This window comes from Cygnus atratus, chromosome 6 (assembly GCF_013377495.2).
Source record: "Cygnus atratus isolate AKBS03 ecotype Queensland, Australia chromosome 6, CAtr_DNAZoo_HiC_assembly, whole genome shotgun sequence".
Classification (NCBI taxonomy): Eukaryota; Metazoa; Chordata; class Aves; order Anseriformes; family Anatidae; genus Cygnus; species Cygnus atratus.
Genome location: NC_066367.1, coordinates 9,335,372 through 9,477,473, shown reverse-complemented (window position 1 = coordinate 9,477,473; position 142,102 = coordinate 9,335,372). Strand labels below are relative to the sequence as shown.

At 45.5% G+C, this 142,102-nt stretch overlaps 2 protein-coding genes and 1 long non-coding RNA gene across 26 annotated transcripts in view; 2 read left to right on the top strand and 1 right to left on the bottom strand.

Annotated features, from left to right (window-relative positions):
- The window catches only part of COPS8 (COP9 signalosome subunit 8), a 9,923-nt gene extending 1,015 nt beyond the window's left edge, over positions 1–8,908 (top strand). The window contains exons 2-8 of the mRNA XM_035566293.2: positions 937–1,007; positions 2,511–2,559; positions 3,486–3,618; positions 4,553–4,660; positions 5,102–5,164; positions 6,177–6,218; positions 7,440–8,908. Of these exons, the coding sequence (XP_035422186.1) occupies positions 937–1,007; positions 2,511–2,559; positions 3,486–3,618; positions 4,553–4,660; positions 5,102–5,164; positions 6,177–6,218; positions 7,440–7,519 (546 nt within the window). The 3' untranslated portion in view covers positions 7,520–8,908. The remainder of the gene's footprint in view (positions 1–936; positions 1,008–2,510; positions 2,560–3,485; positions 3,619–4,552; positions 4,661–5,101; positions 5,165–6,176; positions 6,219–7,439) is intronic.
- A 17,624-nt stretch (positions 8,909–26,532) lies between these two features.
- Positions 26,533–76,904, top strand: LOC118257852 (uncharacterized). 9 transcript variants are annotated; one of them, XR_007708485.1, is made up of 12 exons: positions 26,533–30,167; positions 46,680–46,852; positions 47,046–47,230; positions 47,448–50,721; positions 51,536–51,768; positions 53,168–53,282; positions 57,066–57,171; positions 61,567–61,718; positions 67,224–67,351; positions 68,876–69,115; positions 69,591–69,787; positions 73,593–76,904. It is a non-coding gene; the product is annotated as an uncharacterized LOC118257852 (long non-coding RNA). The 9 variants fall into 9 exon arrangements; XR_004781721.2 differs by lacking the exons at positions 26,533–30,167; positions 57,066–57,171 and adding an exon at positions 46,325–46,446 and having other exon boundaries at positions 47,448–47,558; positions 50,623–50,721; XR_004781715.2 differs by lacking the exons at positions 26,533–30,167; positions 57,066–57,171 and adding an exon at positions 46,325–46,446 and having other exon boundaries at positions 47,448–47,558; positions 50,425–50,721; positions 68,920–69,115.
- Positions 76,905–79,469: 2,565 nt separating this feature from the next.
- On the bottom strand, positions 79,470–137,129 carry COL6A3 (collagen type VI alpha 3 chain). 16 transcript variants are annotated; one of them, XM_035566147.2, is made up of 46 exons: positions 136,693–137,040; positions 130,465–130,614; positions 129,027–129,644; positions 124,403–125,005; positions 119,562–120,164; positions 116,151–116,750; positions 114,293–114,859; positions 110,327–110,947; positions 108,582–109,181; positions 107,411–108,013; positions 106,398–107,000; positions 104,923–105,269; positions 104,413–104,491; positions 103,906–104,051; positions 102,409–102,501; positions 102,172–102,225; positions 101,293–101,364; positions 100,663–100,689; positions 100,495–100,539; positions 100,342–100,395; positions 100,163–100,225; positions 99,568–99,633; positions 98,859–98,912; positions 98,389–98,424; positions 98,004–98,066; positions 97,672–97,734; positions 96,953–97,015; positions 96,593–96,655; positions 96,254–96,304; positions 95,930–95,965; positions 95,762–95,824; positions 95,576–95,638; positions 94,610–94,642; positions 94,479–94,515; positions 94,348–94,359; positions 93,700–94,193; positions 92,982–93,081; positions 91,777–92,475; positions 90,664–90,766; positions 89,738–90,018; positions 88,445–88,705; positions 86,656–86,730; positions 84,543–84,722; positions 84,380–84,427; positions 80,502–80,672; positions 79,470–80,372 (listed from the first exon to the last, which is right to left on the bottom strand). In XM_035566147.2, the coding sequence occupies exons 2-46, from the start codon at positions 130,550–130,552 to the stop codon at positions 80,332–80,334; spliced, it is 9,642 nt and encodes a 3,213-aa protein (XP_035422040.1). In that variant the 5' UTR covers positions 130,553–130,614; positions 136,693–137,040; the 3' UTR covers positions 79,470–80,331. The 16 variants fall into 16 exon arrangements, with proteins under 16 accessions (XP_035422040.1, XP_035422033.1, XP_035422026.1 ...); XM_035566140.2 differs by having other exon boundaries at positions 84,380–84,430; positions 110,327–110,944; XM_035566133.2 differs by having other exon boundaries at positions 84,380–84,430; positions 136,693–137,039.
- Between the last annotated feature and the right edge of the window lie 4,973 nt (positions 137,130–142,102).

Here is a 142,102-nt window from a genome sequence, read left to right as displayed (position 1 = left end):
TCTTCTGACAGAAACTAATGAATTTTGCTTAATTTGGCATGGGGAAACACCAGAGGTGAAGTTGCACAGTACTTACAGGTGGTATTGCTTGAGCTGGCTTTGTTTTAGCAGTTGTAATCCAAAGAGCATTTGCAGAAATTATTCAATTCCTAGCTAGGTGATGATCCCTGGAAAACAGTAAGAATAGCTGGGGGTGATATCCACTCTGATACAGCTAATCACCTCCTCTTGGCTTAGGTGAGCTCATAAATCACACATGTAATTAAATCAAGTAGCTGCATAATTGGCTTTCTGTGAGTGCTTGCTGCACTGCCCTTTTCAATAAGCTTTTAGGAATTTATCAATCGTTTCAGTTTTTAAATGATTATGGACTATCAAAATTTTATAACTTTGTTATAATTCATTTTTCCTACTTGTATGATTTGTGAGGCCTGCTGAAGTGTGGTAGTGCTTAGGCTGGCTTTTTCTTTGGAAGAGAAGTTCAAGTGAGCAAAGAAATTGTACTCCGGTTGGAACTTCCAGAATGGAAAATTCCAGAATGGATGGAGTTTTTCTTCCTGCATGGAACTGAAGTTCAGATCAAGGTGATGAAATTGTGAGTGCCTAGAACAGTTTGTGAGGAAGTTAAAGATGGTTACCTCTTCCCTGAGCAAGAGCTAGAACACTAGTGTGGTGAAGTGTCACGTTCTTATCCATATGGCAAAACAAAGCCGTTTTCTAACTAAAACTTCTGGCATGTGCAAGTTACTCTGCGTAGAAAGATACAACTATTAATGAAATACTGCAACTCTGACAATTTGTCCACAGCCATTACCTGATGTGAAAAACAGCAGCTGCCTTGGAATATTTGGTTTTAATGAACTTAGCTGCTTGCTTAGTTTGTAAGATGTCTTGCTTTTTAAATATCTAACCAAATTCCTTGTGCTTGTTTTTTAGGCCCCTGGAGGAATTGCAACGCCTCTTGTTTACGGCCAGCTTCTAGCTTTATACCTGTTGCATAATGACATGTAAGTGGTTTGTATTAATCTTTAACTTCAGGTAGTGGATTTGTCACTGTTAGGCTGATCAGGATTGACCTGTAGCTGCCAGAATGCTAATGGTTTGTTGTGGGACTAACAAAATGCATGTGGGTAATGCTGTGTTCTTGAAATAAATTAAAGTCCAAACTTAAGTTTCTCAGCCCCTTGTTCTGTCAGATTATTTTTCTCCGTCGGCTTTTGCCCACCTTCCCTAACCAAAGGGAAAGGGGCAGATTTCAGAAAGTTGTTTAAGTAGTGAAATGGACTCTGCTGGAAAACATTGAACACTTTGGTATTTGATTTGTGGCTTTTCCAAGCTTTACTCGCTTTGAATAAGATTGCAGGCTGCTGCTTGCGTCTGCAGCGTAGTAGGGCAGCTTTAAACTTAAAAATGAGGGATACTGATGGTTTAAAGAAGTTTAATCTAGATCCATCTGAATGAAGCTGTGATCCTTTAAATTTAGTCTGGTGAGCTGTTACTGCATCCCTGTATGAACTTGATTCTTTCCATTTAGTTTTATTGATCTGCTGCTGGTTACTTATTCTGGCAGAGTAAATGACACTGCCACATTTGATGACAAAGCCGAAGCGAATGTCGGTGTGGTGATTCCATGATTTAAGTGTTTTCTTGCATTGGAGCTGTATATTCTCCTGGGGCAAATTCTACTGTGTGCTGATGTTGAATATTAGGTTTAGTTATTTAATTCTGACTTGGTGTTGTAGAACTGTGCTTTAATAAAATGCAGTGAATCGTATTTTGTTTTGTTTTAAATCTTTCTGAGCATTTGTAATCAGTTCCATTCTAGATTTCCTCAGCTGTGCTCTAAAGATCAATGACTAAATATTTCAATATGTTTCAGCCTTTAAATGCATGTGAGAAAGCTGGGTTGAGAAGAGCAAGCAGTCTAAATCTTTAATCTCCAAAGCAGGGTGCAGGCACACCAAGAACATTTTCTTGTACTACTAACAAATAACATCAAGCTGGAATTGCATTTTTGGCTCATCGTTTTAGGTTTCTATTTCTGTATTTGATATCAGTACAATAGTGCATGTGTATAATTTCTAAATATACATGTATTGGTGGTGGTGTGGGTGCTCAGAAAAGTTTTACTGATAAGGGCATGATTCAAGTTTGGAGACCACCAGTCTAAACGACAACTGACAGTGTAAGAAGTTGTGCGTGTGTTTGTTCAATTTGCAGCTGTTCCAACAGTAGTGCAAAGCTGACTTTTGTGAAGTTCTGCTTGTGGTAGAAATGTGGAAAACCTCTTCTCAGCTTGTATTAATGAGTCAGTTAATGAACTATTTTGTTGTGACTGTCATGTCTTCTTGAAAATAACTTTTTCTACTTCATTAGACATAAAAGGAATATTTGAAAGCACTAAGATTGTGCCATGCTTGAGTTAATTTTAACATCTGAACCAACCTTTTGGTGTCCCCTTGTAGCAAACATTTAGTCACTGAGAAGCATTTTTAACTTCCTTTTTCTAGGAATAATGCACGATATCTTTGGAAGAGAATTCCTCCTGCTATTAAATCTGTAAGTACTTCATAAAATGCCAGCTGATACTAAAACAGCTTTTGTGTAAGCTTGCACATGATGATTTTTCCCCCTCCAAGGATTCTATTTGATGGGTAGCTTTGGACTCAGTTCTTTGTTGTGAGCTGCATGTCCAGCAGATGGCATATTGGTCTTCCTAAGGTCTTCTAGTTGCAGATTTGACTGTTCTCTCTGCCTTCCAAAGTAATCTGTGATGTAGGATTCTGTAAATCTGGAATTCTTCTTTGAAAGCCTCGTGGTAAGGGGTAGTCAGCTGGAGGAAGGCAATGGCTCTGTTCTGAATACCTGATTCTGAGATGGGGCCACATTCCACCTAAAGGTGTAAAATACCTTGTGCAGTGAAATGCAACTTCAGATAAGTTACGCCATCAGATTTAACTTTCTGAAGGCACTTTGGTTTGCATTGCATGTGGATCAAAGATGCGTTTTGAGCGTTTAGCTAAATATACTAGGAATGCCTCCAAACTTTACTTGTTGTTTCAGTTCGAGATTTTTTTCCAAAGAAACAGTTGGGGTTGTATATTTTACAAGAAACAAGTGCTCTGTAGTCCTGAATTAAGAAGTCTCAGGGTCAAGATGGGACCTGTGATATGGTTCTGAAAGATTCTTTTTCTTGAAAAATTAAAAATAATTACATCAGTTCAGTCAGCAGTTGGCTGAACCAAATTTTATTTGGGCCTTCTCAGGAACTTGCTGTGTTTGAACAGCAGTATTCTGTGAGTAGCTGGTCTATTTTTCAGGTGTAACTTGCATTTGGTGTGAAGCAACATTCTTACTGGGGATGGGAGTTTGTTGCATGAGTTATTTTGGGAAGGTTACACCTCTGAGAGTATAGTATTTTACATTGGTAAAATGGTCATTGCAGAGAACAGACAACTATGGATTAACTGTTTTTGTCTCAACAGGCAAATGCTGAACTTGGTGCAGTTTGGTCGGTAGGCCAACGAATCTGGCAAAGAGACTTCCCAGGAATCTATACAACGATCAGTGCGCACCAGTGGTCTGAGACTATTCAACCAATCATGGAAGCACTTAGAGGTACCTTAATTTTTTTCTTGTTCTTGACAAGCAACAGCTTAATATCGTTAAAACCCAGAGGTGGTCAGGAATATTGTTGCCAAGTATTTGTCTGTTTTAATTAAAGGATCTTAGGTATCAGGTGTAAATGAAAAGCTCATCAGAAAAACTTTTAGGTATGACTTCAAATGCTTTTATTTATCGTGTCTGGTTGTGTATTCTTACTGGATTTTCTTTCTTACTGGATTTTCACACAGTGTTTGACTCTGTAATAGCACAATGCACTACTAGACACTCAACTTTATCAAACTCGTTTAACCAGGAGTGTAAGAAGCTTGGTTTGACACTTCAGATGTGTTGCTTGTGATGTTTATGAAAATTTCTTTTAAATGTGGCTTTAAACAAATGCTTTAGTAGTTATAGGCTGTATAATAGTGACATGCAAATAAACAGTCTTGCTACTAGAGGGCGCTACAGACTGCTAAAAATCTTCCAAGGTATTTTGCAATAATTGCTGTGAGTTTTAGAAACTGATTTGTAAATGCTTTGGTATTAAAGCAGATGTGGGGGTAAAAGGGATAAATGATTGTAACTCATTGCTATTTTTCATGACTTTCTGATTTGGAACTATTTGAGACAAATCCATTTCAAATGGCAAATACAGTCAAAAGTGGAGTTCCTCAAACTGCAGTTTACATCCTGGTGGTAGTACCTGAGCTGCTGCAAGCAACATTTTGAAGTTAAAAGCCATCTCTGAGAGGTTTTGCCCTGGCCATAAGCAAGCTATTGTCGGTATCTGCTGACTGAGACTTGAACAAATTGTGGGAAGGAAGGGGGAACTTTGAGGTTTTAGTGGTTTTCCCAAATGGATTGTGTGCTGTTTGGATTGGAAGCATTTTCAGAGGTTTCGTTGCTATGGAGACTAGTATGTCTGCTTACATTTATCTCTTTTTAGATGCAACTAGGAGGCGAGCTTTTGGACTGGTTTCTCAAGCATATACATCAATAGTTGCAGATGATTTCGCGGCCTTTGTTGGGCTTCCTGTAGAAGAAGCTGTGAAAGGTACTTTCTGCTTGTTCACTGAGTAGTTTTTCTGCAAAAGATTGAGATCAGAGAGCTATAAGTGGTAAATAAATGTATATACAGCCTGAGTTTATTTTAGAGTTGATGAGGCAGTGCAGAGAGGTAAATGGCTTAGTTTTAGATAAATGTTTGAGTTTTACTTGCTACCAGTTACCTTTAGAATCCCCTTCTACATGTAGAAGTGTCAAAGCAATTCACTGATGAACAAAGTGAAGGTAGTGGGCTAAACTGGTTTAATGTGCTTTTACTTTCAAGAGCTTGTTTGTTGAACTAAATGTCTAAATACTTATGAGAAATGTCTCAGTTATAGCATATAGGCAGCATACAGAGATGCTTTTCTACTGGTCTTAGTGCGTATCTGGTTTGTTTCTAACAATTGTATAAGATTTGTTCCTAAAAATTATTTAAATGCTTTTTCAGGTGTGTTAGAACAGGGCTGGCAAGCAGACTTTTCCACTCGTATGGTAATGCCTAAAAAGCCAGGTGGGTGGAGCTGTTGTTTCATTGGACATTGAATTTACCATTCTAATAACTATGCAATAGTTTCTAATTAAAATTTTGCATAATGTTATTTCAGATATTTTATGTGGATTTATGCAGCTGTAAAACATGGGATGTTTATGAATTGTAGGAAGTACAGAGTAGTGGGTTTTGTTTGGTCTTACAAGCAGTCTAGATTAAACTAAATCCTCAAATTAACATTTTTAAACAAAAGCAGACAGGATATGCTATGACTTCTCCAGCTCCTCCTCTGCTGCTGGCTCTGACTCAGTGGAACATAAGTTGGATGACCTCAAATGACATGTCTTAATCTAATAAAGATGAGTAAAAATATACCATTTTTGAACCTGAGAACTTTTTCAGAAGTTGAACTTCTTTAGGCAGGGATTTAGTAGATCTTTGTTCTGAGGACCTCAAGTTGTTGGTATAATTTCCTTTGCTTTTAAAACTTTCTACTGAATCTTTTAACTGTTGTGGTGTTGATAACGATCTGTGTTCCTGCAAAGCTCAGCCTCCAAAAACACTTTTTCATAGTGGTATCTACGGCTGTTTTCTGTTTGAGGCAAAGATAAATGTTAAGCTGTGAAGGCGGAGATAAAATGACTGCTCTTAAGCTGTACAGTACTACTCTAGAATCAGGAGCCAAATTGTCATGCATCTTAAGAGAACATAACCAAACAGTCCTGAGCTCTTTGACCATTTTTTTCATGAACTAGTTGCAAAATAAGCTGTTTTGAGAGCTAGTTATGTGGTTCTTTTCCAAAATTGAGTGCAAGAGCTACTATTGGGACAAAAGAGAGGCAGGAGGTATTCACTGTTCTGAAGCTGCATGTCTAATTCACTGAGCATTGGGTATTGTATGTATTAAATATGAACTAAAACCTGGGCAATGAACAGGCTTAATTTTAAATACCTGTTTATCCAGGTTTGGCTTGGTGCATATAATCATTTAAAACTGGTCCACGGGGCTAACTTCTGTCGTTTTTTTCTGTAGGTGTACTGGAAGCTTCCTTTAACAGATTTATTCCTTCATCAGGTACTTCCTGTTTGTGTACGATTTGCTTGCATATGTTGAAGACTTGCATGATTAATATGATCAGTTTCGTAACTTAGCACCACAGAATAGGAACTGGTTCCTAGAGAACTGTTGTTTTTCCCCCTCCCCCAAAATAAAAATAAATACAATTGGGCTGCTTAAATGTTTCTCCCTAGTCTTCTCTTCCCCTTACGTATAAATCTGCGATTTAAATGGTGCCCAAGATTCACACTTACATAGCTGATTCCAGAGCAGGAGTAGGCAGTCTCTGTAAAACAAAAAGGGGTTTGGCTAAAACTTCTGATGAAAAGGTAACTTCTTCACAAAGCAGCTCTGAGTATGCTTCATTGCTTTTGTGAGGAGGGATTTCTGAAGTCTTCTGTGTATAAGAAAACAATTGTTTTTCTCAAAGCTTGGCTATAGGTTGTATTTTGTCATGCTGATTCCCAAAATAGTTCCCTTTTTTACAAGAAGTAACAGTAGATCTGAATTGGTGGCTTGTTGTGTCCAATACAGTTGCCAGAAGTGTCTTCAGTTTACAGGTTTAATTTGAAGCCCATTTGAAGAGCTAGGGTCTTGCTTTTTGAAACTATTCTAAGCAGTATGTCTTGTTCAACTGCATGGATCCCTGTTAACTTTTCAGGAAGAATAAACAATGCAATTTTCCTGCTTTATTTTCTGATTTTAATTCCTGATTTATCTACCTAGTTCTAGTCACTTGTCTTCCAGGCTGTCCTTAAACTGTAGTCCCACATTGGCTGGTGTTTATTTAAGCATCTGCATGTGCACTGCGTTCTCCTGCAACCTGTGCAGTGCTTTGTTTTGTTAGTCAGATAACCCAGCAGATTTGTGGTGTCTACAGTATGTCAGCTTGTAAGGAAAGGAGCACCTGAAGAGCTCCAGCAGTGCTTCTCCTCAAGTGAAGCTGTCACTCTTCAATATTCGCAGATTCCAGCGTGTACAAAAAGTTTTTGAAGCCTGCTGACAACTGGAACTTGGTAGAAGTATTTTTGCTGTTAGTAACTCTTAGGCAACTTAATTGTGCAGATGATAAAAATAGTCTGTCAGCTAAAGCTGCATAGGCAGAAGTTATAGTTCAGATGTGCCCCCCTAAGATTCTCGTGTTTAATTTTTTCTCTACTGTTATCATGAATGGTATTGGGGATTGATTTACTTAATAAAAACACAGCATTAATGGAATTATTTTCATTATTTTTCTAGAACCTGCTCCTGTTCCACCAATTCCAAATGAACAGCAGTTGGCCAGATTGACTGACTATGTGGCTTTCCTTGAAAATTGATTATCCTGCTTCTCTATCCAGAGCAACTTGGGAATCCTGTGTACTGACAGTTCTAGAAATCTAAGACTTATTTTGTATCTGTTAAATGTTGCAGCATCCCTTACTCAAATGTGTAAAGTATACCATATATGTTATCCCAGTTTGTGTTTTGCCAAAGCCAAGATAGCTACTGAAACAGTCCTTTAACTCTTGTAATTTTTGTTCAGTAGGTACACAGCAGTATTACTTAGAAAGGTTTTTTTAACTGACCTGTAGCCAAGAGATGCAGAACTTTTTTCAGGTATATCAGAAATGGAGAAGAAAAGCTTTGAGGAATGAAGCAGATTAAGTGTACTGGGGGATTAAGGTTACTGAGTTACCTGCTTCTGTGGTGAGCACTGTAGCGCTTATCGCAGGTCAGTTGTGTGTTGATCTAAAGTACAGACTGTGGAAGACTGCTACCCATATCTGTAGAGAGCGAATGTTTTGATGAAACAGTAACTTAAATAAGAAAACTATTTACAGTAACCCTTTTGCAAGTCTATTTGTGACATTTTTTATAGTTGATCTTTTTTTTCTTGTTGGCCTTTCTGGTTTGTCGAATCTTCCTTGTTGTTTTGATTGTGAGAAATTTCACATCAGGCATGTTTTTATGGCAGAATAATTGAAAGGCAAATGTTCACCTTGAGGAAGAATTTTACTTTTTGGAAGGTTTTATTTTTGAGTGAGTGCACATAGGACACTAGATAGTTTGCTTGGAAACTGTACACAGAGCCTGTCATGTCATGGTTCTTTTCAGTACACTGAGCAAGGATCTGCTACCAATGACTCTTACCTGTCCAAGCTTTCTGGATTGGTCCTGCAGTTACTGGAAAGGAATTTGAAAATCAAGAGTAGGTGTTCTGGAGTAGAGGCCAGTCAGGATAGGGATGATATTTTATGCTGCAATATCAGTTTGAGGAATAGATTTCCTATACCAGAGCACTGCTTTGTTAATTTTTAAGTTGAGAGTGGATTTTAGAAGCAAAAAAAGACTTGTATTTCCTGCTTCTTATCGTTCTTATTATGCTGGTAAAAAGACTGTGGGAGAATAGTGGTGCTCTAAAGGGCAGTACATGCTTTCACTTCTCACCCCCATTCTTCAACATCATAGTCAGTGGTTTTGTCATTGAAGATGGCAGGTGTGCTCTATGTTGTGATTGTTTTTCCAGTGTGCACTACCTACTGTACATTCTCTTGGGGGAATGTGTTAGGGAGGAGTTGTAAACTGTGCACTGCTGCTTTGAGAGCTCCCTTTGTACGTAAACATTTAGTCAAAGTGATTATTTATTTGAAACCCACCTAAGATGTGGATTTCTTAATATGATGCAGATTTATTTTCAGTGATATTAAAGAACGCGTTTACACTGATCTTGTGTACTTGATTTTTAATTTTCCTCAGAGTACAGTTCTGGTTTGGCTAGTTTTTTAATGGATTCTTATTGGCATAATTTGTATAGGGCTAGTTAAAGATTAGTGCAATGCTTTGTGCCTAAACAGGTATTTAGAACAGCTTTATGTACAGCAATTGTATGAGTTTATATTAAAAACAGAACACTGCCACACAGGAGTCTTGTAAAAATGTTTGAAGGTGTAAAGTACTTGAACTAGGTGAAAATTTCCCCTTCTGTGCATGTATTGGGCAACCCTGTTGCAGTTTTTTTTGCAGGACATGGAAACAATCCTACTTGCAGTAACAGAAGTTAGACATGATTGCTAACCTGGCTAAATACTTGGTTAATTACTAACATGGCTAATTATTTGCACTTAAGTGTTAATAGGAGAAGCGTATTGTGTACGCTGATAATCTGACTAAAGTATAGTAGCTTGGCTCTTGTCTGCCAGCTCTAGCAAGCTCATCACTTTGGGATAGTATCTGGTCTGCTGTAAAATTAAAGCTGACTTTTAACTTTGGGTGTGGGATTAACTTGTTTCTTGTCTCGAGTTCTGTGCTCTCAGCCTTGCTGTTCTGTTTCATCTTTGTAACCGAAGCTGTGCCAGATCTTTTACCCTTGTTACCTTTTTTGGGGGTTTCTGGTTCAGTTTTGAAGTTGATCTGCTTGTCACTGTTCCAATAGTGGATATAGCATGGTTTGCCACAGTGGCAGTGTATTTTCGTTTCTTTCTTGATCCTTTCTAAGATTGCCTTTGTTCTACCATCTCTTGAACACTGCTCTGTTCTCAAGATAGCAGTGACAGTTATTTCAGTATCTTTCATCAGTAGTGATAACTAGTTTGTGCATCATTGCATATCCATATTCATTTTTTTCTCCTCTGGTTAATGTGATACATGCATGGATAACAAACAAATGCATAGTGAAAGTCAGTAAAATTAAGGTATTTCTGGTCTCTGCAATCAGAATTTATTTTCACTTGAGTAACTTCTATGTTTACATTCTTGCCTTGCTAGCATAAATAAGTTTTGAATATAACAGGTCTTGTGGTGACTGGTAGTGGTCTCCTTTGTTATGAGAACTGACTCCTTGCTACTCAACCAGTTGCTGATATATGGAGAGATCTTTCCTATTAGCTTGCATAGTTTTTTGGGGGCGAAAAGTCACTGTGAGGTAGGCCACTTAATCCACATCTGTTGATTCTTCCTGGAAAGAGCTAGCAGATTTGAAGCTGCATGCAAAATGCAACTCCACACTTCCTCAAAAATACTTTTCTCCTTTTTTCACTGGCACAAATGCTATTTGATTCTCCTGTATAGATACTAAAAACACTGCCTTGGTTTTCAGATTTAAGTAGGCAGGTGAGTAGGCTGAGTCTTAATACCTCTAGCTTCTTTAAGAAGTCATAAATGGTGGTGTTGGAGCGAAATGAAATGCTCTGCTTAGTGTCTGAGCAAGGCAAATGGGACAAGTTGCTGTATTCATGTTAATGTGGAGAGTAAAACTAATGTACTGCCAATGATACAGCTTAAAACGAATGCCTTTGTGGGCAATATTGTTGATAATTGTTATGAGACCTTTAATGAATTTATGTGGCTTGTGTTGAGCTAATATAAGGTAAACCTACAAATTTTGCAACCTGCTGCTCAAATCAGTGAGCCTTTTCTCATTTGATAGCTGACTATCAGCTGATTCACAGTACCCCAAATAGGGAATTTACATCCAGTGGCAGGTGTATCTTAGTCCTCTGTGGAGATTGCGATGTGCTGTCCTGAATGATTTGGTTTCTAAGGTTAGTTATCCGATAGATCCTCAGAGTGGGAAGGAGGGCTATCTCAGAGTACTGTGAAATGACAGGGTTGAGTTTTAAAGTACTGGATCAGAGTTTGGAGTTACAGTAGATAACTAAATTTCACTACGGATTTAGTGGCTGAAGGCAAATGCAGCTTTTTCATGTTAGCAGAGGGTCACTAGGTAGGGTAGAAGGGACGTTGTTGTATAGCATAGTTTGCATGATGAGATTAAGATTTATCTCTGAATGCCTTGAGAAAGCTGTGTGTAGAGCTATTGTTAACCTAGCAAGCTAAAGGTAGGAGTTCTTTTCTTGTAAAGGCAGTGAGTAATTTCAGTGCAGGAACTGCTGTTAGGCTTGCTCTAATGCACATCATGGCTTTCAGTTGGTGAGTGTACTTCTATGCTATGGAAAAGTATAAACAACTTTGTGATGCATAGCAAAAGTTGAAGTTACACATCTTTGCTTTTTTTTAAAAAAATGTTCCTTTCTCTTTTGGCTTGGGCCTATTTTGTTCTAAAATATTGCAGTCTCGAAAGGGTCAATAGCAAATTCTGCTGAATGGAAACATCAGTCCATCTGTTAGATGTGATCCATGTTAAAAGTTATTTCAGTTTACACTTTCACTGCTTTGGCAAGCCTAGCATAGCTTTGTGCTTCTTTGTCCAGACCCCTGTCTTAGGAACGTATTTACACAAGCAGTTTACTAAAGTAAGATTTGGCATTTGAATGCTTACCTGGGCTGCTTTAACCCTGTGCTTTCAACTCAGCAATGAAGAGGAAATACTTTTGTGGTTTCATTTGTTTTTTAATTGAAGCAAGTAATGTGGGTTTTGGAGTTCTTCCAAACACTTTTGTCAGCAGTGCTGGAACTCTGGAGTGGGAGGACCTTTGGATTAAACCATTAAGAATTCAGCTGGGAGCAGGGATTCTTGAAAGATTTTGAAAAGAGTTCCATTTCAACTCAGTGTTTTCCATTTTCATCTGCATCCCACATGTAACTGAAAATCGTCTTTCTTGCATTGTGTTAGTCTCTCCTACACAGGTCAGTGATCACTTACCTGTGGTTTCAGTCACTGTAGAGAAAGTTGTCTTCAGCTCAAATATGGTTAAAGGAGAAACTGGATATGGAGGCAGAATAGTAGGGTATGGCTCCCTGCTGAAGATCCTCATGGAAACCTTCCCTGGGTTTGAAGAACAAAGCTTAGTAAGTTTTCCAGGATCTGATCGGAGATGTTAGTGACTCAGTTAAATGCATTCTGCTTCATTTTCCTGTAGAAAACTGTCTTGCTGAAAACTACATGGGAATGGCACTGATATTGCCACGGTACACTTGGATTCTGCTGCAGATATGTTACTTAGGCTAATACTTTTCCATGGTTTTGTAACCTGGATAAATGGTGAAAACCAGTGCAGGTTTTCCTTCATTGCTCAAATGCTCAGCATTTGAGAAGGTCCTGTTAAGAAGGAAAGGGCATCAGCTCAGCCTGGTGCTGCTCATTCCTCAGGAGAAGTGGAGGAGCACTTCTCATGCTCATTCCGCATGAGAAGTGCTGATTGTGACCAGAGTTTGTTCTGGTGATTGAACCCAAGATACACACCACTGTGCTTTGGGGGTCTCATTGGGTTCTTTTCTCTCACCATAACTTACTTCAAGGGTTTCTAAAATGAACGCTGAAGATGATTCAAGGTAGTCATAAGACTTCTGTCTAGGCAAAGGGGAGAGCTAATAGTGTTGTCATTACATCTGTATTCCAGCAGCATACTGTGTATGTGGCAGTAAAGCCCTGCGAGAGAAAGGGCAGAACTGGAAGAAGGTCTTGGGTGGGTGGCTTGTTGTGCCTGTGTCCTTCCGTGTTGGAGTTGGCTGGGCTGTCACCCAGCCAACATGTTGGTGTTTCCTCCCATACTCTGCAAGGACTGATTTGGCCCTTCTACTTCCATAGCCACAAGCAATTCAAAGCATCTGCTGCCCAGGGCCTGGCTTCCTGGATTAACGGAAGCAGTTCTGAAGCCTTTGTAAGGTGTCCAGAAGTATTTATTAATGTTTGATAATGTCCAAGAGCAACTAAAATATAACAGTAAAAAGATACTGCTTAGGATTTTAGTGAGTAGGCTTAATCTTGTGAAAACTAGAGCTTGTAAGATACTGTGCAAGTCCATGGGGAAGCTTTTCTCTTCAGGTCCCAGCTGATGGTCACATCTATTCCCATTTACATGTTTATCTTTTAATATGTAGTCTCTTGAAACTTTTCTTGTAGTTTAGTAAATGGTTGGTAAGCTTCGTGCAGACCATTTATGAATGTTAAAATCAAAGCCTAGGCTTATTTGTTACAATTCAGTGTTTTTGTCAGAAGCAGTGGGAAACAAAAGTAAATGGCCATTGTCTGAAGATGCCTTGAAGTGCCTAAATGTTGAGATAATGGTTTACGTACTCTGACACCAGCTATCTTAAGTCTGAGAAATGCTGCTGGATACTGCTGATGGACCTTGTGGCTCTGTATGCACTGTATCTGGTGCACTGTAAAATGATGCAAGTTATGAGCCACCTTGCTGTTTTGGCAGTCCACTGCACTGAGGTTTTGTAGTTTCAGCCTGGTTTGCTGTTTGATATGACTTTAAAACAAAACAAACCCCTGCTTTTGTCAAGTGTCAGATTTCAAACAAAAGAGGGTTTTGCAGTCAGCTGCCAATGGACCATGACAAAAGGAAGGCAAATGACTTTCTGGTTGGTGATGGGAAGCAAACTTTAAAAAATATTTGATTCTTGTATTATACCAACTAGCCTGGGAAGTTTGCTACTTTTTCTAATATTTTCTAATATATTTGTGCTGAGCAGCAGAAAGTAGCTTGGGTTCCTGGTGTCCTGTCCTTGGTGTGGGTTGTTAGTGCTTTCATAGCAAAGAACTCCAGGTGGGATGGTAGGGCTGTGTGCCATAACTCAATGTAAATGGTGAGAGGACTTGTTAAGCATTAGAAATCGGGATGCTTACAATCGATTCTGAAGCACTGCAGTAAATGTGGATGTCTCTCGAGCATGTCCTCAGGCTAAGTAACAGTACAAGGCTGGGAAGGAATGAAGACTTTTGGAGCAGGAGCCCAGTTTGTTTATTCTATGTGAGCCTTTTGTTATGTTGGGATAACAGATAGAACAGACAGTGCTGAATCATGACTAGTATCTCACTGTGTATTATAACAGCACAGCCAAGCTGAGATTGATGTAAAAGTATGTGATGAGAATCCGTCTGAGGTGAGAGGACTTATAGATCACTGACTGCACTGAGAACAGGACTTGACCTCTGATTCGCAAGGTAGGGCACACTCCCTTGTAGGTGCTTTAATCTGACAGATGCTTGAGGTATATGAAGCCTGTTTTATTTCTTTGTCTTTTTACATAGACTTGAGCGTGCTTGAGTGCACAAGCTCTGATGGCAGCCCTTTGCTTCTGACCCTTATGACCTCAGGAAAGAAAGATGACACTGTGCTTTCCTGTCCTATTTGGGCTCTGGCTTTAGACTTCAAGTGTATGAATAAACTTGTGTGACTTAATGAAGTACGATACATAGTGAAAGTCTCACTGTGTAACTCAAGTCAACAGCAAACAAAGGGAACTGTGCTTCAAGCATTTTACTCTAGTTCCAACTCACGTACTGCATTTTTAGTCTGTCAGTACAGTGTGGCTGGTTAAAGGTAAATGGAGTATTCATTTTATTCTGACCTTAAAAGAACTAATAATGGTACTGGAAATGATCAACATCTGGTTTAATGCTGAAAGCAAGGTTATATAGTTGCACTTTTCATATACTCCTATATTTTTACAAATAGGTTAGCTGCATATATACTACCTGCTCCCACGTATTTAATGTTTAATACTGTTTGTGTGATAAATCACAATGGCAAATGGGTTCAGCCTTAGTCTGATGCATCACCAATGTTTGATCTTCTAGAGTTGGGCTCTTGGGATCTAGCTGACATAAAATCTGTGGAACTCCATATGTATTCAGTCTTCCAGGCGAGCCTGTGCTAAACTTTGAGTGGAAAACACTGGAGATTGCCTTTTCTTATTTTGTGGAACAGCACCTACATGAGACTAACATTGTCCACACAAAGGACATTGTTCATGCTACCTCTGCAAAGGCTGAAGCAAACATCATTACTACAATGAAATCCAAAGGTAAATCAGACCGCCTGCATTATCAGTTGACTCACCTACATTGTCAGTTGATTGGCACATGAATTTTGGGTGATGGAACAGGAGCGAAGCTTGCAAGTGCTTCTACACCAGGTGGAGAACCTGAAAAAATACGTGGTAACTAAACTGCTAGACATCAAGCAATCACCCTACTGTAACATGCTGGAAAGGTTAAGGTAATGTCAGCAGGCCACAAGCATTACAGGAAAAAGTGGGATGTGCAGTGGGATAACAGTGTAAAAATACTGGGTGTTTTAGGGTGGGACTTACTGTGAAATCATCATGGCTGGAAGCCCTCTATTGCTTTTTTTATTAACAGGACATTAGAAATACATCCTTAAGAGCAGAAGGCGGAGAAAATGGTTGGGAGAGATGGTAGTGGTGGGGTATTCCCACCTCGTGGACAGGCCCCAAAGTTTCCATGGGGTGAGATGTAGAGAACTTGAATGCGATAATGCAATCACAGTTGTGACCTAGAGCAGCTAGTGGTAGATGAGAAGACTTGTTTTTTGTTTGTGCCAGTTTGGCAGATGTTAGCCAGAGATAATAGCTGTACGATAGCTATTGTAACATGATTAGGCTTCAAGTGTGGTTGGAGAGAGCAGACAAATGTTCTTTTTGTAGTTTTGTTTTTAAACTATCAGAAGCAACATGCCTACAATGCATCTTGCAGTGTACAACCTGGATATTTAAAACGACTGTCTTAGGAACCGAGGTAGAACATTCCTTGCTGCAAGTAGAAGTCTAACACCCCTTTAATGGCTTGGTGGGAAAGCTGAGGAGGTGTTTTGGGAAAAAGATTGGCATGTTAAATAGAAAGCTTGTGCAAACAAGGAGCACAGAAAAGCCTGTAAAATGTGGAAGATCAAATGTAAACAGGAAACAAAAAGGGCAAAACCAGAAAGTAGTTTGCAAAGGGTGCTTGAACTTATGGAACCATAGGTCCTTAAATGTATTGCAGGTGGGAAGTCAGCAAGGGAATTTCCAGGAATGTGCCATGACAGAGGAAGAAGTGGTAGAAGCTTAATGACTTTGCATCTGTCTCTGCTGCTGCAGGGATTGGGTGGATTTCTACCTCCAACATGTTTTCTGCATTGGAGTAGCTCTGGGTACCTGTATAAAAGTAGAGTAAATATACAGGAAACATCAGGCTGTGTATGCAAGGGAGATATCAGGAAGCTGCCAAGACCATGATATTTATCTGAGAGTCCTGAAAGAACTTGAATATTTGACTGGAAAGTTGCAGGCAGATGTCCAACCTTCTGTTGCAAAGAGTTACTGTGTCAGAGGCCTTAAGGGTCTGTTGGGGTTATTCCTGTTCACGGAAAGGTCTCTGGGAGCTAGAAGTTGTCAGCTATCTTGCTGTGAATAAAAAACAGTGGTAAAGATAATGAACACTGAACATAAAGATAAGTACAGTTTATTTGGGAAGAACCACTGTGGCTTCTGTAAAGAAAATCTGTAAAAAAAAAAAAAATCCAGCCTTATCTGCTAGAATGCTAGCAGTGTGTCTCTAGGCACGTGGATAAAGGGGATCTAGTCAATGTAAGAGATGTGTGGGACATTGTCAGAGGCCCAATATTCACCAAACATTAAGGAAATAATATTGCTATAGGATCAGAGGAAAGTTTCTTTAAGTTCTGAAAGCTGCTTAAAGGGTAGAAAGCAAAAGGTAGGGCTTACTAGTCACTTTGCAATAAAGAAGAGTCAGACTTGGGGCCCCAGAAGTAAATACTGGGACAAATGCATTTGGTGTTTTTATTCCTATTCTGGGAGAGGGCATCTCAACAATTTGTTTGTCAATGGTAGTTCAGGTAGTCAGTGCAACACTGTTGGCAAGAAGTGAAAATCTCCCCAAACTGACTGGATGACCGAAGTGGTAGCAGGTGGGCTTCAGTGCACTGGTAGGACAGCACATCTAGGGGGAAAATAGTCTACAGGTGTGTTTGTGATGCTGAACTTGAAACTGGCACTTGTAAATCTGGAAGGAGACTGGAGAGCCTTTATTGATAGATATCTAAAGTCATAATGTGCAGCAGTGGAAAAAAGCCAAGAGGGTGCTAAGTTTCAAGGGAGGGTATTGAGAGTAAGAGGGTGTCATCTTCTTGTTAGGTAAAACTTTGGCCCACTTGCACAAAAGTTTGCTTTAGTGTTATGGTTCAGACTTCCACTTCAAGAATGAGAGTGGGGTTGGAGAAGTTGTAGAAAAGGACCTGTAAAATGATGAAAGGGGATGGAGCAGTTGCCTTCTCGGTAGCCACTGAAAATGCTGGAACACTCCAGTTAGGGAGAATGTATAGAAGAGTGTGAGGCTTATGAAAGCATGAAGGCAGTGGATAAGCTGAATGCAGAGCTACTTTGGTGAATCCCCTGATCCCAGAAGTAGGGAACGCTTGAACATTAGTTTAAAGCAGATGAAGCATACTTACGTACAGTGCATAGTGAGCTTTGGGAACTTGTTACTGCTGGAGGAGCTTCAGGCAGAGAGTGTAGTCACTAAAGGATTACAAACTCAGAGGCATCAGACCTTTATATAGAAAATGAAGAGGTAAAGATGTGCCTTCTAGCATCTCTATTCTAGTGCATGCTGGAGGAGTCTGAGCAGAAAAATCCACTGAGAATAGCCAGGGCTAAACAGCATCAGATTGGCACCATACTGAGCAGGCTAATGGGCTAGGCTGACCTTTGGTCTGACCCAGTGTGATATTTCCTATGCTCCTATCTTGTTGAGCCCCTTTCTCACAGGTAGTGTGTTCCTTTCTCTGTCTTGTCAAACAACGCTTGGAGAACAGTACATTTTTCTTGGCTGATTTGGGCAGGAGCCTGAGAGTTTTGGAGGACAGTTGTGAAAGAGCTGGTATGGAAATACGAACTGTGAATTTCATTACAACCAGCATCCAAGGATGTCAGAAGTGTGCAGTTACATTCTGACAGGTCAAAGAACCTTGCTTGTTTTCTAAGCAGTTATTTACTAGATTAAGGATTGTTTAACTAGATTTTAGACAAAAGGCATCTTACTGTATGTTCAAGCAGTCAATGGATGAAAAGCTGCTTTTGGAACATACAAGACCCAAAGGACATGAATCCCTGCTGATTTGTGGGGCATGTCTTAATGTTTTGTTTGCCTCCTGTGGCCCTTGCGTGTTTGTGGTCCTTTAACATCTGGTGAGTTAAGTTCAGGATTAGTAAATGCTCCCATGGGCTTCTGAACAGCAAATTCCACTTTCATGTTAAAATACTAGCTGGTTACAAGATAAATGTCTAATTATTGGAGAAGATTCTGCTTTGATTAGCACTGTAGATCTGTGCTGAAGTAATTGGTTTAGATTTCCAACCTGGTCTCATTAATACAGACTACGGTATGTAACTTAAAGTAAAATCAGTGTGAGAACCCTTTGTATGCTACTTCAGATAGCTGGGGAGGAAAGCTTAGGTCAATGGGAATTCCTTGAATGACATCCAAAGGTTTAGAGTGTCTCTAAGCCCTAATGTTGGGAAAACTTTGTGACCACAGGAAAGTCAGTTAGACTTTTAACATACTATCTCTTGGGCTCTTTGTTAGGGCAGAGAGTTCCTTTCTCTTGCTTCCACCACTCCTCCTTTTACCATATGTCTCCTTGGAATGTCATTTTATATGTATATACGATGTCTGTCGTGATGTAGTTGATCCTGGGGTGCTCATGTTCCAGTTAACACTTTAAAAAGTAAGGAAGCATGTGGGAGTAGAATTAGGAGTGGGAAGAACTTGGATATTCCAAAAAGTTCTGATTTTCCCCCCTTGCTGTTCAAAGTGACTCATCCAAACCATGTGTTGTGTCCAGTTGTTACTTAGTTTTGTAATAGTTGATTTCCATGGGACTTCTTAAATGCTAATCACCTGAGGGGTTTATCTAGACTCATTCTTTCTTGCTTTTTGGCTGCCTGCCCAGGTCTCAGCTGGTTTAAGGATTTAATGGAGCACAGCTGAGCTGTTAATTGATTGTGATGAGTTTTCTTTGGATGCTGGAGGTGAGCACACCTTTGGGAATAGAAGAGAGAAATTTCCCCTTTTTTAAAATGCAAAATGGCTAGTTTGAAGACTGTAGTAAGAATGGCCTGAGGGTGGACAGATGAGGCTTAGCTTTGAAACCTGTGTCAACTAGTTGATGGTCTGAGATTGCTTGAAGTGGGGACGTGGTTTTGTGTGCTTTCAGAACTTAAGGGAAATTTTGTTTCTCATTCAAGAATGGGATTTGCCTTACTGCCTTTAGGCATGTACCAGAAAAGCTGTTAAGACCACCAGCAGCACTGGAAGCGAGCAAAAGTTATTCTCCAAGCCACATGGTCCTAAAAGTCTTGGAGGGTTATTAAGATGGATAAACCTGTCAGCAGGTGTCTTTGATCTATTTTTCAGTTCAGATAGAACCTTGCTGCTACAGAGGGAGAGATGCATTAGATTTGTGTAGTTGTTGGTTAATTTTTCCCCACATTAATTACAGGGATGTATAACTGCCTTAAGACATGCATCTTCACTGGTATCTCCCAACTAGCACCTTCTTCCAAGCTTGGAGTTTAGAAGAAACTGAAATCTTCAAACCAGCAGAGAAGAAGAGACTCGCTGCTGTGAGCACCCTAGTGATTCGTAGGAAGCCCCTGACCTAGGGAGGGAGATGAGTTTTGCTGATGTCTGGGAGGTGAGAGGCCTAGGCTGAAAGTCCGTTATGTTGCTGCCAGAAGCTGTGGCTTTGCATACCTTTGGTTGTTTGGTGCAGAAAGAATATCTGTGACTTTTTCCCCTTTAGTAGTGTCAGTTCTCAGCCGAGGAAGAAGGGAGAGCTGTTTTTTACTGGCCAGTCAATTAACATTTTTGTGAAATGCACTTTGGGATGCTTCTGTAGCATGAAATAAACTTTCATTCCTTGAGGTTTTTTTCCTTAAAAGAATGTATTTGACAAAACAGACTATAAGCCAGGCACTGCAAAGTTTTTACCTGATCTGGGGGGTTAAAATAACGTGTAACAAGTAGCTCTTCCCATCTTCATGGCTTGTCCAAGTACCATAATTAAGCCAAGGCTTTCAAAACTCAGCAAACTTCACATTCTGATTTTATGGATCTGAAAGGTGGATGGTCTTCAGTGTTTGCAAAAGAGTGAAAAAGCTCAAGTTCTTGGCTGAGAAATAAAACCTGGTAGGGTTGCACTTAATGGCATTCTTTTAAATTTCTCTGTGGATGGGTCAGTGCCTGTGACTGCAAAGCCTGGTGAGAGGAGAAAGTGAGCATGCTTCTGGTAGCCTGTATGGTTTGTAAATAAATCCCCAGTCCCCAGAGAAGTGACAGGTGGTGTTACTGACAGCTTTGAGGACCCTCTTGAGGCTTTGCTGATGCCCTTATTGTTAGGTGGTGAGAGTGTGCTATTTCCTCCTCACAGAAGGGGTAGCTGTGGAGTGCTTAACCACCTGCCTTGATGGATCACTCCCAGATGGCCTTAGAGCATGGCTATGTCCATGCAGCAAATGGACATTGAGTTATGTGCATTGACTGCTCCCATGTCGTCTTGCAGTGTGCTACACCTTGCACAGATGGCTTCTACTCCCTTGATTTGTGGGAGGTTGCAGATGTGCCAGCAAGTGCTGTAAATGTCAGCAAGTCTGCTGCTCTTCCAAGGGAGCTTCAGGCTTTCTTGAATCAATGTCACCCATAAGCAGCACTTCCCTGAATCCATAGAATACTTCTGTAGAAATCCCAGGATGGGGATGGATTGTTTTAAGTTATGATGAGGGAAGGTGTGTACAGTGTGAGGCAAACCAAGGCTTGTGAAGCTTATTTATTACCGTCAGTTTCCTTTTCTTAGGAGTAATAGCCAGAGGGTGGGGAAAGAGGAGAGAGAGGAATAAAGTTTGAATGTGCTGCGGATGCTCATGGTGGGACAGGAGGTCCTGCACTAAGCATTACAAAGATGCAGTTGTGTTCTCTCACTGGGAGGTGACAGAGTAAAGGAGGAGCAACTTGGGCAACAGCATTTCTTCTGTTCAAGAGCATCTGGTAACCTGAAGATGTGAGATCTGCAGCTTCACTGTTTGGTCTAGTATAGTTGATTCATGAGTGAGTTGGCTTTTAAAAACGAACCAAAACCCAAACTGTGGGTTTTGAGTATTTACCTGAGGATGAGATCAGCGAATGTTTGTTTTGCTTAGTCTAGTAGCCAAGGGAATGACCAGGTCTAATAGCTGGAAGCAGCCTGTAGAGATCACATGTGGTTTCTGGGGCTTTCTTCCCCTTAGGCAAGGAAATTGAAGGCTTCTGGAGTACTTATTTTAGTGGCAGTCCAATTAATGCATGTCATTCTGCTGATATGCAGAGGCACAGCCGTGCAGCTGGCCTTGGTGTGGAAAATGCCAAAACCTTGTTCTTTCTTCTGTCACAGACCAATGTGGGTTTTAGATCTCAAGCAGTTTATACCTTTACACCTCAGAATACGGCATAACTCTTCTGACCTTGGAGATCTGAGCGTATGTAGGTGTTCACATAGTCGCCTATGGTTTCTGAGTGGCGGGTGCCATGGTATCACCTCTGTGCAAATTATCACTAATATAAAGAAAAGATCTTTTATTGGGTGATACTGTGATCAGACTACTATCACTAAAACTCTTGTTCAAAAGGTCATACTCTAAACTTGTTTTCCCATGTGTCATCTTAGCAGATGATTCTCCATGTGCTTGTGGATATGAGAACATATGTTCACTGTTCAGTTTTGCCTTCCTAGTAATGATCAAAGCTTGAGTGTTCAATTATTGCAATTGTTTTAGTTAACACTATGGTGTTTTTGTTGTGTTTTGTAGTTAAAATCTAATTACTCCTTCATGTTAACACAGGTCATAGAGGAAGGTTCTATGGTTGCTCTGTCACATAAGCAGTGATTTTTGTGTGGGAGGATCACTACCAGAAGCAACCACTTCTGTTGCTGAGTATTTGGGAAGACAAGCTGTCAGGGAGCCTTGTTCTCCATTCTCGGACTCCTCTCCTGACAGACCGTGGTGGGTGATCATAATGAGAGTATAACCACTGCAGCAGACCCTTTTTCTAAACTTAGTAGCTCTTGGACCTGCGGACATAGATATAGAAGATATACAGAGAAAGTTCAGGTAGGAATTGCAAGCAGACAAAACTTTCTGTAGAGTAGCTGCGATGTAAAAGAGCCAAGATAGCAAGATAAAAATCAAAGAAGGAATTTCATGGTGGTAGCGAGTTCATTGTTTCCATTTGGATGCTGCTAAAGGAGAAAGTCATGGTACAGTTAAACCTGAAAGGGAAAAAACAAAAGTCTGTTTACTAATGGACAGGAAAGGAGTGAACCTATTGTTCAAAATTCTGCCTGTTCATTCAGCCACCCTTTTCTGGAGTAGTTCAGCTTGGTGGAAAGCAGGTACCCAGGTATTATTCTGTCTAGGCAAGAAATCAGTTCTGAACTCTCAGTTGAGTGATGGAGTGTTTACTGCAAGGACCTAACTTGCTGTCTGTTATGAGAAAGTTTTGGAGCAATTCTCAGTCCTCATTCTGCACCATGTGCATTCACAGTGCAAGAAGAGATGCTGATGTGAAAGAAAGCCAAGCCCAGCCAGAGGAAATGGGGAGATCTGGCCTTGAATGTGAAGTGAAAATATCTAGATGAGTAGAAGAAAACCGAACATCAAATTAGTGGATTATAGCGTGGTTCTGAGTCTGCTGGTAACTTAAGGAAGCAAGACCTAGCTTGGCCACACTCAGCAATTTAGTGCTGTGCAGTTCTCCTCCTGTGTCAGCAAAGGAAAATGTTTCCTTAGACACTCCCTGTTCCTCTGCAGATAGGAAGGCTGGGTCTTGTGAGAATTTATTCTAAGTTTTGGGAGGTCCAGATTAGCGGAGTTGATACAAAATCTTTACAGATTTTGGGGAGCAGTTTCAAGTGTTTTAATTTGTTTGGACTTGGAACACTGGAGGTCCATTTATTTTGAAATAGGAAAGGTTCAAATCTGGATCTGCATGCTCACCTGGCTTTTACCTCTATTTTGAGAGGTCCTTGATATTTACTTGGAGGTTTTGTTGTTACAGATGGAAAACCTCCAGTTCTGTCCTCTTAAGTTTAGAGGTCTTTCAGCTTCGGAAAGGTGAAAAGGATTCCTCTCCAGCAATTTAGTGCAAGTACTGATTGGATATTTGAGAGGTTTGAAAATCTCTTTATTAATTAGCTCACAGAGAACATTAGGGGTTTCATTTCCAGTCATGCTACAAAATAAAAGCTTTCATTTCTTCTGTATTAGCTGAAGCTGGAAATACTCTGCAGTGATAGCAAAAAGCCAGTAGGATATTTCAACTGAGCTAATGTCTGGGGGAGGAAGGGAAGTATCTTCTTTTACTGTCTTAGATACATGTTTGTTTTAAATCTTTTGGCCTCAGCAGAAGGCTGAAAAAGAACAGTGTGTTTCTGTAGTTTCCTAGGACTGTCTAGCCTTGGGGGCAAGAGGTCTCTCTTTAAAAATCATTTCCTGTTCAGTTTATCTCCTAAGGGGTTTGTCCAGTTCCCACTGTAGCCAGTTAAAGTCTTCTGCTGACTTAGTGCAAGTTGATTTGGATCAAAATACACAACTGTAAGTGTGGAAGAATTTAATAGATCTGACTAATTAATGCTTCAAAACAAGGCTGCGTACTCTGATATGGCAAGTAAAATGGCTTTTTCTCTTCCAGCTGCTGTGAACACGAGTAGTAATACTGGCTGTGGAGCTTTAAATGTCACCGATATTAGCTCATCACTAGAAGTAACGGACGATCGGTTTCTATACTTGCATTAGTCCACTGGGAAGTTAAATTGAAAGAACAAACAGGGCATAGAAGGGTTATTGATACCAGTTACCAAAGGTTATTGATACCACAGTGCTCTTTTTCTTATAAGCAACTTCACTGCTTTACTCTTTATAGAAATAAAACTTTTATGTTGGTTGAGTGGTCCCACTGTGACATTCCTAGCTCATATGCTAAGCATATGGGAATCTGGTCAAGCTGAGAATATTTTCACCCTTTAAAAAATTCTTACTCTAACTTGCACCTGTCCAGTTTTCAGGAGTTTGGTATCTGAAGGGCTTTTGATGAAGCCATAATTATTTTTGTTGTTTTGAGAGCAAGACTCTTCAGAGGAACACTTTTGCAAATACTACTGTCCAAACAAGAAGCCATTAAAGAGAATTTCCAATTTACTTGAAATTTACTTACCTTCTGTATTACTACTCAGAATACCTGGCTGTAGGAAGGGCGCTGCAGGAGGCACAGTTGTGGTACCACCATGGTAAAGAAATGGAGGCAGCACCAGTCCCAGTTACTCAGCCTGTCTAAACAAGAAACACAATTGTGTGCTGAGATCTTCAGAAAGTGAGGCAGAACATATGGGAATCCATGAAAAAAGGGGAAAGTGCATTAAAGTGATTAGTCTTTAATAACCAACTTCTTCCAACATCTTTGCAAATATCGACTGTGAGTCATTCTGAAGGCTTGTCATTTTTCCTGTGGTTAGAGTTCCCAGACTTTTGTAAGATGTGTCCCATTAGAAGCATGGATCTTCTCCAGCCTCTTAGTGTTCTAGGCTATTATAAACAAAAGTCAAGAAACCGTAGCTCAGAGCTTTTACAAAATATCTATAAACGTAGCATTGACACAGCCAAGGTGAATGTAAGGGGCAGCATCATGATTCATGCATGGCTCTAACAAAAGTTTACTTATGCTATGATATTTGTAAAAGGTGCACTGTTTGTGCCTTGGTACAGCAAATGCCAAAGACTATAAACAATAGTGCTTTGCCTGGGCTCAGTGTGGAACCAGATGTTTGAATTAACTTGCTCTCAAGCACCCATATTTCATCCTTTTTGTCATTCAGAATGCCAGGTTTCATTTTTCCCCAGATTCCACTATTCTTTGGGGGAGCAAGCACAATAAAACTTAGCATGGTAAAAAAAAAAAAAATAAACGTTATCAGAAAATAGCATTTTTAATAGAAATTTGGGCTTGGGAGGGAATGTTTTATAATTCCTGCTTGGAAGGTCTCATGTGGTGTTTTTGGGAAGAGGATAGGAACAGTTGGCTACGCAGTCTACATCTTGAGACCCAACCAGACAGTAGGAACAATACATCTTCCAGAGCATGCAAGACAAAAGGTGGAGTCGTGTTCCTACTGAAGCCCAGGGGAAATCTCCCACTGACTTCAGAGAGAACAAGAAGCCACCTCAAATCTAGCACGACATCTAGACAACGCATCTGGCCAGATGGCAAGAGAGCTGTGGGAAGGAACTGTGCAGGCTCTGATTGCTTGGAGGATGGTAAGAAAGACTGCCTAAAGCATACAAAACAGCAGAGGAAAAGGAGGAGGGAAGAAGTTATGGATATCTTTAACCTTTGTTTCAGGTCTTCTCTTTTTCTCAGTTTTGTAAGAGTGAGAAGGTGAAGCTGCTCTCCCTCCCTTTTACCTATGAATCTCGTGCTACTTTAGGCACCTAGTACAGAATGTAAACTTCACTAAATGAGTAAAGTTCCCAGCTATAGACACCAAAAATTATTAACAGGGGGAGTGGAGTTGGAGAAATACTGGTATATCCAGAGTCTTGTCACCTTAATGGCACACAACACCACTGCTTTCTTTCCGGTGACATCATAGCCAACACAGTGGCAATTGATGTTTTTCCCATTGAGCCTTCTTGGACAGCAGGTGTGCAGTTGAAGTGGTGAGTTAAAAGAAAATGCTCTTGACTCAAAGAAAGGCCTTCCTGCCCAGCTACTGGAGGGCTCTCCTTGTATGTCACGTGTAGTTGGCAAACCCTAAACAACTTAGCTTCTTGTCCCTGCAGCGTGTTTAATAGAACTTGTGACATGTTGCTCAGAGATCCTTCAATGTGCATGTTTGAAAGCTAGTGGTGTTTGGCTTTTTGTATGTTCCTGTTACTGTTATGTTTGGAAGAACTGATCTCAGTGCTTGCCATTGCAGTGATTGTTGTCCTGCATATGGTAGTGGTCAGCTCTGGAGCAGCAAAATCAGTCAGTAGGAGGAATAACGGGAAATTCAAGTCCTCATCACATCTGAAGTATTATAGTTACAATATTTTGGCCTGGTAAATTGCTTATTTAGGTAGACCCACTTAACTAAGAACTCATACACGTTTCTTGCAGATGAAGGCAGGGAATGTGAGCTGTGATACTTGGTGGTACCTTCCCAACCTAAGTGTGTGATTGAGAGAAAGGAGAGGTAGAAGGCATGTTCAGAAATGCTATGTTCTGGAGTATTTCTCCCCCCCCACAGTTCTTAATGTGATTTGATTCAGTTTTCTGTAATTCTTCTGGCCCGTGTGGAAAGGCATGCCTGAGATAGAGGAGGTGGATTTAGCCAAAGGAGCTCAGAATTGGAAAGAAGACGAGACAATATGCACCCAGAAATTTCTTGGCAAGGTTATTAACTCAACAAAGGCTTGCACTAGGTTTGATATCCAGGATAGAGCTTGTTCCTTTGACTTATTTTTTTTAAATTAGGCCATGAGCACCTTTGCAGTTTTGTAACCCTCCCAAGGTACATGTTATGGACAAAATAGAAACCCTTGCAGTTCAGAGATAACATTACCATGTTTGCAACGCAAGCACAAAAGGCAGCCTTATGTTTAATTATGTTTAAGGCTCTAGATCATGTCTGTGTTCAGGCAGAGGCTGGCTGTAGCCTGCGTGCTGACTTCTTTCATTCCCTATGGCATCCTTGTCTGCAGCCCGGTAGCTTGCTGGGGAATGAATCAGTGGGGAGAAGAGCTGTAATTGATTACAGCAGACAACTTTTACCCAGTGCAAGACAGAAGAGCTCCTCTGACTCCTTTGGAGCTATGCTGACTCATAGCAGAAAGAGACCTCCCTCTCTAGTTTCTTCGGACTGTCTCCTGGACTCACTTGTTTTTCATATAGTGGTGGGTTTTGCTACATGGACTGCAAGTCGAGAGCTGCTTTCATCTGACATCTCTACTTTGCACTCCTCCTGGAGGAGGCCACTGGCACAGGCCCCTCTCCTTGAAGAGGTTAAGAAAATGGCTGTATTGGCTTCGTTGCAGGATGGAGCTGGTAGGAAATTGAGTGGTGTGCAGTGCCAAACCCATGATGTGTGTGCTCTTTCCATTGGGAACACTGAGTCATAAAAGGAAATAAAAGCTGTTACATTTCTGCGTGATGAAGAAAACGGGCTCTAGTCTAGCCTCATATGAATTCATACGATTTCTGTCCAGTGAACACTTTCCCTATTATAGGTTATGAAACCTGGCTCCCCTTGGTAGAAATTCAATTTATTTCAGCCAAAAAGAATCGGGCGTCACCTCGGATGGGCCTTCTCCTTCCTCACCCCACAGTCAGGGCCAAATGCTAGTCTTGTGACTTTCTAAATACAACTTGTGCTCCTTATTTGCTGTTATTTTAATTTAGCTGAGAAGAGCTTGGCAACATCTCTGGCTGTGTTGCCAGCTGGTTGTGTTGTTGGCCAGTTTTCCAAGGTATGTTTGGTAGAAAGTAGAGAAGGAAGTGCTTCTAGTAGCCATGGTTCTCGATTCTAATTCCAGTTTCAGGTGCAGAGCAAGAGTGTAAGATATCACCAGGAGAAGCAGTATCAAATACTTTGAGGCAAGGAGTCTTAGGAGACCATATGAGCATTCTCACTTCCTACTCACTTCCTACACCCCAGCATACAGTGCAGTAGGTAAGTGCCAGGTTTTATTGCCTGACCAGTTACAAAGAGGTGGTGATCAGATGCCATTTTCTTCATATGTAGGCAAAGCTTAGGCAAAAAAAAAAATGATTTCTGACTATTGTGGTTATGAACTGGTGCATAGTTGAGTTTGTTGTCCACAGACTGCTATGGTAACTGAGACTTCTGCAGCTGCTTCTTTATGTTGCCTCAGATGTGAATAAATGCATAATGTAAACTGTGACAGAGCTCCAACTGTCTTTGGTAGAAGCAGCATAAGTGTAAAGGGGAACAGACCATCCAGCAAGAACAAATGGGCGATGTTTTGCTTTGTTAGTGCTCAGATGTAGCTGAAGAAATTGCTGCTGCTCATACATGCTATAACAGTTGGTAATTGTGTGTTTTCTCCTGTGTCTTAGCTGAATCTTGTTATGTTCTGTGTAATCTGGGCACAGTTGCTCAGCTACTGTGGCTTTGCTGGTGAGAGGCTAAGTTCTTGGGGTAGGGTCACTTGGTTGTTCAGAGGCTGAATAACAGGATCTCCAGGGTGAGGCCATTTTGAGGTGGCAATGTGACCGACCTATACAGCAGCCAGCTAGCTGGAAAGCTTGGAGCCCAGCTACTGTCGGAAGGCTTCATGTTAAGAAGCAGCCAGCTGCATGACTGAAGATAAGCTCTGGAGCCTGGGTGGGAGTGCTGTGCTCTGGCCACTGGCTCACAGATGGATGTTACCTTTGTGCAGTTGCACTCTGCTTTTATTAGCCAGGTGACATGGACATCGGGCATGGCAAACTGCTTGCTTCCTTGTCTGAGCGAATCCAAAGGGTTGGTGGCAGTCAGGTGCTTTCTTCTTATTGTGCTGCAGGTTCACATCACCAGTAATGACTGCCAGCGTGCAGTCTGGGTCCAAGCAATTCCAAGCAATTCTTCCAAGCAATGCGATTCTTCCAAACAATGTCTCCTGTGGTGTGTGCTTAGGGGAGCTCTGCTGTTCTGCTCTCCAGGGATGTACGAGCAAGGTTAGACACTTGGTAACAATTGGATTTCTCTCCAATGTCCTGCTGGGCAACTAAATTCCCTTCTAGCTACCTTACATTGTGTTAGTGAAACCTTTTGGTTTTTTTGATTGGACTCATTTTAAATGGTTGATTTTTTTTTTGTGTGCACTGCGAATGCACCCTTGCTGTTCAGTTCAGCGTTCTGAATAAAATGCTGAAGCTATCAGTGCATGTGAATTTCTGGATGCAGGGTGGCTTCCTGCCCACAATGGGAACAGAATTTAGAGCCAGGAACTCTGAGTTAGTCCCTTTCTTGTTAGGGGAGTGCACTGTGGCCTCTGGCATAGCAGTGCTGTTCCCTAACTCTGCTTCTCTGCCAGGCAACTGGAGGTAATTATGATACCTACCATTTGCAGGAACGTGGACGATTACTTGAGATGCATGCAGCTTCTTTCAAAATGTAAAACGACACATCTGAGTATTGTTTTGTTATATTTATTGAGTAATTTGGGGTTGTTGGATGAAAGACCTTATATAAATGGTACTTTATTATTATTGCTAGAGAGGGACTAGTACAAAAGCAGTTTATCTGGGAATCCATGAAACAAAGGTCTAGAGCATACTGCCAACATCTGCTACCACTTAGAACTTCAACCCACTTACAGTGTGAGCTACTCGAGCTTGGAGATGCACAGCGAGGAGTTGTTTTGCGATTGCTGAGTTGCAGCAGTCCTTTGGTCAGGCGCTTGTATGTTAGATAAATTCTCTACACCCTGCCCTGAGGGAAATACTTTGTCCTGGTAGGACCATGACAGGGATCTCGTGATATTTGTATCACAAGTCTGCTGTAAGCATTGCTGTTTCCCTCCTCACAGAGTTGAACAGAAACGTGCGCTGATGTTTTTTGTTTGTGACCTCAAGTGTCCTCCCTAACATGAGCAGGACTGTGCTGTAGAGCCCAGTGCAAAGTTTTCCAAGGCAGGTAATGAAGCTTTCTGTTGGCTTGAAGCCCTAACAGCTTCAAACTGTTGGGTTTCAGCAAGTGGAAAAATCCATTAGTGTGTTGTTTGGCTCTGTGTGCTCCAGCTGCTTGGCTTCTGGAGTGGTGGGAAGGTAAGCAGAAGCTCACCCCTTGGCCTGAAGAGAAACGGTAACCTTGAACTACCCATCTACTGTGAGGTGTCTGCCCAGTGCCTTCTGAAACCTTCTGTCCCTAAAGTTGGTTGCTGATTACTGTGGCAGTCTCTTTGGGCCCATTTCCTAGCAATTTGGTCGATCCTATAATGAGTTCACTGACAGGCTTGCTTGCTTCTAGCTCTTTCTGCAGTGTGGGAGCAGGTAGGGCAAAGGGCTTTATTTTAATGCTGCTATTTCTGTACATATTGTTGGCCAATAAACCATCACCAGCTTGTGTGAGCGAAGCTGTTGGTCATGAGGAGCAGACTGTAAATGAGTGGTGGAAAGGTTTTGTATGGTGACTGAACTAAAATATTTTACCCCAGAGAACCATTCAGATTCATCTGCCGTATCTTCCAGCAGCACTTGTAAAGGTATTCTAACTTTTTGTACACATACTTTAACATTTTAAAAATACTTCTGTATTTATACTTTATACAAGGAAACCTTTTCTTTGGGACTTGGGGAAAAGAGAAGTACTGGTGAGTATTGATTCTTTTCCTATGAGATCTTTCTTCTGGCCGTAGCAGCTCAACTACGCATGGAAGCAGCAAGTGTACCCAAAAATAAAAGCTGTGAATAATCTAAGTACTTGTACTCCTGTTTGTTCTTTCCTGGTCTTATGACATGTATTTCTTGTTGCTCTTTCCACCTGAATACGTGTAGAGGAATGTTTCCTCTAGCAACTGTCCACCCATGAATGCATACAAGAAAAGATTTGTGGTTGCTCAGCACACTTGCATCAGTAATGTTTTGGCTAAGAGTAGTGCCAGTCACAGGAGCACCCTGTGCTTGGGTTATATCTGTGATTGCTTCTGTACTTGCTTTGTTAGAATACCAGGAAGGAAGATTAGATTACCTCAATAGTTTGTAGTTAGTTCCATGCTTCAGGAGGCTTCAGGAGACATGTACCATTCTCCATTCCTTGACCGGGCTTTTTGGTGGTAAAAGCTGGTCAGCCTCCTTTCATTCTGTACAAGAGAGCCTTGCAGGGGTAAAGAATGGCAGGGATTAGTTCCCAGTTAATCTCATGGTGACAGGAGCTGTAATGTCTGCCGATAAATCTATGGGTTCTGGTTTTGAACGTGACTCTGGCTTCCCACATGTGCTGGATCGTAAGAGGGCATGGCAGGGGAAATATTAATTTAGGCATGGAAGATCGGAAGATCAGTCCTTTTGCCAGTGGCTCAGTAGAATGGAACTTAGTATGTGAATTCTTGTTTTTGCAGAAATCTTGCTGCTTTTTAGGGCAGTGGATCCAGATTTCCTTCCAAAGGCAAGTGAGAACATTGCACATAATGACTTGTCTATAGTTGACTTTGAGGACTGACTACATTTCAAGTTGCGTTAAGTAGTACTTATCACATCATTTCTGATTCTAAACTGCTCGGTTTCAGTGCTTCAGAATCTGCCTTACCTAGTTATTGATGTTTAACAGGATAATTTCCTCTATTAATAAGGAACTCATATTCTTCACAGTCTTCCTAAAGTTTCCCTTTGGGAGCAATTAAAGCTGACTTCTGATATTTTAACCTTTATACTGCTTTTGATACTTTTCTAACCAAAGTCTTAAGTCTTAGTGCCTAGTGGTTTTGAAACTAAGTCAGAACCTCCCAGACTGAAAAATTGAAACATTTTTTTCTACATATTCTCTTTAAATTTTTAGGGCTTGTTAGTTCCTAAGGCCTATAGCTGCAAAGTTAAATTTTTTCATAAAATAATATGATTGCAGGAGAAGGGTCTTGAATAAACGTTAGGTATTGCGAAAGTTGACAGCACTGTGCCGAGTATTGTTGAATATTATTCCCTGTACAAATTCTAACAGTCACTGATGTTGGGTATTGCTCAGAAGCTGATGAAAATATTGTCATCCTCAAGCTGTACATAAGAAAGAAAGTTACACAGGCTGAAGTTCAGGCTGATCAGATGGCCCTGCTGAGAGCTTTCTGGCATTTAAAATCTAGGCTGTATGGGGAACACACTGCATATGCATCCCCTAGCGGGGAAGTGAGATCAGGACATACCATACACCACTGTGCTTGGGAAGGTCATGGTCAATCTTATGCTGATGGCATGTGCTGCTAGGGTAGCCCATGATGCTGGGGAGGAATAAATCCTGGTACTGCTGTAACTCAGTTTGCACTCTGGTTTTGTAACGCCTGAGAACTCTTAAGCACAGCTACTGCTGAATTTATTCCTCGAGACCCTTGAGCAGACCTATATTGGGTATTTTATTTGGAAAGGAGAGAAGGCCTGGTCCTTCTGAATGCTGTGCCTGCTTAGAGCAGGGGCTGAGCGAATGTTTTGTCTTCCTTGCAGTAGTTTCAGGAAACGTCATTTTGTTCCTGGTGGTAGTCCATCAGGGTTGCTTTGAGGAGAAGCTCTGGCTGGCATTCAGCTCAAGCCTCGACATTTGCTCCAGGAGCACTTCTGCCAAATGCTTCACCACTGTTACTGCTGCTGAGTGCCAACTGTTTGTTCTCTGCAAGGTGGGGAACTGCTGGGGAGTGGATGTGTTTAGTGATTCATAACTCCCACGAACACATCCTACTAATTCCCAGCCAAAATACTTTCACCCTCACTCACACCAGATACCACCTTTACTCCAAGATCTTTTCCATCAGTCCTGCAGACTGCAGTGTGTAAAGGTGGTAAAAGGTATAATGCAGAAAGAGGCTCTGAAAAAACAGATGGTTGACCTGAGGCAAGAAATACCTGTGTGCAGTCAGCAGGCATTCAAGTTACTCTGGTAACTTCTGTTTTCATCTGTTACTGCTGCTAGTTGCTATCACCAACACTGAGGAGATATCAAGGGGTAACTTTTTTCTGCTTTGGCTCTAGGAATATGTTACAACTTGACAAGAAGCAGGATCAATTTAAGTAGGTGCTTTGAGAAGCTTTCTCAGCTCTCCTAGTTTTCAGTGGGACTGTGCTAATCCTTCATCGGATCTATATTTAATAAAAAGCCAGACATATTTCCTCTGGATCTTTAGCTATGTATAGCAGGGGGCTGTTATAATAGGGCCTATTTTAAGCACCTTAAGACACGTGGTGGGTGACACTAAAATGGTTTGACTTTAAGATTTGTATGTGTTGATGCCAAAACAGGACTCAGTCATTCATCTGGACTATTAGACACTAGAAAAATCATACTCAACCAGATTGTACTGCTTGTGCTACTGCTGTGAGTGGTTAAAATCCACGTTTCTCACTGATACCTCAGGTCCGAGGTGAGTGCCTCCTGAGTCTGCACAAAACCAGCCTTCAGAAGTGAGGCTGTATAGCATGCAGTCAGCAAGTCGGTTACATCTGTTTTCCCTGAGGAAGTGAAGGGGATGAAGTGGCTGCTGTATGTACTGCTGAGATTTGAGGCAGCAGGATGAAGATCCAGGGTGGAGGCAGCACATGTGGAAAGCCACAGCCTGGAGACACCAGGCCTGAAGATCCGACTTCGTAGCTGACCCTTTCTTCTGGGCCTGGATCATGGAGCTGGTTCTTGCCTGAGGGTCCGTGTCAGAACACGGTTCTGGCGTGAACCCTAATCTTCCACAGGATGGAAGCTCAGCCTCAGGAAACAGGGACCGTCAGGTCAGATATTTGCTTCTCCCTGTAACTATTTGAGCTCACTGTGCAGAGAAAAGGAAGGCAATGGTGTCTTTACTGGCACAGTGTTTGAAGGACCTGGATGCGAGCACCAGGCAATACTTGAAGCTGTTGTGACCTAATGATATTAGCAGAGCCTGGAAAGGAAGAAATTGTTTTCCTGCTGGTGTGAAGTGGTGGAAAAATGTTGTAGTAACATTAATCATGAAGCTATGGGCCTTGATAGCCACTTCCATCATATAGAGAGATGAGCATTCTTTACATCAGTTCTTTTCTTCTGTTTCTCATCTGTGAAATGGGGATGATTTTGCTCGTTAATTTTCCTAGATGTAATGGAAGGATATTTGTCCTGTGCTTTGAATTGATATTTGAATATCTAGTGAAATGGATGGACTTCTAACTGACCAAATCCCATTAGGAATGTTTAGTCCTCAAAGAGATGCCTGGGACTGAATCTGCTAGCTACAATAAGTACTGCTCAAATATGAATTGGGCCATTTCAGCTGGGCTAATGATGTTGAAGGCTGTTGGGAGTGATGGGAGCTGGCTCATGCTTTGAGGGGGCAATGCCAGGCAGGAGTTGGTCACTGAGTGACTGATACTGCTGCATCCGCCCTGCTCCCCTCCCTCAGGCTAAAGCTTTCCATGGAAACTTTAGCTATGCTGGCTCTGGCTGGGGTTCTGGGCTATTTATGGAAAACTTAAACATCCTTGTACTTCTGCTCACTTTCAGGTCTTCAATAAAGCACAGCAACGAGCCAAGTCCTGTCAACTTAATCTGGTTAATGTGGCCTTCCAAAAAGCGATGGATAAAAAGTTGGCCTCAGCCCCCAAGTTGGTGGTAGTTATTTTCTTTATGGCCATGCCTAGCAGTCTCCAGGGTGTTCAGGTTACAAAAAAGGGGTGACTCAGCTATATCAGCACTTGAACTGCTTTACAATGTTGTCTGTCTCTCAATCATGTGAAGAGCTTGAGCAAACTAGGAGTGGAGCTAATGCATGTGGTTAGCTGAGCTGAATCTTGGCCATGACGAGAGATGGCCTCTTCTCCTTTACTTAATGATGAACCATTGACAAGCTTGGCTGGTGCTAAAGTTTAGCAACCTTTGTTTTAGAAATTCAGAATTAAACAACAGTCTCAAGATGTTTGTTTTGTTTGGGACTGAGAGAGAACTTCAGCATGTTCTGACTCTTTCTTGTCCATGAAGTAATATTTTATTTTACAGCTTTGTTCAGCATTAGTTGGAGTCAGGGCTCAAGAATCTGCCCAAGTTCACACTGTATCTGTGGCAGAGCTAGAAATAAGCCCTGTGTCTGCAGAGACGTGGCCTTCGTGACAGGCAGTTCTTGAGGTGTTTTGTCCCCTCCTGCTGTGTGAAAAGAAGGCTGGACTGGAGCGCCTGCCTTGACGGAGTTTTTCCTTTTGCAAGGAATAAAGGAAGATTCACCCCTTCCAGTGGGAATGAGAATTGCCTCTGTGCTAAAGTCCATGTATTGCAAGAGATGAAGCTGAACACTATGTACAGATCAGAAATGTAACTTTGCCTGAGAATTAAAGATGCAGGAAGAACTGAGTCATGGCCTTGGCAATGGCCTGGAACATACAGCAAGTATTTATGTTGGGTGTGGGATGTGATGCTGCTGCTCACTACCATTGCAGTAAAAGCTTTAAGTCTATCTAGTGATGATTGCTGGAGACTTCCTGGGAGCAGGGAGCTCAAGAAGGCTGTTGGGGAATGCTCTGGGATTTCTCTAAACCAAATCAGCTTACTAAGCCATTGTCTTAAATCTCTAAACCTGCTCTGCTCCCCAGGTTGAACTCACCCCATTGCTCTCAGGCTAAGTCATGCAGTTTAGGCACTTGGATTAGAAAGCAGGAGGCACACTTTGTTTTTTTTTTTTCTGGGAGACAGAGGTACAAACATCTAGTACAAACAGTTTTTTCCCTTTACTGTCTGGGTGGGGAAGAATTTTTTTAATAGGAATGAAAAAACGAGGTGTAATTCTTTTTCCATGTGGAATCTGAGGGGGTAGAAATCACACCTCCAATAAAAAGAGAAAAGTGTGTTTTTGGATCTGTTGAGGACATGAAAATTTTCTTGTTTCAATTCAGCTTCAACAGCTGAGGTTGGAAAAAAAAATCTGTAGAAGAAAGAAACATTGTTTTAAATAAAGCCACTTTAGGCTCTTAACTTGGAACTTTTCCCTTGAAAAAAGTTAAAATGAAACATCTTGAGAAATTTGAAACTTAAAGCTCATCTGGAATAACCCTTTCCTGTGAATATGTTCACGAGGTCTGTTTGCTTCCCTGCTTTGGTGAAATATTCCTAAACTAATCCTTCAAAAAGTCTCTTCCCCACACTCAAACCAAATGTTATTCAAAGAATGTTTCAATGAAGGGAGAAGATATGTCAAGGTGTATTTGTATTATGGAGTACCTATGGTTTGAATCAGCTGAGTGACACTATACTTGAGACTGGAGAGACCAGCATGCTGAAGACTGAGTGCTTTGTTTTTTTCCCTACTTTCCTAATTTCTGTCTACAAACATAACAAATTGTTGCCATGCTTTGAATGCTATTGGGAATCAGAACTTGATCGCACTTCCCCATCACTTGCCTTCGGGTACCCAAGTTACTTCAGACCAGTGTGGGGAGAGATTGCTGGCTGGGACAACTCAGAGCACCTAGAGTAAGCTTCTGTTGTGCCTTGCCCTCGGAGCAGTCTTTCTCTGTTAAATAATTGGAGAGAGATTCTGTCTGGCTGCATTTGATCCCCTAGAACAGCACGATGTGATAATCTCCGTATGAAATCCTGGCTTGCTGAAATGATGAAAACATCCCTGTTGACACCCTGGATTTTACCTGCAGACCTACAGTGACCGAACATGACATTTCTTTTCAATCCACTTCTTCTGGGGGCTCAGTTTCTTGAAAGCAAAGCCCCAAGAAAGATGTCTGGCACTGTGCCTCCTAGGTAATGTAATGGACTGTGATTCTTAAAGGCTGCTACACACAGGGAAGAACTTGATCTGGTACAACAGGTCAGCCATGTACAGTTATGGTTAACTTACGTACTCTGCTATTTGGTCGAGACGCATCCCTCTTGGTTTTGCTTGCCAGCAGTCTTCAGCTGACATCATGGTCATACAAAGGCAACACCAAGCAGGAGCTATATTAATCAGTTTATTTTTTCCTCTAATCTTCCAGTTTTGCCATCTTCTGTTCCTCTATACGTGTTGTTTTATATGGAACACTTTGAGTAGAAACATTCTGAGTTTGTTTTTATCTGCTGTTAGCTGCAGGCAGTGTAACACTAAGCATGCAGAGAGCGGGACTGAAAGCTGGTGCTGGGGATGCCAGGACTATGATTCTGTAAGTTTTAACCAACCAGACTGCCATCATCTGTGTAACTTTCCCCCAGGTCACCATTGCTCAAGAGGTAGAAGCAGGATCCAGTGTGAAACTTCTCATGCTACAAGGCCTGCGTGGTCACACAGTGACTAAACCTTCCTGATGAGTTAACTCCACTGATGTGGAAAGGCTTACGTGTGTCCCAGCTGCTGGACAGGGAGCAGTGGCTCCACGCAGCCAGGAAGAGCCATGCTTGGTGTTCTGTGGCTCCCCTGGGAGTTGGTGACACTGGTGTCCGGGTGCCAGTGGTGGGATATAGATGAGGGCTCTGCAGGTTACTGCTTGGGCACAGCTAGATTAAAGCACCAACTTGCAAAGGCTGTGTGAACTCAACTAATCAGGCTCAAAAATGGCAAAGCAAAATTAGTGTGAGCCAATAATAGGAGAAAGCAGGTATTTTCTGTTTGAGAATATAAGAATGGCTCTGCTAGATCAGATTATAGGTTTGCCTGGCTTGGTGTCTCATTCCTCACATGGCGCAGGGTTAGAGGTCTGGTGAGAGCATAAGAATAGAGCACATACATAGCAATACATCATCCAGATACCCTCCAGGCCTCCAGCAGCTGTGACTGGGAGGCTTCCTGAGCCAGAAATGGTTTCTTTGTTTATTAATTCTCATTGTTATTTCTGAAAACACGTATCTTCACTAGCACAGGGAATTACAGGAAGTCCTGCTGCTTCTACCTGCTTCCACAGCCCAGTGTAGCTGGCCTTCCTGGGTGCAACGTGACCTCCTGGATGCAGGTCAGCTCGGTCCAGCTGCTCTTCCTCCCCGTGGGGCTGCGGTTTACCTGGCTTGGAGGACAGCCTCTGCTCACAGAGTGAGCAGGACGTGCTTGGCTGCCTTTGGCTTCTGACTGTGGTGCCAGTGCGGGTCTGAAGGGTGGTTATGGGGAAGGAAGAGGGCAGCACTCTCAGCTATTAAACTGGTAAGGGAGGAAACCCAGGCTGTGGTTTCTGTTGAAAATAGTGCTTTCTGCAGAGGCAGACTTGGCTCTTAAGTGAAAAAATTCAGTTTACTGCTGCCACAAGCAACTGTGCGTGTGCTGTCTCCTCACGACATTACCTTGGATGCCCCAGTTTCCATGTCCATCAGCTGGAATGGGACCAGTCTTCTGCTGTCACTGATTCCCATCGCTTTTACATGTACTTTACAGTTCAAACCAAATCTGATTTGCATTAGGCATCACAGACTAATGAAGTTGAGCACATGCAGGGATAATGCCAAGCAATAACCCTTGCCATATCCCAGGACTGCACTAGAAGTCACTCTTGTTCTGTACTGAGGCTCTTCTGGTAGCTGACAGTGAGTAAAGAAATATGTCACCACTGAAGATGCCACAAAACTTCTTTGTATGATGATGGAGACATTCCTTGTCTGGTTTCCTTGTGAATCACAGGGAGAGTGAAAATTTACTTGCCAGGCCTCCTACTCAAATGTTTCCTGAGAATATTAGTCTATGGTCCTGATGCTTTTCTCCAGAAGTCTCCTAGGCAGCCAAGCCAAGACAGCAGAAGGGACTTCAGGAGCTGGGCCAAGGTCCTACAGCCTCCAACCTTCTTTTTGCATTATGAAGTTTCCATTGTGGCTTTGCAAGACCAGAGTCCAAACACGAAACTGACTAGCGCAGAAGGTGCAATGCACTTGTTTCAGTGCACTGCAGTGGTGTCAGGGGGATTCAGGTAAAAGCCACACTCTTCCTCTTTCTATAAAGCGTGATGTATTGCAAAGAGCTTCAGGTACAAGTCCCAGAAGCAGTGTCTAGTTCTTTTCCAGTGTAATCACTGGGAAATCTACTCTAATTACTCTGTTTATCTGCCTCTAAAATACTGTAGTATATACCTCCTGGGATGAATTCATAGTATCAGTATTTAATATTCTTGGATGGAGGAGGGGATGAAAATGCAAATCTGAATAGGTGGAAGGGTGTTAGGGTCAGAGTCTGAATCAGTACTCAAGGGTGACGTACATTTTCTAGGGTGGTCCTAAGAAGATTAAGGTAAGTACTTTGCAAAATGAGTGGCTTAATCTCGTTTCATTTTTTTCCCTGGTGTCTTGATCTGCCATGCTAATAGGAATACTCTTACTTCAAGATTTTGATGCCCTCCTTTCCTTCTGGCGCACTGAACGAAATGCTAGAGCCTTAACCACAAGCCTTGCTTTAATTATGTCTGTTTCGAAGAGCAGACATACACACATGCTGTAAAGAATTATGGGCTGTCCCTGCCAAGGATGCCATAAAATGACTGAGTGAAAAGGAACTTTTACAAACAATTAAAACTCATTACTGGGGGGAGGGTGTTGTTTAATGAAAGGCCTGCGAACAAAATACACTGTCTCTGTTGTCCCCAACCACCACTGTTGAGGTGGTGGTTTTTTTTTTTGAGCTCCTCATTTCTTTTTAGTAGACTTCATGGGAAGATAAATACCCTGCACTTCCTCTGAAGAAAGTGCCTAAAGAAGCAGTCAGCATCAGATGGGGCAGTTGTTTGGGACCTGCAGGTTTCGCAATAGTTCCTGTCATGTCTGTCTGTCCACCCTTGCTGTTTTGCACAGATGTAGTGACCTTCAGTCTGCTCTAATGAGCACCAGGGCTGATGAGGTGTGGAGTGGGAATTCAGGAGTGGGGGAATGGAAAAAGATAACATATTTGGTTTGGGCTAGCTAGGAAACATGTTGATAGAGCTGGAAAATATGACTTGGCACTGAGGGTTTTGTTTAGTGACTAGAGGTGAGTAGCTGAGAAATGGGAACTGGTTTGTCTTCCTGGCTTTTGGATTGTGTAGTCAGGTTTTTTTTGCTACCTTTGTTTGCTGTGCTGGCTATTAAGGCTTTGCAGAGCACTGAGCTGACACCATGAGAGCAGCAGCTCTTTGCTGTGTTTTGCTGCTGGGAGGTCACTGCTCCCTGGCAGAGCAGCACTGCTGTGTCCTTCCCCTGCAGCTCCTTAACCAAAGCAATTGCTATTTCTTAATGAGTGCAGGTTGGTGACACCTGGTCTGTGTGCCCAAGAGTTCTTCATATCCCGGGCTGGAGGCTGGATGTAGGTTTAGGTTCCCTAAACAATCATTTAGGTTTCCTAAATGATGGTTTTATTCTCTTTTGCTGGCATTCCTTATCTTCTTAGTTTGATTGCTCTCTAAGCCAGAACCTGGTTCTCAAGGGAAATAAGATCAGTGGTTAAAGAGGCCTGTCCTCCCAGCTCTTTCCATGGCAAAGATGGCACAAAAGAGTGTCTGCTCCTCAACGTCTCTTTAATCACTGATCTTTCCCTAAACCCTTAAAGCAAGCAAGTGGTAATGTGAAGAAGAAAACCCACGTCTCTTGAAGGTCTGTCTGTATTCCTGCTTGCCCATAGCTCGTGGTCTGAGCTACAAGGTCACCCTAGACCCCTTGTCCCTGTTGCAGTATTGAGTTCCTTCTGTCTATCACTTATTTTGAAACCAAGCAGGGCTGGTGGGCCAAGCCCAAAGCCTCTTTTTGCATGCAATGGCATACACTGGTGTTGTGGAAAAGGATAGGTCTTGCCATGCAATCCTAACTGTGCATGAGGCGATTCTCTCCCCCATGCTGGTGTGCCATAGGCAGGACAAGAGAAGCCCAGCTCTGAGCTGGAGGCTGGCTGGGGCTTTCCAGGGCAAACTGGAGTGGTTTGGCGGATGCCTGGGGGCTGGAAGAGGTACCCAAAGGAGGAAGGTTGATCAAGAGAAGAGGGAGGGCAAGGCCAAACAAAGGACCTGGGATGGAGGAGGCAGCATGTGCAGCATCAGTGCTGGTCTGATGCTGGTCACAAGCTCAAACAGCTGGTAGAAAATGGATGATGCAGGAGCAGCATCACTGGGGTTGGAAGCAGTCAAAGGCTTGGCTTCTTCCACAGCAAATGTTTCCGGGAATCGCAGTGGGGAAAAAAAAGCTCAGCTGGAGCAGGAGTGTGCAGCTGGGAGCTTAGAGACCCTGCCAGTTTCTCCCTCCTTGCTGTCAGTGCAAAGAAAAGCAAGAGAATGCATTTAAAGGGGTTTCACATGATGCAATTACATCTTCCCTGAGGTTTGGGAGGCAGATGCCTTGCTGATATGTCTTGCTTGCATCCTACGCAGATTGCCCCTAGGGCCGTATCCTGGTTGCTCTGTCTACGCAATCCAGCCATGGTTTTCTCCAGATGAAAACCTCTGCTCTAGAGAAACCAAGGACCTAAGCTGCTGCTCTGATGAATGAAACAGTGATACTGGACTGCTTAGGTAGAAACCTTAGGTGGGAATAATGGGAAATTCCCCTAAATGAGGAGGAATATGGGAATACATTGGATTCACTATCTGCTAGTGCTCACTGTTCCTTTCTTGCTATCTGCATAGCCTGGTAGTGCCCTCACTACCTAGTGTAATACGTAGTACTTTTAGTACTTCTCAGCACATATGTGCTGTGTCACTGAAGCTGTGCATCTCCTACAAATGCCTGGAAAACCCCTGTACTGCGTGTCGCTGAGCTGGCATTCACAGGAGCCGTGTGTTCACCAGCAAGTGCCTTGCAGTATTTAGACTGCAAGCTTAGGTGGCTGAACACAAAACGGAGATCAGGTCCCTCTGTTCAGGAGCTGTCTCACTTCAGAAGCATGAGCAGATAGCAATATTTTCCATGTTGTACAGTTAGAGCTCTTGCATCTGGTGTGGCATGTGTCTAGCAAGGCTGCTGTTAGGCAAGGGAGCTTGTGCTCAAAGATCTGGATGCAGCTGCCTGCAGCAGAAAAGCCCCCAAACCCCACAGCCTCTGTCCCTTGTTGGACCCAATAAGGCAACCCCAGAAGTTGGGGTTGTCTCGCCCAGCGTTTGAATGCCCTCCAGTGAAAAGAGGATCTCAAGGGAGGTGTCAGAGCAGCAGTAGCTAAGTGCCTTTACCTGCTAGGGCTTCTGACTGGTGCCAGGAGCTGGGGGCAGGTGTCTATCTGTCACAGTGGAAGATGTGGGCAGAGAGGTCTGCGAGTAACTAACTCATCATTTGGGAATGTTTTCCTGCTTGCTTATTCTTGAGATGACTCTGGCTTAACGAAAGGGGTTGCTGCCTTCTGTACGGAGCAGGAGGGGAGGATCGTAGGCACAGCCTCCATCCTCTGGATGATGAGAAGGAGCAATCCTCCAACAGCTGGCTTTCACCCCTTCTTAATAGCGTAAGATTATCAGGGCAGCTGTGCTTTAGGCCTTCCAATTTCAACCCATCCCACATTTATTTTGAAAACGTTCCTGTGTTGAATGCTTGTGGTCCTGTTTGTAAAACTGTGCTTTCTGAGATTCTTGCTTTTAATAGTCCTGTGCACTTTCCTTCCCTTGGGGCTTGATGCTCTCCAGTTTTGCTTCTGGGTTTGCATTCACTTTCTCCCCTTCTTTCTACATACCCTCCTTGGCACCCTTACACTTGCTTGAATCTCTCCTAGCTGTTTGTGTGGCTGATGGCTGAGCAGCATGTGTTTTCAAGTGACCTTGACAGTCAGGAGAGCTGGGTATCTGCAGCAGGGTGATTTAGGCTCCTTGTCATTACACTATTCAGTGCTCCATAGCAAGCTGGACCAGAAAGCAAGCCTACGTTAAAGGCTGTAGAGAAAACGCTTCACTTTAATACTTCCCCCCCCCACCCCCCGAAGTTCAGCCTTTCCACTCTGTTCCAATCTGTGTCCTCAGTGTCAGTGGGTGCATTGCAATGAGTCTCAAACAGATCTTGGTTAATGCACAGGAGGTCTGCAGGATCCCCTTACACCTCCATCTGGTTCTGCCTCCTTGGGTAATGCTTTTGTGGGTGAGGCAGATGGATGGACTTATCTGTGTAAGGATGGCAGAAGGGAAGCATAGTAGGAAATAAATGCATCATTAAAGACAATGATAAACATATCCACAGGGATCCACAACTTCATATTGTAGTTGTATCTGTAAAGAGGGGGAAAAATACCAGTGGGGAATGCATGGGGTATTTTTTTCCACAGCTATGGTTCTTTAAGAACTATTGTTTGAAAATGTTTTTGTTTTGATTTGTTAAATATAAACGATTTTTTTTTAATTGCATCTAATTGGTTGCCCAGTTACTTTTGGGAGAAGTCTTACTCTGAAAAATATCTATTTTGGTCAGAATAAACATTTTCCACTGGAGTAAATACAGTTAGATGTGGAATGTTTTGACCCATTGTAGTCTCACTCCTGACTTCGTGTAGTAATTAGTCTGGAAGTATAAGCTTCTCTAATGGTTCAGACTATTAGAAACATCTGCTTTCCCATGTATCATGAAACACTGCAGCATTTGAAAATGGAGAACATGCATCATGCTCGTCTTAGCCGCCGTAAAACGTCGGCTCCACAATTTAAGTTGAGGGATTTTAATTATGGTGCGGATATCTGATTCAGCCCAATGCAATGCACTTTTGGTTGTGCTGCGGGGATCCCTTTTCCTTGGCTGGACTGGGGCCAGCTGCCCATATCTGGAGTTTGTGGCCAAACATCAGATGCATCTGAATAAGCAGAATAATCATTAGCAGACTAAACACATTTCAAATTTGTTTAAAATGTTGACCAGGTTTAATGACTGGGAAATGTCTCTTCTGTGACATTAAGCTGCCAATGCCAGTCTTTCTTGCGGCTAGGTCTAAAAGCTCCAAGTCCCCTGAACTGTACTGAAATCTTCCTTTGACTGCAGTAACTGCTGGCTGAGGGCCAGTCCGTCATATGCCTGAGCATCTACAAGCATTAATAGTTACGTCTTCACAGTGGCCCCTGGAAAGCAAAAGGTTATAACCATTATCCTCCTCTTTCCGATGGGAAAGCTGGATTGTGAACAGACAATCCTGGCCTGTTTAGCTTGGGATGACCTGGGAGAAGCTGGTGGCAAAGCCAGCTAAAAGCAGAGATTAGGCATTAGTTGAGTTCACTATACGACCCCTGTTTCTTTAGCAAAACTGGTTGGTGATTGCTGGTGGCCAATGAGAAAGGGAACCAGAAGTGCTTCAGATCTCAGCTCTGCTGGAAGGGAACAAACAGAGCCCATGTATGTGGGTAACTTGTATCCCTTCCTATTAGTGCACCAGGTAGGTTATACCTACTAATAACCAGTTTCGTGGTCATGATTTTTAAGGCTTTTATCTGTTTTGGTTCTTAGTCCTGATCTTACCCCAACATCACACTCTGCTTCTTCTTGATTCCTTTGCATTTGTATTCAATTTTCCAAATCACGAAGGTGGGAGTATCAACACTTACACTGATTTGGAGATGGAGCAGTGAGAGCTGAGATCAACAGCACATATGCTACATCCATCTAGAGGCTGATATGACCGTGTCTCACACTGGTATGTCTACACCATAGGCAGCAAGGGTGGCCAGCCCTTGTAGGGTCTCATCTGAATGCTCCCATAGCAAGAGGATAGCAGTGCTGCTGTAGATCCTGGCCCAGGTGTGCCACTTGGCTAAAGCTCTGCTCGAGGTACAGAACAGGGGTACGGGAGTGCAGCCCTCCTGCCTACATATCTGCTCCTTTGCTAATTTGACTGTTTTCTCTCAGGCTGCGGTTTTGGAAGAGTTTATAATGCATCTGTGGTCCATAAAGATTCTCTGGCTCCCTGTTTCTCTGGAGCTAAGGATGTTATTAAATATAGCCTCCCACCAAATTCCAGTGACTAATCGCACACAGGCCTTAGTCACAAACCAGCTGTAACAGCCTCTGTGAGTAATGCTGCAGGCAGAGCTAACACACTTCTTCCCTGGCCTTTCACAGGCAATGGGAATGCTGAATAAGAGCAGAGCAAATACCAAGGATGGTTCTTCAGCCAAAAAAAAAAAGGTGCCTGCAGTCACTAGGTGTTGTCCAGTGTTAACGCTGAGCTTTCACGTGGCCATAGCTGAAGCATGGTGAAGATACTGAGCACGGGTCCTGTCAAGTCCAGGAGCAAAGCTGCTTTTCCATGGGCAGTCAGGTGGTTGGTGGGGCAAGAGCAGAAGTTTCCACCATGAAACCGTCCTTTGAGTTTAACAAGACATTTAAGCACATACCTCCTGGCAGAGGTGGTGGCCTTAGGCTCAGGGATGCTGCTTATATTTAAGGTTAAGCATAAGTTTGAGCATCCTGATGAAGCAGTGCTTTGGATGAGAGTTAAAGGATGAATTCCTGAGCAAGCTCTTTCCTACCCAGAGATACAATTTTTGTCTTAGGCTTAAGTTCCTTACAGTTGATCCTTGCCTTCCTCTTCTAAAATCATTTATCTTGAATAGCAATGTAGCTGGGCATTTCAACCTTATAACAACCATTTCATGTTATTCTTATGAAGTCATGAAAGCATCTGGATGCAGTATGAAAACCCTCAACCAAAAACTTTGTCCCTTTCTAATAATCACAGGGATTACTCCACTGAACTGTGTTTATTGGATTTTGCTGGAAGACCAGCTAAGAATCAAACTGATATGGTTGAATTCAAGTGTTAAGACTAAATAAATCACTTCAGGGATGGTCAGCTGTGAATGTTAACCATGTGCTGTTCTTGATACCTAGTTAGTACTTCAACAATTCATTTACAACAATCATGCATGTCAAACAAATTAGCTAGAGAGCAATCTGTAAGGTGGGAATAGGCTGTATTTTAATTTTGGATTCAAAGCAGCATTGTTGACGTGCTCTTTTCCTTAAGTATCAGGGAGTAAAGAAGCAGTAAATTGTGTGTATAACCCTGCGTTTGCGACACATCACTCATACTTAACTTCATCAGCATCAGTCCCTTAGTTACCAAGTAGAGGCATGTTTGCAAAATATGTAAAGTTTTTGTTTCTGTTAATTTTTTTTCCAGAGTTCTTAAAAATTTAAGTGCTCCCAAGTACCCTTGACTTCTTAATGCCCTCCTTTATCTTATTTTAGTCTTCAACTTCAGAAGAATTGCAGTCTGTTTAGTTTTCTTAAAAAAAAAAAAAAAAAAAAAAAAGCATCTTCTGCTCTTACAGACACCAGAATCTTTGGAGGGACACTGAATAGCACGTTTGTCCTGACTCATTTGCCACTAATTTTCCAGTGCTTTACATCACTTCTAAATAGGAAACTCAACTAATGGTAACAAAACCTGAGGCACCACCTATTATGTATTGTTGCAGGATGGAGAGCTTTACCCTGGTTTTCTTGCTGGGTATCTCTATTGCTGCTAAACCTGCAGTTTACGGAATAATGCAAGATGTCATGTACAGATAACACGTCCTTGTTATCATTTATCTTTTCCCAGTCTTCTATACATTTTTCAATATTTTTGTGTTCTTAATGTCTGATATGTGGTAATGCTGTTACTGGCAGGTGTGTTGATACCTGCTCTGATGAGAATAGCTGGAGTAGCTCAGTCTGAGGGTCCATCTTGCCCAGCATCACGTCTCCAGCAGCAGCCATGCGTGGGTGCTGTAAGGCAGAGCTCAGCATTGCTGTACGTGATGTTTTCCCCTTATATTCACCTGGCATTCAGCAACTTTCAGTATGATTTCTATCACTGATAATTGCGCTTTCTGTGTTGCATTTGTAGGAGAGCACTGTTTTAAGAGAAGCTGTCCATGAAGAAAAAGTAGCATTGTTGGCTGTTTATCTCCACGTACTTTCATACATGCTGCTTCACCACTGCGTCCCTGCCTTAGAAGTTTCCTAAGGTATCACAGATATCCCTAGGAGAGTTTATGAGCTGAGCAGAAAAAGTTGATTAAGTTTCTGATTATAGTGTAACTTAATTCTGCTTTTTCACATAGCAAGGTCACAGCTGTTTAGTCCATGATGGGAATTACCCCTCTATATTTCCAAGGAAGTCCTTGAAGTGAACTACTTAAAATGATGCAGCGTAAAAAGAATGCGATAGCTATAACATTTATTTCTTCCTGTTTCCAAGGCCAAAAGAAGCTGGAAAAGAGGGAATGCAAACAAACATTGGAGTGTGACCCTGGTTGGATAGTGACTTTGTTCTTTATGTTGGGAAGCTCTCTGCTATCAGCCTGCTTCAGGATGGCTGGCAAAACATCTCATGTTCCCTGTACACACAAGCCCTTCACTGTATTGAGCATGGTGAGTGAGATCCTCAGTGAGCAGTAGAAAGATAAACAGCAATGAAATGGCGTCAGTTTGTGCCAACTCATCTTTGCATCTACATTTAGGCCACGTTTTCTGTGTTACCCAAGTAGCTCACAGCTTTGGAGCGTTTCTGTTTCTTGCACACCAGATGAACTCTGCTGTAACTGTCTTCTGTTATGCTCTGCAGGGACAAGAGATCTTCAAAGAGGAGAAATACATCCTTTACTATGAGATAGGAAGCAACCTGGGATGTCTTCCAAGGATCCGTGCCTGAAACTGAAGCCAGCTGATGACTGGAGGAGAGTTCCTAGTCTCTTGAAATTCCCCTTCAAACCCCACCCCTCGGCTTGGGGGGTTGCTGGACTGTAACAGGTAATGGGGACCAGAGCAAAGAGCCTTCTGGAAACTGCTGTGGGATAATGGCTTGTGTCTGAGCTGAAAACAGGTCGGGGACTGGTGGATCAGCATCCAGCAGCAGCCATGTGGATGGCCTGGAGGAAGCAGCTGAAAGCAAACATTATTTACTGTACTGTTTTCAAGGATTGGCTAGGTCACCTCCTTATCTGTGATTTATGTATCTCTTGAATAGGCTGCTCATCTGTCTGCATGAGGGGACTCACTGCCTTGGGATTAAAGCTGGGAAGTGCTTTTGGAAAAACAGAAGATGTGCTGGATGAGAATAGTGTCTCTGGCCTGGCAGGTTCACACAGTTTTTTTTCCATTAAGAGGAAAATTGATTATATTATTTGGAGAGAGGTATTCCTTTGAGGGGGAGATCATAATTTACTTACAAAACATGCACGCAATGTCCTGTTGCTATGATCTCAAGAGAAACAAACAAGTTTCCTATTCAGTGAGCAGTGCCCCAAAAGCTCTGTCTTCCTTCTTATGCTGGCATGCATCCCACTTGAGGCTTTCTCCTTTCCTTAGGTACCCAAAAGACAAGTTGCCTTGCCTTTATCTAGCTCTCTGATTATCTGTGGATCTCAGAATCAGACGTTACCACTTTCCAGAGCAATTGTGCATTTATAATATCATGTTAGGTTGAAGACAGCCCTGGAGTAAAGCATTTGCGCTGACCTTCCTGTTACTTTTGACTCTTTGGACTATGAATAGATCTTTTCACCAGCTGGTAGATTCTTCACCCCTTGTGGACTTCAGAATAATATCAAAAGGCAGTCAAGGTAGAGGATAATCGGATTAAAAATAGGTTTTGGTGAGATAATGTGATGGTTCCCTGTGGCCTTAGTCTCTGAGCTTATAACTGAAGGACATGCAGTGCCTAGTGTCAAGGTTGTAGTGGGAAGTAGCTAAATGTGGAGGACAAGAAGAAGGTAGCACTAAACTGCAAGAGACACTGTGCTATAGCAGGGTGGGATAATCTGGCCCACGTGGGACCACATGTGCTACCCCCAGTGTATCAGAGCACCATTATTACACGAATAGTGGTCAATGAAATAACTGCATGAGCTGGACCATGCTCATTCATCTCAGCTCTCTTCTGAGCGCTGATAATGGTGAGAAATTCTGGGCCGACCACACCTCCCCGGGGATTTCTCGGCTGCTTGTGTAATCCCTGATTTGCTGGACCGGATGATCTCCACCAGTGTGGGGCCTCCCCTTCCAAGGGTAGCTGCTGTTTGCTCTAGGATTTCCCGGCATGTTCAGGCAGCAGTGAGTCTGTTGCTTTCCTGGAAGGCTCAGACCTCTTGTGGATGCACGAAGTGGTTGAGTGGCACACCAGCAGCCCTCTGAGAGAGCTGAATTTCACTGTCAATAGTCACTGCACAGGTCTGTCGGATGCTTCCTGAAATTTGGCTAATGGAGAAGATCTTAAATGCCTTCTGGATTCAGTCTCTGGGCAGGATGGAAGCACAAATCCAAATATACTCAGTGGGATTTAAAGAGATATAGGTTACCACTAATTTATATCTTGTGGTGTAACCTGGCCCTGCCTGAGTTTCAATAGGAAAAATTTTGCTTTGCAATCCGAGTTATATTCATATCTATTTCTGTCAAACCAAGTGGGAAAACCCTTGGGTCCAACTCAACGGGTTGAGAGAGAAATGACTCAGTCACCAAGCTTGGAGTCCCAGATGAGTCTGTTGCCTTGCCCCACTGAATGCGGTATTTGACAAAAAGATTGATTTCTGCTGACTTACTGGGAATTTTTGTTCCATGTTGCAAAATCATGTCTTGATGGCTTCTGTTCTCCACTGTGCCCTGTCCTATGAGCTAGACCTTCAGTGCTCTCAAAGCATGATGAGGAATGGACGGTTTCTAACCTGGTTATGTGGCCTCTGTCTCTTCATCACCAGGTTTCATGGGATATCTTTGCAAGCATCTTGTCTCTTATGTATACCCCACAATGAAGGGGTCAAGACTTTTATAAATCCTTAGCAGCTGTGATATGTAAGATGTTTTTTTCAAAAGCACTTACCCTATGATGAACACCACTTCTCCTGAAACCAGTGGTGAATTATCTTGATTTCTGTGGGTTAGGGTTAGAGCAACAATAGGATTTTCATAAAATCCCACAGGTTCAGCCAAGATTTCAGCATTTACCATCCTGAATTCTCTTTAAAGACAAAGAAAATCTCAAGAGACCTTAAATGAAGCATTTCCTCCATTCATTTCAGCCCACAACATGGGAGGAGAGTGCACTCATGAACTTGCTTTAATATTCAGCCTAAGATTATCATGTAAAAGAGAGAACCTGAACAAAAGTTGATGAACTTCCAGAAATGTGAACATGTCATCTTAAGTTAAATGAAACTTATCCATGAAGTATCAGGGCTTCTTGTGACTAGTCTCTACCCTAAACTAGTGATAGTGACATTAGTCTTAGGGGAAACAGATTTCTGCTAAAAATTACCACCAGTAACAATCCTAACCCCCAAATCCATGTTATTAGGCTACACAGTTAAAACCTCACTAAAATGAAGTGGCTAGGTTATATTTCTCATGTTTTTTATTATTCATGATTTTTTATTTCTCTCTCATCGGGAGATCAGGGTTTTCAAGTTGTGTGTGTGTTCTGTATGTGACACTATATGAGACTCACTCTCATATTCCCTGAATGGACAGATAATTGGCTTGGGGAATGACAGCCACTGGGTATGATGCTATCTCACCTCCTTTGCTGCTTGCTAGCCCAGAGGACCATTAGGTACATTTGACTGGGCTCAGCTCTTGGAGAAAGACAATTTCCATTTCACTGCTCCTTGGGCCTGACCCTTGAATCCCAACTGGAAAGAGTTTGTCCCTCAAAAAGAAATATTATAGCTTTTTCCTGCAGCTGATTAAAACAGTTCAGTGTCCTCAACATCACCTGTCTTGGCAAAACACTGCAGCTTGATTGAAGCCTCCACTGAAGCCAGCTTTTAAGCTCTCCATCTCCTGGAAGTACCACTGTAAGGACTGCAGCTGTCAGAGCAGGCAGACTAGAGCTGCAGCTCCATGTCTGTGCGTAGCATGTTTTCCTAGCTCTGTACGTCTGTGTGGTAAAAAGTGATGTTTAATATCTATGGGAAATACTAAGGATTTCTTTGTCATCTGCTTTGGAGCCTCCTTCAGCTGCAACTGAGGAGACAGGAAGAATTTGGCTGCTGTTCTCTGCTCCTGCACCACCCAGCCCATACTGACAGCTACAGCAACTCAGTGACTACTGTATTTTTCGTGGCCCTTCTGGCAGGAAGAGATGAGAGGGAATGCAGCTACTTCAATACCCCCTTGTTCCAGGCATGTCTGTCTTTCCCCAACAGCCCCCTTGGTGGTGCATAGCTGTTGCAGAAGCTGGCTTCGTATGAAAGAGGGAAAGTAAAACCTATTTATAGACAGCCGGAGCGGCACATTATTTAAGGGTAAGCTGTTGACTCATGCCCATCTGATATCATTTAATGGATTAGATATTGCCAGTGAACAAAAATAAATGGTCTTTCTCCCTTCTGGTCGATAGAATTAACTTTTCTTAAGCTGGTATTTGCTTGTCTAGCACAGCATGAGCTCTCAAGGATTCTGCTATAGGTGTATGCATTGTTGGGAAGGTGCTAATCTGAGTTTCCTTGGGATTATGATGATGTAAACAGAAAAACGAGTTCAGCAAAACTAGTGGAGAGCCTTCAACTTTGTTGCTTACCTTCAGTCTCTTTTAAAAGGACATGCAGAATTCTGGGGGAACGAGACAGAAAGGCAGCCCTGTTAACACCAAGGATTCCTCCTCTTCTATGGTAGAGTCTTAGAAAGGTCCTTCTCTCCTCCTCATCCCAGCCTGTCTCGGGAGGGTTCTGTTAAATAGAAATTACATTCTGTTTCCTGTCTGTCTTGAGCCATTTGCTCTTGGTGTCAATTTTCAAGCCCTGAATCACTGTTTGGGGATGCAGGCTGGAAAGCTGATGGGAACTGATTGCCTATCAGCAGCTGAGATGCAATTCTTGGCTTCGCTGGTCTTGGGAATCACACAGTGCAGACCAGGACAGCATCATGCACGTAGTGTAAGAGACCAAGCACTCCTCATGGGATGAGTGCATAAAATCATAAAGCAAACACTGATTGCAAACTTTGGGACATGAGGGGGGGGGGGGGGGGACGACACCAACTCCTAATTCTTTGTCTTGCCGCTCAGGGGCAGGGAAATAAATACTAAAAGAATTAATGTAGTTCCTTTTCTTTTTTTAGGTCACAGTTGAAATTAACCATGAGGTATTTAACACTGAAGTGGACAGAGCAAGTACTTGAAAACTGTTGGACTGAATGTCTCTTTCCAAAGAGAAACACGCACGACTTGCTTGGTGTAAGGTCACGCTCATCACCAAGGTCCTTGGTTCCTTCATACAGCTGGGATGATGAAACCAAGGCCAAGGCTGCAGGCATCCCGCTGCGATGTAACAGAGGGGAGATACCACGGGCAGGTGGGGAAAACTGGCTTTGGAACAGGCCTCCCATACAAACCTTACACTGCTGCTGCTCTGGGACAGGTTGGCTCTGTGAAACCAGACCAGCAGACAGATGAGAGACTGAAATTTGGGACTGTTTTTATCCCAAATGAGGACAGGAGCAGAGAGAATGGAACTCAGAGCTAACGTCCTAGCTGATGCTAAACCTTCATGGGGTCTGGAAAACCTTTAGTATTCTGCTCTGTCCCATTAGATGGGAAGTGCAAAATTTAGTCCTCTGCTCTCCAGGTTAGCGCTGCATATGCTGGGCTGTGCTCCTATTTAATGAGAAAACTTAGCCTGAATCTGAGGAAGAAAAAAAATCTTCCCTGAGATAAACTTCTTCATAATAAAAATGTATTTCTTTTCCTGACAAAACAAAATTTTTTCATGGGGTGAAAACTCCGTCCAAAAACACACAGTAAGAAAGCGCATCACAAGAATACAGGCAAAGTAGTCATCAACAATTAGAATAGTCACTTGGAGAGGGGCCTGAAATAGCTAAATAAATAAAGCTGCTGTATTTGTGATATGTTGATTAATGATGTGGTAATAGCTGAGACATGTCTGTAATAACTAATTGGCTTTAAAAAACCTAAGCAGAGCCAGGATCCTCTTTGGGCTGAAGGGGCATTTGCAGTTTGCCAGCAAGGCAAACATTGGGATCATACCCAACAGATCTGGGAAATCACAGCAAAGCCCAGAAAGCACATGCCTAATCCTACCCTTCCTCCAAAAAAAATTTGATATATATATAGATAAAATGGAGCAGAAAGACTGTTGGTGCCATTGGAGAAAGGGTGAAAGACTGAGGTGTCCAAGTCAGGCAGGAGGCCTGTGTCAGAGCCAGGAGCTGAAATCACCTCTCCTGAGGATGGTCTTTAATATCACTGCCAAGAGTGATATTAACCAAGAGCTGACCTCCCTGTGGCTCCTGTCGTGTCAGATCCCTGTGCTCTGTGGGCCCTGCCATTTGCATCCAGCTTCTTTGGTTTATCATTTGTGCTCATCTGCCTTCGGTCTGCTTTCTGAGTGGGTAAGCATCACCAGGGAAAGGTTTGAGGATGGATTAGCATGAAAAAAACTGAGGTTCTTTTCAACCCAAACTCCTGCAAAAGTTTAATGCTGTGGTGGAGGAGAGTTAGGTTGTGCAGAGTGGTTCAGAAGATGGGGAGGAAGAGAGCAGGAATTAACCCTTGGGCATGCAGTGGGCAGATTCCCCAATACAGAACAGCCTTTGGGGACTGCCAGGATCACAGGATCTGCTCTATACAGCCTGGGAGAAGCAGAAGAAAGCTCAACCATGACAGCAGGCAGGAGGGATGGAGTTAACTGGTGGCAGAACTTCACCTCTTTGCTCTTCTGCTCTTTTTAGGAAAACCTCGTCTTGGAGAAAGGAGCTGGCTTTACAGAGGCAGGTGGCCCTAGGAATTCAGGGGGCTGCTGGAAGCTGGCAGAGGCTGCTCCACAGAGGAGAGGAGATGGAGGGGGTGAGTGAACAGGCTGAGCCACTGCGTTTGATTATATTTGGTGGTGGTGAGGAGCATGTCAGCAACAGGTGCTTCACATGTGCTGGGTGGCAGGGATCATGCTGGAATTAGCTGTCTTTGTGCCAGCTCAGATGTACTTAATGGGAGGGATGGTGGGCTCTGGCCCCGACAGCAAAGCAGGTGTAGGTCTGCACCCTGATATTTTGGTAACAGACCCCATTCAAATGGTGACTGGTGGAAATAGGAGAAGCAGTGTGAGAAAGTCTAACTTAAAAGGGGACATTATTAGAGGAGCTGGTTCCATCCTCCCAACGCCAAGACATTCACCTTGCAGACAGGTGCCTTAGACGTGTCTTGTCCCAAGAAACGTGGTAAGGAAGGAACAACTTCTGTGAGCAGAGACCTCTTCCCTTAGAAACAGCCTGTTTCACACAGAATGGCAAAGCCATTTGAACAGTGCTGCTCCACCAACTCCAGTCATAGGAGGCTTTTCAGCAGCTAGTGGGGATGCAGTCCCTGACTAGTTGCATTTGCCCAATCCCTGACCTTTTAGGTCGGTGGGAAGAGTCCCAGGCAGTCAGCAGGCTTGAGAAAGAGCCCCAAATGACAGAGGAAATCAGACTTTGGGATCTTTGAGCTGTTATTGCTGCTTGACTCATGGCTGTGGGTATTTTTGTGTGTGTGCAGCTGTTGGGAGAACTGGGGGTGGCTACTGGGAGATGATTAAATGCATGTGACATCCCTGAGGTGAAAGAGCTCTGTGGTGAGGCCGTAGAATGTTACAACAACCCTAAGAACCAGTAAGTCTGGCAGGCATTACTATCTGGCAGGACTGTACCCTGGGGAGCAGATATTGGCTCTGCTGTGAGATTTCTTGGGCTGTTTGTGCAAAGATAGCACCCACCACTCCCAGTCTTACATGAACAAGGCCAAAGAGATGCTCTGTTGCCCCCATGGAACCTACTGCTTAGAAAAGAAATGAGAAGGAGAGCTAAAGGGGCTGTTTAAAGCTTGAAATCCTAAAAGAAACAGGGATTGCTCAAATGTGGGTGCTAAAAGCCAGGCTCTTCTAGCCACCTTTAGGTGCCTTCTTAAATGGGTCTCTCCCCCCGAAAGACAGGGGGGAGCTCATCTGCTCTAGCAGCCTGCGCTAAGGATCATACCAGCCTTGTTGGCCTGGTCCTTTATCAGTTGTACAGAGGATGGGAGGTTAAGTGCCTCTCTTGAGGGTTCAGCCACCATGGGGTATCTGTCTTTATTTATTGGTGCCAAGGGCATAAGGACAGGTCTAAAAGCCAAATCGTGGAAGTCCTGGGCTTGAGACCCAGTGGGAATGCTGAAACCTCAAACCTTCTTAGTAGAAAATATCTAAGAAACCACAGGGTCTTTTTTTTTTTAATTGCCTCCTGAGCTCCAGAATTAAAGAATGGAGAGTGCAGGCTCAGAGATTTGTTGGTCTGTAAAGCTTCTGACTGTTGTAGGAACTCCTGCTTTCAGGTGTGTGCTGTTGGGCAGCAGCTCAGTGAGATGCATAGCTGGGCTGCTTGCAGCTGATGGCTCCCCTCTCTTCCCAGCTCTGCTTCTAAGAAGGGTCGGAGTCAGGGCAACAACCAAAGTGCCAGGGAAAACTTTCAGTGGAGAGATGGCTGTAGTCCTCTATCTGCAAAGCTGAAAATGGAGACAGACCAAAAAAAAGTCTGAAAGCCCACAATGGTAATAATAATCCCCAATTCCCTCACAGTCAGTCTCATCTCACCCCACCCTTTATTTTCTTCTCCAGCCGGAAAACATTCCCCCAGCACCGCTGGCACCCTTACCAGGACAGATCTGGTGCTGGGGGTCAGGCGGAGAGATAGTGAGAAGGACTGGGTTTCGTACAGGACAGTGAGTCCAAATCATTGCTGTGCCAGAGATTTTTTCTATGTGACATTAAGCCTGCCTTTTAAACCCTTTTCTGTCTCAATCCTACAGTTAAATGGGAGAGTTCTTTACCCTTTAGCTGTTTGGATTTTAAGCTCTTGAGACAGTTTTTTTTATTTCTTAGGCCTGCATACATCACCTAGCCTGCCTGACCCTGGCTGTGACTGCTCCTGCGACAGCCCTTTTAATAAAGGAACGAGCACAACAGAATCAGCCAGTTCTCCCCCCTCACATTTCCTATCAGAGCAATTGCACCAGGGTCAAGGAGGCAGGATTTGACTCTAACCTGTCCCTGCTGTCAGGTGTGAAAGCACAGCACGTGTTGCACCAGGCAACCCTGTACTTCACAAGTACATCTGAACAGCATTGCTGCACAGCACGATTTAGCCAGGCAAATTTACAAAGGAAAAAAAAAACACCACGGGGCGGTCTCTGTTCAGAGAGGGAGGTCCCTGAAGGCTGAATATCAGCCCACAGCATGCCTTGGGACGTGCTGTACGTATGCTGAGCAGCTGGGTCCCTCTGGACCGCTGGGCTCTCACTAGCAGAGCTGGCCATAGGACTCAGAACAGGTGTTACGAATTTTGGGGCTTTGTTTTTTTTATAAAGCGGTGCAAGAGCATCTGGTCTGTCATGCTCTGAGGTCATTTAATGATTTCCAGGACTGCCAGGAAATAGAAAATTCTTTTGCAGTGTAGAATGTGTAGAGCAAACAAATACATATACATATGCAAGAAAACAGAGTAGGGTGTAGTATTTTATGAAATATTACAGTTAAGTGGCTTCCAGTGATTTTGCCTTAGGAAGCTGCACAGCTGTTTCAAGCTGTCAGGCACTCAGGGAGATGATCTGTATTTGCATGACAAAGGCAAAAAAACAACATAGCATCTGCATTACTTCTTTCTTTGTGTGCCATGCTGGGGTGCCTTCCAGCTCCTCTCTCAGATAGGGGATAGGACTGTCTCTGCCTGCAGCCAAGGATCACAGAGGCGTTACCTTGTCGCCAAAACCCACCTCTTATCTGGAGAACGTGATGTTTTGGGCTGCAGCCCAACAACCCAAATGGAAGTTTAATGAAGCCAGTGGGAATCTTTCCATTAAGTGCTCAAGGGTTTGCCTTGGATTTTGTTTGCTCTCTGTAGATCTGACCCAAGGCCAGTGGAATGACTCTTGTTTTGGGATATGCACACTGTCCCTTTGAGGAATGTTTCAGAGGTTAGGAAGAGCTCACCTCCAGATGAGTACCAGGGTCCTGCTTCCCCGTGGAGCACGTGGGGTCCCACGGACCTCATCATCCCTGATACCTTAACGAGGTGCTCATAAGGACATTCAGTGTTGCTGCCAGGGGCTCCTAGTACAAATCACCCACCGCCTGCAAGGCAGCTGTGCATGATCATGCTGTTTTCCAACTGGCCGTCAACATCTGCTTTGTCAATGTATCGATATTTTTCTTAGACAATTCACTGATGAATTTCCACATGTGATTTTTATTTAATTTGCCTTGTTCTATCTAGGAACAAGCAAGTATGTTATAGCTTTCCAGAGAACAGAAACTGCGCTTGCCAACCCACCTGTGTTTTGCTCTTTTTGCAGAGATAAGGATGTATTCATTTCACTAGTGTGGGAGTACCTTTATAAAACTCTCCAGATTCATGTAATCTGGCGATTAAGAACCTACAGTAATTTAGCATTACCGCCTCTGTAGCAGTTATTAAATGTACCTGGATTACAACAGCATCCAGGGGCTTTAACTGACCCTGAGGCTGGACACTATACAGATAGAGCTGAAAAGAGCCCTTGCCTAGTATAATTGCATAAAATAGCAAAACAAGTTATTATTAATCCTCCTGTTTTACATCTCAGGGATTGAGGAATGGAGAGAGGAATTATTTTCCAAAGTTTGTGTGGAGACGAAGCTGTGAGTGCTGCTCCCTGGACTCCCACACCATAGCACCAGGACCCCCAGCAGGTGCCACTTGTTTCCCATTTGGTCTTGTTGATGCTTTCTCTAGATCCCAACCTGTTGTAGTGGGAAGCTCTGTAAAGCTCTTTTAGGAGCAAGTGCTCTGTCATGTTGTTTAAAGCTTGGCTTTCTCCTTGAGGAAACAGGAGTTTTCCTTTCACTCTTGAAACTTGTGGTGTCTTCAGCTGTTGCATTACAGGAGATCAATCAATATGATCCTGCATGAAATTTTCTCAACAGCTCCATCCCATCCAGGATTTGTATTTTCTGAAAGCTGTCCCAAGAGCGATGATGAATACGTACATCACTTTGGATTCGCTCAGAGTGAGCGGCATGCCAGAACTATTCCAGACAAGTCAAACGTGGGAGTAATAAAATGCTTAAACAGATTATTGTGGTTTGATGGTCCTGCTCAGGTAGAGGAGTGCATCTTTGCACCTCTTTTGCATGCATGACCTCTATTGCCATTAATCCAAAGGATGGCCAGACTTCACTGCCAGCAAACTTTTTTTTTTCTCCATCTGGATGGAACTGGGTGAAACAGCAAGGACTGGACAGTCTGATTGCAACACATGGGTAGGGGTTGCAATTCGTGGTATGCTGGAGCCGAGATCGGGTGCAGTGGAGTCTGGCTTGAGGCAGAGACTGTAGATGCACAACTCTGCTAATACTTTGAGACAGATTTATACATATGGTGATTGGAGACAAACTGCCCTGCAGCATGATTTGTTTGGGTTTGCAGATTTCGAAGTGCTCTAATTGCCTTTTAAACAGCTATTCCTTTATTTCAGGAAATCTGCCTCAGGCTTTCCCAGTTTAAATTCCAGATTTCCATGGAAATCCAGGAGTCTGGGAACATTGCAGGCTGATGTTTATGCTTTGTGGTGTGTTGGCTTTTTCTGTCAATGTTAGATGCTACATGTAAAGCAAATACTACAGAAAATACCAAAGTAAAGATCTTAGGGAAGGGTTCACCTTTAATCTTGTTTGCAAGATGGGAAACATAGTTTAAAACCCAAGCCTTTCATCATGTTGCAGTTACCCAGGCTTAGAATAAACAGTCTGAAGACAGCAGGATAGCATGCAGCTTGCCAGTGGTTTGCTTCATTCAAGTTTCACCTACCAAATGTTAGGGCTAGGCCAGCTCCATTCTTTATGTATTTTGTAGCATTCTGTGAGCTTTCTAGGAAAAAAAAAAAAGTTTCCCATTACAAGTTCTTGCAACCAAACAACCAAATATAGTTCTAACTCCTACACTAAGAGCACTTTTGATGTGCTGTTCAAAGCAAATCCATTGAAGCAGGATCCTGTTAATAAAACTCGGGAGACGCGAGAGGTCAAGTGACACGAGTAAATAGAGCTTTCTGTCTGCTTGGAGCTCCTATTCAAAGCCAAGAGGAATTTGTCCTGATGAAAAAGCTAGTTTTAAATATGGAGGTTGCTCTTTGAACCGGAAAGAACTACTTCATGCTTTTGGATTGCATAAAGACACGCATCCATGTTTTTCCAGTACTCCCAAATCTATCCAGGGAAAACTCCTATTTGTTATTTACTTTCCATCAAAAGAAACTCCAAACCAGCGTACTTAAACCTTTGGTGTTCTTTAGATTTGTAATGGCATTTTAGCAAGTCAGTAACAGAATCATTTGTAATGCGAGATGAGTTGTCACTGTTTACATTTATCACCTAATAAGAACTTATGGAATCATAGGATATCCTGAGTTGGAAGGGATCCATAAGGATCATCGAGTCCAACTCCTGGCACCAACTTAAATTAGTGTCAGACAAGGCATCAGTAATACACACTCCCCCATTTAGGCAGCAGGAAAACTCAGTGAATTTAAAAGAACCCAAGCTGGCAAAAACTTGCTTCTTCCTCAAGTCTGTCCATTTTCGCCTGATGGGGAGTACGTAGGTATCTCATGCAGCACCTGTGGATTCATAGCAGAGGTGAATATATCAGTCAATACATAAGTCCTAGCCTTTTTTTGTTGTTTCTGAGGTTCATGCATCACTTCTGAATGGAGTCCAAGGTATTTGATCTTCTCTGTAGGCTCATGATGAAGCCATATTTCCCTATAGATATGTGCAAGCTCAGCTTAATGAGTCTCACAGCTCTGTTATAGCTTCTAAACGGTTGTCTGCAATCATGTCATCAGCTTAAGCTACATCAAGCTTTTGTCAGGCAATTCTTGCAATAGTAGAACAATGCTAAATTGACCTCATTTACTGCCCTTAAAACTATTTCCACATAACTGAAATGCCCGAACAATTAGTGTTCAATGCGTCATATGCCTTTGGCTTGAACTCAGCCAGACTACAATGCTAATGGCTTTCATATGGCTTTATTTCCCCCCACCCTGGAAAGGAGAAAGGATAGCTTTGCATTTACATGCTAGGAATATTAACACTGATTAGATTTTGAGGGCAAAACTTCCCCCAGAATGAGGTGTGGTGCCAGGGCTAGCTGTTAATACAATCCAAGAATATCTGATGCTGTGCACTTGGTCCAGGGGTGGGAAGATTCAGGTTTGCTCAGCCTGTTGGACGTCTTCAAGCTGCTTTTGCAGAAGGACAGCGCTGCTTTCAGGGGCGAGGGCCAGCCAATGGGCACGTAACCTGGGGAAAGGGTCAAGTGGATAAAGATTTCCCTGAGTATATGCTGATTTTAGGATAATGTGTGTACAGGTGGAGGAGATCCAAGTTCTGGCTTGAACTGCATCAATAAACAATTTGGCATTTAATTGGTCAAAGAGAAACTTTGGAGGAAAAAGTTCTTGATTAAAAAGTGCTTGAAATCTTGTCCATTGATCTTTCAAAAAAAAAAAAAAAAGGACCAAAGTGTTCTGGATTTAATTAGATATTTAGTTTGCGAGGAGATTTTTCTATACTGTTGAAAGCTAGTTCCCTTGTTTAACATTAGGAGGATTTGTTTTCAACAAGAATCGTTTCACTACTAAACGTTAAACTCTTCATTGTAAAATGACCAAAGTAAAACATTTTGGCTTTATTGACATTTCTAGTGTTTTCCCAAGCAAAATAAATTTGATGAATTCTGCACAAATTCATTAATGACTTTGTTTGGCCCCCATGTGCAGTGTTGATGAGGAGCATGGGAATGAGATTGTGAGCCAACACACTCTTTTGTTCAAAGCTTTTATTTTCAATATTTCAGTTAGGTCCCCAGAGACATTCTGTGCCTGAACTTCTGAATTTTAGACTCCACATCTTCAATACACGCTTACTGTATCTCAGGAGAGAGATAACTTACATTGAGAGACAGAGGGCAGGGCGGTACTAGTCACTGCTGGCCCTGAAATGAATTCAGTGGGCAGGAGCCATTCCAGGGACAGAGACTAAGACCCAGCTGGACGTGTCCTTGGAGAAACATTTCTTCCCTACTCCCTACATGCTAACTGGCATAGAAAAGCTTCTGTGAGCGTTCTCCAAGCTCTGAAGACCCAGTGTTCCTGAAAATGAAGTCACTTGAGTCTGCCTGGAACGCACTGAATGTCTTCCTAGCTCAGTGTACATTTGTTTTCCATGTTCTTTGTGGAGTCGGGTTTGGGTTTGTCTTGCTTAGCCATAGGCATCTAGAAATGTGTTACTTTGCCTGAGCTTGTACATGCTGATAGAGCCATAGGAGGAGATGGTGCCTTCAGGAGGTGCATCCTGCTTGGCAGCCGTCTCCATCCACAGAGGTCAGATGTGCACTTTCTGATAGACGCCAGACTTGTAGACGTCTGGTTGTGTGATGATGAGGTCCATGCAACTTTCTCTGCAAGATATAGTGGAAACCCTCCCGTGCGTCTTTAGACCAGGTACTTTTCCACCTCCCTGTTTTATCAAATGATTAATAGTAATAAAATGTGGATATTTATCATTGAATTTCTGGTGTACAACTGAGATTCCAGTCCTTGTATTCCTCCAGCCAGAATCATTTTTAAAGAAAGTGTGGGCGGATGCTGCAGACACACACACACCTAGCTGCAGAGGAGGTTCTGGTGATTTGCAGAGGATTGCCCTGGACAGCAGCTGGCCAGGGCTATCTTTAGCTAAGGAACCTCTGTTTTTGAAATGTGCTGGATTTTTTTTGTTGTTGTTCTTTTTCCCGGAAAGACGTTCATGGTATCACTTTCATTTGCACATGGCCTGGTGCTTTCAGCTGACTTTCCACCCTCCCTTTTGCTTAACTGGGATAACTCCAGCAGGCAAAATACTTTGTCTGACAGAATGCTTATGCCCCAGATGTTTTATATGGGAGTCCTGTATGTGAGGTTCTCATCTGAAGGAGCTGTTGCCTGCCTTTTGGGAAGTCTGCCCTGTATACTGGGTAGCAGGCAGCCCACTGGGCTGGGTTCCCTGCTTCTGCCAGGTTTTCACCAGTTGTGTCTGTTCTAGTTTCAGATTGGTGCCAGCAATATTCACATCTCCCATAGCTGATAAGGACAGCTGCATGCAGGGGAAGCCATCTGTACCGAACAGCAATGACCTGTCCCATTTCCCTGTAATACACCACGTTGGGGGACTCGTTTGCTGCTGCTGTTACAGAGGTAAGAAAGCTAATTGCAGCTGAAAATTTCATTTCTGGTGGCACACCCAGCTCCATGGTTTGTTTATCCACCTCTTGTTGTTCGATAGCCCTGAGCTTCTTGTCAGAGTGAGGGCTGCCAGCAGCAATGGAGAGATGTGCTCATCTCTTTGCACAGATGCCTTCTCTGGCCACAAACCCAGAGGGCTCCTACAGCGCTTGCTGCTCCCTCTTGCTCCTGCCCATTCCTAACATCCAGAAGTGACCCTGCAGAAGCCACTTTCTGGTTTTTCAGTCCTCCAGCAAGGTTATCAAAACAAGACAGCTTTATCAAGAAAAAGCATGCATCACCAAATAAAAGCTGGAAGATTTGGCTTTGTTTGAAGGCCTTGGATCTCACTCAAATACCTCACCATGGGCACAGGCACTGTGTCAATCGTGTGGGCCATCAGCCTCGTAAAACGCGTATTGTGTGCGAGCTTTTGTGTGCCCTGAAACCTCAAACCCACTATTTCAGCGTAACCTGAACTTGTAATTTCTGGCTAGGGAGTCTGAATTAAGAGAAGCCTGTGGTATTCTTCAGGGATGGAAGGGAGCATTTTGGAAAACCTGAACTGGCCACAGCCTGCTGAACATCCAGGGAATAGCTGCTGACAGGAAGATAGCACATGGTGTGTGCTCTGTGGGGACTCGCTCCCTTCTTTCCTCTCCTTTGGCTCCGTGCCTTATGCTAGCAATTTCCATGGCTATCCTCCTGATGACGTTCCTGTCTCATTCCTCCCTCAGCTGTTGGACGTGGTCATCAGACTCACAGAGCAAAAATCCTGACCTGGTTTGGCTCAGGACCTAACTGGTCACTGTTCCCAACCCTCCCCACGAGCCCCTACACAGATTTCTGTGGCTGTGGACGCCTACAGCTCTTTGAGTCTCACAAGCAGTACTGAGAACCAGCTCCATCCACAGCTTCAAGGGGGCCTCCCTTTCCTCCAAGTGACTCACAGTCGACATCCACAGAGGCCCTTTCTTCCAGAAGGCACCCAAAGACACTGGACATGTTGCAAAAAAAGGCAAAAGTCATTTGGAAATTGCTGTAACATTGGGCTGAAATGTAAAAAAATTGCAAAGTGGGGTTTGCCTCCCCAGGGAAGAGGCTGGCTCAAATACATGTTCCTCCCACCTACCTTCAGACAGACTGAGTCATGCTGTGCAGCTGCTTCTCTCCCTCTGTTGGCTGCAGGGTCCTGCTTACCTAGCTCAGCGGGCATTTTAACTTCTAGAATCCTTGCAGGGTTCTTTATTATCATAATTTCTCTTTTCAGTGGAGTTTGGTGCAGTTGCTTAGCAAGTCAGTTGATGGTATTTCTGGATGCTCATGCGACACGTTGAACCATAGCCTCAGCTCAGCCTAACACAATGCACAGAGAGATAAAGAACATTGGGAGCTTGCTCCTTTTAGGCTCCTGATTTTAATAGTTAAGGATTGAAAGGAAATTGCCACTGCTGGGGTGGATGCACAGGGAATGAGCAACTACTGGTGGGCAGTGGACACCCCTAGTGCTGCTCTGATGGAAGCACAGGGAGAAGCTCCACAGGTCTGTGAAACTCCAGGCTTTGAAGTTTTCAGGTAATCTGCAAAAGCTCTCAATTATATCTGTGAGAAGTCCCAAAAGTGCAAATATTTTTATTTCTTGTGGGCCTCCTTACAATTGAGACAGGCTGAAGTGCCCCTGGTCCCTCTGTGTGGTGGTAGGAGCTTGCCCAGCCACCGAGCAGCTGGTTTGTGTTTTAATGTAACACAAGAATAGACTAAAGAGTGTAAAACTTATGGTTTTAAGGCAGGCAAAAATTGTTTGGGCATATGAGAAGGATGCTTGCAAATTTTGGTTAACGTTGTGTGTGTCTGAAGGCAGAGTTTGGATTTAAAGATCAGTTCTCTACAGTGCTGAGTGAGAGGAGGCTAATTTTAACAAAGCTATTTTTCCCATAGCATTTCATATTTCTGTGACTGCACATCCCTCTGTAGTCAAAGTACAGCCCTCACCGCAGTTATTACATCATGAACTTAATATCTCTCCCTGGGAAGCAAAACACTTTTTAGGAAAAAAAAAAAATAAAAAGGGGGGAGAAAAAGAAGGAAGTGTTCGAAGAAGTCCAGAAAGCCTCCGATTCCTCTAGGGTCCCCAGCTGTGCTGTGTTGTCCCAGCTGAGCTCCAGATATTTCCGCTCTGCACGTTAATGCATTCAAGGAGAAATCAAAGTGGCTGTCTTGAGCATGCTCTGGGCCTGGGGTGTATGTCCTACCTCGGAACAGCCCCGATCCCTGAGGTTGCAGTCCTTTAATCTTTCCTCCTTATGGGACTGGGACTGAGCACAAGCTTTCCAGAGCTCATTAGGGCTTTCTGCCTGTCAGTGTGTGAACCCATAGACAAATCTTCAGATGTTTCATGTTCCCTGTGGTCTGGAAGCCACATCCCCTGCCAGATCACTTTGGGTGATGCAGTGATTTTTTCCTTCCGTGGTAAGGGGAGGAAAAGCAGTGCTTCTCTTGTCACCATTGCGTGTCTTGTCACTGCTGCTCTCCAAAGGGATGCCTCCTTTGGAGGCCATTACTGGTGGGTGGCCAAGCACCGATGGCCTCGAGGCAGCCCTGGGTGGCAATCGATGCAGCACACCAAGAAGGGACTGCCGGATGCTTTGCCTTGTGATGTTGGTTCAGTCTAACGCCAGCTGAACCCAGCCCTGAGCATGAAGCCAGGGTTTGGTGAGTCATAAATGGAAACCCTTGCCACGGTCCCCTCATCCTCGTGTCCTTAAGGAATCTCTGCATGGGGTTGTCACCACGAGGCAAAGCAGAGCCTTGTGCCACAGCACCGCTGCTCTTGGGGCTGGCTCTGCAAGGTGGGAGCCTCCTCTCCAGCCTGGTGCCTGCATCCCTGCAGAAGCATTTCAAGGCAAAGCAGGAGAGTGATGAACTGAATGCCTGACAAAAATGATCTGGCTGCATCCTTGATAAAGATGCAAGGAGCTGGACTGGCCTTTACTGGTGGATTCATGCATGTGGTTTTCGTGGTTCATAAATCTCCGATTTCTGAGCTGCTGTGGCTGTCATGCAGACATCCCCCAGCCCTTGTGCCCTGTGCTGTCCCTCAGGCTTCAGCAGGATGGGGTTCATGTCCTTGCCAAAAGGCCCCTTCCCTCCAGGTTCCCTGTTCCCTCTGATTGCTTGCTTAGATGGTAAGTTTGGTAGCTGAGAAAAAAGCCATGTCACTCACCAGCTAATAAAGGGAAAACTGGAATGGCAGGCAAAAGCCATCACATGGAGTTATTTTTTTGGAAGCCTACCCTACATTTGTATGTATTCTACGTTTCTATGAATGCTCAGATATAGGATGTCCTCACGTGGATTTTCCTCCAGCAACTTTAAGACATTCTTTCCATTGACTTCAGTGGCAAGAGCTCAATTGAAGGCAAAGAAACAAAGCAGTTTGGGGAAAAAATGAAGCGAAAAGCGATAAAATGTAGTATTACTTGTGTAGGATTGCATTTCTTGGAATCTGAGTGATTTTTATCGTCAGCTACAAGACTGCCAGCATTTAGGCTATTGCTTCATGATTCTGCTTTGAAAATACTGCAATTCAGTGGAAATAGCTGAAAGCCAACAACTGCAGAAGCATTAACACTAAGAGCAGCTGACAACAAGGGAAGAAGAACTGCTTGAGAAGGGCAATAGTCATGTTGTTCGGGGTTCAAGAAATACAGGCTTTATCCCTGGTTTTGCCAGGGACTTTCTGAATGATTTTTGGTGTATGTTGATTGACCTCAAGGGTTAAGATGGGCTGTGACATGACCTGAACCACAGCAGGGGTTCATTTCTCTGGAACAGCCCTGAAACTAGTTCAGGTTCCTCATCCAAAGTGAAGCCTTTCCCCAAAGGATTTGTGTTTCCTTCCAGGCTTGCTTCTACTTACAGGCAATAGGAAGAGAAAGGTGGTTTTGAGAGCACATGGATTTGGGAATAGAAAATTATGGTGGTGTTTTGATGAGCTTCTTGTGCTCTGCTGAGCTCCAAACTCACAGTAGAGGTAGGGCTAAGGACTGAGTGAGAAGAGCCAGATTTGTACCTGGTAGCTCAAGTGCTGGATTTAGGCATGAGATGGACGGCAACTACAGGGTAATGCTGTTAGGTGTCATTATAAGGTGAATGCTGAGGATCTGTGTGGCCCTGCTTTTTTCTTCTCCTTCCCATGCCTAATTCCCATATTCCAGATGGGGAGAAACATACCTTGCTAATTTCTTTTCTTTATTTAGGCCAATGGAAAGGGCAAAGGTAATATAATGGGTCTTAGCCTTAATACCCTTCTAACCCTGGTTCCAAGGCTACAGGACGCAATTGCGTAGCTGGAGAAGGAGGTCCTGGAGCTTTGCCCCAGCATACTCTGTTCAGTAAGCCCCATCACACGTTCAGTAGCTTTTAGGCTATTTCAACAAGCTGTCCTCCAAGCAGCCACCACCAAGTGTGAAGGAGTTGGGGAGATTTGCTGATAATTCGATGTACTGCGAGGAGTAGAATGTGTCATGAAAGGGCTCCAAAAAAAAAAAGTGAAATAACGGCTCATTTCCTAAAATGGAAATATCCCAGTATGTTTCTCATGGCAGAGGACTGCTGTCGGGGGCAAGATCAGCAAGCAGTGCCCCTCACCACCACTGGCCTGTGTGGTGCTCAGGGGAAGGAGGAAAGCACTTCTTGTCATACATCTGACACATAGCAGGGGACTTTGCACCTTATAAAATTCCCTTAATTTAGCTGTAACTTGCAATAAACAAACTTCAGCCTACATAGTGTATCTGTCCTGTAAAGAAGCTACTGTTTTCTGGCATGCAACCTCAGGCCATTAGTCTCACTGCTCACGTTGCTCCAATCCTCCCTGGGGCTTAACAAATGCTTCGGGCACGTTGTTAGCACAACAAATTAAAGTGGGAACTTGGGAACTGTAATACTGAGAGTTTATTTGCACAGTTTAGCAGCATAGACTCTTCTTCAACCATGGAGCACAGGCATGGGTCCCTCCCTGCAATGTAGGGAAGATGGTGGCAGTAGAGGAAAACCAAAAAACCAAATACACCATGGGACTCTTCAGCACGGGATGGCCCAACATGGCCAGAGCGGCAGCTCAGAGCTGCTTCCATAGTAGCTGACCTCCCTCTCTCCGTGAGATCCCAAGATCTCAGGTATTTTTGGTTTTATTTTTAACCACTCTCACCATTTTTAGCCCTGCCCTGAGGCTTTGGGCAACCTGACCCACGCAAAGCCTGGCAGGCTGTCTTGCCCACAGCTGTCTCAGTCTTGCCAGAGCCTGTGGACAGCATTTATCCCGGTGTTACTTCCACTGTATCCGAGCATTTTTATCCATTTAAGGACTAAGGGCTTGAATTGCATGTCCTTATGAAATTCCCCATAATTTAGCCCCTTGACCTATGCAAGCTTTTATTTTATAGTTCTTTTCTCTGAATTCATTCCACCATTTAGGCTTTGCCCAGACCTTCATTTCTCCAGAAGTTTCTTTCTCCCAAAAGTTCCTTGACAGTGCCTGACCACCCGATGTCTCAGCTTGCTTGAGGAGTTGGACAAAGCTCATCTCTTTTAGGACATATCAGGTGAAGTTCCAGTGGCTGCTTGTGCTGTCTACCTAAGCATGGCTTTTCATATTTATTTGTCACCCCAGCTCTCAGCCCAGCCCTGGCTTGCTTTGTGCTACCCAGTGCTTACGTTCCTTGGAGTCTTTTCAAATAAGGTCTTGTGTCTTCGCAAAACCAACCAGTTCATGGCATGGCTTATTGGGAAATATAAATTCAGAGGTGGCAATCGTGGCTTATTGGGAAGCACGAATTCCTGTTGCATCTTAGAGGTGGCAGTCATCTTGCTGAAGGTCTCAGCTGAGTCCTCACCCTCATCCTGCTGATTTCAGAATGAAATCTAGCACCAGCACAACCAAAACTATACAACCTACAATCAGTAGGAAGCACGTGGCCACTTTGACATCGTAGTTCCATATATTTTAAGATCACGGATCACGAACAGGGAAATTTGTTCCAGAAAAAAAAAATCACTGGAGCCATTTGTTCACATCCGACCCTGGTTACTGAGGTTAGTCTGTGGATTAACACGTGCGTGCATCGCTAGGTGTAGGCACGCACACACACATCACCTCAAGCCAGGGTGGTTCTCCTGCAGAAAAAAAGGGGTGAAGTCTTGCCCTGATTCATGCAATGGGCATTTGCAGACGTGTCTCCCAGCACAGTGTCCTGGCCAAGCTGGGCACGGAGCCGGAGGGCGGAGGAGCGAGGCTTAGTGCTGGGAGGCTGAATTTCGGCTGTCCGTGCTCCATGGCAGACCTGGCTCAAAAAATCTCAGCAGCTAAACTGCAATTTCTGCCTTAAAAGCCAGGGAAGCATCTGATGGGGTTTGCTTTTGCTTTGCTTTCTTCCTCTTTTCTTTCAGGAGTAGGAAAAGTGAGAGTGAAGCCAGAGCAGTCACTGGGGTTATGGAGCTGCCTGGTTTTACTAAAGTCACAGGTTCCGCCCCAAAGTCCCAGCTCGCTGGGGCTCGGGGAGTATCCAGTCCTCTGTGGGAAGGATCCATGGGAAAGCTCCAGCAGGCACCCCCTAAAAACCCACTGGAATAAGTGATGGTGGCTGTGAGGAAAGACAATTCTGGTATTTTCTTAAGAAACCCTAACTTTTAAGGTAACAGCAAGAGTTTCCCGAGTTTTGACTCATCTTTTTTGGACGGGCTGCGGCCAGAGGTGGAAGCTTGGCTTCCCATGGGGTGGCTACGAGGTCCCTGGCGGAGGCTACTGCAGCAGGGAGAGCACAGCTCCCACGTGCTTGGGAAATCCTTGATAGCACGAACTTCTTCAAAGTCCTTGGGCTCACCTTGCGGGTTTTTGGCTTTTTTTTTCCCTTATTTGCTTGTTGGCCTGAAAGCTTATTTTTTTTGGAACTGGATGTTCCCTTACAGAGACGATATCCGCGTGGCTAATTCCCACTCGTTGGACACCCTTCCTGGGGCAAATTCCCCCCTTTTTCTGTGCCTCTCCAGCTCATTAGCTCCGGGCTGGGATTTAGGCCATCGGCTAGCTTTGAATTTGGTTGTTTTCTTTTTTGTCCTCCTTGGCACAGGAGGGACACAGGCCATGACTAAACTTTTCTGGTTCTGGTGCCAGCACAATCATGTGAGAGGTTCAGAGGCTGAAGAAAATGCTTCGGAATCGCATCTGAAAAAGGAGATTTTGCAGCTTTTTGTACATCGGGTTGCAGATGAAGAGGAGGCAGAAGTCAGACAACGGCGATTCCTCCTCAGCAAGGCACAAACAACATCAAGCATTTTCCAGCCTGGTGCATCTCTGGTAGCAGCCAGAAGTAGGTACCCTATAGCAGAGGAATGGCAGGGTGAGGAAGGAGTTGACAAAACCCAAATAAACCTGGGACCTGCTCTCGGGAGCTCCTGGGTTAGGGTTTTCTGGGACATTTATGGGAAATGGGTCCCTGCTTGCAGAGATCAGTATCATCTTGCCCTTGTTGCTCACAAGCCCTGAGCACATGCAGGAGGAGGCAGCCAGCACCCACCGCTGCTTCCCTCATCCTGCTTCCCCTAACAAGGCTGTTTGTGGCCTTGGGCATCGTTTCACCCACATTAATTGTTTCCCTTCTCCATGCCAGGATGGGAACAGGGGCACAAGGGATGTGTGGTGCATGCGGGCAGCCCTGGGCTCTGGCCCAGTGCCCATGTCAGTGCTCTCTGCCTCCCCTTCATGTTTTCCTACAAACCGATGTGAGGCTTGTAAAACTGCCGTCCCTTCCATGTTAACCCAGCTCACACCTCTGCTTCTTCCAGGGGCTTGGCTCCAGTGGAGCTCAGAGCTGCAGGAAGCTCCCCAGCTTTGAGGAAAAAAAAAAAAAAAAGAAAAAAGGGCAAATGGGGCTGGTCCTCTGGCCTTGCAACGGGCAGGATGTTCCTGTGCATGGGTCCGTGATGGCAGCCCCCACCTCACCTGTCCCAGGCTTGTGAGACTGGAAGTATTTGGCCAAAATGTAAGTATGTAAATGGAAGAAAAAATTATCTTTTTGTTCTTTTTGTTTGTTTGTTTCCCTCCCCTCAGGTCTAAGCGGAGGTGCAGAGCCATGTGGAGGGTGGGTAATTGGGGTTTTGGACACGAAGCATCACAGGTGGTGTCCTGGCCAGCCATGTGCTTAGATCAGCCTGGACCTGGAAATGTTCCTGCTCCTTGCTGGCTCCTTTTGTCCCCCTCTGCCCCCCTCCACCACCTGCACGAGCTGGGTTTGGGGACCCTGGAGCGGGTAGGAAAGGGAAGCAAACCCAAAAAACACATGAGCACCCTTGTTATCATCCTCACCTGATGAAACAAACTGTTAAAAGCCCCAAATGAAAGACATCTCCGGGATGGAGGCTTGCAGCCAACTCATAAATCAAAAGTGCACCTAACTTTTTCCCTCCTGGCTGTGCCAGCTCTGTTTGGCTTGGCAGCCTGTCCTCATTTTCAGGGCATTAAGGAACCAAATTAAATAATTGAGAACCTTTTCCTTTGCTAGCGTTGTCCTTTGGCCTGCCACCAGGCTCGTTGAGGATGGACTGCTGGGCTTTGCCTGCTTTTTATCCGCATCCACACTGGGGAAGAGCTCAGGATGGTCGCTGCCACCCATCTCAGCAGCCCCTCTCCTCTGCCTGTGGTCGGGCTGCACTTTCTGGTTTCCACTTTGAGCACTGATTTGCAAGGCTGAGCACGGCAAGTTGTTGCCATAAATCAGCCTGCCTGGGCTGTAGGGAAAATTCACCTCCATATCACTTCCGTTCTGTTCTAATTTGTCGTTCTCCTGCCCCTGTGATAAGCAGTGGATGCAGGCTTTTATTCTTCTTCTTTTTTTTTTTTAATTATTTTTTTTTCATAGAAAATTTGGTGTTCATCCCAAGGGGTCAGGGAGGGACAATTCCCCTTTTCAGCCCCAAATTGGTTGCACTGATCCAGAAGCAGGACAGGGAGGATTTTTCCAGAGCATCTCAGCGGCGCGACCGCCAGGAACATTGGGCTCTCGCTCCTGGCTTTTGTTTGCTTCAAAATATCGCTCGGATGTTTCTGCTGAAAAAACGGGGGGAAATGGGCCAAACAACGAAGGTTTTGGGGACGCGTTTTCAACCCAGCCCTGCACTGCTGGGAGGTGGAGGGCAGGGGGAGAGCAGGTTGGAGAGAGGCAGAAAGGCAGAGATGAGGAGTTTGATGAGAGGGTTTGGAGGCTGCGAGGGCCAGGCTGGGTATTTTGGGGCTGCTCTCTAGCAAATCTTTAGTGGCAGTGACTATTTTAACATTCTGTAACATAAAAAACTGTCAGTGCTGCTTTCCAGCTCAATGTCCCCCTCTCCACGCTGCTGCACCAAAGCAAGCAGGACCCTGGGAGGGGGCTGAAGCATGCTGTGCTGAGCAGGTACAAAAATTGCTATTAAATGACTTTAATTCCCCTTAAATAACTTTATATTTCACCCCACATGGCCTCGGCAATGATGAAGGTCTGAGCTGACAGCGGTGGGTTTCTCCAAGCCTAGCTTGCAAGGAGCCGTGGCGATGCTTTCTGAGAAACCGGTGTAAATGAAGGAAGGGAAAAAAATAATAATTGAGGAAATTACTCGAAATTCTGCCTGGGATCGCCTGGTAGCTATCCTCCAGCCTCTGGAAAACGTCGCTGCGTGGCTGCAGTGGGCTCGGCGGCTGGGCTGCTGCGGGCGGGTGAAGGCAGGAAGAAAAATGACCCCGTGTCGATCTTACAAACAGCTTCCCGAAAGCAGCCTGCGGCCAGGAATGCTGCTGGATGCAATCCCTTGAAGAGAAAGGAGGAGAAAGTCCAGCATAACGTATTTTTGTCTTTCTGAAGGATAAAACATCCGAGCCTGAGGCTGCCCTGGAAAAGGTGCAGCTTGGGGGCATTGCTGGGGTGCCAGACAGGGAGGATCTCACACCCCGTGATTTATGGTGGGGCTGAACCCCCCTGGGGCTGCGAGGAGGTTTCCTGACATTTGCAGACCCAAAAAAGGTCCCCCAGGATGCTGGCCTCAGAAGAAGGGGTCATAAAATATTTTCTGTTTCAAGCAGATCTCCTCCTCCTCTTCCCTCCCCAGCCACAATGGTGCTTGGCTCTGCTCCTCACCATCCCGTGCCCAAAACCAGCCTCCTGCAGCCGAAACCTGGTTGGCATCGGTGGCCTTTAACTGTTGCCTCGTGCCCTCTGAGCCCAGGTGAGTGGCTGTGGCGTGGGTCAACCCTGCTCAACCACTGCTAAAATAGCAAATATATATAAATATAACTGCTAATATAGCAGCAACCTGTGGCACTCCTATAGGGCTGCACGGGAGTCAGGGAGCTGAATCCCGGGGGTCCTGGCCCCCAGGGCAGTCCAGGTGTTTGGGGATGGGGAGATCTCAGTGCCTTAAGATGCTGCGCTGGAAATTAGTGCTGAATTCTCTTCTGATCCCTAGCAAAGTTGCTAAAACGGGACCAAAAAAGCCATAATCCATCCTGGCTCTGGGACAGCGGCAGTACGGGTGGGATGGGTTTTGTTCCCAGTCCCCACCGTGCCCACACCGGTTCCCGGTCCTGAATAGCACCACGATAATTTCTTGAGGTTCTCCCAACCCCGGGGACATCCGAGCTCAAAAATAAACCCGCAGCAGAGGCGGGGGAGCAGGGAAAGGGCAGCCGACCCCTCTGGCAAAGCTTTGCGGTCACCAGCTGAGGGTGCCTCCAAAAAGGATGCCAAGGGAGGAAGGAAGGGCTAATTACTGCTAATTGCATTGCACTGCGGCTCGTCTGTCGAGGAAGGGCCCTTCCCCAGGGAAAAGGGGGCTCCCTGTCCTCAGCAGCCCCAGGGGCTATGCGGGATGGGGCTCTCCTCCTCCTACCCCACAGAGTAAGCTCACAGGTGGGCTTTGTCCTGGTGGACCCCAAAGCTGGTGCTATTTGCACGGTTTGCCAGGTCTGACCAAATTCCCCTTCATCTCCACCAAATCTTAGAGCAAGACAATAATCAGGGGGAGCACCAGACAGACCCCAAAAGCACCTTCCCAGGAGCTAGAAACGCCCCTGCATGGTGCAGGGTTTACCCAGCTCGGTGACCTCCCCACCTATCCCCTCCATAAGACTCTGTAGAGCCATCCAGGGTTGTCCTCAAGCATCTTTTTTTTTTTTTTCCCTTTTTCAGCCCTCCTTTCCCCCCTCTCTCCCTCCTCCGCCAGGCTGGCGGCGCCCCAGCCATGAGCTCACGCCGCTCGCCGCTGGATCCCGGATCTGCGTGGGAGGCAGCAGGACAGCAAAAAAAATGAGTGCAGAAAAAAAATGAAATAAATGAAGCTCTGTGCAGCTCCCGTAGGGTTTTTTCTTAGGGGGGCAATAACCACAATAATGGGGGGCGAGGAGCTGGGTCCCGTTTTGGGAGGACCACCGAGGTCCGAGCCATGGCACGGGTCCAGGGGTCTGCAGGAGGTGCAGAGCATCTTGCAGGAGCAGGTCTGCGGGAGGGACAGGTGGTACATTTTAATCATAATTTTGTTTTATTTTATTTTTTTTTCTCCCCTTTTACAGCTCCCCAGGTATGGCAACTTGGTGTTATTCCTGCAGGGGATGCGATCAATGATAAATTTGGGGTCACGGTGTCTCCCTTGGCAAAACCACCTGAAGGCACGTGCAAGTGGAAAGAAGTGCGGGGGGGCTCTGATTTTCACCTCTCCCTCCTACAGCCTCCCAGCACCAGGCACTGCACCTTTTCCTGCTTGCTGCTGTTTTAAAAGTGACCCCTTCATTTTTCTAGCATCCTTCTTTTTTTTTTTTTTCAGGAAAAACCGTGCAAAGAGACATCAGGACCTTTGAGACAAAATGGAAATGTGCCGCTTGTTTTTGGAGCAGAGGCCGAACACAGGGGACATCCCAATGCAAAAGGGTGCAAAATACTCCAGGAAAAGCCCCCCCCATGTCATCCCAAGGTGCTGGGGGTGCTTTGGTGCAAATATAATGACTGATGGAGCCTTATTTGTGCTCCGTGCTCTCCGGAGCCTCCCCTTGGCACTCAACAGGAGCTGCTGCAGAACGCAGCTCGGGCACCGTGGCCTCGATTCCCCAGCTCCTCCAAGCCCACCGAGGGCTGCTGTCGGCATTCCCAGGGCTTCCCAGCTGGGAAATAGCAGCCATCTCCGCGGAGAGCCTGATGTCACAAGATTTTTCAGCCTGATTTCCAGAGCAGCGGTCTGGATGCACTTCAAACCTCTGACTGCTTTTTCCAACCAGCGTTGTTGCTTGGGATTTTTGGGGGATTTTTTTTTTTTTTTTTCCGGGCTCTCCCTTCTCCAGGTCTCAGCCTGTGAGCGTAGCTGCTGATTGAGCAATCGGCGTCTGTTCCTTAGACACGTCGCCATGGAAATTCCTGAGATTGCTGGTGGGGACCGACACAAAATTAGCCTGGGCTGGGGAGGAGGAAGAGGAGGAGGAGGTTGAGGAGGAGTAGGAGGCAGCCGCTTGGGAGATGGGTTTGCTGCAGGAGCAAATCCTTTCTGCTCGTCCTCTCCAGGAGCAGCCACTTCCAGGCGCTGGCTGTCAAGAAGATTTGCAAGGGGCTGTTCTTCTCCCCTCTCCTTTTTACGTGACCACCGGCACCAGCCGGCCCCGCAGAGGAACACAGCTTGCGCGGGGCTGACCAGGACACAGCGCGCTCTTTTGCAATCAGCTTGGCTCTGGATTGCAAGCAAAAATGCCTTTTTTTTTTTTTTCCCCCCCAAAAAAAATTAAAAAAGGAGCTGTTCCAGTGGCTGCCTGTCACAATGGGAAGAGGGGTGGGAATGAGGTGCCGTTCTCAGTGTGCTTCTTCCTAACCCAATGATGCTGAAATTCTTCCCTCCCGCTTTCAGGATGAAGCCATGCCAGGCACTCGGGGGCTCATTTCGCTCTCCCCAGCAGCAGATGCTTTTGTGCTTGGCGGCTGAACCCAAAAATCCACCTTGGCCTGCTGGGAAGTGGGAAGAAAGAGGCTGTTTGGTGAGGACGCCCTGACTTGTCCTGCTTCAGGGAGCATCCTCCCTTGGGAAACGCTCGCTGGGAGAATTAGCACGGGTTTCATTTTTTTCCTCTACCATGAGTTGCACTTCGTCGATGTTACACCACTGCGGAGCGAGATGTAGCTCCTCTATGGTCCACTGAAGGGTTTTTTTGAGTTAATACCTGCATTTTTCGGTTCCCCTTTGGGCTATATGCTGCTTTTAGGCCCATATGGATGCCTACAACCTGCTCTGCATCTGGGTTTTCAGGTGGAAAGAAGGGGTGCTCCTAAGGGAGCACCCTGACGGCCACAAAAAAAACACGGAAAGCAATAAAAGCATATGGGGAGCTGGGTCTGCACATCCTCAGGGGCTTTTCCAAGCTCGTTTTTCACTTCCAGCAGTTTTGGAAGTAAGAAAATAAGGCAGCGAGCATGGCACCGCCACGGGTTAGTGGGGAACATCAGGCTCACTGCAGTGAACCTGATCAGTTCTCCCTGTCTGCAGAATTAATCACTGCTGGAAAGCTGGACAAATATTTTCAAAATAACAAAAAGCTGCCTTCCTGCCTAACAACCTTTTTCAGGCCTTTCAGATTTCTACATCCACTTCAGTTCATTGACCATGCTCAAAATCTTCAGGTTCTGTACATCGGCTATGTAATATACATTAATTACATACAAATTAAATGATTCCTGCCTTGTTTTCAAGCGTGATAACGCCTTTGGCCTTTGCCTTTCTACAGTGGAGCCCTTCACATCTTGGACAAGGACCCCAGCAGCACACTGGGGTGATTTCACCTCACAAGCCTTTGGGATAGAAAGGGGATTTTGGGGTTTTCCTGCATTTTTCCCTGCTGGAGAAGGGAGTTGCAGCTCACCCAAGGGTGCGGGTGGCCTCTGGGAGCCAGGCGTGAGCTCTGGCATCTTCCACCTGCTGAAGCAGGTTTGGAGGTTGTTTTTTTGGGCAGGTTTGAGAGCTGGGTGCTATTCCCAGGTACTTCCCTGACCAAGAACTGAGCTAGGAGGGTGCACACCTCTGGCACAGACCACTTGAGTTGGTGTGGTCCCCCTTTGGCTCACCCATCCCAAAAGCTTTTCAGCACGGGTGTCCCAAAATCTCCCCTTCCCTGGGATGGTGAAACACCCAAGCCTTGTTTAAAAACATAGGTGGCATCCCCAAAGCTTCAGTCCCTCCATCTGCCCTTCCAGCCCCTCTTTCCAGGAGGCCAAAGGGGTGACCATGTGTGAGGCTTCAGACCCAAATCCTCAGGGTTACATCTCTGTGACAGCGGGATTTTGCAGAGCAAGGCGGTGAGGTCACGGCAGCCGGCCGTGCTTTTATTTCAGCGGGGTCTCTATAGCAGCCAGCGACAAAACAAAACATATATTCCTCCAAAGCAGAGTTTCCTGGCTGGTGGCGCTCATTTTTCTTTATGAGCTGACTTTGGAAGAGAGCGGAGTGGCAGCTCATGGAAACTGGGATGTCTTTCTCTCCCCTGTCTGCTCCTCCGTCCCGGCAGATAAAGGTTAGACATCTGTTTCGGATCTGCTTTAACCGAAGGACAGACCCGCTCCTGCCATCCCATAAATCATCCAGAGTGCAGGCCTTGCTAATTGCTGGGGCTCTTTGTCCCAAGATGTCCAGCGTAGCCGTGGGCAGGCAGGCAGTGCCCAGCCTGCTGCCTCCTGCCTTTCCCTAGCAGTCCCTGAATGCTCTGAAGCTGGACATCACCCACACGGGTGAGGGACTGGGGACTCCCACGTGCCCAAATCTCACTTGGGTACAGCCCCAATTTTCAGGAGCACCCTGGGTGAAAAGACACACCTTTCCCTAAAACCTTGACCTCAGAATTATGCTTACAGCATAAGGCATTGCTTCAAGCGTGGCATTCCTGGAAAACCCACGGAGATATGTATCTGTACATTTAGGTTATTTTAGATTGGCTTCTTGTACCGATGCAATAAACTTAATACCGGCTAATAAAACATTTCAGAGCCACTTTGCCTCCCCTTGTAAAGGTTTCCCAAGATGGAGATAATTAAATGCAAAACTACGGCATTAAGAAAACCCAACCAAGCACTCGAAAGCTGGTGCTTTCCCACATTTAAGGGTCTGGCTGCAAAGCTTAACTCTGCTCCATATCCTCCTCTCCATTTTTACGGTACCGCCAGCACCATAAAGGATTATGTCTCGGCCCTGGTGTTGAATCCTGTGGTTTTCACCAGCAGACTCGTAGCTCGCTCGCATCCAAGGGCAGCATGGGGATCCATTTTGGGGGAATTATTTAGACAAAGCTCTGCAGGGCTGACATGTGCCATGTTGACCGTGTGTTGGAGACCTGCACCAAGTCTCAGTGAGGTTAAGACCGAGCAGGTTGGAGCAGGTCGGGTATGCCAAGTCACCTCTCCACTGACAGTGAGCGTTTTTACGAGATGTCCTGGCAATTAGTGGAAGAAGCGATGCAGCTGTTGATGCAGTGAAAGACAGTTTATAGGGAGTGATAATACCTTTTATTAGGCTCCAGGAAGCAGGATTTTTGGCACACAAGTCCTGTTCTGAGCCGCAGCTGAGGGTGTGAGAGCATCAGCCCCGCCACAGGGCACGTCCTCCAGGGGCTCACCGGGGCTCTGCGCCCCCTGGGACGGACCTGAGCTTCCCAAGGTGCAGAGGCTCCGCTTCCAGTGGGGCTTTTATTTCAGCTTATGGGGAAATGCTGGCTTTGAGACCAGCTTTTAGTTCTTTGCTGTCTCATTATAAAGCAGGTGTTGAAGATTGATGCTGTACCTCTTAAAACAAAGGCGTAGGCATCATCAGATGGTGCACAAGACCTCTGATATTAAGGGTAGAAGCCTGTCCTTTGACCCTAGTAAGCAAAAAACTGGGAAATAAATGGCTTCTCAGGCTTTTAATTTTGATGCAGATTTAGATGAGGTGTCCTGCTTAAAGGATGGTGTCCCTGGACTGCAGCATCCTTTGCCTCACACATCCATCCCTTGAGTTCCTCAACATGGTGTATACTGTGTTTGCTGTAGGATGCTGCAAAGCAATGGTTTCACCTAGGGCAGCTTGTACAAGAACACCTTAATTAGGATTGAGCTTGTAAGGAAGGGAAAACAGCAAGCGCAGAGTTTAGAGAAGCATTTGGTGGTTTTCGTGCTTTTTTTTTTTTTTTTTTTTTTTTCCCCGGCAACAAACCCGAAGGGGAGAAGCACATCGCTTCGTCGGGGCGGCGCTGAGCGGGACGCCTGCCCCGAGCTATTTTTACTCCTGGTCATGTCCCACAGCCACGCTGGCAGATGCTCTCTGAGCTGTAGATGACTTCCATGTGTAACCCTGTGTGGCTGCTGGCCGGGGGCCCGGGGCGTAGCGTGCTGCCTTGCAGGGCTCCAGAGAGCAGGGCCATGCCCAACGGCCTGGTGGCGGGCGGTGATGGGGGCCCCTTCCCAGCCGGTGCCTTCCTGAAGCCTTCCCTGGATCATCCAGGTTGGGAAGAGGGTAGGGTGGGAAGGACGAATCACGGGTCATTTTAACCTGGGTGCTCCCAAATTAAAAGGAGAGGCTGTGGAGGAGGCTGGAGCGTGGGATGTGTCTGCTCTGCAGGCAAGCAATGCTGAAAGGCTGTCAGGGAAAAAGGGGGGGGTCTCCAGCGTGCCCTTGCAGCATGGTGAAAGGCAGGGCAGGCTGCTCTGCCCTTCAAAGCAGCTATGGGGAAACGATTGTAATAAAACTTTTAAAAGAAACAGTAAAAAATCAGTTCGCCTTTTTAATGAAGCCCTTACAATGTGCTTGGTGCTGAGCAGAGCACAGCTGCCAGGGCTCGGCTCGTGCAGGAACCCCAGCCATGCACAAGTGGCTTGGTACTGATGCCAAATAAAAATGGCACCTAAAAATGTGAATCCTCACGGGGACAAAGCCTGGAACAGCCCCCGGCCCTCTTAGCATCCCTTGCCGGGATGCATCTGCAGCCCCTCGCAGACCTCTTTAATTCTGCTGCTCCCAGGTTTTGCAGGATATTGTCTGGATTTGCCTCAAACAACCCAGGGGACTTTGGAGGAGTCCCTTTTTGGGGAATCCCTCTTTGGAGAAGCGCCTTTTTGGAGGAGGCCCTTTCCCAACAGTGACAGGCACCCCAGTGGTTGGTTGCTCCCAGGTGTTCATCTGCTTTGTACTTTTTGGGCAGATTTTGCCATTTTTTTCTGATCAATTTTAGCTTCCTTGAGTGAGCCCAGATTAAGTACTGGAATAACCTGTGGTTGCCATGGCCATGGACAGCAAAGCAGCCCCCAGAGATGCCCACAGGCCGTTGAGTTGTGTAGGTTGGAAGGGATCTCTGGATGTTCCAACACCCTGCTCAAAGCAGGGCCAGCTGAGGCTGGGTTGCTCAGAGCAATGTCCTGCCTTGTGTAAACCCCTCCAGGATGGAGATTTCATGGCCATTTCCTGGGACATCCCATTTTCCAACTTTCCCAAGCTGGAAACCCCCGGGTTACCAGCAGCATCTCAGAGATCCCCCCCCTGAATGTCCACGCTACAACCATCCTCCCTTTAAGGGCCATTGGGATTTCACACCAAATAAATTGTTTCCAGACTGAGAAAAAAAAAAAAAAAAAAAAAAAAAAAAAAATCACTCCACTGATGCCAGCCACAGCTTTGCAAAGAATGGGACAAAAGCATGAGTTTCTCAAAACCTCCATTAGACTTTATTTAAAAGTTCTTTGTATAGACTTCCTGACACAGAGTCCACAATAAAAATAAAATCCCCACTCCAGCCCGCCCACCTCCCCCCAGATTGCTTTGCTTTGTATTTTATAAAACATATAACATTAGAAGAATGCCAGAGACATTCTACACCACAATTTAAAAATTCGTTAACTGAGGCCTTGGTCCCAACAGTGCATTTGCATTCAGAAACCTTTTTTTCGTTTTCCTCACTAGTTTGGTTGGCCACATACGTTACAAATGCATAGGAGAGATCTAGTTTGTAATCTAATCCAGCAAAAGGAGAAAAAAAAAAAAAAAAAAAAAAAAGGAAGAATGAAAAATTGAACCACTTGTTTATCAGCATTAGCTACTCTCTTACTCGAAGGCTTTCCATGTAAAGTTATGCTCAGTTATGAAAATGATAAAAGCAAGCATGTAACAGTTGCAGTGAAATTATTATGATTTCTTTTTTTTTTCTTTTTTTCTTTTTTTTTAATTTGCTGATTTTTGCATTGCCTTAGATAGGCAGACTGCCGGAATTGGAAAGAAAGGGTAATTTGGAAACGTGTTCAGACACAGTAACAATCTGCAATCAGGTAAATACTTCGCAACGTTGAAGCTATACAATATAACCCGGGCACGTGTAGCACTCAGTCCACAAACAGTTTAGCACCATATTGATAGGTCATGTAGCAAAACACTTTCTTCAAGGTTTGCTTCGGAAGTTAAAAGCATGAAATAGTACAGTGCAAGGTAGTCTATACCCTTAGCTTCTATGGGGATAAGGTGGCGACGGCTGATGCTCCTGGCTGTCCCAGAGGTATGTGTTGGCAAGTCGCTGGCTCTATGTTCCTATCGTCGTCACCACGCCAGGGTTAATGTTGCCTGAGAAGGTTTGGTGGAGAAAGAAAATAGATAAGGTTGGGATGCTGGGGAAGGACCAGGGTGGCTGCCAGGACTTGCTGCAACCACTCGGGACTACCTGAGGCCTCGAGGACATCCGTGGGTGCTTACCAGGGAGGCAAACTTTTTCACATTCTTTCTGCGTGTTAAATCGGTTCTCATTGCCCCCGCAGCCGCCGTACCAGAACCTGGCGCAGCTCTTGGTCTTGGGGTCGTAGTACCACTTCAGCACGAAGTCCCTGCAGGTCCCCTCTTCCTTCTGCAGCCGGCAGATATCCGTGGCTGCAGAGAAAAGCAGGAGCAGCAACGGTCAGCAAGAGGTCTGGGGTCCTGGGCTAAGCACGGTGTTTGCGAAATGCCTGAGAGCAGGGCTGGCATGCGAGGTCAGAAAGGGCAACCACAGCCTAGGCTTTGCCTGGTCTCCTGAGACTAAACCCAGTCCTGAAGTTTGCAAAGAGAAGGGTTTTGGGTGTCCATGCCCAGTGCTGAGCCCCAGGGGATGCATGCATCCACGCTGGGATGGAGCAAAGGCAGCGAGAAGGACGTGTGCTGCAAATCGCCTGGATTTGCAGGAAATGAGTTGGCGGGTGTCAACTGGTTTGCAAGGGAAAAAGTATTTTCACCACCACTTTCCAATTAAAAATAGTGGCTTTCCCTGAAAAGAAGAATCTTCTTTGTGGAGATGCTCCTGGACCTACCGCGTGCTGCCCCACGGCATCCCAGTACTCTAACTGGAAAAGTGGTGGACAAAATAACGAAGCACCTGGATGTGTTAAATTAAATTGACAACTTAAAAAAAAAGGTTATAAACAAGGCTGCACAAGGAGATGGAAAAGCACTTTGTGATATCTGCCCTCAGCACAGCCCACATCACCCATCACATTTCTTCCTGGAAAAAAAATTGTTACCATAGACCTGAGCCAAGCAGGGCCCCGAAATTTCTGATACCACGCTTATTGCTTCCATTTGTCAGAGGCTCTGCTTCAAGCTGCTGGGGTCCAGCAGCCTTTTACCTTTTTTTCTTTTTTTTTTTTTTTTTTTTTTTTCCAAAAGGAAAGATATGCAGAGTACACCAGCAATGAGTGGTCAGGAAATCCATGTCTTGAAATTGCCTTGTGATAGCCTCGTCTTAGGACTCTGCCCTTTGTAACGTGGTACAGGCCACGTTTCAGAAATCAAGGTACTCTGTCCTACCAGAAACAGGGTCCCAAATATCCACGAGAGGACATATGGAAGAGTATAGGGGTATAGGGCAAATATACCAAAGGGTGCATTTGCAAGCAAGTTTCTTTGGGGGTCTGATGAGAGGAAAGGCTTGCTAAACCCTTCTAAAGTATTCACAGGAAGAAGCGCACAGAAGATTATCCCCGAAATCCCAACTAGAAAGTAGGTCTGGCAGCAAATCCTAGGAAATAAGAAAACGCTGGTGGCAGGTTTGCTTTGGAGGAAATTGCGGCCGGTGCTGGCGGCTGCCCAGCGCCCAGGAATGCTGTAGCCAGCAGGACAGGGGAAGGCAGAAATTGGTGTCATGGACCCTACACTGACCAGACTCCAGGGACAGACAGGCCCTGCCTAAAACCTCCCTGCTCATTCTGATTGCATTTTCCCTTTTTTTTGCATGCTGTGAGTGTGGGGCCAAGCAGGTCAAACCCAAGCGGTGGCAGAGGTTTGGGGTAGGGGCTGGGAACGTGCCCTTCTGGGAGAGAAGTGTTGGAAGGGACCCCCCTTGCCTGCTGATGGTTTTGTTTGTTCTGCTCTAAAAGCAGCTTGTTGAAGTCTTTTTCTTTTTTTTTTAATTTCTGCTTTTCCTAGGAATTTGAAATCAATATTGACCTTCCGATTCAAGCTCTCCTATCAGGATCCTGCAGCCAAAAGCTTCCCCATCCCTTTGGCAGGCTCTTTGCCTTTGGGGTTCAATTTTTTTAAAAATCCTCCTCTCTTCTTTCCTGTCATTCCGGAATACCAAAAGCCAGCAGATGCAAACACAAGGACTATTGCTCCAAACCCTGTGCACCCTCTCATGAAGCCAACCATCCAGAAAACATACAGCTTCTGGAGCGATACGGCATTTTCTGTCTGCAGCACAGGATCTGGGCAGCCCAGCGTTTAGACCTTGCTGTCCCCTTTGTGAGTTGCAGTGGCTCTCGGGATCAGCCAAGGCACTGGGAAATTCAACAAATACTTCGGAGGCAGATCTGATTTGCTGGCTTCAGGAAAGATGCTGCGCTATGGTAGCTGAAAAAAAAATCCCTTGAATCATAACCTTCAGTTTGCCTGTCCTAATATTCACACCGTGCGGGGTGGTGCCACACAAGTGGGGTTTTTAATTCATCCTGCAGAGAAAATGTGTCTGGGCTCCTCAGCTGCACTTACATTTAATTTTGTCATGGTAAAAAAAATATAAAAATCTATAAATCGCAGTAATTAAAGGTTATCAGAGCATTTAAAAGGGTTCCCAGGGGGAGATGTGTCCGGAGCACACCCAAAGAGCCCTGAGGTTTGGGAGGCCAAGGCATTTCTCAGCACTGCACCTGGCTCCGGTCTTTGTAATGGGCTGAACCGAGAGCCCAGCCCAACACCCAGCATTTTAAAAGCTGAGCTGCAAGCTCCTGTGTCTCCTTTTCCACAGTGGATTCAAGCTCTGGTTTAGCAGAAACCAAAAAGAGAAGAAGGAGAAAGCGGTGAATGGAGCGGGGGGACCCTGGCGGGGTGGGCAGAGACACAAGGATCCCTCCAGGGCCCCTCGGTTGCTTTTCTTGACTCTCTGCCCAGGGCAGAATGGCGCCAAGTTCGTGAAATATCAATTTAGCCTGAACAACAGTTGCTGGAAACATCATCAAGGCATGTGATGATGATCAGAAGGGGCTGGACGAGGGGCCGGGGCTAGCGGAAAGGCGCGCCCTCTGGAGAAAAGCACATCAGCGAGGCTTCCCCGCTCCGTCAGGGTGAAACCCCAGTGCAGATTGATGCCACAGGTTTCTGCACAAGCCATGTGCTGATTCCTCTTCCTTCCAAAAAGCCCCTGGACTGCAGCCAAATTTGTCCACGATGCCTGTCTGTAGCACTGTGCAATCTCCTTTTGGAGCAGCTGCTGCCCCACCTTCCTGGGGGTAGAAAAGCTGGACCGAGGCTGCACCATGGCCAGGGGCAAGAATCACAGAATCACAGAATCATCTAATGCCCAAGTCTGATTTAAGGAGCCTAAAATCCACACAATAAATGGGTGGGAGGGGGCTTTTTCTAACAGGATTAAAGCCCTGCCCTCAGTACCAGAGCTTGCTTTGCTCCTGGGTTTCCCCCATTTCTTTGCAAAATGCCCTGAAATACCAAGAGAAGAAAGCTTCTATGATAGCAGGGCTTTGCTGCGGTCAGGTTCCCATCCCATTCCTGCTCAGCCAACACAGGCGATTGCAAGTCCCTGCTTTCTTCCCAGCTCCCGAAACCCAGGAGGTTAGAAACGCCTCCAGAAGAGGAGTTCATTGCCATTTTCCCGTGGGCTCCTTCCTCAGCTTCATTTTTTTATCTTTTGCTGCGAAAGGAAAACATCTGCACGCAAGACCCATGCCACGTGGAGTCATTTTCCACGTGAAGTGTTTCGTATGCAGGCAGTGAAGCATTTGTAGTTTGCGCCGTGGCAAGGGCGCAGTGCTGAGTGGTGGCATCGGTCATGCAGCGACAACACGAACTGCTTTGGGACCTGCAGGTCAGTGACCGCACGCTTCTCCCGAAATCCTGCACGTGATTTTGCTGCTAGCTGTGGTTTGCACTCGGATCGTGCAAATATGACAGCCCCTGGGGTGAGACAAGGCATGCAGGCAACTTGCTCATGCAAAGCAGGTGGTGGGGCATGGTCAGGTCAAGGAGCAGATGAAAACCAAGTCTATGCTGCTGGTGATCTTGTGCTGGACAAGCTCAGATGCATGCTATGAAATGATGAAGGTGAAGTAATGGATTTGCTTTGTTTTATGGTTATTTTGTGTACGTGTTACCTGATGATAATCTTTTCTCAAGGGGTGGCTGCTTGGCTTTCTCAGCTGCTGCTGGAGGAAAAAGTGTGTGGGTTTGGTTTTTAAATGATGTTTTCTCTCTGATGCGAAGATTATTTGAAAACACGATACAATGCAAAAGGATTAACCCCCACGTGGTACTTACATGGTTTCAAGCATTTGCTAATGCACTCAGCTTCGGTCTCAAATCTATTGGCATTACCAGCGCAGCCACCATACCAACCCTGGCTGCAGATCTTGTGTTTGTAGTCAAAGAACCACACAACCTGATAGTCCTTGCACTGCATGCCCATGTCAAAGTCCAGCAAGCAAGGGTCTGCCAAATCTGCATGTCAAAAGGTGCAAAGGTTAAATGATCCCGAAAGGGGTAAAAGCTGAAAAAGGAAAGAGATCCAGGAAAGGGAAAAAAATAACAATAATAAAAGAAATGAAGCATTTAAAAATGCCAGAAGCCAAGGGGGCTAGATCAGCCCATGCAGGTGGCTGGGCTGGCATCTGATGCTCCGGCCCAATGTGGGCCTCGCAGAATTTTGTCGACCCACGATTTCTGCCCACCCCCCCTTGCTAAGCACCAACCCAGCGTGTCCCCAAGCCCCTGCACCGGGGCGGTGCAGGCAGGATTGGGCCTTCACAGAACTCCCCCCTGTCTGCTTCCAAAGCTCTTTGCTTGGCTCTAACTTTAGTTCTTAAGTGTGCTTACTTTATCTTTAAAGGCAAGCCACACCTGGTAGGCTTTAGGGCTTGATGAGCGTTTAAACACATGTTCCTTTCCTGCCCAGAAATGATAACTTGAGGCCCAAATCCCACAGTTTTTATTAGCAAAGGCCATCCCTGCGAGCAGCTGCTTTGCCTATATAAGGATGCCAGAATCCGGGGCTTCCTCCGAGGTCTGTTAGATTTATGCACAGGTTTCTCCTGTTGCACAGAGAACTAGAGAAGACTCAGTTAAACGGCCTGTCCCCAGTGCCCTGCTCTGTTTAATATCCTCAGCCTGCTGAAAAACAGCAGATTAACAGCACCATCCTTGGAGGCCTTCCTGAAATGTTTTCCCCCTACTGCCAGGTGCCATAAATCCTTGGGCAGAGGCATTTGCTGCAAACAGGTCACGAAAGGAGCCGAGATGGAGAGGTTTTGCGTTGACAGACCCACACAGAGCTACACCTTTTCTCCACAGGGCAGGCAGATAAGAGGTTAAGCAAAGCCATGGAGGGGTGAGAGTCGCTTTGAGGGGACAAGCCAGGGGACAGTGCCACCACGCATGGGTGGCACCTTGCACCAGGGGCCACTTGGAGCATCATAGCAGTGGTGGAACAAGTGCCAAGATGCAGATGAGATGAAATGAAATAAGATGTTCCCTGCTCCACCAGTAATTTGAGACCCATCCCAGACCTCCACCTGCTGCTCAGCGCATTTCATGCCCAGCTTCCCAAGCTCCTCATGAAGAAAATCAGCCACAGTACAAGCAAAAAAAAAAAAAAAGGTGAATATATGGGGTTGAGGGATGAGTCTTAGATGCCAGATCCACATCCAGATTGGTGACAGTGATGGCTTTATGGAGGCTACAGACCTTTCCAGATCTGTGGCGGAAGGGCATGTAAGAGTATGACTGTGCATTACAGGGCAGATGTAAGGAGCCTGGTGTCAACAAATGCCATGAGACAATGCTTTAACAGTTACAGTGATTATGGGTTACTAACGAGGGTTAATGTGATTATCAGCAGAGAAGGATCTGACTGCTTGCTCATTAGTGGTTTACTGTGATGAGCCACTGATGGCAGGGAGTAACCTGGTGGGACGCTGTCAGCAGGCCAAATCCAAGGATTGGACACTGGCTGTCGGTGAAGGCCTTGTGTGTTGAATGAGGGAGCCAAGACCTATTCTTTGTGGTAAATCAGGAGAGATGGGGCAAGCAGGAGCATGTTTCGTGTCTACAGCTACGTCTCTGTGCACTGGGTGGGCCATGGGGCACAGCGTGTCCCTGGGGAGAGGCCAGCACCTGGGCCCTGTCCCATCTCCTAATGACGGGACCTGGTCTGAGTCCTCCATGAAGCTCTTAGGGCCTTCTGCAGGCTCTGGAACCTGCGTGGGGCTGAGGCCTCAGACAGGGAGCCAAGGCTGTCATCCAGATTCCTTGGTCCTAGCGGGGCTACACTTGCTCTGCGAAGGTCTGGGTTTGGGATCCGGCAAGGGATAGACCAGTGCCAACAGCCAGGATCTCCATGGGGGTCCCACCAGAGCCCCCCAGCCCCACTACTCACCGCTCTCAGGCCCTTCCAGCGGCTCAGCATTCATCATCATGTTGGCCAGGGACACCTTGGGCTGCGCTGGGGTCTCTGGGGAGGGCAGAAGGAGCTGTCAGCCAAGGGCAACCAGATCCTGCAACAACACCCTCGGGGAGCCCCACCACGGGCAGGAGCGGGGCCGGCCCCACCGGCAAGCCAAGGCACAGCCGTAAACAACCCCCCTGGCCCCAGCTCCAGCACGGGGAGCGGGGGACACACAAGCTGCAGGAGTCAGGCCTGGATCTGTTTACCCCAGCACATACATTTTTCAGAAATGTTTATTGGATGCAGCTGGCAGGATGAGTAATCCACCACTGCCTGGCCGCGCCGGGACGGTTCGTGTTGCTCGCCCCAGCCAGCAGCAGCGCTTGGTCGGGCTCTTAGTGGCTACGGAGGGAACCCACCAGGCTCTGCTTTTGGTGGCCACGGCTCTCCCCACAGCATGGGCCTGCACAGGGGCTCTGGAGAAGCAGCCATGGCCTTACTGTAGCCAGATTAGCTTTGCTCCTCCACTCTTAGAGAAGGCAGAAAACCACAGCATGCTCCAGGGGAACAAAGAGGCCATGATGGATCTTCTCCTGCTGTCCTGCAGCCTTCAAGGATTTGTGCCTTGCATAAAGGCTTTTAGAGAAGCTGTGACACACTCCTGCCATCACAGCCTCACAGCCCTCTGGGAACTGTAGTTGAGGATTGTCACTGAGGGGGATAAAATCCCTTGGGGTGGAAAGCAGATCATGGTTCATATCGCAGCACGCCCCGCCTGATTGCACCATACCCTTTTCATGGGGCTGGGCACCACTGCCTGCCCAATCTGTTCCCATTTGAGATGTACGCTATAGGAAATGCAGCTTCACTGGGCACCGAGGGCTCTAAGTCAGCACATGCAAATGTTCCTTCTACAAACTGTTGTATTTTCACAACATTTTTGTGGGCACATTTATTGCTTGTGAAGGTAAGAGCCTTCAGACCTGATCCAAACGTGCTGAAGCCATTGGAAAGGCTCCCCACGGGCACTGGAGGAGGCTCCGAAGTGCCAGAATGAGCCAGATGCACCACTGGCAGCACCAGCACAAACTTTACCACACCAGCCGGCCAAGGCACCTCTACGCCAAGCTATTAAAAAAAATAAAATAAAAAAATTTTTGGCTTTGTCTTATATAGCAAGTTTTGGCCATGCCAAAGGGTTTGGTGAGTTTCACATGTGATCTCTGCACATGGAGCTTGGATTCCCAAAAGACTAAACCCACCATTTAATCCCTTCTCTATTCCTTTTTTGGATAGTGTAGTATGCAAAGCAGATAGGTGGCTATGGAAATAGCTGTCGGAGAAACAGCTTTTCTTGCTTTTTTTGTAATCATGCTGGACTGAATTTACTCTGTTTTAACCCAGTTTGACTCCTATTATTAATTACTGCAATGCTGTCTGGACCCCACCAAGACCCATTGTGCAAAGCCTTCTGCACGCACAATGAAACAAACACCCCTCTGGGACTGGCTTTAATTTTCCCACAATCTGAGTCAATTTTACACCACCAAAGTGTCAACTTGCATTTGCCAAAGAAACACATCCATGGCGTTTCACAGCCAGGTCCTGCCGCTGGGACAGAGGATACCAGACATGCAGTGACACAACTGAGCACTGCCAGGGCTGGGATCACTGGTACTGAATGGTTCCCCATCCCTTACACATTTTTTCCATTTTTTTTTTGTGTCCAGTATCTTAATGTGAAAAAAATAAATGTTTGTTTTCGCCAAGAGGTACTTACTTGTGCTGAATGTGCCTGTGTAGGTTACTTTGGGTTGGGATTTCAGGTAGCCAGTGATGACTACAAGGTATTTCTGTCCACCTCGGAGGCCTCCAATGACACGCTCAGTGCCGGTAAGGTTTTGTTTCAGCACAAGAGAATGGTCGTGAGCCAAGGTGATGGAGAGATCAAATACGTAGGCGTTGTGTGGCTCGGGGCTGGCCCAGCGCAGCCTGGCGCTGTTCTCGGTGACATCCGTGATCTGGATGTCGCTCGTCTTTGCTGCAATTCAGAATAAGAAGAAGCACTGAGCAAGGACGGGAAGAGGAAAGGTCTCAAGGAAAGGTGTCTCAGTGCTGCAGGAACTGCTTTTCAGTCCACAGCAAATAAATCTGTGGTGGTCGAATCCCCCTAGTGCACTGCAGGGAGGCTTTTTTTCATGGCCTAGATAAAGATCCGAAAGCAAAGCCTGCCTAAGATCCAACATAACCTTACATGGGTCAAAGAAGCTGTTAGGGAAAGGTTTTTCTGCTATGGAGGAGCATTGGATGAGGCCTTTAGAAACACTACTTGGAAGCAACAATGGAATAAGAAATACCCAGAAACTCCTGTTCCCCTCAAGCTGATGAAAGCATTGACCTTGTGAAAGCTGTTTTCACATGGATGTTTAACATTGCTGGTTAAGCATCCCCCTGCTTTAACAGATGTTCTCTGTTACTTTGTCTCGCGCACAGCTGCCTGCATCCCCTCGCAGAAGAACATGGGAAGGCTCCTTTACGTGAGATGCACTCTCATGAAAGAGCTTCACCATTCCCCAAAAGGTCCCCACACTGGTTCAGTGATGAATGAACTGCAGCTATTTATATTAGCTGACAGAGAATTCAAACAACCCCATCGTGTGAACCACCATAAATAGCAAAACTTAGCCAGGGGAATGAAAACACTGAAAGCAAATGGGACACACTAGAAAGAGAAGCGTTCTGTCACTGTATTGCTGAGCTAGCCAGCAGACGATGGATTGTCCCCTTCTTAGACATGCTTGTGTTTTGCCTTGAGGCATCCAGCCCCTGACCTGGTCTTTGGGCAAACTTTGCAACACAGATGTTGACAAAGCCTCAACAACCCCACCCCAGCTCAGATTTCCAGTTCTGCCCCTAAAAATTTCTTTCTGCAAGCACAATACTTGTCCTCCCGGTGATGATTTCCCATCAGGATCATCATCCCGGGGAGGAAGAAAAGATACAACTCACTACGGCACAGAGAAGCTCAGACAAAGGAGAGGCACGGCTCGCATGGGGACAGCCTTTCACGTACCGCCTTGTCTTCTCCTGCCGCTTGCTGCTGCAGCCGTGGTGCTCGCCGTGGTGCGGCTGGTGGCTTTGGTGTTGGCTGCCGTGCTTGCTGCGCTCTGCGTGGTGGTGTTCATCTGCACCGTGGTGCTTGTGGCAGTCCGGGCTGTGGCTCTGGTCTGGGCCGTGGTGCTGGCAGTGGTGGTCCTGGCACGGGCGTTGGTGCTGGCAGCAGGCTTGGTGCTGGTACTTAGCATGGTGCTGGTGCTTACAGTTTGGCTTATGGTCACGTTGGGTGCCGCATACCTATCGGAGCAAAAGCAGCTGATATGTCTGAAGTGCTATAAAGCAGAATTTTGGAAGTCTGGGGGAGCTAACATAGAAACCAGTGGTAATAACCCCCCTGAGGTCAATAGTCTGTCAGCTTTGGGTAAGCTCACAGCCAAGCAATGAAAACACTGCAGGAAAACACAGGAGAGCGCTGCCTGTCACTAGGGGCACAGATCTGCCTGCACAGCACCCATTGGAGTGAATTCAGCAGATAGACACTTCTGCAGCTTGCCTCATTCCAAGGGACTGGACCTTCAAAGCTAGGACACGTGCCAGCAATGAGTGGGGCTTGGTGACATAAGCTTTCACTTATGTTTATAAAGTACAAGGGTATATTCTATGGTAGATCCTGAATATCAGAGAGTCCATGGCAGACCAACCTCTGAAAACAGTTCTTTGAGTTGAAAAGCCCAATTTAATAATTATTTCTGGAAATCCTGACCTGCTTGACGACAATAGCATATGGCTCCTTCATATCCTTCATACGTAAATAAACATGAAGTTTAATACAAATTTAAAATATGTGTGCACTTTTCTGCTTTTCCTAGTAGATAAATCTCTTGCTCTTTTGATACAGGCTGTTAGCACAGCTCATCCTCTTGCAGACAAACCACTACTTACACTGCTTTATGTCCAGCATGTCCAGGGCTCTTGGCTAGCTGATCGTTCTGGAGCCACTCACACTGCTTCCTTATTTCTGGAGACAGGTAGAAAGCAAAGTCGCCTAAGGGAGAGAGGCTGGCATTAAACACTGGTGTTGAGGACAGTGGTCACATACCAACAGTGCTCTACGTATATTTCTTTCTGAATAAAAAAAGCTCTTCTCTCTTTGCTTGCTCCTGTTAAAAGCTATGGATTATCTCTTGATGTTTGGTGTGGTCCGTGCAGCATCCTGGGCAGGGAGATTTGTTATTCCAACACACAAACATGAGAGCAGTAACTACAAGATACTAGAGGGCTTTATGTCTTAGCCTGTTGCATGTAAACAGCATTCTCATAGCAAAGCACTTCCAACCACACAGCATTTTTCTGAGAGTTGGAAGTTTCCAAGACCTCTGTAAGCAGTACTGGAAAAATCTGGAAAAAAATGGAAAAATCAAAACGAGCAAACCTAAATATTTATCTGCAGGGAAAGATGTGCATACATTGGTTTCTTATTCTACTGCAAGACGAGCTGAGATTCAGATTTTCAAGGTAGTCTGCACATCCCAAACATGCTGATGTTGTTTATCCCTGAGCAAAGAATCCTGCTCGTCTGGTCCCTAAATCTGCATAGAGCAACTCCAGATCTCTGCCTGAGCTAGCCAAATGCCTGCTGGACATGGCATTTAAGCTGAAACTGGGAAGAAGGATTTGTTGGGTACTCAGGGAGCTCAGGGGAGGAGTGCTAGCAGGCTGATGGTATGCAGAGGACCAAGAGCCCCAGCAGAACCAGACCCTATTTACAGACTCTGATGGATCAACAGACTAAAAGGGTGCATGGGATGGGATGGGGAGAACAAAGAGACTCCCAAAAATAGACAGATTCAACTAGAGGGACCTATGAGCAGCAACAAAATAGACCAAACAGTACAGAACATATGAAAGGAGACTATCACTTCAATGGGACCCACTGCCCAAAGAGGTGGTCATGCCAGAGCCCACCCAACATACAGGCAGGTGGGCCCAGCCTGGCACACCGAGGTCATACATTGCTCCTTCTGTAATATTTTGGCTGCAGGATGTTTTACTTACTTCTGATAAAAGATGGCAGCAGTCTCCCAAAGCGGAGTAAGGTCTCTTCATGAAGCTCTCCTGGTTTGTCAACCAATTTGAAGAACACATCATGTGGCTCACTAGCTAGGCTGTAGATATTCTTGACATCCACCTTCCTGCCAATGCCTAAGACAACGAAGAAGTACCCTTTGCATTTTGCAGAAATTACAGCCTTCTGCAAGTAGTCAAGTTCTGCTTTTTTCATTTTTCCAGTTATCATCAGAACTATGACTTTTAGATCCCGAGGGTTTGGTGCACTTTCAAAAATATGAGCCATCGTGTGTTCAATTGCATTTCCCATAGCCATTGTGCCGTAGAGCTGGGTCATTTGATTGTTTAAGTAATTAATAATCTTCTCTTTGGATCCATAATCAGTTAGTGAAAACTCTGTTTTCACTGGTGGGAAGCTTGAGTTGGTTTCGTGTTCATAAGGAGCTTGCTGGAGAACTGCCACTCTTGCGTGGTGATGAGATATTTTTGGCTCAGAGCTGATTTCCATGTTACTTATGAGGTGGGAAACGTACTTCCTCATCTCATTGAACTGCAGAGGTGTGGTGGACTCCGAGCTATCGATGATGAAGGCCACGTCAATGTCTACATCTGTCGGGGCTGCCCGTCTATCTCTGAACACAGGCCTCTGACTACCATAACCACAGATGGGATCAGGTTCACACACATCTAGGGAAGAAATACAGCAGGTTTCACTTGGAGGAACCAAAGATAACCCTCCCTTGTCACTATTAAAATCTGTTGTTTCATATGAAACACTATCAAGCCATGTACATTCACCACTCCATTATGTGATAACAAATCATTTCATCCCAAAATACATTTAGTTGTGCACGTAGTATTTTTTCATGTGCTCTTTTGTCCAAAGACATCCCAGAAGCTCTCCGTCATAAATGGCAGAAGGCCATATTTTAGAACTATTAGTATTTGGGCTGTCAGGATGGTAACAGGCCAAAAACAGAGCTTCTCTTCACAATGTGGAGAACACCCATACTGAACAGTGAGCCTCATTCACAACGCCAATGTTTTCTGCTCAACCCAAGAGTACAAATCCCTTGTCTTCAGCAACAAAAGGCCTGAATTCCCACTGGGCTTCCCTTCTGCACCACTGACAACCAACTGCTGCGCAACCAGAAGGATCTGGCACAGTCTAGAGGGGAAATTGGATGCTTTACCCAGACAAACGTGACAAGTCAAGAGCCTCCGGATAGTTTCATTCAGCTGGCTGCCACTGGCTGGAAGAACAATTGCATGTCCAACTGCTGTGTTGTTGATCTGGTTAGATGCAAACAAAAAAACATGGTGTTAGTAATGCTGCCTTGGGTTATTTTCAGCTCAAAGTAGGGGAGGGCAATCTTGGGGACAACTCTAAGGGATTTTCTCTACCCAACATGCTGTTTTTTGGAGGAGCCTAATACACTTGATGTCAGTTAATGGGACTAGTTTAGACCTAAAAAGTCCCACCAAAAGGTTCAAACACTTGAACCAGTGCTTGATATGCTGGGTATTTTTGGTGCTTTAAGTCTCTGTACCTCAGCTCTCCCTCTACTAAAGATGCTACCACACTTCTAACTTCCCACACTTTGCCTTTCTGCATCGGTCAGATCTTTCTCACAGTGGGGACCATCTTTTCTTCTATTTCATACATTGGCACACTGGAGCCATGGTCTGGGAACCAACTGGCTCATTGGAACATCACTAGTGCTTTGCACCAGGCATTTTGGATTTCTCTGCTAATAGACATGCTGGATGCGTTTGCACAGCAGTGCTTTCTCAGCACTAAACAGGCCTGTAGAAGCCAACCAGCATCCAACAGATAAAAGCCATTGATCTCCCAGGGAACCGGGCTGGGGTCATAAGCAGAAAAGGAAAGAAAAGGTGAACGGCTCTAACCTCCAGAGCTCTCTCGAGAGCCGCGTCCTGCCTGCTGGTGAGGAACACGGGAATGACCCCAGCGTCATAGAGCTTCAGCACAGCGTCGTTGAGCTGTGGGGAGGCTCTCGTCTCCCCGTTGCTGAAAAAGACTGCCACCTTCCTCATTAGGAACCCACTTCGGGCACGCTTGAAGGTATTCCTGGCCACAAAAGACATGGCTGTCTCGAGGCTGCGTGGCTTTGTGGTGAGGGTTGCCTGGAAGTTTTGGATCTGCTGGAGAAGGGTTGATTTCTTCCTGGCATCAGCAAAGCGGATCTCCGTGGTGACCTCGTTGTTGTAGGTGACCAGGGCCACCCGCGCACCCCGGGGGCAGTTGCTTTCAGCAATGGTTAAGTTGTTGACCACCCTGAGCACGGTTTGCTTCATCCTGTTGAAAACATCCCTCCCAACACCTGAGGAGGTGTCGATAGCGAAGGCCAGCTCAGTTGGGAAGACAGGGCACTCCTTGGGACCTGCCAGAAACATGTGTTGGGAACAGAACGTGCCCCAGACAATTGTCAGGGTCCAAACATCCTCAGTGGAAGTCAATCATTCATACCACATATGTGGGCAGAACAATTCTGGCATACAATCACATCAGGATTTAATGTACTGAAGGTGACTTACCATAGCAGCAAGCTGTGGAAAAGAAAGGGGTGGGGGGGGAATAAAAAATCAGTTCAGTCAGTGCCATTTATGTAACATGACTGTCAGACAAGGGTAGCAATGGGGTATTAGCAAGGCACTGATGTACTCACGGCATTTGTCTTTGATGTTCTGCACAAGATCACATTGCTTTAGAAAATACAATGAAAAGATTGTTAGAAAGGGAAAAAAACAAACAACAAAATAATATTTCAAACTAAGACAGAAACAATGCTACACTTACACTTAAGGTTCGTCCTTTGTCACCTTTAAGTCCCTGTTAAAAACAAAAAATAATAATTGTGCAACGTGTATTTTCAGGGTGTCCCATGAACCCAGTTGGAATGACTGTTTAACAACAGATCATGAAGAAGTTAAGGGAAAACCTGCCTGTTTTCAGTTTGGTTTCCTGGAACAGGGAGAACTATTTTCTTCCTTCCTTATTAATTGTGCTAGATTGCAAGTCAGATCCTTCATGCCGGAAATGTCACTCTCCCCACATTGGCTGTAGAGTGAGATGCATACCTCCTAGAAGGGTCAATGCCTCTGAAGTTCCCAGTTACCCAGGGGATTTCACACCCACCTTATGATGCCTATGGGCACAGGGACAGTTTTGAAAAATTAAGCCCAGACAAGGGCCGCAGACTGGGGTGAGACAACCAAGGTTTCTCTCCTTGCCTCCCTCCATCCTGACAGCACTGAAGGATGTGACACAAGGTCAGGAGGTGACACAAAGAAGGAGCGTTATCTCTGCAGGATGCACCTACAGTGGGGATAAATCACTTTTGGCCCTTGGTCAAGAGGCCCATTTGATGAACACCCTGATAAGACACCTCCAACAGCAGGAGGGTGAGGAGTAAACCTAGCTGAGGCCGAAGCCAAAAGGGGCATTCAAGATGCCGTAAGTTCATGAGCAAGGCAAGCCAAGTAATCTTGGCCTCTAGGGTGCTAGGGAAACAGATTTCTTCCATGAAGAAGTACTTACTGCTTTTCTTAGAAAATTAAGATCTGACATCTTCCTAGGAGGAAGTTCTAAGTGGATCATAAAGTAAAAAGGATTTTAGCCAAGGTGCAGTTAGCAGGAGATAGAAGTGGGCATGATTTTCAACTCCTGGCACCCACGGGGACCACTGTGTTTCTCAGAGAGGCAGCCAGGAGGCTCTCCGGGGGAAAAGCCAGAGGCTTCCCCCGCAATAAAATAAGCACTTACAGATGGTCCAGGGTATCCAATCTCTCCTTTCTGGCCAGGTGTCCCAGGATCTCCAGCATTTCCCTAGAAAGAGAACAGAGAAGTCCTCTCCATGAGTGTCTGCAGGAGGACTTGCAGGAGCTGGGGGAGAAGTACAAGTCTTTCAGGCCATTCATGTACAGGGGAAAAAATGTGCCACAAACTTACTCTGCGGCCTCTGTTTCCTTTAGGGCCAGGGCCTCCAGCACCACCTCGGTCACCAGGTCCACCCTGGGTGGGGAAAAACAGAAAAGGTAGCTCTAAATCTGTACAAGTCCTTAGGTCACGGAGACATTGTTTGGAAAATGAGCGCTTAGTTCATGGGCTGCACCGTACCTTGGGGCCTGGGTAGCCTATGAAGCCACGTTCTCCCTGAAAGAAACATAAGGGTTTATTTGAATACAGGGTTTTGGAAAATTAACCTGATAATGCAGACAGATTAACCTCCTCCTTGGAGATGATACACAGAGGCATAACCAGGACAAAGGCAGAGGGGATGGATTTGAAGAGTCTTGCCTGACTACACTCAGGGATAATTTTTGTCCCTGAATAGAGCCTCTCTGAGTTCACCTAGGCTCTGCCCTTGTCCATGTGCATAAAGCTAGTTCCTTGCCCATGACAACTCATGTCGGTAGATGGCCGTGCTGAGCAGATACATACCTTTCTGCCCTGGGGACCCGGGCCACCAATTCCATCTCGGCCATCATCACCCTAAAATGGGAAAGCAAATGGCATTAGTATGCAGTCATATGTGACTGGCTTAAAGCGACATCAAGAGGAAGAATTCATTGATGCCGCAGGCCCTTGAAAAGCCCTTCTAAAGATAAAATTATTTTTATTATATTTATTAAAAATACAAAAATTTGGTGCTAAAACTACAAATATGAATTGAAGCCTACTTAGCATACGTGTGCAAAGTGTAAAACCATGTGGAAGTCAGCAATAGGGAGCAGGTTGGGACCTTCAGCCTTGAAGGTGTGAGTGCATGACCACGCTTACCATCTCTCCTCGTGGGCCCTGTTGTCCATTTGGCCCTTTGGGTCCAGGGTTTCCAGGCTCGCCCTGAAAAAAAGAGCATCTGTTCAAGCATGTGCTGAAACTTTAGGCAAATTTAAGCCTTCCCCACCCCATCAGCACCAGTTTCTTTGCACAGACCTCTCTGTTCAGTGAAACAGGAGCCTAAAGGAGCAGCCAGAGCATACACCTTGCTCTAGTTCACACCATGCAAGCCAATGGAGATGAATTAAATTTGCCCCAAGATGTTCATCTCCAGTATTATTTAAAGCCCATTCCTATCCAGAATAGGATACTTCTCATTGCTGTTTTAGTTGCTGATGTCCACAGCTCATGGAGACATACCTTTCGTCCCAGGGGACCAATCCTGCCCCGCTCTCCTGGAGTTCCTGGTGGCCCACCACCAGCCTGGAACAGAAAGAGGGGGAGGCACATTAGCAACGTGTCCATAAAACCGTGTGCCTGAAACTACTGAATTGAGTCACTGTATAAATTGTGTATTGACTACTAGGGCTGGTGCCTCTCAAAGCACTGTAGGAAATTCAGAAGTCTAATTCACGGTTAGGAAATGCTGAAGGACCTAGTCAACTCACTGCAAATAGCAGCAGCAACCTGTATCAGGATTTCAGGACATGGAAATGCAAGACGTCTGGTTTTATGGCCATGAGCCTTGCTGGGGCATATGGCCAGAGGGAGAAATGAATGGTTGGGGCCCCCATAGCTATACTCTGGCCTCAAAGGCTGGCGGGTGTCACGGAGGATGCCCTGCCAGTTCCAGTATGTTCATCATCCTGAAACATCACAAACCATAATGGGCCATACCCCGAAGTCCTGACCCCTTTATGGTTGCTTTAACTGCCTTTTCTGTAACTCCCAATCTAGAAATCTTTAGCATAAGTAGAGAGGGAATCGTACTGGAAGGGTGTGCTACATGAGAGTGAAACTGAGCTGGAGCCCTAGGGGGTAAATTGGGAAGATAAATAGGCTGTGTCTTATCATTCTCAGCAAGATTTTCTTGCTGAGCACCATTGGGTCCGTGTCTGGGAATGAGCAGAAGGATTTACCCTGGGCCCAGGAACGCCTTGCTCTCCTCTTATGCCTGGTGTGCCAAGCTGGCCAGGGGGACCCTGTGCAGGAGGAAAGAGACAGTGTCAAAGCACATGGGCAGAGACACACCAGCAATGTAAGAGATCGCAAGGGAAAATAAACATTACAGCACCCGAGAGATGGTTTCCAAAGACGTCACACTTTGGGTGTTGTGAGTGCAGTGTTGCCCACCCATTCCCAGCAGTTCACACTGCCGAGACCCTTTGAGGACGCAGACATGACGAGGTAACACAAAGTGTCACCACACAAGATGTAAATTTTGCCTTCCTAGGCCTGTCCGCTCACTGACCTGTGGCCCTCTCATGCCTTGTTCTCCAGCCGGCCCGTCCTGACCAAGCGAGCCCTTGGTACCCTTAAAGCGCAAAACAGGACAAAGCGAGTTAGCAAGGGGGGACGTGGCAAGGGGCAAGGGATGTCGGGGCACGGGAAACTGCTCTATGCCACACAAAGGGCAGAGAAGAACAGTTTTTATTTATTTATTTTGTAGAATGAAGTTTACAGCAAAGAACAGACACAGAAACGGAGGGGAATCCACCTCCTGCAATCAATGGGCATAAATCCACAGATTCCCTTTATGCTTTGGCCCCGTCAGCTGCCCTGCTGGCATAGCAGTCCCTGGCCAGGGAAGCATCCATCCCAATTCTACTGCAGCGGGAGGGAGGACAAACACTCACCTTAACTCCTATCGGTCCCCTGCGTCCTGCCATGCCCTGCGAGCACAGAAATGATGGGATGTGTTAGGCAAGGACGTAAGCTTTCCCCTTCCTCATATTCCCCTGGTCCCATAGACAGGCAGGAGTGTGTGTTGTGCCACTGTTGAGGGACTGGTGGCAGCAAGGAACACATCCCCAGGCTTGGGTTTTGCTCCAGTTTGGTTCTTGCCTTTTAAAAATTAGTAGCTAAATGTGGGTGTGTCCACCAGAGCAAATCAGATGTAGCCCCACTGGTCTCAGCAGAGTTACTCTGGTGGGAATAAAATCAGAATTTGACCTTAAAAGTCTATAAAAGCCAGCTAACCGCCAGGCATTTTCCTTTTGAGTGAGACTTTTTTTTTCACTTTTTTGTTTGTACTCCTAAAATTGCAGAACAAAACGTGTGGGAAGGCAGGAGGGAAGAAGTTACTGCCCAACAAATCTCAGCTCACCTTCCTCCCGACTCCGCCGTCTTGGCCACTCAGCCCCACAGGTCCAGGCTCTCCCTAGTGGAAAAGCAAAATGGGTGAGAGCCCTGAGATGAGCAGGCTCACGTCTCAAAAGCTAAGTCCTTTCACACCTGCACACAAGGTACTCGATATTCTGGTAAGGATGGAAATCTTTCTAACAGCAGAGGCTCTCCATCAAGATGCTGAGCTAGCTCAAGCTGACATTTCCCTTCTTTAGGAAATTCCTTCTGACATTTTAGGATGTATTTTAATTCTGGACTGACCCAAAAACAAGTCAGTTTTGAAATTTTCCCAGGTAAGTGTGTTAGTTTTTTTTCCCCACAGGTTTCAGGTGAATCAGGAAGCCCAGGTTTGATAATATCAAACTGTTTTTCAGTACTGATACATAACAGCATATGAAGTTAATTTCCAAGTACAAACTTGTTCTCAGGGACAAAGAGGCTTTGAAAAAAAAAAAAAAAAAAAAAAACTTTTTACACAAAACATCATCTAAACTGATATCTTCCCAGAGGAAGTTTTGATTGTAAACCGACAATATTTTCCAACAAAATATTCCTTTTGAACAGGCATGATGAATGTAAGAATCTTGCACCTTTTGGGCAGCATCCTTTTCTCTTACTTTCTCTGTTTCATCCCATTGTAAAAAAAATTAAAAAAAAAAAATTAAAAAAAGACAGCAAAGAAACTTTACCATTAGTCCAATTTCACCCTTTTGGCCTCTGATTCCCCGTTGAGTATTATCAGCTCCTGAATCTCCCTGAAAGCAAGAGAGTGATGAGAAACAGCTGTGTGAGTGGGACAAGAAAGTCAGACATCGTAAACTGCTGTTGTAGCTCAAAAACAACATTTCTTTTCTTTTTTTCCATTTCTTTTGACAGAACTAGGTGAAATCTGTAATTCTGGTGGGTTTAGACAGATGCAGCTTTTCAGCTGAGAACTAACAATATTGAAAAAAGAAGCAGAAGAGGGTTTTTAATATATTGAATCCATGATTGGCAGCTTGGTGTCAAGAGGCACATGTTACCCCTATGCTATCTGTATCAGTGCCAACACATTTTGGTGCCACCTTGCCATAAAACTCTTGCACCAACAGAAGATTTTGAGTTTGCAGATCCATCAATTGCATCCCAGTCTGCCAGTTTGCCTCTGGGCACTGCTTGTAGAAACCCCCCCAGTTCCAGGGACTATGGGGCAGGAAGTCTTCGTGTGCCCTCAGCTGCTTGCAGGGGATCCCCAGGGCTGGCAGCAAGTGGGGAAAATGAAGAAAATGCCTCAGCAATAGTTACCGGGTCTCCACGGAGCCCACGGTCTCCCCGTTCTCCTCGTTCGCCTTTGGCCCCCTTGTCACCCTGTGGGAAAGGAGGAAGGGTTAGCGAGCGGCCCCTGATGCCGCATCCCCCCAGCCCCCAGGGGCTTTCCACCCTCCCTTTAGTCCATTATAAGCATAAATATGATGGAAACCTACCCTCCTGCCAGAGAATCCCTTCTCTCCAGAGGAGCCGGGCAAGCCTTTGTCTCCCTGCAAAATAAAAAATGATTTAGAAGAGTGTTTGCCACTTCCAGGGCCCTGCCAGCAGAACACCTCTCTATAAAGAAAAATGCAATTAAAATGACTGACCTCTTCTCCGTCAATGCCATCCAGACCTATTTCTCCCAGCTCACCCTGCAGAAGAGAGGCAAGGGGCAAAGGTTCACCAAGGGAAAGGGGAGCCGGGGTGGCGGGACGGATGCTGATGCACCCAGACCCTCGTGCTCACTGCTGTGGCATGGGGAAATAGCTCCGTACCTTCTCTCCTGGGAATCCCCGAGAGCCCTAAAGAGATTAAAAAAAAAAAGGGAATTAGGGCATTGCTGCCTTCTGTGGGTGGTGGTGGGGAAGGGTGCAGAGCCAGGGGTGGCTGCATGGGTTTTTTCCGTCCTGCTTTTCTCCTGCACGAGCCTTCTTCTTCAGCTGCCTCCCAGCCACTTGTGCCAAGGTAAAATATGTGCATCCTGGCTTTTAGCCAGCTGATCCAACAAAAGAGTCTGTTCCTTAGCCATAACTCTTTCTCCACAAATAAATTACTTAGATTACAGCCGACTTTTCTCTCTCCCTACGCCCCTTCTTAAATGAATCCAGACCTCAGGGGCAGGACAGAGCCTCAGCTTAGTCCAAGGCTGGACAGCTTTTTAAATACTCAGTAGCTCAGCTGCAACTGATGGGCTCGGCCCATGCACTCCCCTGCTCTCTGCCAGAGGATCCTGCTGTCGGAGCAAACGGTAGGAAATATCACCTTAACATTGCTGAATGCTACCCATAAATATTACATGTTTCACCACCTTTCATAGCTTGTGGTGCAGCTGCTGCCTGAAGCTTTGCCCAAGGATCCCCTTTAAAGCAGCAGCCCTGGATCACGCAGGCTCCTTCCAAACCTACCTTGGTTCCTCTGTGCCCGGGGCATCCCTGGAAGCCCTGTGTCCCGTTCATTCCTGGAGGTCCACGCTCACCCTGTGGCACGGAGGGGAAAACGCAATGGTCAGGGCTCCCCTGCTGCACAGGGTTCTTCTGCTACATGCATGTTTTGGCAAGTGTGCAAAGTGGTTTGTCCCAACCCATGCATGTGGAAGCACTGCATGATAATAACAGGAGCCAAAAGAGCATCAGGTTTTGGGGGGTCAGCACCCGGCCACTGCTGCAGGACTGTCCCCACCACCTCCTGCCCGCAGCCTTCATCGTGCAGAGGCCAGCTGTAAGGCTTCACTGTAGAGAGAGACACATCCTTGCCAAGCTCTCAGCTACGAAAGAGCTTCGTGAAATTTCTCCTTCCCAAAAATGGCCATGAGAACCCCTCAGAGCTCGGCAGAGGTGTCTAACCCAGCCCTGACCTTACTCTGACGGCAGCACTTGGCCCCTGCTTGTGATGCTGGAAAAGACGAGCGCACCATCGGCCCCTTGGCCTCGGCCTCACCCTCTGGGCGTGATGTGTGCGGGGTTGTTTATCCCAGGGGTGACGTGGGGCTCATGAAGTAAGAGTTTGGATGAAACAGTGCTAGTAAGAAATCATGGGACTCGTGTTATCTGTTGCTGTTGTGGGCAGAAACAGGGAGCTCTTCCCTTCGGCTCTCCAGGAGTTCCTCGCTGACCTCCTCCCAGGAGCAGCTGGGGACTGGGCCAACAATTCAGCCACTAGCTGGGGAGGGTACATCCTCCCCCCACATCCCCAGTGGAAAATATCTGGTGAAAAAAGTTCTGAATGCTTTGCTACGGTGAGGTCCCTAGTTTGGGCAGCACAAGCAGAGCAGGGCAATCACTTACCGGCCCTCCTTCATCACCAGGATAGCCTCTGTAGCCAATGTCACCTGTAGCACCCTAGAAGAAAACAGAGCATTTTTCACTTCTTTCATAGGCCAAAAATGGGGAGGAAGAGGAGCACGAGCTCCGTGCCAGCATCACCCATTGCAACCTGTGTCACCCACCCATCAGCACCGCAGTGGACACTGGCACACAGGGACCCTCAGCAGGGGTGCCACCCCCCCAGATGAAGTGACCCACCTTTTGTCCTATAGGGCCAGGCAGCCCTCTGTCCCCTTCCTGCCCTGAGCACTTGCAATGGACTCCACAGCACGTCCTTTCTGCAATGTTGTCCTGCAGGGAAACACAAACAGCACAACAGAAGGTGTTAGAAACCTGGCAGAGCCCCAGCACCATAAATCCTGCATGGCTTCACATCCATGCAATCACCCCTGTGCCAAGCATAACGTTGGTCCAGCAGCATTTTGGGGTCTCTCCACCTGGAAACAGCCACGGCAGCATGAGAAAGAGATGTGTGTTTGTGGACAGATTAGGTTGTATGATTAGGAAAATCAAATCAACATTATCTTTTCTTAATGGATGTCAGAGGAAAGGGTTTAAATGGGAACCAACTAGAGCAGAAAGTCACAGAGGGCATTTAGTAGGAGGTCAGTCCTCAAAACTGTGCCTGTCACTGAAGAGAGCAATCCCATCTCAGAAGAAACAGATCCAGGCTGTGGAATAGGGCAAGAGAAAGTTGTGGCAGTGAGTAGCTGCAACCAGCAACCCACAGGCTGAGAACAATTGGAAAGTACACAGCAAAAGGAAAAAAAAAAAAAAAAAGGATCCAGTTTCAGAGAAATCACAGCTTGGTTTTGCATCATCCACTAGAAAGAAAAAATCCTTTTCTTTGCCAAGTACATTGCTGGCTACAAACGCTTCCTGCCAGCTTTGCACATTCACATTTTGAAAGGATTTTCCTAAGTCAACTGAATTACGTGGGGATGGGCTGAAAACTAGTTCTTGTCCCAAAAAACAAGGTTCACTCCCCAAAGTGTCTGCACTTTGCTTTGCACAGAAGGGCCCAGCAAGGGGTTACCATAGCATACTTGGGGACTAAACCTAATTTTATTAAACCTGCTGGAAAAGGAGGTTACTGGTGCTGATAACAGACATGAAGTTGAGAGAAACTGGACTTAAAAGGGATGACAACAATTAATTCAATAAACTCAGGTGGGGCTACGTACATGGGAGGGAAGTAAATCCCTGAGTTTTTGCCTGGAAGAAAACAAAACTCCTTCATCTGTCAAAACCATATCTAACACACAGGCACTGTATCAGCTCGGGGAATGAAACCTAGAAAGTGGTGCTTCTTTAGCCCTGACAAGGCAGGATGGTGTTTCCCACACGCTTGTAGTAAGGTTAAGAAAACAACAGTATAAATATAGATGGAGGGTGAGCTTTTTGGCACAGCACTTGTAGAGGGCTTCTTAACCTCTTCCATTCAACCTAGTCCCATTGGGCTGAATTCTCTGCAGCCTCAGCAGGAGCAGGGCTCCTCCGGGACAGGCACCAGACGGGGCAGTGCCACGATCTGCTATTAACTCTATTTGCTATGACATCTGTAAAAAGCAGAAATGAGGTAGGGAGAGATGATGGCTAGAGCCAAGAGGGTGTCACTCGGCAATGGTCCAGATCCAGCCTTTTTGGGTTTTCTCCAGCACAACCAGGCAGTGCTGCCTGTGCCAAGTCACTTACAAGCTGCTCCGCCAACTCAAATTCCAGGTCCAGGAGATTGGCTCTCAGCGGCCTGTTGTAGGTGAAACCCCGCCCAAACTCCAGCTGCATCACGTCCTCGAGATTCTTCACTTGCTCCAGCCCAACGAAGATGAGAGCATTGACACCTGAAAGGGGGTGAAGCAGAAGGAGCTGTGATGGGACATGGCATTCTGCAGAGCCTGCGTGCCCTTGCCTGTGAAGCTGGGCTGTTCCCTGCCTCTTCAGCTGCAAACGGAGGTTGTTCAATCAAGAACAAGCTCATTTGGTGCAAATTGCCTGCCTGCTTAGGTGCTTAGGTGCAAAACATCACAGGAAGGTGATGAAGAACAGCAAATGCATGTAGAAATCACTGCTAATTTACTGAAATCCTTGCTATCCAATCCTATTCATTGCTATCAAAATGTGGCTGATGCACGAGAAATAGTGGTAAAATATGTGACACATTAACAGCGGCTATAATTAATTCCTTAAAGAGTAAAAACCTACCTTGTTTATGCAAATCAACTGAAGCAGCACTCAGCTGATCCATCGAGTCATCTGCACCGTCAGTAAAATGAATTACGACCTGGGGGAGAAACAAATTTATGCTAGGACCCTGAGCTTTTGCGGCGTGCAGGACAATTGTGAGCAACCTGACGGGTATCCTTCCCAGGGGGCTTTATCCAAGAGGAGATGGGGAAATTGCTATACCCTTCCCACCTTTGTGGGCCACCAAGTTTTGCATTTCTATGCCAGATTTCTGTACGTCATATCATCCAGATGTGAACAGCGTGCAGCCATGTGGTGCCTGTGGGCCCTGGCTCAGCAATGGTCAAGGCAAGACCTTGACAATGTGCTGGGAGTGAGCAGGTGACCAAAACTCAGGGCTTTATTTATAAATATGCAGTTACTTTATCAACCAAAATTATCAAAGAGCAGCTCTCCTTGTCAAACAGAGCCTATCAGAAGTCAGCTTTCCTGTCCAACACCCTCCCACGGGCCTGTGCTTTGACTTACTTTGGTGCTGCCGGAGGGCGCTGACCTGAACTTGCTCTGGTAGGATTTCAGCGTATCAGCCGTGAGGAAATAGGGCCCGCGGGTACTCATGGCTTGAAACCTCTTGAAGAGCTCAGGCTGGTACTCAGAGAAGTCCAGTCCCTCCACAGGCCCACCCTGGGCCTGGGCCATGATGGCCACTCTGACGTTAGGCCCCTGGCTGCCAGTGCAGCTGATCTTCTGCATGCGCGTTATTCTGTTCAGCACAGACTCAACGGTGAGCTCCAGCCTCCTCTGGGAGTTGAAGATGTTCTGGCCGTCCCTGACGTCTGTCACATCAAAGCCAAGTATCACGTCTAGGTCGCACTCTGAAAGGGAAATGCGGAAGGAGAAGAGAGGAGGTCATCCCAGCCCCGCTCCAGCAGGGACAGCCCAAGCAAGGTGCCCAGCCCCACGTCCTGGCGCCTCCATGAAGCTCTCCAAGGAGGAGATCCCACAGGCTCTGGGCAGTCTGTGCCAGCGTTCAGATTTTCCTAATTATTCTGTTAGACATTAGAGCAGATGCTTTCTGGCTAGAGAAATGCCACCGCTTGTTACACAAGTGTTTTGGACTTCCTTCCATCCCAGCAATGATAACCTGGTGAAAAATGCATTTGTTTTTCCCATGCAGCTGTTGTTTAGCATTGGGATAAGCTGATTAAACCAAGCCTAACAGAAACATCACTGTATTTTCATTAGGCAGCCAAGACTGCTGTCCCCAACAGCTGTACTCAACACAGGGGGGGTCACCCCACCAGCAAAACACAGGGCAGCCCAGGATATGGGGGGGATCCCTGGCACCTGGAAGGATCAGGCATGGGACACGCTCCTTGCCCTGCAGCAACTGGAGTGACTTTCAGTCAGATCTTTCTAGTGTGGGATGTTGATTTGGGTCAGAAAAATGGTAATTTGGACACTGCTGTTTCAATGAGAGAAGAGGAGGTACTTGCTGACACCCCTCACCTGTTCATCTTCACTAGCGCCTCAGTTCTACATAACATCTCCCACATGTCCCAGTGACCCAGAAAGGAAGGCAGCCAAATCATGAGATTGCTTTTCAGGGCACTTTTATCTTAATTTATAACCACTTTTTTTTTTTATAACCACAATTTTACAACCACTAGTGCCCTGGCTTTATCTCATATACCCGTCACAAGGTCAAGTGGGCACCCTGAATAATCCAGCAAGAGAAATTCTACTTCCAGCAGATCATGCATGTCAGGGACTGAATGGCCGAGGGGTTCAGCCGGCCTGTGAAAAATACCGTGGGCAGAACAGGTACCATTGCTTTTCATTTTGGCAGTGAACAAGTTGCCCTGCCAATATGATGAAGTGTCTGGCATCACGTGCCTACCTCGTCAAGGCAGAAATATGGGCTGGACGAGTCCATCAAAATGTGCTGGATCCTAAAAGCCACTGGGAGCAACCTGAGCGTGTTATGAACGGATCATGCATACCTCTCGTAACATCCGTCGTTCCTGGGCACAACTTCTCCTCCATAGCGGCTGCCAGCGTAACCAAGACCTGCTCGTTCAGTTCAGACAGCTCCTGAGCTGTTGACACTCTGAAACTTGTGGCACTCTCGCTGGCCAGCTTGCTGACTTCCTCCAGGTCGATGTTTCGTACGCCAACTGCAAATACCTTGACGCCTTTCTGTGCAATTGCCAAGGAGGCACTCTGCCCATCGTCTGAGGATTTCCCCCCCGTGACGATGAAGGCAATTTGAGGCACCCTCTGGTCAATTCGGCTGCCAGCCTCCTTCACAAAGTGTTTTGCCTGGAGATGCTTGATGGCTGCACCGGTGTTGGCCACGCGGCCACCTTTGTAGATCACTTTGTTGATGGCGTCTAAAATCTGAGGCTTACTAGAGTAATCCTTGAGGAAGAACTCATCGGTGACATCTGAGTTGTACTGCGCCAGTCCTACCTGGATAGAGTCACCATCTTCATAGATGGCATCCACTACGGAGTACACAAACTGGAGAACTTCTTGGAAGTTATCTCTCCCCAGATTGATGGAGCCATCCAGCAAAAACACAATGTCAGCTTGCTTTTTTCCTCCTGAAAAAAAAATATAAAGAAAATACAGTTATTAAACATTGTGACTTTTATAATATTTAAGATGCTTAGTGCTTTGTGAAATAGCTTTGCTTTTCTCTCTCCTTTCAACCTTTCATTGGTCTTTGGCATGATCTTACATCCATACAAGAAGAAAGGTTTATGCAACACATTGATTATGCATCATGTAACATTACTTGTTTTTGTGATATTCTCATCTCTTTTCAAATTTAATTCTATGCTTTCTTTTTTCTTTTTATGCCCAAGACCACCTTCTTCAAAATGGTCTTTAAGGCAATATGACTAAACTGTTGGGAATCAAAAGGAGTTATTATGGAGACATTTACACATTGTACAAATTCTACCTATGCTCAATCCAAAAAAGTCTACAGGATGAATAATAGCAGTCTTACCAGGTTCTAGAGGGCCAGGGGTTTCTGTTGTAGGTATTGGAAGCTCTTCAAGAATATTCTGCACTTTCATTTCTAAAGTTGGCAGTCCCGTGAAGTCCTGTACTACAAGCACACGGTCAGGATCATTGGTAATGACCTGCAGCTGGTTCCTGTCTACATTCCTGGCTCCTACACCCAGAGGTTTAATAATCGTTGAGGCGATCACGTTAGCAGGCCTGTTGACATCATCCTGGGACCGATCTCCGAGGATGACGACAAGATGCTGTGGCACTCCATCTTCTATCCTGCTCCCTGCAGACTTGATGAAGTAGTTCTTCACCACATAGTCTAGGGCTTTGCCAGCATTCACAGGGGAACCCCCTCGAAGCCTCAAGCGGCGGATGGCTTGCAACACAGCATTTTTGGATTTGTGGGTTTTCAGGTAGAACTCAGGGAAGACGTTATTGCTGAACTGCACCACGCCAATTCGCACTTTGTTTGGCCCAACTTCGAGCTGCTGAACAATTCTGCTGATGAAATCCCGAATGTGAGCGAGTCCATCAGACCTAACGCTGTCAGAGCTGTCGATAAGGAAGACTATGTCCTTTTCTTCACCAGAAACTTCTACAGGGAAGAAAGAAGAGAAAGAATTATTTGTGTGCCAAGCCTTTGCTTAAGCTTTGCAGTAGGAGTTCTGTGCTATCTGTTCTCAAGTGATGTAAAACTGCACAACATATTTTAGCCAACTTTAGGCATGGTGCTTTGTGGAGCTTCTCCAGAAGGGCTTGTGTGTGAGTGCATGCACGTGTTAACAGTCTGCCTAATAAATCTAAGCACGCACTACTCAGAGCCTTATCTGCTTTATTCTTGGACACTCTTCTCTGGATTTGTCAATGTTTCCATCTTTGTTTTGCCCCAGATTTATGTCTGATTTTCCTAGAGAGCTGCTAACTATGCAATTGTAACACATTGCAGTCTTTGACTTTAAAATCGAATTAAATAATGTATTTAGGTACTACGGCTGAATGTCCACATATCTAAAAGTGGTCTCCTAAAATAGTATGTGTGCTGCCTTTGCTTTTAACTAAGGAAAACCTTAGCTTAGAGGGAAGGGATTGAAAGTTTTTTACCTAGTTGGGCAATATTTACTTGAACAGCAACACAGAGGCAGCTGGTAGTGACAGGGCCTTACCTACAGTTGTGGTCACATCTCCCAAGAGCTGTCTGATTTGGTCCACAGTCAGGGTCTCAATAGGAGCCAACAGCTTCTGTTCAAGGCTGGGCAGCTCCTGGAAGCTGGAGACTTGGTACACGTAGTCAGGGCTAAGGGAAATCTGTACCATCTCCTCAGGATCCATGTTCTTTGCTACAACCAGAGGTGCCACCCCTACTTGTTTGACTTGCAGCGACGGGAACTCTAAGTCATCATCTGACTTGCGGGAGGAGAGGATGACCAAAAACTGAGGGACACCCTCTTCTATGCGGCTCCCAGAGGGCCGGGTGAAGATGGTCTTTGCCACAAATTCAAGGGCCTCCCCAACGTTCACCTGCTGGCCTCCCTGTGGCCGCAGCCGCCTCACAGCACTTTGCACCTCGTCCTTGGTGGAGTGGGCATTGAGCAGGAACTCCACGTGGGGGTGCTCACTGAACTGGACCACCGAAATCCGGGTGGTGTCGAAGCCCACATCCAGGTTGGTCACTATCCTCTCGATGAGGTCGCGGACAAGGTAGAACTCCTGGGCGGCATAGCGGGAGCCGTCGACCATGAACACAACGTCCCTCTTCACACCCGCTGCGGAAAAAAAGGCAGCAGTCAGAGGATGAACCGGGCATTGCCTACAGGGGGCAGCTAAGCTCATCGTCTACATCACTGGCCACGGGGAGGATGCTCGTTGTTTCTTTCCCCGTGATTTCTCCTTTGAGGCCCTGCAGGCAGCTCTGGGTTCAACCCAGAGACTGGACCAATCTGCTAGGTGCATTCCCAGGCAGTGCAAGAATGCAGAACAGCTATTTCCAGGGAAAAAGAAGCAAGAGGGAGCGGGGGAAACGTGGAACAATAATTCCTTGTGGGATCTCCACACAAGGAAATGTAGCTTGATGATGCTCCTTACTCAGGGCAGGCTGCCAGACAGCCTGGGGCTGCTTTACACTTGGTCTTGGGTACACTTGGGTACCACCCCTCTTTCCTTGGCTTTCTCCTCTAGGACAGCTTCTATCCCATTATTCTCTTAGCTTCTGCTATTTCCAAGAAAACATTTTCTGCAGTGATAATTCAGGTCAAAGCCTGAATTATCACTGAGTATCACACTGACAAATGGGGCTGGGGGAAAGCAGTCTGACTCTGAAGGGAAGGAACAGATAGAGTAGGATGGTGGACTTCAAAGGGACTGGTCTGGGTTGGGTACCCTTCATCCCTTCAGGACAGGTGTACACTGGCTGGATTTCATTCAAAGCAACACCAGAAATGGATGATCTGATCCTTTTCCACTTTCCCTTCCCCCTGTGAATGAGCATAGCAAATGTTAGACACATCAGAAGGTGGTCTCACATTTAGCAGAAAGGTGACCTGGATTTGCAGTAGTGTGAAGGTTTCCCTGTAGCATCTAAATGTTGCAATTTCCATTCCGGGAGGAATAGTATGGACTGAAATAACAGCCCATTGACTTTAAATAAGATTAAAGTCCTGGAATTCACTTTGTGTACCTTCCATGTGGATACAACATGGACCACTTTGTAGGACCGCGATTAAACATGGCTCAGCTAAATAACACAGCTCCTACTAACCCTAAGTACACCAAAAAAAACACATTGACAACAAGATCAAGATGGGTGTGTAACCATGACCATCTTTGCTTTTCTGTTTGTGTTGCAACCATGATGTTACTAAACATCATATTTTGCCGCTGGCTCTCGGTGCAGACACAAACATCTTCTCACCTGGGCTGGGTGATGTAAAAACCAGATCAGGGGCAAGTGACTCTATTTCTTTCTTGGTCAGCCGGATGACTCTGTTGGAGACGACCTGCTGCACTGAATCCAGCTGGCTGAAGTCAGGCACAGAGATAGCAAAATCTGGGAGGAATGAAATCGTCTGCAGCTCCGTGAGGTCAGCATTTCCAATCCCAATGCCGAAGGGCACAGTGCCGCTTGTCTTGAGGACCACCGAGGGCCTCCTCACGTCATCCTGGGACCGGTCAGCAGTGAGAAGAATCAGGAACTGCGGGACACCCTCAGCTATCCTGCTGCCGCTCGACACCGTGAACACATTCCTGATGAGATAGTCGAGGGCTGCTCCGGTGTTCAGACGAGATCCTCCCATAACTGTCAACCCCTGGATGGCACTGACTATATCTGCTTTGTCTTCATAGGCATCGAGTAAGAACTCGGGTTGTACAGCATTGCTGTACTGCACGATGGCAACACGGACCTTGTCACGGCCAATATCCAGGCTTTCAACAACTCTTTGGACAAAGGTCTTCAGCAGAGGGAAACCTCTTCTGACACCATCCGAGCCGTCGATTAGAAACACCACATCCTTCTTCTCACCTCTCTCAACTACTGTTTGAGACAAGTAAGGGAAGGGGGGAATAAGTGAGATTCTCTTTAGAAGTGATTATCATTACCTGAACATGCTGAACCGAAGGAGTGCAAGAGTCTGGGGAGGGGAAGGCGAGGTGTCAGAACAGGCAGTTCAGTTCCTTTGCAATCAGATGCAGTCCCTGGTGAAGAGGCAGATGGGTGGAAGTTGGTGGAAACCACAGTGCAACGTGTGCTGTGCCTTACCCACCAAGTCATAGAATCATAGACCCATAGGAAATAGGGTGCCAAGGGCCTCTGGGTGCCATCCGCTACCTGAGGCCAGGAGAGTCTGGGATATCAGGGACTTTTGCTCCCAGAGAAGCCTGAGTTTCAGAAGAAAATGTCTTCAGAGGTTTACTGTCGTGCTGGTGCTCGAAGAGCACCAAAGCACAAAGAGTAGTAATTGTGAGTAAACATTCGTTTGTTGTTTTTTTTTTTAAAACCACGGTGGTGAAATCTCAGAGATCTGAAAACAGTTGATAAGTGCTGCTGTTGACTAACAGAACTGCAAAACTTTGGCTCAGCAAAGCAGAAAATGTCACAGAGTCACAAATGCTGAACAGGACAATGTCATCCCCCAAAGTGTCATTGTCTTGTTTATAGCAAGGTCAGCGGGACAATGGGAGCACCATCCATTCCTCTGAAGAAAATATTAAATGCCTGTTTATGAATGCTAGAAGTATAAAGAGTTATCAAGCACAGCTGAAGTCATAATACAGACTTCAGGCCAAATTAATTACTTAGGAGGAATGTCAGAAACTTGGTAGGTTAACATATAGGACTGGAATATCCATATAGTTTGTTGAACAGAGGAAGGAAGATGGAGCAGATACTGCCTGGTGTATCCAAGTTCCATACCCTTCCTCTGAAGTTCAGGAGCAGAGAAAAAGTGTCCTAACATAAGACTCTAGGTAGAAGATAAAAGAGAAATATTATGCATACTCTTGTGAGGTGGTTCTCTTTTATCCAACAATATTAGGAAAATTAAGTGGATGCAGCTACTGGTGAGCTGTTAGTGGAATCTGTTATAGTACCTGGTTGTCAAAGGGATTTTAAGCCCCTCTTCTGGGAAAGGGTTGCAAAAGAATACAAGCTTCTTAATAGCATTTAAGGAAACCTAGCTACCCCTCTGAAAAGTGAAGTAAATCAGGAGCTCTTCACTGACATGAAGCATGAGAGGATTCACATAGAAGTGCAAATGGGATCGGATTGCTAAGGAGTAGTATTCCAAGCCAGCACCGGCAAAATCAGAAAGGCCACAGGCACAAAATGAGATCCAGCAAGATGCATCCACAGTAGCAAGAGTTTGTTTTGTAAATACTTTACAATAAAAGGAAGATCAAAAATAGAGTTGGCCTTCTACGCAGTGAAAGGTCTTGATAGATGATGTCAACGTGGGCAAAATGTTTAATGCCTTTGACATCCACCTCCCATAAAAAGTACAGCCTGCAGCTGGCTGACACAATTCCTTCCAGCAACAAAGAGATATGGTTTCTGTCTCACTTAAGAAAAGATCAGGCTAAGAATACTCAGATATACCTAAGTATAAGCTATTTTTGAAACAAATTGAGCCTGATGAACTTCTGACTGTGGCACCGAAAGAGTAGTAGCACTCCCCTAACCATTGGTAATTCACTCTGAGATCTTGTGGACTGGATGAGGAGCAAGAAGACTGGTAAAAAGCAAACGCAGTGCCTATCTTCAAAAATACAGGAAAGTAGATGGAGTACAGATGAATCAGATAAAGTTCAGTTGCCTTCAAAAAAAGCAACCACATGGCCCAAAATTATTAAACAGTTTGTAGGCACCTAAAGACAACATGGTGTGTAGCAATCAAGACTGAATGGTCAAGAAATCATCATCTCAAGCCATTCTGAATTTCTTTAGGATGTCACAAGCAGCTTTTTAACAGAGAGGATGTAGACATCAAATTTATTTACTTAACAAGGTTTTGATATCATCTTCCCCAGCAATCTCATACAGATTCAAAAAGACATTGACAAGACAGAAATAGTGTGAAAGGGGAGGACACAGTTCAAGAGCACCAGTTGCCTTAGTCTGCATTGAGGCAGAAGCAATCTGCACAAATATGGGAAGAGCAACAACTTCACTGGGAAAGGATGAGGTAAGATAAGACCAGGTCATTTGGTGCAGGTTGACATCAGAGAAACAAGGGTGAAAAGCTAGAAAGCCTACAAAACCTACAAGGAACAAATGAGTGAGATAGGTACGCAGCTAGAGACATGAGGACTGAGAAAAGACATGGCAAATTTGAGGTGAATGAAAGACTGTCAAACATAACACAGGAATGAGCTGACACCTGTGTCTCTGCTGAGCTTAAAGAGATGTAAAAGGCTTAAACTGTGACTAGGAAGGCAGAGGTTAAGGGAAACCATCTACTGACAAGGATATTAAAGCAATTGCACAGGTTGATTAGGGATGTCAGGGAAATCTCCTCCACTGGAAGATTTTCAGAACAGATTAGAAAAATGACAGACAGTCCTGGATGAGCAGATCTTGTTGGGGACAAGGGGATGTAGCAGATGGCACCCTGAGATCACTTTCAGCCCTATTTCTTTTTTATGTTTCTATGATTCTAAGTCCATCTGCCCAGAACTTTTACGGAGAGGTGATGCAGAAGTCATTACACTTTTCCTTGTCTCCTCCTGCTGTTGGGAGACAGGTCAATTCTCAAATTAGGGCTGCCTTTGGGAAATCACACCGATGGACACGGATAATTTCCAGTATTGCAGTGTTAATTTCTGTTTGTGGCCATGTGATTCTTTTCTATGTTCTTTAATGAATCCATATTCATTTACTGAGCTTGTAAAGGTAACTGAGTCAAGACCATCTAATTTATTGGTGCTTGTAGAAAACGTAGAAACTGCCATCACATCCCTTAAGAAGTAACAGAACAATAAGCAGCTCCTCCAGAAAAGGGAGAATGGAAAGAGGAACTGAAACAAGCCTTATTTTTTTCCTTCTAGCCCTTGCCCAGCATAACATGTCAATTTATTTAGCTGGGGCAATGACTCTCTGCTACTTCACGTTTGTACCATGTTTTGCACACCAGTAACAGCATCTACTGCAGCTCTTGCAGCTGAACAAAAGGCTTTTTCCTTTGATCACTTATCTGTAAAACTGAGTTTGGACTTCAATGCTTTGCTAGATCAGACCAGAGGAAAATCCAAGTAAAACAGCAATTTCTACGTAATCATTTTTAAACATCACCAGGCCAAATTGCCCCAGTTACCAAAGAGAAGGGGGCATGTAAATGGTGTTTCTCAGCCTCCTGGAAACCACAGAAACCCTGGGTCCCTGTACCTGTTGGCTGAAGCTGGATAGTTTTCAACAGGTTCACTATATTTGGCTGAAGCTCTGAAATCCGAGAGAGGGAATCAGCGTTCAGAATGAATTGTGGGGCATAAACTATCCTTTCCAGCTCTACAGGGTCAGCATTTTTGGCTTTGATGGCAAAGGTCACAACTCCCGCTTGCTTCAGAGCATCTGATGGTTGCTCCACATCGTCGGATGATCTCCCAGCGGCGAGGAGGACCAAGAACTGGGGAACTCCTTCTTCAATCCTGCTTCCAGCTTCCTTGACAAACAGCCTCCTTATGGCTTCCTCTAGCGCAACTCCAATGTTCAGTTGCTTCCCAGTTTTTAACCTCATCCTTTTCACTTTCAGAAGCATGTCTTGCTTAGACGGAAGTTCAGAGAAGTCAAATTCAACTTGGATGTTGTCACTGAATTGAGCTACAGCTACTCGTGTGGCATCGGAACCCACGTTCAGGTCAGAAATGACTTTGTGTACAAAGTCCCGGACGGCAGGAAAGCTACCCAAGAGGTTGGCTGAACCATCAATCAGGAATAAAATATCTTTCTTGCTTTCTAGAATAAATTCACAAATGAAAAGAGGGGAAAAAAAGATATGAAGGCATTTTTCTTCTTAAATGTCATCCTAGAAACTTCTCTATTACCTGGATTTCAATATGCAAAGCAAGTGATTATAATTTCCCAAAGTATTCAAAGGCTACAAGATTAAACAGTACCTTTGCCGTATTTATCTGAAGGGGAAAGGAAAACAAGGACACCTCTTCTAAGACTCAGTAAATTCAGGCACCAGAATCTCATATCATATACTGTATCATATCATATCATTTCAGTCATATTGTATAATGGGCAATATTGATAATCGTATCAGAATAGGCCAATGACATCTCTGTTCTAGCAACCTGCCGACAATACAGGCATGAAGTACAACAGCAGTGGAGCATTTTTTTCTATTTAAAGGTTCATTAAACAATACGTAGACATTAATTAGTTTATACATACATATATACATAGAATATTTTCTGTATTCTCTTAAAGTACTTCTCTCACTTGCATTACGAGGCAGTCAAATCCAGAGGTGAGTTATGACTTTGGGAGGAGAAAATTCCTTTTACCTGTTTCCATTTGATGCCTTTTTAATTTCATTGAATGTCCAAGGCACAACCAAGCACCTCATATTTTTGTACCTTAACATCTTTCGTGTTAATCATCTCCTTTCCACACTAAACAATCCTGGATGTTTTTGTCTTCATATGCACATAGCCAGAATAAGAGAATTAGTGAGCAAACACCTGTTTAAAAAGGGTTAAACTTGATAACAGTTTTTGAGCTTAAGGTTAGAGACTAACTTTGAATTCAAATTCAGCCTCTGTGACAGCCTGATAATATCACTTCTTCAGAGAGGCTCAGGGAAGTGATTTATCTACCTGTACACAACTAGATCTTTGCTCCTCTATGCTCGTTGTCACTACTTTTACCTTTCCACACCACACCTTGTGGCCAAAAGGACGTGCTCCCCTTGCCTGAGCTAGTACAGGCAGTGCACTTGCAGGTTGTGATGTTATTATGGCGATAGAAAGGGAACACCTGGACAAGTGACTAGTGGGCAGAGACTCACTCTGGTTGTCCTTCAGTCCTGACCTGCCTAAAATTGTGCTGTCTTTAGAGCGTGCTAACAATGACTTCAACAAAATGAAGAGCTGACTGTCTCAGGCCACATATTTAAGGTTAAGCACAGTCCTAAATGCTTTGATGACTTGGGCAAGCGTGAAGGTGTACACTGGGAACAAACAGTCAAGAGAAACATAGTTAACTCAATGCAGTCAACATGAAGGAAGGTATATATTACCTGTTGGGGCGAGTGGAACCTCCTCCACACCTCCACTAACATATGTTGTTATAGGCTTATTTAACTCCTGGGGTAAAGCTGTCAGATCACTGAAATCATCCATAAAATATACCATTCTTGGATTAAATGCAATCTGTTCAAGCTCTGCCTTATCCGCATTCCTAACTCCAACAGCAAAAGTCAGCACTCCGGCCCGAGCTAATTCATTGGAAACTTGCAAGAAGGGATCGGCAGACTTCCCTGCCGTCACCAGGACTAGGACCTGCGGCACTTGTTCATTTATTCTGCTCCCACCAGCTTCAGTGAAGTGATTCGAAAGCACAAAGTTCAGTGCAGAGCCAGTGTTCAGCACTGACCCCCCCTTTGGCCTCAGCTGCCCCATGCGTTGAATTATGTCTGATTTGGTTTGGTATGAGTATAGAGAGAACTCGGTTTTAGGAGTGTCACTAAATTGTACTAAGCCAACTCGGATTTTGTCATTTCCGACATCAAGGTAGTTAACTAGGGTCACAACAAAGTCACGCACAAAGGGGAAGTTGGCATTTCCGACGTTGAGTGATCCATCCAAAAGAAAGATGATATCCCTTTTGGTTACTTGAACTGCAGTAGAGCACAGAAAACAACATGAGACATCATAGAAAACAAAATAGATTTTTTTCATGTGTGCATACAGCATGCGCCGTACACACATGTAAATCTTGTTAGGAGGAAGGGGGAAGTGGGGAACAGAAAGAGAAGAGAAAGACTGTGATTAGCAAACAACAAATAACGAGGACCTTGCTGGACAACACTCAGTTTGGCAGAGAAGGTTTCTGACTCGAGTTGAAAAGTCTTTAAGCATCAGGTTTATCAACAGGGCTCAGTCTCTGTTATCGCAGATGATTTTGAAGGCTGCTAGTGCCAGAGTTGCATGTTCTGGGCCATATCTTTAGCTGGCAGAAGCTTCCTTGATTTTGGTGGAGCAACACTGAATTATACCTGTAGACACCCTGCTGATCATCATGGGTTTGCTCGGGGCTTTCCACTGCAACTTTAGCTAATGTTTCTGCTTTTTGGCATGTAAAGTATTGCTTGACACCCAACAGTACCACCCCCTTGCTAGGGCTTCCCCCAGGCATCCCTGGACACAAAGGACCATGTCCTGTCCCCGAGCAGTGACTGCTGCAGCCATGCTACCCTCGTGCTGTGCAGCCAGCAGCAGCTGGCCCGCGGCGCCAAGCAAGGCTCTGCTTCCATGGGAAAAATCTTCTGCCAAGTAACCAATTTGGCTGGTATTTTGAGTGGCTATTAAAAATAGCTTTTACTATTGGCTTTGAGAAGTTGGTCTGGATGAGGCTGCAATGGCTGCCGGAGACACCTGCCTTTCCGATGACAGCATTTGGTGCAGAAAACTGCATTTTGATCTCTGCAGTTACAGACATGCATGTATCAAGCTGTAGGAAGGGGAAAACTCTGAACTTTTGCCAGTAACTGGCCAGTTCTCAGCTCCTTCTTTAAGGCTAAACTCATCCTAGACTGTCTCCCAGTATTTGATACCTGAGACATAGATATGCAATATCACCCCAAAGACATTTCAAGCTCTCCCTTATGCTTTTTTTCTCTTAATACATCATGGCCAGATGACAGACCAAAATGCTGAAACTTTAAGGTCTCAGAGAAAGACAAGCTGGCTCTTCCAGTGTACCTGTGGATGCCTTTCTTCAAATAAGTTATCTGAGAACATACTTATGCCCATTGCTAATGGTGTTCAATATCTTTCTGTTTTATCCCAATTACTTATGGATATATGGCTACATTCATCCATCTCTCTGGCTGGACTTGTCACTGTAAGCTTGCTGTCCTAGTACTGAGATATTAAAAACAGAAGTGAGAAGAGGGCTCTTTGGATTATAGGCATTGCTCTCAGATTCACAGATTGTCTTGGCTTTTTGCATTTTTAATTGTTCCCAGAACAGTTTCATTCAAGTTCCAGGGTGAGAGAATATCTTTAGATAATCTAGTCAAAATGTAACAGACAGCCCAGTGTCATAATTAGTTTAGTTACTAATAATAGTCTGTCTACAGAGTGGGATATGTTTACTTGCTTATTGCAAATGTGTGTAGCTGTGAGTACAGTCAAGCAAAAGGAGTAGAAAAAACATAAGCTGCATGAATAAGCTTTAAAGAACAAGGAAGTTTACAAACATTTTTAATTTGCATTGAAAAATAAAAATGTTGGGTTTGGTATATAGCCATGCAAAACTGTATTAGCAGGAAACACATTCTGAAAAAAGCTTATTAAATAAGTCTCATGATATTCATCTTAATTAAGGACAAGTATCAGCTAACTAATTTTAAAATGTCTGCTCTTTGTGTAGATCAGTCATCGGCTTTACATTTTTTAAGGACCTTTTCAAAAATCCATTTTATTTTGCCCTGTGGTTTATAATTTTAAATTACTTGGGGAAACTAGAAAAAAGAATATGGACATAGTTTGACACCCACTTAAGCCAATGGGAATCTCACTCTTGACCTTACTGGGAGCTGGAAGAAGTCCTATTTTACTAACATTCATATGCCATGGGACAGAATTTCAAGGTTCAAATATGATCTTTCACGACAAGAATTCAACCTCGAGCATCTCTACTGGGGACAAATCCTGAGAAATTTGGTATAAAATCTCTATGCAGATAAAACACCTTCTGAAATACCAGGAAACTTCCTTAGAAGACATGACTTTAGCTACTGGATTGCTTCCAAGTCCACTGATGTCAATGGAAAGAGCACGTAAAAAGAATCCACTGGCTTCACAGCGCTTTGAATCATCTTCTAAACAGATTAAATTAAAGTCAACACTACACTAGTCTCATATGCCTCTTATGGCATGAGCTGAATAAATGTTGGTAAGAAATTATGTTTCTGAAGTGGGCATTTCAGTCCAACAGTGTCAGCATAGCTTTCTCTGAACATCTCCATGAAAAAACTTTCTTATTTTCTTTACACTCAGAACAATTTTTTTAGCTTTCTTGAGTAAATATCCACTATGGATGATTTTCAAAATGGGAAAGAGATTATGATATTCAGTGTGTTCTGTTCATAGGTTACACAAATCTTAAGTGAGAGAAAAAAACCTCCACTGCACAATCTGAGCACCTAACTAGCAAGGCTCGTCTTTCACATCTCTGCTTTAAATGTTGGTGACAAACGTCAAATGGGATAAAATCTCCAGAAAATGTTGACAAAGGTATAATAACAGGCATGCTACCAAATTTACCAATCTGTTCATGCACATTCTGCAAACCAAAGAGGCAATGTGTAACTATGTTGAAACACGTACTTCATGCTTTTTCTTGTTATCTCTACATGTAAAAAAATAAGAGTTGGCAAAAGCATAAACCATATCTCCTTTACTAGAACAAGGTAATTGATTACCTGATGGAGGTTCTTGGACAATCATTCCTCCAGAGAGTGTCCGGATGGGCGACAGCACTTCAGGAAGAATGGCTTGCATGAATTGAAGGCGGAAGTCATTTGGCTGGAACACAAAATCCCTCTCATGGGCAATTTCTTGGAGTTCTGCTGGGTCGGCATTTCTCGAGCCAATGGCAAGGGTCACTATCCGGTTCCTTTTCATCTCTGCCACAGGTTGGTCAATGGCATCCCTGGACTTACCACCTGTGATGAGCACTAGCATGGGGAGCACCCCTTCCTCCATCCTGCAGCCGGCAGCACTGGTGAAGAAGTTGTTCCTCACAAAGTCCAGTGCTGAGCCGGTGTTGAGTGCCGTGCCGCCCATGAGCTTCATTTTCCTCACGTTAGCCATCACATCCTTTCTGTTCTGGTGGGTGTTAAAATAGAACTCTGGCTTCACAGTGTCTGCGTACTGCGCCACTGCAACTTGGATCAGGTCGGGTCCAACCTCCAGCCTTTGGACGATTTTGGCAACGAAATCACGAATTACATTAAAGGAGCCAGTCCCCAAAGCTGTTGAGCCATCTATCAGGAAGACTATATCCTTCTTGTTCACTTCAATAACTGCAAGTAATGATAGACACACATGAACATAATGTCAGTGAAGGCTTCCATCACCCCCTTCACATCAATTCAATGTCAACAGCCCAGCAACATTTAGGACTTCTTGTTTGTTTGAGGTATAGTTACTTTCAACATGTTTATAAGGATCTTGATTTCAAAACAGAATTGTTTTTTAGGTTCTAGTGGAGGGCTAGTAAGAAATCCGATTAAATGCTTCCCTTTTCAAAAACACAGATGAGTTGAAGAGTTGTGAGAATTGCATTGCTTGCAAAACTTAATATTAAAATGCTTAAGCAAGCCAAAACAAAAAAGAAGTGCAAAAATTCAGGAGAAATCCTGCCACTCAGCTGTGACATGAGACAAAATAATCAGGTGGTGCTCCATGGTCTGCAGTGGAGCCATCTGAATAATGCTAGAGAGTTGTTTGGTCTCAGAAGGACTCATTTTCACAAGAGCAATGACACAAGTAAAGAACAGTCTCCTCTTACTGAACATACCTGGACTGTGGGTCTTCGCATCCTACATCTTATTTCTTATCTAACAAAAACAAGTTATGATTTTTCTTGGCACAGCCAGCCCAGTCATGGAAGAGCTGAATTCTGTTCTGGTTGCCATGTCTTTAGGAAAATAGGTCGCCTAGGCAGTAATCTCTGAAACTCTATATTGACGATGGCATAGGACGCAGAAAGAGCACAATTAGCTTTCCAGTTCCCTGGCTAAGTTTGAAGGAAGATAGTTAGGGGGAAAAAAAACTGTTGTGCAGCGTTGAAACCAAAACACCATCATATTTAACACAGCAGATGTATATAATGCAACAGTAAATATTAACAAGACCAATGCTCATTATGACAAAAGCATTATACATGATCACGATGGGAGGTAACCTCAACACCATCTTTCAGCCGACCCCCATTTATTCTTCGAAGCAGCGAGCCATGGCTAGTATTGTGAAGAACCCCACTCACATCATCATCCACCCAGGTTGTGTCCTTAAATCGCCTGCCCACCTACGAGCTCCTAAGGTGGAGTCAATACTCAAGGGGGCAAGTCCATTGCCCCCCAGGCTCAATGCACAGCCCCAGGGAAGCTGAGACCCAGCATCACCAGGACCTCACACCACTCAGGGCAAGTAGTAGTAGCAAACACTCTCTGTCATGCCCAGATGTGAAAGGGCAGCCCCTCATCCCATCAGGGCTCCTCTGCATGGAGGCTATTTACTTTGGATTTGAAGAAAGAACAAAGCTTTGGCTGCAGTCCTCCTTGGCCCGACACCAGCTGGCCACAGAAAGCAGTGCTGTTCTCCGTCAGGTTTCTCATGACAGGCAAGTGCTCTAAGATTGGGCTGCCCCGAGGAGTGATTTAGAGCTGGAGACAACTTCTGCAATTCAGCTGCCCTGGTACTGCTGAGAGACCCACCTTTGCTGGTGAGCCTTGCAATTGCCCCTCACCTGCTGGTGGCTTGGACCAACAGCGCGTTGACCACCCAGGCTGTCCAAACAGAGCTACCCACACAGCTACGTGGATTTATTTAAGCTCTCCCCTTCCCAGAGCCAGGAGACATACAGTGTTCTTCCCCTTCGGTCAGGTTTTTTTTCCTCATCAATTACTGTGAGGAGGAGAGGGCTGAATACAGGAAACTTTCCAAATGGAGAGCAACGCCTGAAATCCCTGCATTGTATCATCTAGAAAAGATGTCTGAAGTGCTTTCTTTGCTTGTCAGCAGCTAGATACCCAAAAATGGAGACCCTGGGGACTTTTGACTTTATATAGAAGTTTGTGGAAAACATCAAAGGGGCTTTGCAAAGACGAGGGAGGCCACGAAGCAATAGCTCCCTCCTCTACTAATTCCTCTTGCTTCTCTTGAATGCTGCAGTACATTTCCTTAGAGAAGAAGAATGCAAGAACTGAAACCAAAACCCACAGGAAGAAGGACCCCATGTTGCTATTTTCAATGGACAAAAAGCAAAAATATTTTGGGAAGGCTGTACACATCTCATAGGGTCTGATCCAGAGCCCAGTGAAGCTGATGGCAAGTCTCCCAGGAATTTCAAAGGGTTTGGGATCAAAGCATTATCTTTGACTGTCAAAGTCATTGCACTCCCCTAGGAATGTCAGAGGGTGTCTCCCTCAAACCTGTCCCTGCACAGTTCCCCTCTCATTGCCATCTCAGCTATCTCTGGTGAAACACCACAACTGATTTAATCACCTCGGCTTCCCCAGTCACTAAAGGAGAGGGGAGAGAGGTAGAAAGGCACTATGAGAGCCCCTTTCATCCCTAGCGTACAGCCCAAGAGCTCAAGTGAAGCAAGATGACTTCTGTATTGGACAAGAATGCTTGGCATCTCCAAGGGGCTTTGCGTCCCATTCCAGCTGCTCTGTGTGTCCCAAACCGCTGCTTTATGCCCCAGACTTCCAAGGCACTGCTGTGAATCAAGCAGCCCCATCCAAATGAATTTCCAAGGACACTAGGTAAAGGAAATTCCCTAAAGCTCCTTTGCAAACACCACCTTCTCTATTTAGCAGGTCCAACTATAAGTGATTGCACGGGCTGATGCTACTGTAGTACCTTCTACAAACAAGCTGAGTGAAAAACAATCAAAGTGCAGATGAAACCAAATGTACCAACATTTTTAATCTGGCCATTATCTGACTAAAACATTGAAAAGGAATACACTCTGATTTTAAAAGCTCAGAGCATTGGACATACTTCTGAACTAATGATCCCTGTCCTTCTAGCCCCCTGGAAATGCCCCAGCTGCTGGGTTTAAAATTTGTGCATACTTCTGAACTAATGATCCCTGTCCTTCTAGCCCCCTGGAAATGCCCCAGCTGCTGGGTTTAAAATTTGTGGGGCAGAAGAGGGGTTTTCCATAGACTTGCTTGGGTCCTGGCATGCATATTTTTAGCTAGACATGCATACTTCAGCTTATTTAGCTAAATATGGTTCTTGTGGGGTGCTGTAAGGAAAAGTTCTTTGTGTTTCTTCCTGCAATAATCAAGGCAAGGTCATAAAATGATCTTTTAGGCAAATTCTTCCCTTTGATTTGAGCCATGGGACAGCAAACATGTTTAGACACAGATTAATGAAGACATCTGGGATGCAGTTTTATAAGTCAATATACATCACGAGTTGAACAGCATGTACAGAACTCCAGACTGGCACTCAGATCCCCAAAGCCTTGTTTGCATTACACGTTCTGGTGATTATCTGCAGGAACTCCAGCCTGGCCCTTCCCAGGGGCCTCCAAAATGCAACGTGTTGGTTCTTTCATAAAGCTCGCTATCAGTACATTTAACTCAGTCATAAAATCACAGGGTGAGAAACTCTTAATCACCTACATGCTCCATAAAACCAGCACACAGCACTGTGTGTTCATTATTCTACTGCACCCAAGCTAATGCTAGACCAGAAATAATGGCAATAAGGACTTAAGGTGATAAAGTGACCTCAGCAGAATATGGACACCCACATTTTTTATTCTCTTTTTTTTTTTTTTTCCCATGGCCTCATGGAAAGCTGCAAACTTACTTAGATTAGAGGTTGAAGGGAAACATAAGTTTGCAAGGTAGCGATTTTGCTTCAGAAGAACTAAGGGCTGTTTTGCTTCTAAGTTCAACAACACAAAAGCCTCTAAAGAAGCTTCAGGGTGGATTTTTACCCTTTTCCCAGTTATGGTGCACAGTTCCAATGAGGTAGGTCATTTTACTCTTTTAGTAAGCTGGCAATTTCAACCGTTTGAAACAGGGATCCATTTTACATCCCTATTGGCTTCCCCAGTCAAATTTCATTCTGATGCCACTTTCAACTGACATATAACATAAGCTTACATGACATACATGTTTTCAGAGCCAAACATGCTGAATTGTTTACCTCCAGGGGTGCTTAGATAATGCTGAATTGTTTACCTCCAGGGGTGCTTAGATACCATAGTAAGGATTATATGGGCCTTTTTATACTCTTAGATACCACAATAAGAATTATATGAGCATTTTTATACTCTGCTTGTGTTCTTTAAAACCCCATGTCATGCAAGTTATAGACACAAAACCTTATGGTTTTCAAAAGAGAACCCACTGGGTAAATGAGTTTCTGCACATCAGTTGCACATTTTCTCCAAAATCATACCAGAGAGATGCGTTGCAAAAAAAAAAAAAACAACTAAAAAATAAAAAATAAAATTTGTTTTTAAAGCGTGCAAAATTAATCAAAATGCAACAGTCTAGAAAGGCATACATACCTTCAGTCACAATGGTTGGGGCCTCTAACAAAATGAGTCTTTGGGCCACTCCAACAATGTTGGGCAGTAATAATTCTTGAAGAGCATCAAGGTTATGGATATCCAGGGCAGTAAATGCGAAGCTTCCATCAGTAGCAATCTGCTGCAGCTCTGCACTGTCAGCATTCTGGACCCCAATGCTAAACGAAAATATACTAGCTTGCTTCACCGCTAACAAGCCCTCTCGGATATCATCACTAGACTCTCCACCACTTATCAGCACTAAAATCTGAGGCACTGCTTCCTCTATCCTGCTGCCTCCCGCCTGGGTGAAGAGGTTCTCCACCACAAACTCCAGTGCTGCACCAGTGTTAGCTTCCTCGCCACCACGGAAACTAAGTGCCTTCACGGCATCCAGAACATCTGCTTTTGTGGAGTAGCTGTTCAAAGCGAACTCGGTTCTGGGTTCATCACTATACTGCACCACCCCAATGTGTATTTGCTGAGCTCCAACTCTGAGGCTTTCAATCAAATTTACAAGGAAATCACGTATGGCTGGAAAATTGACACTTCCGATGTTGTTTGATCCGTCAATAAGGAAAATAAGGTCAGCAGACTCTTGAGCTTTAAAAAAAGAAATGCAAAAGGTGAAAGCATTAAAATGGGTGATTACATGCAGTTGTACAGTGTTCTGACATGTTTCTTGGAAAACCAGTAAGAAACACGCAAATGAGAAAACGAAACACATGTTCACTGAGGAAGTGACGTTTTTGCCTCTTAGTTCTGCATTCTGATTGAATACGAGTTTCCAGCCCCGGCATCTGCTCCCCAGGGCTGGGCACAACCTGAGCTCATGGCTGCTGTCACATGGGAGTCAGCATTTCTGAGGAGAAAACTCTGCAAAACTTAATTTTTAGAAATCTAGATCCACCCCATCACTTCCCAGTCCTGTCTAAATATTTAGATGGACAGAGCCAAAAGAAAAGGATGGATTTTGGTGGCAATTCACCGTGAAGATGCTAGGTGACAACACAGTAATATTAAAAAGAGTTTTTCCTCCTTGAATTGCAGTCTCTCTCTCTCTCTCTTTTTTTTTTTTTTGTTTGTTTTTTTTTTTGAGGAAAACCACTATTTACATGGAAAATTTCAGCCTCTCTTCTACAATTCTGTTCTTTTGCTGTTTAAAAACAGAGGCTGAATATATTGGCTTCTTCCAGCAAAAGTAAATATTATTTGAAATGCATTTGTTAGAAACAACTGAAAAGGTTTTGATTACAGTTTTTTCTCTGTAACTCTTTTACCAGCTGTCCAGCATATACACAATGATATTTGTCCAGCAAGCTGACCCACACAATTGTCAACCCACGCCATGCAAGGCGGTCTTTCGTTAATTGTTTTGCACAGATGCATTGATTATCTGTATGAGTCTGTATTTTTCTGGATATTTTCTGGACTCTCAATATTCAATCAAGGAATGCAGAATCAGGTTAAAACAGGGTGATGACATCAGTCATGACACAATTATCCAACTCTATTTGTTGTGACTATACCCAGATGATCGCAAGCATCTGCTGAGAATATACACACACCAAACAAAACTTTAATATGGCATTAGAGTGGTTGTTGAGGTGGAAGCATTTTTTTCTGTGAGACTTACCGGAGCAGACCCAAAATGGCCTGATGTCTGCTCTTCCTCCTTTAGCTCAAATAGTTTTACCATCCAGATCACCAAGAGCTTTACGCATTCAACAGGCAGGGGAGGAAGACCCCAAAGCACACTCAAATGGTTCAAGCTACTATTTCTCCAGTCTTGTCAACAAATCAAACTTCAGACTGTTTGCAAATGACTGAAAAGTTGGGAAATCTGGAAATCTGGCTCTCAGCTTTTTGAAAGCTGAACGTGAACCCAGTAGCAGAACTGGCATGGAGTTTAGCAAAGCCAGGAGTAAACCTGGTGTCTTCGCGATTAGCATCGTCAATAATTTTTTGGCCCCTGCAGAAGTTTTCTGGTAAATGTTTCATACACCACAATGCCGCCAAGAGACATACGCAATTCCAGCGACAAAGGGTCACCAGCTCCCTGGGCCAATTTTTGATGGCCAGCCTCAGCTTGGAGAACATCGATGTGATTCAGAATTGCCAAGGGCTCGGGGCTCTTTTTCAACACCAAGTCGAAAGCTGTGAAAGTGCTTAGGGTTGGCTTTGCTGTGCCATTTGTGGTTGGGATGTACACGTTCTACTTCATAACGTAATGGGAAAAGAAATCTCAAGGTGGTTGTACGCAGCACTGTTTCAGATACCCTGGCTGTCCTTTTGAGAAATGAGATTTCAGACACCGATGGGCGTCATCGTGGGTCACTCCCACAGAAGAGAAAACAGATACGAAATGGATGTGTTGGATAATTTGTCATCACTGTAAAAACCTTTGTACTTCAGTGCACATTTATGGAACAAGCTGGTGCTGGAGGACAAATAAAAGCATGCTTGTTACACAACTAAGCAAGGAGGGTCAGATGAGACAGACAGATAAGATTTAACGAATATATCAGGGCAAACTCGTGGCTGACTTCCATACTTACGCTAGTCAGCTCTGGGGACTGCCACAAACCAACAGCTTTGGTACTCTATACTGGAAATACTACATGACTGTATTATTTTTTTTCATTTCTGCTTCACATTCAGGTTCATTTCTAGTGAAACATCCATGACGTTTTTACATATGTTAATGCTACGTGGAGTTATCAGCTGAATAAATGACTTCCTAAACTCTTAATCAAACTTATTTGCACTATGCTTTGCACACCACATATTTTCATGCAAGGTTTAGGATCTGTAACGTCTTTTTTCCATTTTTAATGGTACTCCACAGATTGCCCGTGCAAAGTGCACAGAGACAAAACTGCGATAGAAGGATTAGCTTAAATTTTGTGTTACAGCAGGGGAAGGAAACACTTGCAAATGCTACCTCTGAGAAGAAATGAACTCAGAAACGCTCCCTGATGTACATGAGGTAGAAATTTGCCTTTAAAGCTTTTGAAGGAAAGTCTGAGACTTGGGCCTTTTGTAGTCTAAAGGGCTACCAAAGACAAATTCCCCCACTGGTTTCAACATTGTGGCCCTTCATGGTGGAGATGCTCAACAACCTCTGCAGGGCTGTCAGCGTGTCATATATGAGCATTCATATATATGTCATATATAGCATTCATTTTACACATGAATCAACATGTTTTTTCTTAGAAATGGCAAATTTTATCTCTTCCTTCTGCGGCAGCTGATTTCCTTCCCTGTGGCTTTCATGTGACTTGGATATTTGCCCTGTCAAGCACTTTGCACAAAAAAACACGTGTGAGCACAGCCTGTTGGTGATGCTCGGTGTCATGCAGTGATGGAGAGCACCCAGTGGGGCTGACGTGAGGGTTAATCAGACAAGACAACACAGGGGATTAATGTTACACCTCATTACACTGCCATTGCCTTACGTTACCCCACAAGCTATTGACTTTCAGATGGAGTCTCAGGAATAAAAAGAAAGGTTTGATCTCTCAGACTTCTGTTTTGAAACACAACAAAGCTGCTCAGAAGGCCCTTTCCACATTGTAATTTCATAAACAGAGGAGGGACAGAGGAAGGCTCTCATTTTTTCCAGGCAAATTCGGACCCCAGCTTGCAGCCAGTGCAGATCCATTGAAGCCGACGCATTTTGCGGAGATGTTTCGGTTACGAAAAGGGCCCAGAGCCCCATCAGGTGGAAGTCATCAGCTTGTAGAGAAGGCATCTGAGTAGCATCTCAAAAGGGATTGCCAAACCACACGCCTTCTCCAAGCAGATGAGGAGCGAGGTCTGCGGGCCGGCTCGGAAATGGGGTTTTGGGGGAGCAGTTCTCTAATCAGGTGCTACTTTTTCTGTCTTCAGCAGAGAACAGGAAAAATAGTGAGGCTTTCCAGAGTCACCGTGCACTGGAATACGGACTCCCAGGACCCTTCTGGAACTGCAGGGCTTCGTGGGAGCTACGTTCCCAAAACCTGAAGGGGCTGCGAGGTCCTGGCGAGAGGGACAGATCCCCTGGCAGGGCAGCACAGCACTGCTCCTGGCCATGGCGACATCCCAAAGCCACACTCAGCTGGGACGTTCTCATCCCACCGTGCCGTCAGGGTCCCTTGCACAGACCACGTTTCCCACTGCCCCCACCAGGACGTCCCCCCTGGTGTCCCTGCAGCCAGCAGAGACCTGTGCGGTCTCCAGAGGGTTTAGGGTCAGGACCAACGTGGCTGACGTGGTTATCTCCTATTTCCCCACCTTGGGAGTGGATAGGATGGGGCAATTTAATACATCTCCCATAAGAGCTCCCTGTGCTTGCCTTTCCATGCCATGGGTGCAGAAGGATGTCCCCAGGGGGCTGCTGCTCCTGCCAGGGTCCTGGAGCACTACCTCCTGCAACACGTAGCATGGGGGCTCAATTTTCAAACCGCGGCATACCCAATGGGCACAAGCACGGGGCTGTATGCTTCAAACCTTTGTTTTTAAACCTCTGAACGTCCATCTCAGTCTGCCCCTACAAAGGCTTCAAAGAGTGCAGCACCAGCAGTCACCATGCTGATGGGAGCTATCAGCATGTCCAGGACAGAGCGCAGCAGTTGGCCATTACCTGTGATGTCTTTAACCAGTCCTTTGGCCCCAGCCTTTTCTGGAGTCATGGATGTACGGACACTTGCCACTAAGTCTCCAACTATGCCATGGAGAGCGGTAAAATTCTCTAGGTTGAAAAGGTGCGTATCGAAGGGCTCACTCGCTATTTCCTTTAACTCCCCTTCCACCGCATCCTGCACGCCGACCGCAAACATGTTTACATGGGCTGATTTAAGGACAGATGATGGCAGAGCCACATCATCCTGGGATCGTCCGTCCGTTAACACTATAATAACCTGGGGAACGCCTTCACTTGCTCTGCTTCCAGCAGCTTTAGTGAGATGGTTCTCGATTAGGTACTCTAATCCTTTTCCAGTCTTGGTGCCTCCCCCCATGTAAGGCATATTCGCAATATGGGACAGCACGTCTTGGTTAGAGGGGTACGTGTTTAACTGGAACTCTGTGTGGGGGTTTCCGCTGAACTGGACCAGTGCAAAACGAAAATCATTTCCTCCCACATCTAAAGCCTTTACAACATCATACAGAAACTCTCGAACAAGTTGGAAATGCTCCTTCCCAATGCTCCAAGAGGAATCCACTAGAAATATTATATCAGCCACAGCAACGGTTCTGACAGCTTTAAAAAAACAGATGGGGTTTAGGGTTTTCTACTGGTCAGCGCAAGCATTCCTCCTCGCACAAACGACCGACGGCCTCTTTTGCACGGGGGCACCGAAGCCTCGCTTCCCCTCGTCGCCCCGAGCAAAACGAGAAGCACTGGGGACTCCAGGCAGAGATAGGAGGGGACAGCATGCGACCTACCCTTCCCAGGGAGGGAGGCAAGAAGATTCTCCCCTCCTGGGCCCTGCCTGCACGTGAATTTGGATGCCAGTCCCGGGCCAAAGCACGAGGTGCAAATTTGAGCTTGCTCAAACGTAGCCTTCGCGCGTTTGCTGGCTGCCTGGTGGTACGAAGAAGCAAGGACTGCTCGTGGAAGCAGCCTGGGTGCTGGCCTTGGGTTTTCCATGTTTTTTTCCTTCCTCTAACCCCCTGGTGACACCAGCTCTGCTCCAAAAGATGCCAGCGCCATAAAAACCCAACAGCCTCCCTGTGGGTTGGTGGCAGCACTCTTCTCGCTTCTCCCCTTTGCTCGTACACATGCAAGGAAATCAAAACAGCTCTGCCCAAGAGGAAACCCAGTCAGGGCCTCCCCAGGAGCCAAAAACTCCACATCCAGCACCCCAGCCACGCAGAGCATCCTCCAACGCCGGCCACAGGCTAGCGACATGCTTGGGAGGGCCTAGGCCTGGGTCGGCCCAGCGGGGGCGGAGGAGCAGGAGGCGAACCACAATGTACCATGGACATGCACATTAAAAACCAAAGGGTGGGAACATCTTGGTGTGAGCGAGCAGCGTGTTGGTAGAGGGGTTCTGTTGGGGTTGGTGTTCCTGTCTTACCTGCTTGCTGCTGGGCGCCAACCGAGCAAAGGCCCGAGAGCAGGAGGCCAAGTATTGCCACGAAGGGCAAATGTCGGTGTTTCCTCATTTTGGTCTATTATTTCCCGTTTTCGTTTTATTCTCTTTGTTTCAAAGCACCCAATGTGAGACCTAAAGGAGAGAGAGGGAGAGGTAGGTTAATGGCCCGGTTGCTATTAAATGTCTAATTGTTAAGGGCAACTGGCTACTATCACACCTCCTACAAGAAGAGGTCAACGCGAAGTTGTACGACTGTCATCATATCCGTTCCTGTGCTTAAACTGATGAAACACAAGACAGAAAAGCCCAGCCATGTGGGTTTTTTTGACACTTTCATGTTGCGTTGGTGGGGAGAAATTATTTTAGTGCTGGTCAGGTCCCGCTTTGTAGAGGAGCCATCGTTCCCATCACGATGGCATTTAATCACTACAGTAGGCTTAGACGGCTTTCTTCTTGCCTATTCTGCCGCAGGCAATACTGAATATAAAGCCTAGGTTTCTACCGTCAATAAACAACCCTCAAACCCCCAAAATGCCTGACTGCCCTCTGCTCTGTCCTCCTTGCCCACAGGGGACCAGCCAAAACATCCAGGCAAAGCATTCTCTCTTGCTGCTGTGGTTCCTTATTCGAGTTTTGCAGAAGCCAGAATGATAATCCTGCTAGACTTCCCCCTTTGCCTCAGCTCACCTTTTCAGCTGTCCCAAGGATACAAATGGAAATTTAATTATTCCAGGCCCAAGCGATCTGCGTGTTCTGGCTATGTGGCAGAAAGCCCTTGGACTCCCTCAAGCTCGCGTCCCTAGTGGTGGAATAGCCTGCGCCGGCTGATCGGGTTTTGGAAAGACACCAAGGATAATATGTTATATGTCATAGCCAAAATAGAATTTATGGAAGTTTGTTATCTATGATCCACCTGGCAAACCTTCTGAAACCATGTCTCCTTCAGGAAAGCTGTGTATGTGTTGTCATGGAGATGGCCAATTTATTATTTAATCCTCATTTCCAAGCCTGCAGCACAGAAACCAGCAATCCTTGCTTCACTGAGAAAATATCCTCCCAAAAGGGAATGCAGTATTTAATGCTTCTCGTTCCCTAAATGGAGCTCAATTACTCAGACGGGCCAAAAGTGATTCAAATACATCAAGCTGTTAACCGGGTCATCGTTTAAAAGAAAAAAAAATCAGTTTTCTCATTGTTGCCATCTCCATCGGTCTACAGAATCCTAAGAGGGTTAAGTGGGAAGAACAATTCATCCTTTCCTCCGAACCTTGCAAGTTGCAGAGATGGCAATATCTGGCATAGCCAGGGGGAGAAAAGGATGCCTTGACTTGGAGGAAGTTCAACATCTAAGTGGTCAATCCTTGTTCCACCAAAGAGACATTTCGCAGGGCTATCAGAGTGGGATTCAATGGAAAGGAAGGGATGATATACACGGCCTTTCCCAAAACCTGGTGCAACCTTGACCCTTCCACTTGTTCCCCGCACATCAAAGCCCCGTGGCTCCCTCTCCTCCAACATTTGCACTTCCAGATGCCCCACGTGGCTGCGGGGCTTTGCCTTTTCTCGTAGCTTTTATGAAAACCATATAGTGCCAATCAGGCCCTGCTTTTCCACCCATTTTTTTCTGTATAATAATAATAGTGGTGGACAGAGAGGCACCAAGAGCCAACAGCTAGCATGCAGGATGGAATGGGAATGGGAACGCAGGATGGATGGGGTGGGAATGTCTGCAGAGAATGCCTAAACAGAGCCCACTGTGAAAGTGCTAATATTTCTTTCCCAAAAGGCAGAAAGTTATGTTGTTGTCCCCAGTATTGGCTGCTGGCACTCAATTCCTCCAGCAGACCTTGCAGCTGGGAGAGAGCAGTCAAGATAAATGGGTGAAAATTCATGTCCTGCCAGCTGCAAAACGACAGGGCTGACGCAAACATTTGGGGGGATTTTGGCTTATGACATCAAGCAGCTGTGGAGAGTCTTGTGGGGCCCTTTATGGGCCAGGAAGGCAGCAGAAGGGGAAAGCCAACCTGCCAAAATGGGGCAGCTTCTCCTCCCACCAGCGCAATGGGACAACATCCAGCCTTGGGTTTCTTTCATTTGCCCCAGCCAGCTTAGAAATACGATGTTTTTGTTTTTTGTTTTTTATCATTTTATTTATTTATTTATTTATTTATTCAAGCAATAATAAGCTGGCTGCTCTTTTTAATCGCCTTATATCCCATTTTGGCCTTTAGGAGGCTCCAAATCTATTTCCAGCTTCCCCTGGGACTGTATTTTTGGTTACATGTAAGTGGAGAGCTCTGCTGATTAACGGAGCTCCCAGGGGAGGCGTTTTAGCTTCGAACTTTCCCAAATCCCCCCTAAAATCATACTGGCTGTGAACACACCAGGCTGGTTATTAGGAGAGAGAGGCGGAGAAGTGGCTGGGAGGAGGTAACAAATGTCTCCTGGGGACTGGATGATAAAACAGGGAGGAAAAAGAGCCTTTAAGCACAGATGCTCCCTATCAGGGTTCCTCACTTATCCCCCTATATAGAAGAGGTGCTGGGTGAGGAGATGATCCTCTCATAGGAGGTGGAAGAGAAGCAGAGATAATGTATTTTTTCTGGCTACAGAAGCTGGAGGGCAAAAAGGAGGGATGTGAATTTATGGTAATTCACCTTTAATTTGTGGCCACTGTCAGGTGTTTGTTCTGCAAGCTTATTCTTCTGCTCTATTGTCTGAGTAGATTATTTTCATCCTGAATTTATCATTGTTATTTCTAAAGGAGAGTTTCTTACAGTCCTGGGGGAGGAATCTCTGGTAGAGCTTTTGGTATAACCACTGTAAACTTGGCAAAAAGGCTGAAAAAGTTAATTACAGAGTGCTTTTAGCAAAGCAGTTTTCCCTGCTTGTTAAGAATTAGCACTGAAATCTGGAGAAACAAGTCTGTTAATAATCCATGTGTGAAAGGACATTGTGTAGTATTCAGTAATCTGAAGTTTTTATGTCTGTCTTGAGTTTATATAGTGTGTGGTGACCTCTTAATATAACAGTATGTCCTCCATTTCATCCAGAGCTATACATCTGTTATTAATAATGTCTTCAAAAAGCAATCATTTCTACTACTAACGCCATGAAGTGATTTCCTTAGATATTTTCCCCAGCAGCTATTTTCTGCTTCATGCATAAAGAAGTATGCAACAAGTCTGACATTTTACATAATCATATATTTGACTGGGTGTTTCAAATTTACTTTCTAAAAATCGCTCATGTGTGATTTTTTTTTTCACTAGAGCGTAATTAAAGTCTGAAAAAAGTCCAAAGCAGATGAGAAGGCTTAAAAAAAGCAAAACATAAAAGGCAGGGGGAAAAAGCTTTGCTCCAGCTGTTGCGTATTGTTTTGATTCATTACCTATGCCTCTCAGCTGGGCTGGCTGGCTTTGGGTGGGAGGCAGCGATGCCTTCAGTTTATATAGAAGTGTGATGTATGTCATATGTAGGCAGATAGGAATGGGTGCAGGCATGGCCCTGGGGATGCCTCACTGCCCCAGACTGAGGTATGTGTGGTCCTGTTTGCCTGTCCAGCCCCATGGTGTTCCCCCAGAATACCTTAAATAAAAGCCTGCAAAGCAGTTGTGGTCCTAAATCCCCACTTTGTGCCTGTGGGGTGGGTTGCTTTGTGCTGGCGGTAGGGAAAAAGGGATGTGGACTCGCAGATGGGTCCCAGCAGCTTTTCCATGAGGGATCAGGCAGGATGAAAGGGATGCCCTCATCATCCCGTGGACAGGGCGGATGGGATGCTGCAAACATCATCCGCCCCCCCCTAAAAATTTGCTCTGTGGGGATGTCCAGAAGGCAGTGGTGGAGTCACAAGGCTGCAGCAAGCTTTCCTTGAGTGAGGGTACTATCCAACCAAAAAAGCCACTTGTGGCCACAGCACTGGGGAGAGGTGGCCCCATAATCCCAGCACAGAGCCATCGCAGCTCAGGTTGCCCTCTGGAGGTGGCCGCCTGCTCCTCTCCCGGTTGGACGTGCTCCCCTTGGATCTCTGTGCCCTGACAGAGCTCTGAGCTGGGGAGGACATTGTCACAGGCTGCTCCCAGCAGTGGTTTGGGTACGGCAGAGGCTAGATGCTGTGGCTTTTCCCTGTGAAATGGCTTGGTCACCCCCAAAACGTGCCCTGAGCCCAGGTGGCACCCGGCCATCTCTTCACCATCCAGCACCAGCCCTAAACCAGGATGTTTCTACAGGCTCAGGATGAGCTCTGTGTGATGGATCCCAAATTTATTTCCCTCAGCTCAGCAGAGCTGTTCCTATTTGCAACAGCCGTTTTGGAAGGGTTTCCCTCCATGCTGCTGGCATTGGCGGCATGGGGAATGTGAGCACTGTTTCTGGGAATATTTCCTCCTATAAACACAGATCTAAGTATTACAAGCTGCCCAGCCCAAAAGGGTGGAAAATCCTCCTGATGTGCAAGCCACTTTAATTTGAAAAACAGCATTCAGCACAGCTACAAGGATGCATTGCCTTTATCCCAACCAGCGGGTCCCCTGCATACTAGCATCTAGTATAAATCACATTCATTTCTGTTCTTATAAGCAAGCTGTTGGCTTAAAATCTGCTTGTTTTCCCTTTTCTGACTGAGACTTAAATAGAGTAGTTAATAAGAGGAAAGGGAGTATTTGCTGGGGGGAAAAAAAAAAAAGGAACTCCCTCAAAGATCAATGACTCTTTATGCACAGTACCCTAAGCCTCACGGCACCTCTCCACCCAAAAAAATCCCCTCCTTAATGTGACACACAGGTCGCTTAAAAAGGTGGAAAAAGTGATGGGCATGTGGAGCTGTGGCAGTACGTTATGCCAGTCTGAGCCCAGCCCTGTGCAGGTTCAGGTTCATCCCTGTAACGTGAGGCTGGGAGAAAGCAACCCCAGGCTGCCAGAGCTCGCAGTGATGCAAGGAATAAGATGTTCCCTCCCGCTCCCAGACAGGCACGTCTCAGAAATCACAGCAGTAACAGTGGTTTTCCTCTGCAAACGCGTTTCGAAACCCAAAAAGGGTTTGCCAAAAAGTGGAAGGGCACTGAATGAATGAATGACCGACGCAGGGCGTGCTGTCCCCCACTCCGGAAATGGCATCCCACCCCTGGCTGCAGTTAATTTCTCTGCAAAGAGGGAATATCTGCTTGAATCTGTGCACGATGGGGAACAGAAAGCCCCAGGCTCTGGGTCTGGTCCCAGTGGGTCGAGGGGTGGTGCAGAGCCACATCCCTGCCCCACCACCACATCCTCAGGGAGCCCCCCGATTGCCTCTGGCTCAAGCCCAGGGATACTCTGACCTCCACAAAATTCCCAAACCAGGCACTTCTACCCTAAGAAGCAGTTATTTAAGCACCCAACCATCAATACCGAAGTATAACTTTTTTTTTCGTAAACCAGTCAGTAATAGGGTAAAGCCAGAAGTTTGAAAAAAGCAGCGTTCCTCCCCCCCGAGAGCTCACATGAATCATCGCAGCCACCAGGAAGGAGCCAAGAGGTCCCTGCTGCGCCCTCTGGAAGGAAAATGGCTTTGGCCACCTCCTCTCCAGCTGATTTTGTCCCCTGTGCCCACTCAGGAAACCGATTTGGCCACAATCACTCTCACCTCAGGCTCCATTTGGGAAGGGAAGGCTCTGCCGAGGAGGGATGTGGTGGGGTGTCCCCACCATCGGTCACAGCCACCCCCTTGGAGGGGCTCACCCACCTCCCTGTGCCCAAGCAGCCCCAGAGACCAAGCATCCCAGAACCAGGTTCCCCAGCAAATCCCTTTTTTTTTGGGGGGGGGTGCTCTGGCTCCATGGGGCACCCCTCCTGGGAGATATGCTTCCATCCCATGGCGGGGATTTCAAGGCATGGAAGGCAAGCACCGTTCTGTGGACGTGGAATAAAACCCTGCTGGGTTCTTTACAATGAATTTAATTCAATTCCTTGTGGCCAGGAGCATCCCCGTGCACCTGCGGTGCCTCGGCTCGGGGAGGAGGCTTTTGGGGTGCCCCGATGTGAGCAAACCCGCTGCAGTGCTCCACTTATCCACACCCGCTGAAAAGCCAAAGGGTGGCTTCCGTCTAGGGATATTGCTCTGGGTTTTGCCTAAAACACCTTAAAACCCCCCAAAATCGACAGCTCGGTGATGAGGGGAACCACGAAAAGAAGCGAGCACAGGCAAAGAGCTCCCACGCGGACAGCGCCACTTACCCCTGAGCGAACCCCCGGAAAATAAAGAAAAGTCGCTTATTCCGGGATTTTTGGTTTTTGTTGTTTGGTTGGTTGTTTTTTTTCCTCTCCGAAGCGTTGCTCAGCCCCGCTGCATGGCGTGCCGCACGGCTCTGCCCAGCCTGCCTGCCTCCTCGTCACCGTCACCTTCCTCGGAGGGACGAGGACGCCGCGGGCGCGCTGGTCCCCGGCGGGTGGCTGCCACGGGTCTGAGCGGGGCTGGGAGAGGCGGCTGGCGCGGGACGGCCGGGGGCCGGGCGCTGCAAATGGGATCCAGATGCTTCGTGCTGGCGGCGGGGCTGAGGTCAGAGCTGCTCATCACACGCGGTCCTTCCCCCCCCTCCACACACACACTGCCCTCCCCTCCCCAGAGCTCCCCTGGGGACGCCTCCGCGCTCGGCGGCTTCCCCTTCCCAAATGTTTTTCCCTGTTATCTGTCTACGGAGGAGAAAAAAAAAAAAAGGAAAGAAAAAAAAGGAGAGGAAAAAAAAAAGAGAGAGAGAGAGAGAAATAAGAAAGAAAAAAAAAGAGAGCGAGAGAGAGAAAATTAAAAAAAAAAAAAAAAGAGAGAAAAAAAAAGAGAGAAAAAAATCCAGGTGGCGGGAGGTTATTCCAATAGCACGCCTTTCACTCAGGAGGTAAGGGCTGGGCTTGGATGCTTGCAGCATCCAGGATGTGCCAAGGACCATAGCAAGCTACGCACGGCTCCCTCGAAGCCCTTCAGGATGCTCGAGGCTGCAAAAAGCCCAGCCAAGCCCTCCCTGCAGCTACGAGAGGGTCTGTTAACTCGGTTTCCTATCAGATGCAACAGGAGAAGCGGTGGTGGGTTATGTCCTCCACTCCCCATGCCCCTCAGGGAATTAAAGTCAGACCCTTAACATAAACACTTTAAAACACACAGAGCCTAGAGAAAAATTCCTAGTGAAAGCCTGAAAGGTGCCGGAGCAAGTCAGGCGCTGACAATGAGCGAGTGCCCAATCAGTGATTCATTTTTCACCTTCATCCAGTGCAAAAATACCTTGCACCCTTCCTTTAGCAGAGCAAACCAGGCAGGTCTGGGGTTTATTTTTTTAGCCCTCTGCTTCTGCAGTGACAGAAGGGCACTGGCCAAAATTAAACACTTCAGTCTGGACTGGGTTGCTTTTTGCAAGAATTTATGGTAAGGAAACCAGTTCTTTTCTCTTGCCCTTGCTTGGGTCCATATAAGGCTGGAGCTGCGGTTGTGTCCTGGGCATCAAACAGTCAAGTTCCCTTCAGTTGCTCCAAATGGGGATTTATGATGTTTGCTCTAGATTTTGTGCAGTTTGAAAGGCTCGCCGCATTAAAATAAAATAGCTGGAATGCTTCGGGAAGGCGCTGAACTCTCCAGCTGATGCAATAGCTCACGTTAGAAATGGTGCAAGGACCAGAGGAACCTTGCGGGGGGGCCAAGGCAAACACCCCTGGCCGTGTGCCCTAAAGGAAGAGGGTCCCCTCCCCAAATTTTGAACAGTAGTCCTTGGTTGTTCCCTGGGGGAAAAGAGAGGCAGTGCCCCAATAAATGTGCCTGGAAAAAAGGGAGCCATGGGGAAGGCAGTGATGGACAAGTGGCACTGGGCATGGTGTGGGTGGAGGACCAAGGGCATCCAATGGAGGGGTAATTTGTCCAAACCAAAGCATTTTCTTCAAAAATTTGGTTGCTTCTTGCAATGGCAGAGAGGGATCTGGGGAGCCGGCTGAAGGGATGATGCTGGTGCAAAACAACAAAATAAAATTCAGAGGGGATTTAATACATTTAAAATTTGAGGTTTGAAATTGCAAACCCCAAACCCTTGCTCCTAGCTCCCCACACATCTCGGCCTCACTCCACTCGTGCAATGCAGCCAGAGAAAATTGCATCCAGTGGCTCCAGCTTGCTGCCACCAGTGGAAACCAGTACTGCACAGCCACACAAGCATCTGGGGTTTGTATTGCCACTGCTTCAGCTGTGCCTTCAGAAAGCAGAATTTTCTTTCTGGCGATCAGGGGAGGCAAGAAAATGTTTTAAACTTTTATTTTTAAGAATAAAAGTACAAAACACAGAAAAGCTCCAGCTACCCCAGAACAGTAGTGAAAAACAGCCAAGATACAGGACTGTAGATAAATAATGTGAAAATATTGGTAAAACACATACGGATCCCATTATGGGCCTATCATGGCTCTATTGAGAACATATTTAACTTGTTAGTGTTTATTCGCTTCGTGATGCAGAATTTGTCTTAATATGGTTCTAATACTGCAGCAGCTTTTACCAAGTGCCCCAATAATTAAATGAGACTGGGAGAGGCCTTAAATTCCCACATGATTGCCTTTATGACCCTAATAACCAAGCTAAAAGCTTTTCCTTCCCCAAAAGAGGCTTCGTAGCTGGGGATCGCAACCAGCTGGGATGCAGTGGGCATTTTGGGGTAGGAGAATTCAATTTTTTCACCCTTTTCCCAGTGGTCCCAACCATGGTCACTGCAGCATCCTGGGAGGGGGATGTCCCCAGAGACAGGCTTCTTTCCGTCCCCGGATGGTGACCCCCTCTGGAAACTGGTAAAAGGCTGAATCACAGCGCCGTGGTAATTTCTAGAGGGCTGTGACTAAGTTTAGCAAGATTTCCTCCCCGGTATATTAATAACTGGACATGATGAATGTGATGAGTCAAGAGGGTTTTGAGGAATTCTCTTTCCATCCACAATAATAAAATAAAAGCCCTGCGTGCTCCTTCCTCACCCTAATTAAAAGGCGACCACAGTGTCTTCCCTGCAATGAGGGTCTCAGATTGGGGCCCTTAAAAAATTCAGCTGAAGGGCAAAATTTTGCAGTTCTTTTCTGGATGAGAGCATGAGCTTCTGCTGAGCCTTCTCTATGTGCCATTTAAGAAATGTGCTGTGGATTTCCACGGTGGGCAGTGTTTTCTAGATCCCCTGCAACCGGGAGGGTCTGTGCCATCACCTGCCACAGCACCAGCCCCATAGCAAGCATCCCTCTTCACATCAGGCAGGGATCGGGGTGATCCCAAATTTACCAGGACACAGTGGGTGCTCTGGTGGTTGCAGCATCTCAGCTTGGCCCCATCCTTGAGCACCATCTGCTGGCTTCTCCTCCAGGGACTCTTTGGGCATCCTCCAGACCCGTGGCCACCTTCATCCCCTCAAATCAAACCTGTCCCTGTGAGGCAGGGCTGCTGCGTGCTGGGAAATTCAGGGGTACCCCCAAAACTCTTTCCCCATCACCAACCCGAGCACGATTTCAAAGAGCAAGCTCTTTTTTCTTGCCCTGCTAAAACCAAGCACTGGCATCCCGGCTGCAGCTTGCATTTTAATTTTGCTCGCAATAGATGGTTTTAATTAGCTCCAAGGCATTTGTCATTGCTTTCTTCCAAATAGTCCCCAACCACCAGCCCAGTTAGAAAATGGCCCGGGAAATGTTTTCTGAGGCTTTGCTTTTCTCTGCACTTTCCGTCTGTCTGTCTCCCAAGGCATTTGTACCACTTTTGATACCACCCTTGGCTGGAGCAAGAGTGGCAGGATCATCCCTAGAGCAGGCAGAGAGGGTGGGAGAAAGCAAGCAGGGTTATTTGGAGTGGGAATTAAAGCACAAGATAGGACACCCAGCTCTGTCATTCCCAACCAGCATCCAGGTGCAAATGAGCCTTGATTGCAATCAGGGGCACACCTCCTAATTGGCACCAGGGCTGTGGGGGTATATTAGTGCATCCCCAGGGCTGCTTTGGGTGGTGCTGGGGGAGTTGCTGTCTTTTGGAGGGGCTTTGGGTGGTTCTGGTGTGTGATGTTGGATAATGTATCTGTTTTGTCTCAGCTCCTTTATCTATAAGGCAGTGGGATTTGCATCCCAAGCTTATGTAGAGGGTAAAGAGTGGTGGTGGGCATGCCTGCTAAAGAGCTGCCTTGTGGGGGCTGGAGTGTCTGGGGCTTGACTCCTGTCGTTAGGAGAAGCCTTAAGGGTGAAAGCAAAAACTTCATATTCTTCCATATGACTAGAGGGGAAAGTCCTCCAGGAAGGAAAAATAGTGTAGGGCTGTTTGGAAAGTGATTTAGTGGCTTCTTCTTAACCATTTTCTTATATAGTTCAAAGCCAAAGATGAAATAAAAGTTTCACCTGGCAGGAACACATGGGAGTTACTGAAATGCACTGTTTCTTTCTTTCTCTTTCTTCCTTTTTTTTTTTCCTCCTTCCAAACCAGATCTCCTTAAAGCTTTTGGGTATGCTAGAAAATGTTTTGCCTCTGATAAGCCAGGCATTTTTAAAAGGGTGCCTGTCTTGTTGCAATGCCTCCAGCTGAGGCCAATGCTGCTAACTAAGCATAGAGATGGGATAAGCCCTGAAGAAGCAATAAAAGCAAGCCCATGGCAGGGCTGTGCGTGCTGTATGAATGTATACATCCTTAATCCATGTTTGCATGGACACAGGAGAGGTCGTAACTTAAGTGAAGAAACCTGGAGCCTGACAAGCTGCAGTCTGCACAGAGCCCTGCTGCTGGAAGGGCTGTGCAGTGTCTGCAATGGGAAGGAACAAACTGCTATGAAATATGTAAAAAACAGGAATAATTTCCCCTCTAACACAATGTGCAGCTTGTAGGTCAGTAAAATATAACGTGAACCACAGTCCTTGGCTTCTAGGAAAGAAACTAGGTGAGATACTTCTCCAAATAGGAGATGTAAGGCTGGAAATGAGTTTGTGATGTATCTTGGCCAAAGCAGACCTTGCCAGCCATTGCGATGGCTGCTCCTGTTTTCTTACATAGATGCTTCCAGGCAGTGCCTCTTGAGATGTAAAGAGGGAGAGGAGATCACTGAAAATGCAGGGCTTTGTGTAGATACACCCATCCTGGGGGAGTTCTTGTTGAGGTTCCCTATTGCAGGAATAACGTCTGATGAGGCGTGACTTGAGAGATGCTGAGTTTTTCCCCTGCAGATGGCTGAAGCTCCCTTGAAAGCTAAAAAAGCCAACATTTTTTGCCTAAATACACCTCAAATTCTCACTTTTCTTTGACCAGATGCCAGTTCCCCAGCACCACCAGCTCACCTGCACAGGACCAAGCGCAAACCAGTAAGTGGGACTGGCTGCCATACCAGATAAAATCTCACATGGGGGGAGAAAACAGGACTCTGATAAAAAAGAAAAAATGCACAAATAACCTAGATATAAGGTCCCACTTACAATCTGGATACAGTGGGGGGTAGAAAGTGAGGGGAAGCATTTGGAAACCATTTATCTGGGGAAAAGATTGTTTTGCTGAGGTTTGGCAAGTAACATTTTTGCTGAGGAAGCCAGGCTGGTTTTGCAGTGTCTTGTCATCTTGTAGCTTGGTTTTGGGGAGCAAAAGCTGGCCACAAAAGTTTGGGAGGTCAGTAAGATCCTTGCT

Excerpts from the sequence above, each read along its gene's own strand:
- COL6A3 (XM_035566133.2), bottom strand. The coding sequence starts at position 130,552 with ATGAGGAAACACCGACATTTGCCCTTCGTGGCAATACTTGGCCTCCTG. Across the intron at positions 100,540-100,662 it reads GGGGATTCCCAGGAGAGAAG|GGTGAGCTGGGAGAAATAGG; the intron begins GTACGGAGCTAT and ends TCTCTTCTGCAG. Across the intron at positions 99,634-100,162 it reads GTGGGCTCCGTGGAGACCCG|GGAGATTCAGGAGCTGATAA; the intron begins GTAACTATTGCT and ends TCTTGCTTTCAG.